Source organism: Streptopelia decaocto (genome assembly GCF_964273445.1).
Source record: "Streptopelia decaocto genome assembly, chromosome: 2".
Classification (NCBI taxonomy): domain Eukaryota; kingdom Metazoa; phylum Chordata; class Aves; order Columbiformes; family Columbidae; genus Streptopelia; species Streptopelia decaocto.
In genome coordinates, this window is record NC_138655.1 from 137161559 (window position 1) to 137283454 (window position 121896).

Consider the following 121896-nt stretch of genomic DNA (forward strand, 5'->3'; position numbering starts at 1 on the left):
CCTAATAATTTTCTGATATGTTTTATAATACAGCACCAAAACCACCACTAGTATATTGCAACACAAAGCTCCTTTTTTTTTTTTTCTTTTTGGATTTACAGAGAGGCCAAGCATTATCTGAGGACGTTACCTAATTTCAGTTCCTTTTCCCATAAGTTTTCTGCATGACCTCAGGACATTCTCTCAGGATAAAATTTCCAAGAGGGATTTGGACATTAAGCCTAGATCTAGAAAAGGGCTTATGCGATTAAAATGGAACTTAGGGAGGTTTTAAGTACCTGTGACCGAGACTGCAATCCTGCCAGTTCTGCTCAGCTACAGCTTAACCTCAGAGGCACCTAAGGAACATATGGGCCTGAATTTGTATTTTTTCTTAAAATGCTTTAGAGGCACAAAGTACTGCACAAGACATGAAGACACACATTCAGCAGCACGCAAATGTCCTTTGACAGCATATATGGAAAATAAATGCCTAATGAAAAGCCCAGTGGTTTAACTATAGGAACTAGGTGCCTGTTTCTTTTCTTCTCATTCTGGACTTGTGATAATACCAGTGATTTTCAATTAAAAAGGTTATGATGATATTCAGATATTCCCAGGCCTAACTCCCAATTATTTTAGTTGGAGCTGGCAGCCCATACAATTCTGACATTTGTTCTTTATACACATAACCTGCTTTTGAAGATGTGACTTACATGTTTTTGGCAATGTTACTTGTGGTATCTCTAAACCTCAGTTATTCATGTGTGAAAGGGGCTTGAAGGTGCTTACCCACTAACCAAGATGTTATGCTAGGTAAGTACATTAAAAACATGTAGCTTCTAGGAACTAATGGAAATCTAACCAGATTAGTTCTGGTTGAATTCTACCCAGTCAAAATTTGTGTAACATGAAAAATAATTTTAAGTGCAGAACAGTCCCAGGAAGTGCTAGGAGTAACGATCAGTGGAATTGCCATGAAACAGCCACCTTAATATTCCCGTCCTTCTCTGAAATTCTAAAGGAATTTGGACATGAGTATTGCCTTTTTCTTAAGCCATTAAATCAAATTTGTCAAAATAGTAGAGCAATCAAATACCACATATCAAAGAAGACTGGCTCCTCAAGAGTCTTTCAGCATCTGACAGAGTAGTATATTTGTTGTGTTAACATGACAGTTATTTGTGCAAAGTTATGTGCTGGTCACAAGAAATGATGCACACCGCAGTTTTTAGGAATTTACTATGTTTTTCAAAATGTCTCACACTGACTTGCTGGTCTGCAGAATCTGCAGAAAGAATAGCAATCTAAATGCTATTGATGTAAACAGATATTGATCTCTGGCACAAACAAGATCGTAAAACTGGAGCATTTCTTCTCAGTCAGACATAGGGGTTTTTTTGTTTTATTTTCTAGGCAGTTGTTTTACTAGGTAAGAAACTATTTCCATTATTTTATAGATTATTTCTTCTGTGCTTATATGGGTCTTGTCTAAACTAGTTTAAAATAACTTTTAACAAGGGATCTTCGGGAACCATTTTACTTTGGAAATTGTTTTACAGTCTTAAAGACATTTCTGCTTGGAATTTACCCCTGTTATTCTTCTCAAAACCAACATTTGTTAAAATAATCACATTAATTTTTAATCCTTGCAACCATTCCTTTCCAAGGCTTTTCAAGGTAACAGGCAGCACTTAATCCAGCTCTCTACCCTCCTCCTTTGGCCTCTTCTGCAGTCACTCACACGCATCAGCCATTTCATTCTTCGTTTGCTCCCCAGGTTTTCTACCCCAGGTGACCACCAACACCAGAACACTGGCAGATGATCCCGGAGCTCAGTTTCAGGCTGGGCAGGTGAGGAAGCTGGTGACCTGGATGGTGGCTGTGAGCTGCTGGTGCTGCACCCAAGGGAAGCAGGGCTCCTCCTGACCATGCTGGCAGACACCCAGGGAACACCTCCACCTGACATCTGCATGTGTCTCCACCTGAGACTTCTCGCTGTCCTCACACCTGCACACCCTCCGCAGAATTCCTGCTCCACCGGCACGGAGGGCAAAAGAAGCAGCATCTCATCAATGTGCAATATTTTACAGAGCAAGTCATTCAGACTGCGTCACTGCTGTGCTAAGCCCTGCTTTATCTTAAATAGTTTTGCCTACTTTTTGCTAGCTTAAGTAGCTCCTGCCTGCAAGCTCTCCTGTTTAGCAGTAGCTGCTCTCAGCTGGTTGTCCTGGCTCTGGATCTGGGAGACTTTTCAGGTTGCTGTGTGTACTGAGCCAGTTGTTTGGTTTGCAGGGTTTTCCATATCTGAGCTCAGCTGTGTGGTTTGTTTAGTTCTTGGAGACTGGGGTTGGCCATTTGAATTCCTAAGTCTTATGTGTCTGAAGTGAACCAGTTTGGTTTTACAAAAATATGCTATGGTATGACAGGCTCTTGAATAGTAATCAGTGTTCAGCAGTGATGACAGGCAGCAGTATCCACAGGACCCGGGTAATCAATGGAGACTCAAGTAATTGACATGCTAATGGTAAAAAACAAAATAACTCGTTCTAGGAAAGTGAATGGCATGGCCTTGTGAACGGTACTTTTTTCAAAAAGGTTGTGATTTCAATATCAATAATTGGCCCTTAGAACATTAGCATAATGGAAATATTAACGATGGCTGTGTCCCTCAGGGAAGAAAACAAGCTGTCACAAGGAAACATAATGGTAAATTAGTTATAGTATAATAAAACCAACAACCAACATACACTTAATGCCTAAAGGCTTATTTGTATGTCACAATTACTACAAAATCTCTTACTGTATAATTGCTAATGACTTAATAAAGTGTTTGAATTTCAAGCCCTCTCCATGACAGCAAATTAAGACCTTTTGAAACTGGAAGTTCTTTGGGGCAGGCACCTATTTTTGAGAATGGGTATGTGTACTGCATTGCACTAGCCCACCTAAATCTCTGGACTTAGGGTATGTCAGTAATGTGAACTGTTATTAAGACTAATTCTCCCAGGCACTCAAGATGAAGAAGGTCTCATCTTCTAAGGGCTCACACGGTATGTAAGAGTTTACTGTAACGTATATTGCAAGGTATGACATTTACACCACACCACTTTTCACTTATTGGTCATAGCGTTATTTTTATTTTGTCTTTCTTTTTTTGAAGTTCTTTATCATAATATATGTACATTTTTTAAGTGCCTGAAATGACCTAGTTCTAAAACGATGTGATTTTCCACACCTTGCCAGCAGGAAGATCTCAGTAAAAACAAACAGTTTTTATTTTTATTTTATTATGTTATTTTCTTTAGTTTTATGTTGTTTTCCATAAGCTACCACTGATAAAAAAAGGCCTCCCCTAACTCCTGTTTCCAGCTTTCTGTAGGAAAGGAGGTGCTGTTTTTTTCAGCAGCTCTATTTCCTTTACTATAAGAGTCCTCTGTTAGACATAAATTAGTCTGTATAAATATGATCCACATTTGAGAAAGTTACTCCAAAATCGTTGGTATGCTGCTGTCTGACAGTCATGCAGCCAGTGGGAGCAAAGATGTATAGCACTGTCATTTTTCACAGGGGGAACAAAGGGACACGCTAAGTTACTGTGTTTCTTCTTATTGATATTGGACTCTTATTCCGGACAAAGTGATCCAGAGGAAGATAAATAAAAAGACTTTGATTTTTCAAAATAGTGACTTTGAATTGGCCGGAAAAGAAAAATAAAGCAAGCCAGTACCATGTTACCACATGCCAGGAGACAGTGGTAAGTTTTTATTTTTATAGCACATTCTGGAAAACATCAGGGAAGGAAAAAAAAAATCATAGAATCACATAATTATAATCCTCTATATTACAAATCAAAATACATTTTTATATCACTTGTCCTATGTTTTAGAAGACTTTGTACATTTTAGATAATTAACAATACTAACAATTAAAAAGATTAATTAAAAAAATAGATATACAATATGTCTGCATTTTGATGAAAGGAAAATATCAAAATAAATCTGTCTCAGTTTCTGAGCTTATACCTTCAAAAGTGATCTTTGATGTTTCTGATGGCTGTAGTGGGCCTCTGGGCCCATGGGAAGCTCTCCCCACCTGTCTGTTTGCAGGACTGGGACTTCATGTGGTAGGTCTTTGAATGTTCACCACTTTACACAGAAAAGGCTCTGGTCTGCTGGTTACCGCACTGTAACCAATGCAAGGCTAGAAAAAGAGAAAATGGAAGAAATGCATGATTTTCATCCTCATGTCCAAAATAGTAAGGCCATTAAAATGTCAGCTATATAATATACTTTCTGTTAGTTTACAGTGAAAGTGGCTTCTGGGCTTTTGTGGAAACCTTAATTCTTTCTTCTGAAGTTTATAAAAAGCTCTGTCACCCCTATATAGAGATCCGATCCTGAATGACCTCTGCAGACCTCAGTGGACTACGTATGTGGGATCTTCTGGCCACGCTGGAGACCGTTTTGTCATTTCCTTCCAGACCTTATGTGTGAAAGGCCAGCTGGGCTGTGCTGCGAAACCAGCCTGACATTTCACAGAGCTGAGCACCTTAGAAAACTGAGAAAAGCAGAGAAAAACAGAGAAAAACAGAGAAAAACAGAAGCTGAAGCTTCTTGAGGCCAGGGAGGCAACGAGCCAACCCTGGGCTGCAAAGCCACAAGGCTACAAGAGTCTCATGTGACGTGATGATAGAAGGGCCAATGTATGCCTGAAACAGGCATATCACAACAGTTCCTCATTAATGTGCAGCGTTAATAATAATCACCTATTGACAATTCCACTGAAGAAAATCCCTTTTATATCAGTATAATAGTTATTCTTACACAGCATTATGTACTACCATGTAAAGAGATACCTGCTTGTTCCAAACAAGCTAACTCAGGCGTCAGAAGCAATATAATCTTATTTTCGAGTGTGGATGCTAGCATGGCTCATGTCCCATCAGCGTGGCTCAAGCCATCCTGGAAGGAACAAAAATTGTAAGCAAAGGGCCAAACACTCCATGGAAGTTATTTCAGAGTAAAATTCAAAGACGAAGAAAATGACAAGCAGATGTCTAATATTTTTTAAAGAAGGCAAAATCTGTAGTTTAAAATTTTGCCTTCTATACACATAAATAAATAAATACATTTTTAAAATCCTACTGATTGATTATATCACACCTAATACAGTGAAGGCCTGATCTCTGCTGGCATCACTGCTGCTAGTATAAAATGAATGAACGGTGACACCAATAACAAAGAACAGCTGAAGACCTTGATTGGAGTGTTCGAATACTAGAAGCCCATTTGCTCTAGGAAGAACTGGTACCAAAGAGATCACAAAGTTAAAAGCTCTTTTGAAGTAATGCAAATGTTTGAAATCAACCCCAAATCTAAAGAGGTAACTATCATCTGATGAAAAAAGCATCCAAAACAGGGGACAAAATGATAAAGTAATATAAAAATTCTAATTTCAGAATGTATGCACAGAAATAGAGTCCTTCCAGCTCAGGCATTACAACATTCTTATTACTCAAAAGTAGTCATTCTTTCAAATCATAATAAATATTACCCACAGAACACAATTTTACACTAAAAAAAAAAAAAAGAAAAAAGAAGAAAAAAGACAAAAAAAAGCCCAAGAAAAAAAGTCACTGGAGAGAAGTTATCTTCTCTTGTCTCCAACAGCATTTTCTAAAATTCAGATTGTGAGCTCAAAAAGTCTCATTCTAGTAACTGTATTGGGATGAGATCCTTAGTATTCATAACAAAAAATAATAATCCTTTTGGACTTCTACTGAGTACCTTAATGCAGCAGCATTTTGTAGCGGTGTGTTCAAAAACATCATTATGTGCAGTGGAAAAGGGCACCTTTTTTTTGCAGTTTTAGATTTACTGCTTTTCAATTTCTTTGAAAGTCGGTCTGCTCTTGCATTTTTGAGAGAGCAGAGACTACAAAGCTTCTTCTTGAACAATCCTGCTCTTATAACATAACTAGCATCTCCTTTGTGAAGCAAACACCCTGTGTTCAGTGTCCCCTCAGACTCTTCCCTTTCTTGTCCTCTAGCACTTTGACTTTTGCTTGCTTTTGCTTGATCAGTGTTTTGATATTAACGTGATGGAAATCAAACATGATATCCACAGTTAGATATACACAAATGCAACTGTATCAGAAATGCCACAATTGTTTACTACTGTAATTCCAGTTACATTATAAGGACTACTAGCTGTTTTTGTTCTTAATAACCTAGCATGTTGTTTGCTCCTGCTTTCTGTTTTCTCCCTGGTGGACTTTGATGTTTGTAGTATGATGTTGAAAGCAATCTTAGGACTCTACATGGCATGAAATGGGCTAAAAGGAGCAGGTACCCTTTCACAACAATTTTCTGCTTTTCTTTTAATCTCACAAAGTGTTTTACACCAGCCTGTATGGAGAGAGAGGAAGGAGACAGCCCAGCATTTAAAATACATCCTTCCTGCCCATCATAACTTCTTTTCCCACAGACTCAAAGGAGTTAAGCTTATAACCTTCTGAAGGGATTTCCTCACCATTCCCTCCATGCACATGTCCTCTTCCCTCTTGTTGTTCTACCTAGAGAAGGAATCCCTAAGGATGCCAAGTTTCAGCTAGCCATAGCTGGAAACAGGGAAAAAAAATTGCAGACATAATAATAATAATAACAATGATGATGATAATAATAATAGGTGTCATACTAAGAATATTACCCTAATAGCATAATTTCTTACTAGTTTCCAAGTAAAATATTGAAATCTGTATCACCTGCATGCATTACAGCTGGACTAGACAAACCACTAAGAAACTGAATAGGATGGTCCTATTATTGGGATGAAAATGGCTTAAATACGATACTGTTTGCTATCTCCACTTTCTAGGATTTACAACAAACAGTTTTTAGACAAGCAGACATGATCCTGTATATATGTCTGCTGGAGCTCATGGTTATTCGGCTGAAGATACACTCTTTTGTAAGTGGCTCTCTGAATCAGTTATGACTGCAATATAGAATCGTAGCATCATAGAATAGTTTGGGTTGGAATGGACCTTCAAAACTCATCTAGTTCAACTGCCCTGCAATGAGCAGGGACATTTTCAACCAGATCAGGTTGCTCAGAGCCCTGTCCAGCCTGGCCTTGAATGTTTCTAGGGATGGGGCATCTACCACCTCTCTGGGCAACCTGGGCCAGTGTTTCACCACCTCTTTGTAAAAAATTTCTTCCTCATGTCTAGCCTGAATCTCCCTGCTTTTAGTTTAAAACCACGACTCCTTGTCCTATCACAACACATCCTTCTAAAAAGTCTGTCCTCTTCCTTCTTATAGGCACCTTTTAAGTACTGAAAGGCCTCAATAATGTCTCCCCAGAGCCTTCTCTTCTCAAGGCTATACAACCCCAACTCTCTCAGCCTTTCCTCATAGGAAAGGTGTTCTAGCCCTCTGATCATCTTGGTGGCCTCCTCTGGATCCTCTCCAACAGGTCCATACCTTTCCTGTACTGAAGGCTCCAGAGCTGTATGTAGCACTGCAGGTACATATGACACAAGTGAAGAAGCAGAGACATACTTGAGGAAGAAGAGGACACCACTCTGACTGCATTCTCATAGGCAGTGGTCAACTGCTACCAAAGCCAGAATATACAGGGCAGTCAAATAATCAGCTTTGTGTAACACCATGGATTGTATACAGGGTTTGGATCAATGACTTATTTTTCTTTAGAGTCTTCCCCACTCCAGCAAATAATCATGTTGACTTCAGGAATTTAACTAGATCTGCTCCTGGAGAATGTGATTAGTTTCCTTAATGAAGTCTTGCTGTGTGTATCTTTAATTGCAGTCTGAATTCTAAGCCATGGCTGATGCTGTCATACATCCCTTGGCAGAAATTGCCTGCCTGGGACCTTAAGGAAAATAAACAACACAAGTGTGTCCCAGCAAGTAAACATGTTTGTGACCTGAACCTACTTTTGCTTTCTAAAAGCTGGTTTAAGAGAGTCGCAAAACCTCAGACTCCCCAGTTCATTCATCACAATTGTTGTTCATAGTTGTGGTTGTTTTCCCTTGGACACTCATTCTCCTTTTCCTGCTCTGTGGTCTGTTTTGCACAGTTCACTTGCCTCAGCCATGGAAATAGCTTCCCTTAGAAAATAACACTGGAGATCTGTAGTTTAAAAATGTCACAGCAGTGCAGAAAGGATTGCAGAAAAAAAAAACATTCAGGAGAAAAAGACAAATTTTCAAGAATGTACTTCAGCTTAAAAAGTGGTCCTTTACAAAACGGGACACTTTTATCTTAAATAACGGGACACATTTATCTTAAACTGAATTTCTCAGGACCAACACATCTCTGTAACAAAAGAATGATTTTGTATTTGCTTTGCAGTAATGAGAACTAGAATTTACAGTTGATGACACAGACTTCAGGTTAAAATTAGAGCAAGGTTTGTTTCTGGAGGAGTGAACATTACACAGTTTCTAATTAATTAATCTATAATTAACCAATTAAATAGTGCAATTCAGCCTTTGGTTTATTCTTGGTTAAATATGTTCTTCAACAGCAGTAGCCTTTAACCAGGTTTTTCCTGTGCGTCTATTCAAAATCTTTTCCCTCAACTTCCAGCTAATCCAGAGTGACTACTGCTGCCTGGACTCATAATTGCCCTCCAGCATCAGACAAAAACAATCACACGTATGTGACTTCCACTCCAGAAAACTAAGAATCCACCGCAGCATGTTGAAACTTCAGTTCCCACTAAAAATGAGTGGTGCATATTGTCAAGGCAATCTACTTTTTTACTTATACAGTAAAAGTACCGTGCAAACCTAAATGTGAGATGTGTGATCCTTATTGACACTAACTTCTAAATTCTGGAGTGCACCACTCTCTCCCATGAAACTAACTATGCTTTAGGGTACTGCTCATCATGAGGAAGGCATTCCCTGAGAAAACCATTACGAAACACTGCAGGTCCACCGAGCACTGCTAAACCACGAGTGTTGAAATAATACCTGTAATCTGAAAGATTTTGTTTTTAAATCTGGAATCACAGAATGTTAGGGATTGGAAGGGATCTCGAAAGATCATCCAATTCAATCCCCCTGCCGGAGCACGAACACCTAGATGAGGTTACACAGGAATGTGTCCAGGTGCGTTTTGAATGTCTCCAGAGTAGGAGACTCCACAGCCTCCCTGGGCAGCCTGTTCCAGTGTTCTGTTACCCTCACTGAGAAGTTGTTTCTGCTTGAATTTAAGTGGAACCTCCTGTGTTCCAGTTTGTACCCATTTCTCCTTGTCCTGTCACTGGTTGTCACTGAGAAGAGCCTGGTTCCATCCTCGTGACACTCACCCTTTACATATTTGTAAACATTAATGAGGTCACCCCTCAGTCTCCTCCAAGCTAAAGAGACCCAGCTCCCTCAGCGTTTCCTCATAAGGGAAATGCTCCACTCAGATCAGAACTTTTACATCAGAAGTTGTATACAAGTAAAAATTTTTTTTTTCCCAGTAGTGTAGAATTGGTACTTCTTTTGTCTTTGCAAATATAAATTTGTAACCCATTTGCACCCTACATCTACAATTAGTTCTATATTAAAAATTAGTTACAGCAATAAAATTGGATACCAGCTAAAGCAAAAGGCAGCAAAGAAACAGTGATTTGTCCAAACCACACTTCTAGCTGGAATACTTTTACTGTTACAGAATTACATCTACAACTGTTTCAAACACAATTTTTCTTCAGAAACTTTGGTTCTGTCTTCTCAAAGCAAATATACTTTTCTGTTCTAATTTTCTGTCATTCTCTGATGACGAATGTAGTTTATTTGAGGCTTTACAATGTCTGATCAATGATTGTTTCAAGGGACATCAAGACTGTCTATACAGCCCATTCTGTGCATTCATTTAGCTTTCTAGAAGACTGAACCTACAAAGCATTTTAATTCTGACAAAAATATTGTTTTTTCTCCAAGCTACTTTTTGTAACGTGTCTTTTTCTTCAAAGCAAGCAGAATCTCTCATCTAGCATTTCTATACAACAAGCAATCACACTTATTTTTCTGATGTTGTACTGTTTCTAATTGTACCTACTTACATTCTGTGTCTCAAAAAAGAAAAGAATGCAACAAAGAAAAAAATGGGATTATACAAAAAAATTATTAATCATACAATTGGAGATAAAATATGGGGTTTTTTTCAGCATTCTCCATTATAAGATCTTATGTTCAATTGCTTACACATTAACCCATCACTCTGGGCCAGAATATTCCATGGTAGCTGGCTGGCTCACAGTGACATTTTTTTGAAAGCTTTAACAAAACCAATGCAATCTGTTTGAAGAAGATGAAAATAATGTTTTTTTCAATGCCAGAAAAATTTTCAGAAAGTTAGCTGTGGTATCCACCATACTTTGGAACACATGGATGAAAACTAATGGACAGCTAATGCTTGTATTAGGGATGTGCTTCTTACTACCTCATGCCAGTAAAATGATTTAATTTGGACAAGATGAAAACTTTGGAAAAATTGAAATCTGCAGATTCTCAGTAATGGTTTGTTCAGGGTTGGTACCTAAATTCTTCAAATATTTGTTTTACATTGAGCCAGCAGCTGATGGATGTGGGCACTCTGCATCTCCATGGAATGACTACTCTTTGCTATTGTTGGCTAATGCAGCACTTAATAGCCAAAATAAAATCAGGGAATTTCTTTTCTGCTTTCAGGGCACAAAAGAGGGGGAAATGGCTCAATCAGGGCATAAAGGAAACAAGTCAGAGCTGATACCTTGGGAAAGAACAGCACAGTTTAAGGTAAGAAAATGGAAGCTGAGGAATAGAAGTCATTGAAAAAATGTATAAAAGGAGTTGGCAAAGGGCTTGAAGCACTGGGCAAAGAAGGAAAACAGACCAGCTGAGAGAGATGAGGTTGCAAACACCAGGATTAAAAATTAGTCAGAGTGGGGAAGCTGCGCAGTGGCGGAAAGAACGAAATGAGGACTAAAGAGAGAAAAGCAACAGTTCAGACAAGGATTTTCATGAGGAGTAGCCAAGGACATAGAATAGCTGTGGGGGAGAGACCAAGACATGAGAAGGAGACTGGGACAATATGTTATCAGGAGGGCAGTAGATAAAAGGCCAATACTGACCTGTGTATGACTGGGGCAAATAAAAACCATCTAAAAATACAAGCACTGGACTACAGTCCCTTCAAGAACTGGAATATTTTAGTGTGTCCAATGAGCTTGAATTATCTTCCACAGCAGAGCAAAATGTGAATGGAATAATTAAAATCAGTAGCCACCAAGCAACTGGGGGCATCGCCATTTCCTTCTGCAGGTATTTCTGAAGCTCTCACTGGCTGCCATGTACCCTCTGCAAGCCACAGTGTGAGAATCTGTTCAGTGTCTGAAGTTCCTCCTGGATAAAGCTTTCTGAGGTGAACGAATGCTGGTTTCTGTCCCTTAAAACCTTGGCTGAGCTATGATCTAAGCTGCTCAGCTTCAACAGAAATGGGCCAGGTAAGGATCTGAGTGGACATATCAATCACCTCAGATGCCAATAGACTCTATTCAAGAAAAAACAGAGCTTTGAGATCACATTCCCAACCATTTCACATTTCCAACTATTTTACCATCCTTTCATGGATCTGACCCAGAGAATTTAGGATATCTCTTCAGGTAGCACTAGACAGGTTACAAAAAAGACCCAATGAGGCATTTCAGATCCTCCAACAGAAGCTGGATGCGGGTTAGTTATGCATGGAGAGACAGAGGTACTGACCTCTGAAAAGCTGGCAGGAGTGCTTGGCATCACCTTCTGACATGCAGCAAGCAGCTGACAAGTAATGATTAACAGACTCTAAATATCAACTTTAGACCATGTTGCTATGGTCAGAATAAATGGTTCATTAATGATTTACATAAACACTTCCAACTTGGTGGCAGCAAAGTGAGTATCTTTCATTTTAGCAGCAAGGATATAGATGATCGGCCTGAAGGGAAACTGAAAGCTTAGCTATTGTCATACATGATCTAAGTGTCTAAATTCCTCCCTGACAATAGAGTGGTATCTTAAATACCCGGGCTCAGCTTGTTTCTACATAATCACTGATGGAATATTTTCTTTCCTCCAGAGATAATGCTCTGGCTTGGACTAATAAGACTCTCATAAGATTTGGCTAGTTAAACTTAGTTAAAACGTGCCAATGCAAAGTGAGATAGACAATCCCACAAAAGCGGATCAGAGCTCATCTCCCCAGTTCTTGTCCAAAAAAAGCCCTGAATAACAGGCTCTGCAACAGGCGCTGCAGGTCAGCAAACTCACGCCTTTCTGAATAAAACTGAGAGCCTGTTCTGGAGCTGAAGGTCATTTCTGCTTATGCCCAATGTTTGTAGGATATGGGTCTCCTACTGGGTATCAAGTACAACCAGGGAACAGAGAGAAGACTGTTAGGTTGCTTAGTTTTTGAGGGCAAATAAACCAACACCAGAATCTCCACTGTACACCCAGAAGCTCTTTGGGAACCAACGCAAGCCTGACAAAGTAAGAGATAAGCGTTGCATTTTGCAGCTGCCCAGAGTCAAAAAGTCTGACAGATGTGTCTCATTCACTATAAGAGTTCCAGCTGCAAAGTGTTATACTCTATGAGTTTCTAAACAATATAACAATACTAGCAGGCTCCTTCAGGAGTCTCTTAAAGATTCAATTCCCCCAACAAGCTGTACTATTAAGCAGACAGCAATATTCTTCTGAAGTTCCAAATGTTCTTCAGGTTCAGCTTGTATGTGAACCTCATCAAACACAGTTTCAAAGAGGCAACAAGAAAGCGACTGGATCCACGTTCAAAGAAAATGCCAGTCCCTTACGGAAGAACAACCAACCTGTAACACTTCAGTGCTGGTTATCATGTCAGCATCTGAGTTGTAGCTGAGGATGCAAGAAAGGTATTACTTTCAAATCTCAGTAGCAAGAGTTGCACGTGTTCTCTCAATCAATACATCCTACCCATTTGTGTTACCTGGCTGAATCCAGTAATGAGCCTCACGGTGACTGTACATACCCTCCACTGACAGGGAAATACCAGAAGAAGAAAGTACACAGGACTCAAGTGCATTTTATGACTACTTCTCTGATGCTCCTATGAAGGCTAAGTTAATGGATTCCCCCACCAGGTGATAAACATCAAGGATGTGCACTTTAAGTCACTCTATATTAATATAAACAAGCAAAGCAGTACATGACAAAGTTGTTCTCTTCACCGTGGCAGAGATGAAAAATTTTTTTTCCTTTTGTGAGTTTTCCTTTCTCTCCCTGGAAAAGGACACTTTGCTGACTCATATCTGATAGCCCTGTTACTGTAGTAGAAGTAGGGGAGAAGCAGGAAAGAGCTGCATTATTTTCTGCCTCATACGTCACTATCCACCCACAAAATCTAATAGAGGATAAATCATATTCTCAGATGGGAATTTTCCTGCTGATTTCAGTAAGCATATTTTTTGTATTTATTGCTTAAAACTTGTTACCTGCAGAAATAGTGGACTAAACAATCAAAACATCTGTTGCATTTCAACTTTCAGGAACTTAGCTGAAAGCCCCTAAAATCTCGTTTTGATATGCAGAGTGTGGACATGTGGCTGGGAAAGCTCTGAGACACTGAACACAAAAGCTGCAAGACACATTTTTACCAAGTCACCATTGATCATAGAACCCATCCTTAAACATCATGCCGGCTTCTGAAGCATGAAACCATAGACCCAGATGGTTTCTCCCCACCTCTCCAAGGCTTGTTCCAACCAAACTGAAAACAAAACCAAACACAACAAAAAGATAAAAGAGGAGAGAAACAATACACCAAAGAATTAGCTATGTGAGCAGAGCAACCCAGAAAGTCTGATTCATTCTGGATTCTTCTGGAGTTTCAAGAGATCAGCAGCTGGGCTGATGTAGTTGGGCTTTCCTAGTCCCTCTTCGGACAAGGATGCTTTGGAGTATACTAAGAAAAGAACTTACAATGTAGTCTGTTCTTCAGTGGATGGAATAAGAAGTCTTTATTCTTTATAAGGGTGATGGTTTTTACAAAATCTAGAAGAATGTAATACCTCTGAGACCGCTACTTTTTCCTCAGGCTTGGCTGAAACTGGCTAACAGGTGACTTTTGACCAGATACGTACTGAAGCAATGTGATCTGCTGCCCTCAGTGATCAGATTAAAAACAAGTGCTCCAAATAACTGGAAGTTATCATCTTCCCAAGGTAAACACACTTGCTATCAGTGCTTCCAGTCTTGTAAGTCATTAAAAACCTTTTGAACTTTTGCCTTTATCCAGCCTATTTTAACAAAACAAATATGAAAAGCTGGTACACGCTGATAACGAAGAGCTGTAAATACTTAAGTGGCTGATATTCTTAGAGGCTGAGCAAAGCGCTGAAACTAGTGGCAAAGCTCCAAGCTGGCTGTCATGGACTTTGAGCTGACCACCTTTCTTGAGCTGTGGAAAAAGACTAGCTCACAGTGGGTCCTCTGGAAATGTGTACTAATAATTAATATATGTTGTATCTCCATGGAAAATAAAAAATGATGGGTTTTGGCTGCAGAATGAAAGAAAACACTGAGTTTCAACATGACCAAATGTTTCTATTTTCAAACATGTCATTTTGTTGAAGCTAAGAGAAACTCAGTGCTTTGTATAAAACTGCAGAGGTTCTGTTACATTTTGCGAAGTCTTAGGTAATTAAAATCCAGCTGTCCTCTTGTACACGATGTAAGTACAGTGTGTGCAGACGTTCATACATAACACTTTACAGTCGTATACATGTTTCATAAAATGATGCCTAGTCTTTTCTGTGAGTAAAATCTGGTTAAGTAGTGTGGCTCTTCAAATATGACCAATGTTTTGGTGAATGGGTTTATTAAAGGATTGACATTATTATAGATAATGCTTTACATTCTAGATATTATGGTGACTAAGTTAATTTTACAAACAGTAAATTAATATACTGTGTTGAAAATTAATCTAATCCACTTTTGCTCTTTATTTTTCAGTGACTGACAGATTTATTATAATTTTTTCCTCTTAATAAATGCTTCAGAATTGAGAAGATCTAATCCCTCTCTTGGCATTTCAACTTGGTGTTGCAATTTTATTTATTAAACCTCCATCTTGTTAACTTCCATCTGCAAATAATGGCCGGCGAGGGTGCAACCTGGCTGGTACAGATTGGATTTGGTGATAGCTGAAACAATTCTGATGGTATTGTTAGGAGCGGGCATTTGCACTTATGCAAATTTTTACTGGTTCAGAATAACAATGATTTAATGCAGCAGCACAGTTCAGCACTTGACATGCAAACACAACTATTATTGTGTTTTAATTTATCTTTTTTATATCTGCCTTATTAAAAAAAAAAAAAAGAAGAAAAAAAAAGAAAAACAGATAATTCCTATATCTGTAATATCATTTACATTCGGTACTTAGCTTTAAAAATGTGATGCTATTAGTACACAGTATGATAAATATTCTAAGCATACACAACTTGTGCTTAGTGATAAAATATTCTGAGCATGTCCTAAAATGATTCTCTCATCAGAGATGGCTTGTTACCTCCACCATCAGCAGATACTGATAATTAATCAACTGAAATGAATCTTTACAGAATAAACAAATCTGTTAAACATGAAGGATGATTATGTTCTTTTGGCTGTGAAGATTTTTCATAACTTATTCATGCCAATGGTGTGCCTGAGTTATGAGGTATTTTTCACTTATGAAATAAATATAGCATCCTTTGTTTGTCATATATCCCCTCTATTTTCTGGGCTTTATCAATGTAAATCAGCACAAATCTACGAGCTATGCTGATTTACACCAACAGAAGAATTAACCCTCTACTAATCAAGAGCATCAATGTTTCCTGAGCTATTTCAGATGCATTTCTAAAACATAGCCATGGTAAAGCATTTTCAACGGTTCCATTTTAACAGTAACGTCTGTGTAAATGCCATCATCAGCTCTAAGACAGAATCATAATTGTCTCCTTCCAACTTTCTCCTGGTAGACGTAATACATACAGTAGGCGATAGTGTTGAATTTTGAGATGGGAAAGCCATAGAAATATACTACAATTTGTATGGATTTTTAAATGAGTTCATACTTCTTTGTGCTGCTTTTATACTCACTTTTCCTTGATCTATTTAAACGAGCAGTTTGGTTTTCCCTTGGCAGGAACACTGATAGATGATGAATTTTAAACAGACATGTTTAAGGGCTGACATGAAAGTTTTGAAAATCTTATGTTCTAAGGAACAATAAACAAGATCATTGTTTGCCTGACCTCAGCAATCACGTATAAACAACAGGGTTTAAATTACAAGTATGTGTGATGTGTTAAAAAAAAAAAACAAAAAAAACCAAACAAACAAACAAAAAAACAGCAAAAAAATAAACATTGCCAGACAACATTTTAAAATAACCAGAAAAACAGCAAATATATTTGAGGAAGTCATGATTTGCTGTGAATATTCTTCAAAGCGAGAAAGAAGAATTGTGAGTGATTCATTCAAACTGAGTCATACTTCATTTTATTAGAGAAATTCTCAGGGTTAGGCCTACTGCGTGAGCACAAATTCTTGGCTAAGACTCACTAACACTGATATGTTAAATCAGCCAGACATAATTTATTAAAAAAAACCCAAACCACAAAAAAACACAGAAAAAACAACAACAACAACAACAAAAAACCAAACCCTTCACCTAAGGAAGGGGATACTGCTTCATGCCTTTCCTTGAGGTTTTGCTGAGAGAGAAGAGTCAATAAAGAGTTTTAAGAACTATTTAAACAAAATCTGCTCAGGAAAACCTTGTGTTCATTTCTTTTGAACATTCAGCTCTTCCCCACTAGGAATGAGGACACTTGCTTATTTCTACTATAAGCTGTACTTATAGGAAGACATATTTGGTGCCAGTTTTGTGGTAAGTTAACATACAGCACACCATACATGCTGCTGTATGTGTAATACAACACAAAAGCAGTTGCCAGGAAGACAAGTACTATGTCGTGGGGCAGACAGAAGGTATATGGAGGAAAACAGCTCAATAATTTGGATAGTTTCACAGGTTTTGAGGGCCTTGGGTCTTTGCTTTACCTCAGCCTTTCACTTAGTGCTTCCAGCCAGATCTAATCTTTCCAAATCCAGTTCGTTCTATATCTCTCCAGATGCACTCAGATCTTTCTGGATCCAAGGAGATATTTTGTTGTCTTTAGGCTACATCCTGCAATGCCTACATTTTAGGCATCTGTCTGCCAGTGCAAAATTCAGAACATTGTAAGAGAAGTCAGAGAAAGAGTCATGAATGTCAGACTAAGATCCAAAAGAGCTAGCACACTGAGCTCTGCCTTACACTAGTCAATAGGAAAATGTTGATCCTTTATCAGTCCTTTATCAAGCCTGAAGAAGCATATGAGCCCCAAGCTGTCAGCCTCCTCAGGGTAATCTTTAATAAGCTCAGCAAAGATCATATGTGCCTGTTGAAATACAGTTGCCATGCTATTCAATACCCTAACAGTTAAAACACCAAGTAGTGAATCAGCTCTCATTCTTTCTTTTGCATGAAAACAATCAAAGCCTAATTTTTCACCTCAAGGACAGTCTCCAGGTACTAGATTGTGGCTTATTTTGGAAGTAAGCTGCAGCTCTTCCTGCAAAACCCATCCCCATATGTACAAACAAACTCAAGATGTCCTGTATGAGAAGAGGGCACAAGAAGGAGCCAACTGTAGGTCATTTCTCATCACAGAGGGGAGCCCTGGAATGACTGTGTGCTCTGTCTTGGAAGTGTTAATGTGTAAGACACAGAAAAAGCCATTGGTTGAGGAGACACAATCTCCTAACTTCTCCATGAAACACTTATATATTTTGTAATGAAAACTGACTCACAATTTTACCCTCATCCCATCATATTTGACCACACAGCAGAGCCACGCTTCTCACCAGTCAAGCTAATCTTGGATTCTCCTCTGCACAGTGACAGAGCTTCACTAGAAAGAATGAAAAATGTTTCTCCTCTATTCCCCAGAGCAGTCTCTGGCTTTGTGGTTAAAACATAGTGAAAGAAGTATGACACATGGGCCTGAAACTAACCTCAGTGAACAGTGGACTTTGAAAACAAGTTGTTTATGTAACCAAAGAGAGTGCTGTCATCTACTACAGTTGTATCACATGCTATTTTAAAAGTGAACATCAGCCTTCACCGCCTTTTCTGTGAAAAGGTGCTTGGGCCTGTACGTGTGCATTGGACATGGTCAGAGACCTGCCAGGCCAAATTTTATTCTGACTGCACTCAGGTTTTCATGTAAGCTAGGCAGTGACCTTCTAGCCTTGTTGGGACCAAGGTACTGCTGAAGACACACTCAGGACTTGAGGCATCTGGAGCTTTTGAAGGCTGGGAAACTAAGTGCTAGAAAAGCTCACGTGCTGTTGTATTTAGGGAGCAGCTGAATGAAGCTCAGGGTCATCCTTTTTTTATACCTCTACCTGAAACACAGGCAGGTTTTTTTCTTGTTTTCCATGGCAGTTGGCTCGAGACCATGTGGCAATATAAAGTGAGAAGTGTAGTCATTTTCTTAGCAGTCTTAATGTAGGAAAACAAAACAAAACATTAAAGCCTGTTTTCACAAAAATAAAGCTCAATAGGACAGACTTTCAGCCTCACATCTAAATATCCTGGCTTCTGTATATTAACGGAATGTTGTATTCTAAGACGATTGTTATGCTATTTTTTCCTCTGTAATTTTTCTCTTCTTAGTGGTATTATTAAAATAATCTGAGCTTGTTTTTTGTTGTTTATAAATGGACTGCTATTATCTATTCACTTATGACAAGGTGACAGTATTTACTTATCTAGTTGTTTGCAGATAGGCACTACATAATCTGTTTATTCTGTTGATTTGAAAAGGTGTGGTTGGAGGAAGGCTTCAAGTCTGTTTTGCTCTAACTGCTGTTTTCTAGGTCAGAGATATGCAGAGATATGCAGCAAGAAGAGAAAGGCTGTTCCACAGAACAGCCGAGCACATGAAGCAGGCACACGGATGTGGGGCAGGTAGAAGAGAATCCAGCAAGTCGGAAGGTTTTACAAGAAGCAGAGACTAGAAGACTGCTGAGAAACAGAGGAGGTAGAGACATTGCCGAGCCTCATAGGTGATGGAAGAAACTTCTGAGGGACGCAGAGAGGACTGTACAATTTGCTGAAAAACAGAGAGTTATGGGACTGAAAACAAATGTAAGAAGAGCCATCCTCCAAAGTTTTACAGTGGGCAGGTGCAGATCACAGAATGTTAGGGATTGGAAGGGAACATCTAATCCAATCCCCCTGCCAGAGCAGGAACAAATGAGGTTACACAGGAACGTGTCCAGGCGGGTTTTGAATGTCTCCAGAGTAGGAGACTCCACAACCTCCCTGGGCAGCCTGTTGCAGTGCTCTGTCACCCTCACTGAGAAGTTGTTTCTGCTCAAATTTAAGTGTAACCTCCTGTGTTCCAGTTTGTACCCATTTCCCCTTGTCCTGTCATTGGTTGTCACCGAGAAGAACCTGGCTCCATCCTCGTGACACTCACCCTTTACATATTTGTAAACATTAATAAGGTCACCCCTCAGTCTCCTCCAAGCTAAAGAGACCCAGCTCCTTCAGATGTATGAATGTATGAATCCTTATCATTTCTCCACTGTCTCCCTCTAAGACAATAAAAAACAATGTAAAAGTTAATTGTTCTGGTTTATACTGTAATAGATGTCTTTGAGATCCTTTGCTGTTCTAGTATCTTTACAAAACTCACGTTAGGGAAGGTGCTGGAAGATCCACCTCAAGGCTATGATTAACTTGATAGCCCACTATAAACACAAAACCTTACCCTTGAGCTACTCTTATAACCAACCTTCAGCTACACACACCTGAGAAGTTCCCTGTCGGCATAACCAGCCTCAGGCTGGCCTAAAATGCCCCCAGGAGCGAGCAGCTGCCAGGCCAGGCAGCACAGGCACAGCCAGGGCTGCTGATAGCCCTGGGTGCAGCCACGGGCCTGCGTGCCAAATGGTTCAGTGCCAACTGCACCCAGACAGGCTGCCTGCAGACAGTCTGCCAACGTCTGTGAGGCCGAGCATGCCATACCTGTGGTCACCCCGGGTGCAGCCCCGGACTCCGGCGGGGCCGCTTACGTGTCACATTCACGCTGACTTAGGAACGAAAACGGCATTAATAAAACCTGGTTGAAAACACAGCTCGTTTTCGGGACATCCCAGAACGAAGCCTGGGGTTACGGCTACTGGATGAAACAGCCTCAAAGAGCAGGGGAAGAAAACGGCCCTGGGCAGGAGAGGAGGGTTTGCTGAGGAAAGTAACAGCAGCACGGCTGCTAGGAAGGTGTCAGTATCCTTCCCTGCCTGCCCCGCCGCCTTCCGAACGCGCCGGAGGCATCTCCTCGGGTTAACAGCACCAGTCGCTAATTGGCGACACGGCCCCTCGGGGCTGCCTCCAGCGGCCGGCGGGGCTGCAGGGCCCCGGGGAGCCCGGTGTCCCTCCGAGGCGACTCGGAGGCTCTAGGCCCACCCGCCATAAACTGAAGAGAAAACCGGAGGTAACCCGGACTCCTCGCAGGGGAGAGGCCGCTTCTCCCGCCGCCTCGCCCCGCGCGGACCCCGCAGCCCCGCGGGGCCGGGCCGGGCGATCACGCGCGCCGCAGCCGGGCCGGGCGGTGCAGCCAATGGGCTGGCGGCGCCGAGCGCCCCGTCCGTGCCTGGGAGAGCGGTGACGGCCGGCGCTGGCGGGCTGGTGCGCAGGCGGGGAAGCTGCCTGCCGCGGTCGGAAGGGAGGGGAGGGGAGGAGGGGAAGGGGTGGCCGCGCCGGGCACAGCATGGCTGCCAAGGTAAGTCACCGCCGGCGGCGGGCGGGGAGGCGGCGCGGGCGGCGGGCTGCGCCAGCGGGGCCGTTGGCGGCGGGGAAGGGGCCGCGGCGGGAGGCGGGCGGCTGCCGGCGGTGACCTCGGGCCTGTCCTTGGCGAAACTCGGCGGGTGGCGCCTCCTCCTCGCGGCTCCGCGCCGCCGGCCCCGGGGGAGGAGGAGGGTGAGCTGCCGGGCCGCCGAGCGCCCGCGGCGGGGGCGGCCCCCTGGCTGGCGCGGTTCGGTGCCGGCGGGCACGGAGGCGGCGCGGCGGGGATCCCCACCCGGCAGCCGCGGGGAGCGGGCCTGCTCTCTGCTTGCAATGCACTAGCTGCGTGACACCGCGCGGCCGCCCGGCGGGGTGAGAGGCGGCTGGTCCCGCCGTGCCCGCGCCGCCGCCGCTCGGTGCGGCCCTCACCGGAGCGGCCGGCCCGCCACCCCCGCGCATCGCCCCGCCGGGCACCCGGGCCCGGCCGCGGCTGCGCCGAGCGCCGGTAGGCCTGGCTGTGCCTCCTTGAGCGCCCGCCGCATGCACGCTTACACAATATAGAGATGCATACAAATAGGCATACACGCGTTATATGATGAGGGGATGCAGTGGGCCCTTGGGACAGCAACTGGCAGGTCAGGGCCTTGCGGGGCTCACTGTGCCCAGAGCAGGCACTGATATTGGCCCTGCCTTGCCTGCAGGCCTTAGTGTGGTAGTCACTTTTTGCTTTTTATCCCATTTTCTCCATATACCTGTTTTTGCCTGCTGTTTTCACATTTGATTGTAATTTCCCAGTGCTCTCCTGTGAGATTGATATACCTGTCAGTTAGGCTTTTCTGCTATTTCAGAAGGGTAAATTAATTGAAATACTTTTATCAATTGCTTAATAACACACTTCCATCCCAGAAAAAAAATCAGCCATTAGCTGGATCAAGGCTGTATAAAAAGCAGGTATTCCACTTCTAATGGCAGATAAAATTATATTCAGTGTTGGTGTTTCAAAACTTAGTACTAGGTGTTCATTAAGCTTCCTTTATGAATACTGAGACTTAAAAAAAAAAATTGGACAGCACATGTACTCAGTCTGGCCAGATTTGAATGCTGTGTTATTTGAGTCCATGACAGAGCTGCTCCCATCAACACTTTCCTCACTAAGAACTTAGGTTAGCTGAAATGCGTGCTCTTGTAATTGGCTGGGCAACATATGATTCCTCTGCTGGGATATGTGAAACTGTCATCCCCAAATGTTATGTTTATTACCTATAAATCTTAGCTGTCCTATCTAGCTTTTTTTTTTTTTTTTTTAATTGCCCACTGGTCCGTACACACAGCATAGCATTTACATCTTACCAGACTATTGGTGTTAAAAGTCTTCCATTGACTTACTTTATGAACCGTTTACTTATCTTTTCCTTTCCAAGCAGTAGTTCTTCATGTGCAGTCTGTTTGAATCCCAACTAGTCACATATACTTAAAAAATGTTATATATATAGTTAGTGTATGTCTAATCAGGTAGGCACGTGTGCTCCATGCTACACAATTGCATGGTATCCTTTTTCTTTTGGCTTGGTTTATTACACAATTCAGATCACCAAAATATGCAAGCATATGTTGGAAAGACTCAATACATAAGGAGAAACTGAAATGAATATTGTATATTTCTGATTACATCAGGCTTGGCTGAGATACCTGATAAAAAGAACAATGGCTTGTTGCTAGTGTCATTAGCATCCTTGGTGCATTGCAAGACAGAGATATAGCTCTTTGTACTGCAGGGTTTACAGCCCTCATGTAGCTTCTGAGGAAAGCTTCTGGTTGTAGGCTTGAATGTGTTTTGAGAGACTTATGTTTAAAAAAAAAAAAAGTAGAACTAGGAGCAGCTAGAATGGATTAATTATTAAGTTACCTTGTGAGACTTAAAGGGCTTTTATCTTCTTGAGGTGGCCTGGTTGCTGTTAAACACAGATGAATTTCTATTTTTGTTGAAGTCAGTGACAAAATGTAGGTAGTGTTTTGTACTCTAATGGTGATGTCTGAGCTCAGGTTCTGCAAGCACACATATGAATAACTTTGCCACACAAAGAGCTTCTGGGCCTGAAGTTATTCACATGTACTTGCAGGCACGGGCCTTGATTTGTGTTCTAACTTCCTCACTGATGCATCTCAGTAATGTTTGCCTTTTTCACCTCAGCCAAACAATGGACTGGTGAGTTGAATGATTTTTCTAAAATCTCTTCGGCACCTTTTCCTTGCCAGTGTCCTGCATGACCGCTTCCTTTCATTTTTTAATTATACCCTTTTAAGGCATATGAGTCTTTTGGAGTGAATGTAATTGTTCGTCGCTTGCAAGATTTCAAATGTTGACATTTTAAGCAGCCTCTAGGAATTCAGTCTGTCAGAAAGAAAACCTGAACGGGATACTGTTAAGGCTGCATAGTTAAGCACTCAGGTATCAAGAAGTGGGCAAAGCTTTTATGCATGGAATCTTTTATGTCCATTACAGTGCCATTTGCTTTTCTTCATTGTATGTTACTCAGTGTCTTACACTGTTTAAAACATTGTATAAATTGTATATTGCACATCAGTGTGTTTTCTTAATCTTTGAAAATATTTTCTGGAAGTGTTTTGTGAAAACTGCACTGTAAATTGTATTTGTACAAGTTGCTAGTAAAAACTGCAGGTGAGATATTCCAGGAGATTTTTACCCCATTGGTACCTAAATTACCATCATAGGTACTGGCTTTTTCTGAATTGCATAGAAAACAGGCTGTGTGGAAAGTCTTTATGGCAATGGATGTACAGAGCAACAATGACATTTTTTACAGTGTGTCATGGTTTATTTCTTTGAGTGTTTAACAATGCAGTGACAATGTTTTTTTTGCCCTTTAGCCAGATACTTCTAAAGATAAGTTACATAGTCTAGCTAATCCACTTGCCATTCACCTGGTGTTTATTTTACAGCAAAATTAACTGTGCCTGTTGAGTGAACGTAAGCTACCCTTGATCCATATACTGCTACACAGTTGTGGTCATAGCTGTTGTTTCATGCATGTGCAAAGTGTGACTTGCTATCTTTTCAAAGTTCTACTGCTTGGTAAATGATAAACTTATTTTCAGTGGGAAGTTCTAAGGTATTTCTTGATTAGACTTCTTTCCATAGCTGGTTTTGCCTTTGCCACTGTGCTACTTTGTCTGTTCAACTTAAGGTTATAATGGGAACTAGTATATATAATATTTTTAAACTTTATATTTCATAACCACTAAGCTACATTCAAAACAGTTAAAAATTGCATTCACAAAATTCCAACCTTGAGTAGTTTTGGTAGATAAATTGAAGACTAGAAACTGTGAAAACAGTGGGCTTAGCATGGTGGCACTTGTACACCATTGAACTTCATCTCTGCTATGAATAGTATGTAAATAAATTTCAATACTTGTATTGAACTGGATAATACTGATAGAGGAGTAGGAGTTGATTTTTAAATACTGTGGTATATGTCTCTGTTTCTAATGTAGTTGATTTTTTGTGCATATGATAACTTGTATCCATTGTTCAGGTACTCTTTGCCTGTATTACCCAGAATATATAAGTTATTTTATAATTATTGTCTTATGGACAAAGCAAACATGAATCTCACATGCTAAAAAAGCTAATTGTAAAATGACTGTTTAAGTGAAGGCATGAACTGTACATCAGTACCTGATGGGACTGCTTGCATGCTTAATTTTAAATGCATGCATAAGTCTTTTGAAGAAAGTCTGTCAGAAATATATCAATAAGGTAACAAAGAGATTTGTTGCTGACTTTACTTACATGACAATATTTGGGATGTTTCTAATGCAAGGTAAAGAAAATCTGTTATGCAGTTTTAAATTCTATTTCCCCTTGTGTTTTTCTGGAACTCTTTACTATGGAAGCTGTACCAGTGGAGTTACATGTTCCTTCTAGTTACTGCCACATTCACCTTTAAAATGTTAAACCTTGTCATATCAAAAGTAGTTAGGCCCCATCACAGGCTCCTTGTATGTCTTGGTGTTAATATAGTCAGACATTTCCCACTGAACGCCCTGGTCCTGCAAGGTGCCTCACCTTGACTGAATTAATTGGAGTTCTGTGAAGGGTTGATGCTGCTGAGCTGGGCTCTATGGGCCTCTTTGTGTGCAGAAATGATCCAATGCTTGCATGGGGTAATGTGAATTAATGAGGTCTGTGTGAGCAATGGTTGAAATACAGACACCACAGCAATGCCATTCTAAATGAACATGATTCCAAACAATGCCAAAACAATTAGATGCTGGTACAGCTATGCCACGTCAATTGTTTTGCTGTCATGTGCACCCAGCATGTCCCTTTGTGCGTCATCCAGCTCCATTGTCAATCTCTGTTCAGCTCCTTCTCCCATGCTCCTCTCGCAGTAGGGCGGGCTGGGCCTGGAACAGACTGAATTCCCTCTTCTTGCCCTTGATGATGCCATTCTTCCCTTCTTCCAACAAAATAGAAGAGTTGCGTTGCATTTCATTGCATGTGGATTCATTGGGCCCTCAGAAAGGAACAGGTGAGGGATCCTAGCATCATGATGGGCTACTTTGTCCATGAATGGAGTGGAGTCCCTTACGGACAGGCTCCAGCCACTCGGTGAGATCAAAATTGTGGGGGTAAAGTGGTTGGTGAGTAAGGAGAGAGCAATCTCTGTTTCCCTAAAGCATCGCTGAGTTTGTGTACTGTAGACTTAATAATGTCATGACATTTAATGGCACCGTGGTAATCTTTTTGGATGTGGTAGCATCCTGTAAGATCCATGTGGAAAGTCCTATTGCAAGTCTGTGAATGTCCAGCGGGGCTCGCTGATGTGTAGTTATATTTTGGAACTGTGCCTAAGTGTGTAAATTCTGAAACAACTTATGTATCATGAGACTCTTCTTTCCACTTACCCCTTCAGAAGAAAAAAACCCAACATGTATTTGTGCTGCTTATGACTTATTACTGCATTGACTTCTTAAGAGACCAGAATTTGCCTGATAACAAGATGCTGAATTTGTATCAGTGCTGATAATTTCACACCTTTTCTGAGTACAAAGTAGCATGCATGGTGACTGTGACAGTAAGAGAGGAGAAAGCAAATAGTTTACTCCCGTTCCCTGCCATTGTTCATGTGTTTAGTTTCATTTGGTTTCTTTTACTGCACAAGTCTTTGCTTATGACATTTACCCTTAGGAGGACTGCCTTGAGTCCTGCTCCCACAAGGTGCTCAGCAAGTTATGGGGCCCACTGGCAAGGATGATCCCAGGGAAGGCACTCACAGAGCGACCTTCTTGTGGAAAAAGTCCATGCAGCTCTCTTCTGCAGTGAACACTGAGTTACCCCGAAAAGGAGCTTTATTACACTGAGGGTTTTGTCTTAACTGAGTTTATTTGTATCGTTGTACTGCTATTCCACCCACCCCATCGACCGAGAAGAAAGTGGGGGTGAGAGCAGGTGCTGAAAGGGGTTGATTTATGCCTTTAATATGTTAAGAGACGTCCTGATGGGACTGCATGTTGCAACTGCCAGTGGTATTAACAAGTTTTTGAAACTTGCTGTTTTCCATTATGATGTCCCTCTAAGAGGAATTGCAGGGTGACCTTGCTTCATGTATAGCGCTTGAAGAGTGTTACTGGACCAAACAGTTAAGTGTACATCCTTACGTGCTTCTCGTCTGTTGTGATGTCTGCCGAAAAGTATTTGAAGTTATCTGGTTCTTATCACATTGGGAAATGAATTCCTCTTTCTATGCAGCTTTGTGTCCCAAGAGGTTAGAATTCTTCCAGTTGTGCTTCAAATGATTCTTTAAAGGTGATTTTCCTGATACTGTAATACAGACAAGCTTACAGCCCTGAATGATAACAATGTGTCTTCTGACCAGCTTGTTTAGGCCAATATCTATTTTATTTATCTCTGTTGTCCAAGGAGTATGACAAGGAGGTATGTGATACTGTATTTCCTGGAAAATGGCATGGACGTGCTGCTTAATTTTAGCTTCATTTTGCTTTTGATCTGCTGCTTTGGCTACAGAATGGCTTTGCCACACTGCATAGAGCCTGTATGTTTGTATGACATCAAACCTAAACTTGCGTAAGGACTCTGGGTACTACTGTGACTCTGCTTATTGTGCTGTTTTGCTTCGGCTACAACACAGTATTCAGAAACACAGCAGTTGGTGTTTTATGGTGCCAGATAACTACAGCTAGTAAGATTGCATATTTTCTGGGGCATTCTCTTTCTGGAAAGTATCTGTATCTCAGTCATTTACAGGGAGATAAAAGAGGTCCTTATAAAAATACTATATCTTCGATTGCTTTGGAATAAAGCAATTTCAACTGAAGCTTTGTTAAAACACTTAAAGGAACACTGCAAATGCATTTTTCATAACATTTTAAAATAATTTCATGCTATTTATAATACCTTAGAAATGTGCAATTGCAATTATATTCTTTACCAAAAATGTTACTTGGCCTGCACAAAATCCAATGTGTTAAAGGATTAAATTGCTCATAAGGAGTGGGTTGTTGGCATTTTTCTTTTTCTCTGAAGAGGGGAAAAAAAGAAACATTGGAGAGAGAGTGAAGAAGTGAATGCCTGTACACAAGACTACACACATTTAGAGAAAGAAACAGAAGAAATAGAGCTTGTCACAAGCCTGATCAAATTCCTCGTGTTGGATATTTGAGGTCCCTAACCTCAGCTGCTGGATTCATATGCTTGTGATATCTTGCATGCCTAGGCAGCCTGCAAGAACTGTCTCTGAGCTGACCAGTAAGGTCATTCTTTGGGTCTCCTTGAAGAGGAGCTTACTCTTAGCCATGTGAAAATCAGAGCCTGGAATTTAGGCTAAGAAGAGTTTGGTGTTCTTTAGATCAACATTTTCATGTCTAACTTTTATCCACGTGGCTTTGGAAGTAGAATGAGGAAGCCTGTTTGAGGTGTCAAGGAACAGCTACCACAACAGCCAGTGTGGGAGCATGTGAGTCAGTCAGTGAGAAATGAAGAGATAAGGATGTCCCAGGAGGATCTTTGAACAGCAAGGCTTGCATCTCGGTTTTGGACAGGGACACTATGTAGTTAGCAACACAAGGACTGAGGGAAAAGAAGAGTAGCCAGAACCCAATTTAGTAGGTAGCAGTTAGAGCACCCAGCAGGGAGGGGAGAGATTTGGGTTCTCTGTTGCCAGTAGTGTTTATGCATTTTGCATGAATGATACCTCCACCTGCCACAGTTTGGGATGGCTGCAGTGCTTAATGCTTAGTACTTTTCCGCCAAGGCACGTTAGACATGTTGCACGCATGGTTATTGGGCTGGAGCAGGGATGCCTGGTCAGTGTGTCTGAAATGTTTGTACGTGCTCTGCCATGGCTGTGGCTGTTCTGGATGTGCACCTTGGTGGAACTTTGGAATCCCAAATACCTTAAATCGCATGTGCCTTTCTGCTCGTAAGTGGATTGGTTTTTGCATCATGCTGTGACTTAGGTAGGGGAGGGTGCTAATTATCTGACCCTCAGAGGCTGAGCAAAATGGAGTTTGCAAATACACACAGGTTTTATTTCTAGAGAGCACACGGACATTGGCAGACTTGTGCCCAGACAGCCAAACCTTTTAAAATTAATTTTTAAATCTTAATATCGTCACTACTTCCATCATTTTGAGAAGTTACTTTTTTGGAGTCCTAGGTTAGGCTAGACCAGGCCTCTGGGACAGGTTCTTTGCCTGTTTTGCCTTCCTGATACTGGGCTAATTGTCTCCATGCCTTGATGCCAGGGCTGAACTCACTGTAGCTCTCTGTGGGTTGGGTTGGTGTGAAGAGGTACCTCTTTGTTTCCTGAACCACCAAGTCACTGTGTTTTTTAAAAGCCAGTGGTAGCCATGGAGCTCTCATTCAGCTTGGCTAATATTAAACATTCAGTAGCAATACTAGGGTAATGTAACGGTGACAGTGTGAAATAGAATGGGTAACTGACTGGCAAAAAGCAGTACAGCTTTATATATATATAGATAGATTTTTGTTGTTATTGTTAGCTTTAAATCAGATCAGTTTCCTAATATGGTTCACAGCAGAGCTGCATAAACGTACCTGGATGGCATGCTGTAATGTAGCATTGAGCACAGAAATACCTTAAGCTGGCAACCAGTGAAGGGTTATGTCTTGTATGACAACCATAGGACTACGTACTGCCTTGCATTTACAGATATTTTTTGCAGTTTCCACTGCTCAGTGGAGAAATGAGAAGGAGTTTTTTTTTACCAAAATTAGGTCTATGCTGTTTTCTGCAGATCAGGCGGTTCATTCGCTGACAGCCCTTCATGCTTGGCTCATGATGGGATAATCATAGAGGTGCTAAGGTTTTTTGCTTAAATGTAAGAGGCATGGTGCATGAACATAGCCATGGGGATATAACTGTAATTTTTGCATAGGCAGAATTGTGAGATTGTCATAGAACTAATTGGTCAACTAATGCACCCACTAGTTATTGAAATGTCAGTGGGCAACAGTCAGTTTAAATGTTCAGAAGAGGGAAAGTAAAAAATGGAACTGAAACACCAAGAAAGTTTTGTCACCATTTTCCTCTTAAATATTTATCCTAAGCTCTTTGAAAGTCTTTTGTCCCATTTTCTTTATATAGGCCAGTAACTGGACTGATAGGAACATTTTTAAAAGGAAAACTTTGATGTGTATTTTTCCATGGAAGCAGAAATAAAAAAATGAGACTGCCCTTGCAAATGGTTTAGTGTGTGTTTGTTTGTTTGTTTTTAATATGTGTCTTTGATTGGCATATTTATGTATTCAAACATGAACTAACTTTGCTGTATAAGGAGCATGTTGTTTTAGGCAAGTTTATGGTTGTATTTGCCTTGATTAGTGTAGCTGTTCTCTACGTGGTTTTCAAGCAATGCTGATCAGTTCTAGCTCAGCACCACATGCAGAGGATGGCTGCAGTCTTGGCCTGCAGGAATCAAGCAGCTGGTGAAATCCTAACTTTCTGACGCATTTTTCTCCCTTTAGAAATGTGGGAGAGTAAACAGCAGTGACCTTAATGGTGAATATGATGGAACATTGTATGCGGTGCAATAGTCCTCTTGGTTTTAGTCTTAGATGGGTAGTTTTAAAATTATTGATACACATGTGAATTTTTATGCACTATGGCATTTTATGAGTTATTCATATTAAAATGTATAAAGGACAAACTGAAAAACCTAGCTACAAAGAGGTTTCATGCATTTATGTTTTAGGTTCCTGTTGCCTTTTTGACTATGACCTCGACATCACCTCAGTCTTGCTCCCTACCAGCCAGTCCATGTTAGCAGAAATAACGTTGTTGCTTTGTTCATCCATTCGGACCCAATCTCAAAGGCTGGAAGGAAGTTTGTATCCCCCTGGGAACAGGCACCTTGAACCTTTTATGGGAGTAATTTTTTTTTTTTCCTTAACCCCAGATATCACATCATATCATATTTGAAAATCTTATCCAGTTTGTGTGTATTGTAACAAATAGCACTGCTGCAACTTGTGATTGCTTTAGTTATTCTAAAATATGTTGCCATTCTTAAGTGACACATTTTCTTTACTCTGCACATCTCCTGTGTGATAGTGTTTTTGTCCCCACAGCATCCTTTCTGATGCCTGACAGTTTGCATTCCTTCTTAAGCACTTGAGTTTACTGATTTTAGGTATAGGGTTTCTGGAGGATCTGGGGCTTGCCATCAGTTAGAGATTCATTTAGTTTTAGGTAGGGTGTAGTTACACCATGGTGTTTGCTGTGGAAGTTGAGGAGGTGGCACTTTACCACAGGTGAAGACTTGCCAGCCATATTTGAATTATTATGATTTCTCTTTGATTAAAAATAGGTGCAAATAGTGAAAAAAGATGTTAACTCTGCATTGTATCGCATAATGCTAGATTAATTAAATTTGATGTAATAGAGAGAAAAATGCACAGACGTGTCTTTATTCAGACATGTAGGATCACATTTTTTTGTGAAGTGCAATGCTTCACAGAAAGCAGATAAAAATGTACTGCTGCAGCACCTCTCTTGGGTATCTGGGACAGGCATGTCTGACAGCAAAACAGACTGATCAGGAAGGTGATTGGTTAATGATATGTTGTAAACTGAAGAGTCTTTTAAAAACTGACCTTTTAAAAGCACATTAAATGCTTTTTGACCAGTGTATCTTATTTTCTAAATGCTGCCAGAATAGAGAATTAAACTGATTTGTTAAGGTCTTAAGTTTTGGTAAGGCAACAATGATAATCCTAGAGATGGAGTTACTTGTAGAATTATCATTAGGTTATATTGAGATTAGCCCACAAATTATATAGCTGGAACTTGCTTATGTCTTCTGTTCAAAACAGAAATATTACGAAAATACTTTTACTTGAAGGGTATTAACATGTGCTCTTTATTTTTTTTCCAGTCTTCAGGTCCCACTGTAAATCAGTTCCATGTGAAGAAAAGATACCCTCAAATTCTTAAAGTCTAGTTTTAAAAAAAATTCTCATCAGTATAAAAATTTCAAGCCTTTTAAAGGCTATTTTGAAATTATGGGGACCTATCAGAAGAGTAATGTATGGGCTTTTTACAACTATGATTTTTATGTCCTTGATGATTAGGGCAATTGAAGAATTGCAAAGAGCAACCTTAATTCCAAAGCTAGAATATGGAAGAAGGTGGTATGTAGCTAGATGACCATAGTTATTAGCCAGCTTTATGAATAGGTAGAAGCAGACCTTTTTTCACCCCTCTTTCAGATGCCTTTATGTAATTAGTGTTCTGGAGTATTAAAACCTTGGTTTTTGAGCTAAACAGCTGTTGAGCAAATTTAAAATGTAACATTTCTGAACAGCTGTGGAACTCCAGAGGGAATGAAGTGTAGGTGATCAAAGTCTGAATACTTCTGATATAGTTGAACAAATTTTTCTTAAACTGAAAACTTCAGAAAAAAAGGACAAGAAAAGTGACTGATGTGTTTAAATTCCACTTGTTATTTCCCCAATAGAGTTTATTCTTTCTCGCTCTACATTTGTGACATTGTAATCTTGTTGGTATTTTCTTTGTAATGGAAACTGATTTACTGGAATTCTGATTGTTGTGTAAAATGCTATTGACCACAGGTTCTTCCAGCTTCATGCACAATTTTGTATTTATCTTTTTACATAATTCAGTTTCTGTAAGGGAATGCTACCTGATCTTTATTCACTGAAAATTTACAAATGTTCTTTCCTGGAGCCGAGCTTCATTTCTCTCTGAGAGGATAAGTTTAAACTTATCAGGAAATGGAAGGTTCAAAGAAGGTTCCTTGGCAGGTTAGAGTCTTTTCAGTGCTGGCTTTGTAAGGAGGTGAGGAGAAAATGACAACTAGCACTCTCTGTTCTTTGGTTTTCTTTCTGATGTTGTGTACTGGGAAAAACATCTGTAGATTTCAGCATATGGAGTCATAGAAAGGCACACATCTTTCTGCCTTCTTCCTGATGGTTTTTGCATACTTCCTAAAAGTGCACTTAGTCAACAGGGGATCCTTTCACAAGGATGGTCCTGAGCCGAATAACGATCATCCAGGCAGTAGGAGGAAGAAAATCTAATTGTCTTCATATTTACATTTTTGTTTCTTATCCCAGCTTCCCTGAACTCTCTCAGCCAATAGAACCATATCTTATTTGGGGTTTTTGGTTTTTGCCTCAATCGATGCATGTTTATTTCTGGGAAGTTAGCAAATGTGCCTACTTCATGGAAGTAAAACAGTAAATTAGAATAGTTTTCAAGGAAATTATTCAGTGTTGGAGTAGCCTGAGCAGCATTTGACTACATCTTTCATCAAAGACTGATAGATGTTAATCAAAATGCAGGCAACATCTCCAAAACATAAAAGGCCATCAGCAGGATCATGACACAAAGATTCTGTGTCTGTGCGCACAACTCTGGTTTGGAGATCTGTGTTCAAATGTGCACACATGGTTTCCTACACTGAGAAATGAGATCTGCCTTAATGCTTCTTCCTACTTTTGTGTGTTTGTGGTGTTGCTTTGCATTTTTTTTTCTGCAGTTCTTTTATGCCAGGTGCCCACTACAGCTTCTTAGTCGAGTCTCTGTTCTGGTGTGTGATATTATGGTGCAGGAGAGAGACTTGGAATTTGTCCTGTATCTGCAACAGGGTGGGAGGCTCCCTATTTAAAGGGTTTAATTGAAAGGTGTGTTCTGCAGTAGCAGTTGAGCATTTTCATCTGTCCTTTGTAACGTAACTTTCCTGTCAGATCCTGTCAGATCCAGCCATCGGATTACCTGATACATAGATCTGATTTTAGGATAGAAGGAAAGAGGTCTGAAAGTTAGTGTTACTGAACAAATGTCATGCTGTTCATTATTATGTGCCTTGGAAACATGACTCTTCCCTGAATCCTTGGCTACTAAAACCTCTTGGTCACGTATTTTATTATTGTAGGTCTTTATCATGTTTGACAACTACTGTTTGATGGAACATCACTGATTTAACAGATCTTTGGCAGAAGAAACCTTTAAGTGAGGCATCGAGTATTAAAAGCCATTAGAAAAAACATGGTATGTAAAAATACTGTGTCTCGTTGATTCGTGCTCTCAGCCCATTGTGCAGTCTGAATCTGACTAGAGAAATCTTCACATGTTTAGGGGAAGAAATTTTTGAATAATTTCACATTTCCATTAAAATAGTTTTTGTCACTGACATCAAGTCAGCCTTCCTCCTTCCTGTCACTTCACCTGTCTAATGCTGCTTGCCATTGTGTGTCAGTCTAACTGGAAACTACTTTGTAAAGATCATGAATTAGTCCCATGTTGATGCTGCTCAAAAGGAAGAAAAACATGGCAACAACAAACTTTCTACAATTGCTTTTACTCCGTTCACACACCCAAATCAGTTATTTGATCTGCATCTTTTCTTTCAAGACTGACTGGTATGAAATGGTGGGTTCAGTCTTTTCAGCATTATGAGCATTGTACTACCAAAGTTTTGGGCTTCTCACAGTAAGGAAAATGGTACTGACTGTAAACCTCTTGCAGTTTCCTTTTGGTATTCCATCACATGTAACCTGTAGATTCATATCTTGGTTATGAGAATAGCCCAGACCAGGGTACTTAACTCTCAAGTGTGTAAACATTCAAATGAAACACTGTATAATTAAAACAGCACTTAATAGTTCCTTATTCTGTGTGCCATTGACAAGGATACTGAATGAACTGAATGAACTTTTTCCTTTTTTTTTTTTTTCTGAATGGGCAGGAAGGGAAAGAGGACACTGAACTTTTGAAAATTATTGAAAGAGCTTGGCAAAGTATGCACAAAAAGACTCTGTCAAATACACTATTTTCCTTCAGTGTGTTTAGAAAGTTTTGTACAGAATATGTGTCCACAATTCTCTGTGGCTTTGAAAACATGGGGGTATTTTGTGTTATATGTGACCCACAGTTTGATTAGGCAAAGGGATATATAAAGAAAACTAGTGTGAGCTCTCCTGGCTTTTGTGGTCACTGTCTGAAGGCTGGCACAGGTTGAGAAAGCTGTGAGCAGTAACCACTGACTGATCACTCAGCGTTTTCATGAGGCAAAACATCAATATTTAGCATTTCAAACGGGTGGATCAACTGATCAGAAAGAAGTTTTTGGAATTTTACTTCGTTTTTGACAGTTGATGACAAAAAGGGAGCTGCGTTGTCAGGTGGTACCAGTAGCATAGTGTGGGGCAGCAGACAGTGCTCCGAGTTCATCGGCTAATGTCAGGGTGCTGGCATCAACCCAAGTGTCCAAGGGATGAGATGGAAGAACTGTTGGTTAATGAGACAGTGAAAGAATTGTGCTAGAATTTCTACAGTGTCTTAAACTGTGCTCCATGTTGATTAATCTGGCATTTTTAGATTTTAGTTTAATTGCAGTGCCTCAAAGAAAATCGAAATCCATTTCTTGGCAAATAAATATGATTTAATTTCCTCTCTGTTAAACATGCCTGCCTAAAAGTAATTTTTTGAAATTTGCTATCTTTAAATCAGAATGCTTAATTTGACATCATAACCATTTCCACTGCAACCAAATGATCTCATAAAAATATTATGAGGCCTATGTAGCAGAAGTAAATTTAATGTTTTAAGGAAACAGTTATTGCTTTATGCAAATGTATGTAATAAAATAAGCTCACAGGTAAGCAAAAATTATTCAAACTAAAATCAGAATAGTTTCTAATTAAAAGGTATTAAAATGCTGGAAATGTTTCTGCAGAGATGAGAAGTTTTTAATGATTGTTGTCAGGTATCTTACAGCTCTTCGAATTGTGGAGAGTTATTGTGAACTCCTTAACAATTTTTGCCTGAGTTGTGGCAAGTCACTGGCAGATGAACCTTTAATACCACAGTCACTGCGTTACATAAACAGTTTAGGTCTTCACTGGACTATTTGATGTTCCCATGTAAAACTGCAAATTATTTCCAAGTACTCTCTTTGACAGCTTCAACTTTCTGGTGCTTAACAGGAATGAAGGTCATACACCCACAGTGGCCTTTGGCAACTCTGTAATCTGCTAATATTTAGGCACCAAAAACCTGTTTATTGTTAATGCTGGAAATAAGAATTGTAAAAGAAAATCTTAAACTGCCTGTACTTTGTAACTGCCCAGTCTTCAGGGAGATTATCTAATAATTTAAAACTGAAACCTGTGGACAAATGGTGACATGGTTCCTTGCAGGCAAAAGAGCGTGTTCACAAAGTCATATTTTGGCATATGTATTTTGAGATGACAGGTAAAAATCTTTAAGGGAGAGAGATATTCTGTTGTTTGAAACTGAATTTTCCCTAGTCAGAGGCTGATTAGCATGTTTCTGTGGGAAAGGTGGATAATTACTCTGACTCTTTCTGCTGTTACAGAGCATGCTCCTCATGACCCAAAACTCCGGTGTGCTGAGTGCTGTACAGACAAAAAAGAAAAGAAAAAACAAAACAAAACACTTACTTACTGTTTCAAGCAGCACAGTGTTATTATTTGCCCAAGTATGTGTTGGAATACTGCTGTTATTTTTGTAAGCTGTGAGGAAGGGTTCCTGACCACACGACTTAAGATTTTCTTTGAGTCTCCTCATTTGTAGCCTTTAATAAGTTTGCTTTGTGTGTGTGATGCTGTTTACATTGTGCGGTTGTCTTTTGTTCTTTTTAAGGTTGTAGGATTCGATCAATGCACACGTAGGGATTCATGCCCACTCCCACACCCTTCCCAGTTCTCTGAGCTGCTGAGGTGTAGCATTTTGATTAGAGTTGAATAGATGGATTTGATTATAAATAGGATCTTCAAAAGTGAACTTGTGTGTTCAAAGAAGAAAACAGAATAACGAAACAAAATACATTTACCTGTCAGTTATTCCTACATAATTCCTGCCAGGCATTTATTAGTCAAGACATGTAGGAACATATAGGAACTTTCCTCCAGCACATTTCTTTTAGTTGCTCGTGTACAAGCATGAAGTCACAAATAACAAGTTACTCTAGCAACAACTTGAGACAGGCCTTTTCCACAAGTTCATAGGCACTGACTGCACATCCATAAAATACCTCTTTTCCTTATTGCAGAATTAGTAGTTATCTAAGAGCAGATAATTCTGTTATGATATGTTCTGTTATGATGCCCTGTATGTCACTGCTCCAGGTTTGCTTTCTTCAAAGGGCAGCAGGTTTTTGTTTATTTCTGCAAACAATCCTGCTCACTCACTGGGACTGTGTGTCACAGTATAGATTCCATTACATTGACATCCAGGAGAGAAAAATCATGGAGAAACCTTTTGTAACACCGGAGTGTCTGTTCCTGCCATTGTTTTGTCTTGGTCCTGTGATTATGAAGGTATCAGATGAAGCATGGGACACTTCTTTGTAGGTTGCTGTGTGTACTACATAGTGTCATGTGCAGTGCAGGACTCTCAAAAAGTTCCCTGGTGGGACTGCATCATATCTCTTGTTTTGAATCTATTTGTCACTGGTCTTGATAGAAGAACCTGATATTTAAGCTGTGAAAGCTGCTTTGTGCCATGCCAGGGGCAGAGTGAGCATTTGGGTGTTGGGGGCTGGAGCCAGGTGAAAACAGGAGTGATTGTCTGTGTTGAGCTGTGAGCTGCTGGGAACCTGAAGCACCACGAGCATGGGGACCTTGGAGGGGCTCATCAGTAGCTTGTGTGTTGCATTCAGCGATGGCCCTCCCAGAGCTCACAGGTGCTCTGCATAGCTTGTGAGATGATACTTCTTGAAGGTACCACCTTGTGAGAACCTTGTCTGCCTTAATTGTGGGTTACCTGTTGATTAATCTGATCCAAGTACATATTTTATGCTAATAACATCGGGTGCCAGGTAAAATTCATACTGTCCTAATAATCTGCCACTTCTCCCTGACAATTTTGGAGTGATAACAGGTATCTAATTGTGTGCTTTCTCCAGGAACTGCTTTTGATCTTGCTGTTACACTGGAGAATTTTTCTATCCTTTGCTTCTTTGGGTGAGATGACTATTCTCCTGCCAGATGTAAGGCTGAAGTTTAGCTCTGGAAGATGAATTGCTAGCAGTGGGGTGACTGCATTTGGAAGATGAATGTGAGGCAGTTTGTATCTTGAGCTTATGGCCAGTGTACTGGTTGTACAGTAGCACTATTTTGACATATCAAACCCTGGGAGAATCAAAAGGGGAGTCTATAAACTGGGCTGATGTAGCCACCAAATATATTTTAGCAGATTGACATTCATAATGCTTAGGTATGCCTCCATTTCTGAAAGGTGTAAGGAAGCAAAAGGAAGAGCAAAGTCAGTGTTAGCATCTATCTTCCTATCTGTCTGTGGTGAGCCAGGAGGGAGGTATTTTTTAAAAATACCCATGAAGTGGTGTAAATTTCATTTGACCACTCTCACTAGTAGCTCATTTGGAAATAAACTTTTTTTTTTTAATTGAAGAACTTCTAATATATCTCATGTATAATTATTGTATTTCTTCAAGTGATGAGCTCTAGTTTGCTGACATGCATTGGGATGTGTTAATATTACATAATGGCCACAGCAAAGTAGCTTACTTATGTATCTTTGGATCGCAGTCCTCAAGGTCATCTGAGTAAAAACATGTTGTAGAGGAGCTATAAGACAATAGGAAATATTAGTTTGAGGAAGAAGATGGACTGATGCGGAGTACTGTAGCACATTATGATAGGTAGAGAAAGTGATTTGAGAACTGAGCTTTTTCTGATAGCAACGTGAAAAGTGAAAGAGAAATTTCTGCTTTTCATGACGAGTTGATTTTCAGGTTCAGTTTCTCGCTGTAGCGAAGTGCATCATGTTTCATGGTAGGAATGACAGCAGTTGCATCTGCATCCTAGTCCAGAGGCTGACTGTCACCTGATAGTCCAGTTTGTTCCTAACTGCATCTTCTGATAGGTGCTTCAAGTTTGGAGTGGATAGTATTGTTACAATATGATGCTTTTTCCTTTTAACAATTTTGCTGAGTAATGACAGTGCCTAGCTATTTTAACCTTAGTATCGGGCTAGTTTTATGGTCCTTTGGTTTTCCAGGTCTTGAAGTAGAAAAATGGTAGAAGTATACAGTCTAAATGTATTTTTACATAGCATTAATTAGCTGTTCTTGGAAATTCTTGTAGCAGTTTTCCTTGACATATATACTACTCTCATTATTGTTTCTGTACCTACTTGGAAGCATTGGACAAACTGGACAAGCATTTTCCTGTGTGTATGTGATTGATAACTGTGTGTCGGTCCCCAGTCAGTTTGCATGCAAATATACTATGGTTTATTGGGAATCTCATTGTGTGAGAGCTGTCTTGTGAACAAGCCAGCTGCATTTGCTTTGGGACTTTGAAAGTGGGATCAAAGCTAGCAGATAATTGCCTAATAAAGTAGGTCTGTTAGCTTTGATGCACTTGGGGGAAGTGAGGCTTCCACTTATCATGGTGCAGAAGCCAGACCGGGAATTGACCAGAGATTTGTAATTGTGACAGAGTGAAGATGGATGCAAATAATTTTGCTTGAGATTTGTTGTCTCTGTCAGCTAGCAGATTTTGTTCAGCTTCACCATGGTGGGGAGTAGGCTCAGCACAACTCTCTAGTTTCAGTCGTGTTTATTCTCTAGCTCTGCATACTGAATCAGTCTATAGGATCGGAGAAGACTTTGTTGATTATTGTTAATAATGTCTCTTTTTATTAGCTTAGCTAGGTGTTATTAGACAAAGGAATGGAGTAACTGCTACTTAGTGTAGGATCACACTTCTGCAAAATGTAATCGTAATGTCTGAGAACTATTTTTACAAAATAAATATTTTTGTCTTAAGGCTGACTGTTCTGACTGATCAGACTGAATGCAACAGGAGCCCCACTTAGTAGTTACCAGCTTCTCTTCCAGTGCTTCTTACCCTAAGCCTTTGGGTAGGCATGCCAAATGCCATCTGTTTATATTTTCCTAGGAAAAATACTCAGCTTATCATTAGAGAGGTCTAGCGAGAAGGTCATTTTGATCTGCATTCTGTGCCTGCTTTGCTTGCAGTTGCCTGGTTCCCTGCTTGGTGAGCTGGTCCACATTCTACCTTGCAAACTGATGACGAGTTCTGCATAGATCATTTTCCATTTGAGACCACATTAAAGTTCTTTTACTTGGATTCTGTCATGCAGAAGGAATGACTGTGTTTTTGCTGACATGAGAATATGCCAAAATATGTCAGGCTAACAAGAAATGGTTATTGGGCAGGTGAAACAGGAGATAGTGCCCTGGACAGATGTTGATGCAGAACACTTGTAACTTAGGATGCTGTGTGATGAGGGAGAGTGACCAAGTTGCAGGCTGCTAAGGTTAGAAGAATGATTTTGATATGTTTGTGGTAGTATTAGTGTAAATGTGGAAGAGGGTGATTCTCATAAATGTAAGCAAGTTAGTTGTATTAAAATAAAAACTAAAGTGTTTTACCATAATACTTGCACATTATCAATAGATTTTTGATCTGAATTCAAACTTGGCAGTAACTGCACTTAACTGGTTTCTGATATTGCATTCACTCATTTAAACAAAATTGTAAGGTCAAACTCTGGCATGATCTCCTTTGGAGTTGTGCGTTTTGAGGGTGTATGTATACTTTTAGCCATAAGGAAACATTCTGATGATCTAATCTGACCTCTTACATAAATTGGGCCACAGGTGGTTGCATCTTACAGGTGCACTCAATAACTTGTGATGAAATTGAAGAATACCTCTAGAACAGGAGTAGTTACCATTATACAGTCCTAAAATGACGTTTGTCCCTTTGAAGGCAACTGCGAGGCGGTTGTGGGCCCTGGTGAAAATGAGTTTGACACCTCTGCTCTAGAAGACACGAGGTTTCAGTCTTGATTTGAGATCTTTTAGTGGTGCCAAATACATTGTGTTTGTTAGTCATGTGTAAGAATGGAAGAATTTTTTAAAAACCTAATATTAATTTCAACATGAAGCTACTAGAGCTTGTGATCACTTGTTAGACCTTTCATCAAATATCATCTTTCTGTACATGCCTATAGATGGTGTTCTCTGGAATTCGACTGAACTCCCCAGTGCACAGCAGTGAGGCAGCCCTGCCAAAGCCCCAGTTCTCTGCTTGCAGAAGGGCTGCTCACCAGCATCTTGCCTGCTGGGTGTCAGGAGTTTTTAAAGATAGTGAGGTAGAGAGAGATGTGTTTACCTCCATCAACTTTCTCTTTTACACTTGAGCTGTACTGAGGTTAAACCATGAGGAAGAAACATTATTAGAGATGTTTGCCTGTTTATCTTTGGTCAGGACTTGTTGTTGTCCCAGTAAACTTTCTGGAATGTTTTAGCAATTCCCAAGTGTTCCTGGATCCCCATCACCTTTCTACACTGTCCAAATGGTGGCTACTAATGTGATCTTCACCATAAAAGTGAGAAGGTCAGACATTTTATATTTGCCATTAGGTTAATGCTACATTGGCATTAATTCTGGTTTTCCTACTGCCTTTTTTCTGTCTTGCCCACCCATGTTGTTGTTGTTCTTTACTGGATGGACTACACTTACTACATTTGTCCTTTTGTATCTTTTGATATCACATACCACCTGTCAACCTGTTCCTTCTGCCTTGCATATGACAAATATATTAATAGAGCTGTTTTGAAACATAGTTTTCCTTGATCCACAGTGGATTCTGTTTTCTTGTGGTGTTGTACAGTTAGATTTTTCTGGGAATAGTCTGTTTGCATTTGTCGTTGAGGGCAAAGGTGAGCCTGAACATGCATGTCAGTGTCAATTCAGCATAAGGAGAAAAGAGCTCCACTGGGGAAAATGGGCTGAAATTAAGATCAAGGTGCAAGGGAGTCTGAGAATATGAACAACTCCAGCATGCAAATCAACCTGTGTGTTACTGTCCCTCACTTCCAGAGCTTTCCCTTTCTCTGTGCATCCCCTGTCTCCCTTTGCTGAACATCATGGGTAATGGGAGGATTCGGCACTTTTAAATCCAGTTCTTACATTGCCTGTGCTGGCTGGTTCTTCATATACATAATGCACATATACACATAGTATGTTGGCTAAAGCTTTCAAGTATCTACCTTAGAACAGAAAATCCCTGCTGACATTTTCTCTTATGCCAGTCTTTTCTGTAGCATCTCCTGTCTTTGTTATAACCCTTTATTTTAGTTTCTGTACTCCCTGTTGTCTCCTGTTCGTTAAAAAACTAAATGTTTGTTGGAGAACTTTCTTCATTGAACCTTACTTAATAAAAGTTACTGGGGTCTTTTTAAAGTATTACTGTGTTTTACAAAACATCTCTTTGTAAAGAGCAGTAACAAACATTATTTCCCTTAGATCTGCTTAATCAAATGTCTCTTCATGCAACTAGAGAGATGTCATGCCTGCCAGCTCATAACTGGTTTTATCTCAGGCTGGTTTTTTTTCTTTATGGAGAGAAAAGTGAAATAGACAAGTCTTTCCAGTAACAAATCATATCACCCAACCCAAACCCTGTTATATGAAAGTCAGTAAATAGTCACCTGACTTGACTGAAGGAGAAACAGCTCGTGTCTGTGGGTCACTTTCCACCAGGCACGCTACCTGCTGGCTTGCAGTCTTGTGGGCATCAGGTTACTTAGCCCACCATCAATTGCTAACATAACTGCGAACAATTTTCGGAATGGCATTGAAAGTGATATTTTGATCTTTTCCAGAAGGGGAATCTGCTGGTAAAGCCTGTCATCAGGATCATGTCTTGTGTCTTTGTGTGCCACTTCAGCTTTGCCCCCAGCTGGTGGTGGATGAAAGGCTGAATTAAATACTTCTCTTAGCACGGGCATGGCTGTGTTAGCATCGGTCATCCTGAAGCTGTAACATAACGTAATAGAGGCTCTGTTCCCTGCTTGGGATCAAATCAACCTTTCAAAATGGAGATTGGTAGGTGACACATGGACAAACCCATTACACAGTGCTAACCATCCCTTTCCTCTTACATTTCCCAGGAAATAGAAGAATTTGGAAGTAGGCTGTAGGACATAGAGGGAAACCATTGTCAGCAGCTTCTGCATGGGCTGTCAGTCTGCAGTGCCTCTGTTGATTCATTGACCTAACCAGCTTCAGCCTTTCACTATATGTTTTGAAATAAACTTACTATAAAAAAAAATCCCACCAAAATCCCCATGTAATTAAAAGGGGGCTGAAAAATGGCAGCTGGGCAGTGAGCATGTTTTGTTTACTGAGTTTCCCAACATTGTTAATGCCAGTGAAACCAAAATGAGTAGAAGCTCAGCTATCAGACTGTACCCTTTTCCTTTGATTTTTCAGTGCCTTGTTTCTTCATGCTTAGATTTCTGGGACAGTATAAAATTTAAACTTTAAGGCAGATGAGGCGTGATACTGGTTTATTTTTCATGGCTATAGGTGTTTGAAGTGTCTTTTGTTTGCCTGTATAGTGGCAGGATTCTGCATTGCAGCAGTATAGAAATGTTGGCTTTTCCTTTCCACAAAGTTCCAAATTTCTCTAGAGTACCAGATTTTTACAAATGGGGTTAAAGTAATTCTCTGCTTACTCCACGGTGATTACATTTAGGACAGCTTGTACTTTAGAAAATACACATTTTTAGATTCCCAGGTTCACAATTACACTTTGATTTTTTTGCAACTGCCGCCACACGGATTTCTGTGCAAACACTGAATTGGGACTCCAGCTGTGGACTATGTCAGTGTAGTCCTAGCATAACTTTAGGTGTGGTTTTTCCCTTTTAAAAAAGCTTCTAAAATTTTATAAGAAACCATATTCATACACTTTTCTTAAAATACTTTGGGTTTTTGGTGGTTTGCTGTTGTTTGATTTTTAAAATGACCCATTTAGGGTGAGAACACTGAAGATTCTTCATTAAATGTATGTGTAAGGAAATGTTGTACAGACTTACACAGACTCCTACTGTTTTCTGCAGTATTCTAGTTTGCTACTAGAAATGCACTTGCAGTCACATTTGCCTTTACAGTCTACTAGTATTCTGGAGAGTCAAGAAAGTAGGTAGTCATGTTTTTTAATAAAGTTTCTGATACTTAATTCTTAGATGAGTGTAAGACTTTATGTCTTGCCCTTTGGCTGTTTATTCCCCATTACAGATATGTTTTCCAAGTTTTTTGAAAATCCAGGTTTGCTTGCAAAGTAATTTTTTTTAAATTAGAAATAGATTGATGTGCTGAATTGACTTTATCAGGTGATGGTTGTTATGTTGGCAAGGAAGGGTTCATCGAAGTATGCTGAAGAAAGAATGGGAAACTCTATAGTAGGTGCAGACTGAAGGGATGAGTCCACCTTCTGCCAAAAGCAGCAAATGGATGGCACGGTATGTCAAGGAGGCAAATGCTGTTGGGCTTACACCGTAGTGGATATATAATATTTTTGAGTCAGTGTTTTGGGAAAAAAAATCTTCAGTTATTTTGGGTTTGTGGTGATAAATGTAACTTAGGTTTTAGTTTTAACTGACCGGTTGTTTCATCTGCAGAAAAATCTAGATACTATGCTTTTTGAATTTACCTTGTCAAAAAGGTCTACACTGTAAGTTTAAATAGTTTTAAATGTTGGAAGTAGGAGGCAGAAGTATCAATACACCAAATAATTGCATTGGAATTCAGTCTTTTAGGAAGTCGCTTTCTTGGACAAGTTTGTAAGTCTGAGTATTTTATTCTTGCCATCTATCAGTTGTGGGCTCCATACCTCTGAACTCCTTAGATGAAAGATGCTGGAAGTGTAAAAATCTATATGGTAAAGGTGGTATAATGCCGAATCTGAGCAGAGAGGTATGTTGAAAAGATCTGATACTTGAATATCTTTATGGTTTTTAATTTGTGCTTGTTTAAGAATTGCAGGGTTGCATAAAGGAAGCAATTATGACAAAAATATTGAATAACTTAGTGTAAACGTGAAATGAGTAAAATAAGCATGGCCAACTAAAGCAGTACCTAATTTATCTAAGGTGAACATTTATTTTCATCACTTGTTCTGCTGTTTGAATTCTTCCTTTTAAATGACACTTTGACATCTTTTGTATGAATTATGCATATTAATGTAATTGTATTTACTTGTAGGTGGCTCTAACCAAGAGAGCTGATCCAGCTGAGTTGAAAACAATATTTTTAAAGGTATGTATAAAGTAAATATTTTACTCTTTCTACTTAAATTTTTCATATCTTTTGCTCCTTTATTGCAGCATACAACTCTTGATAGTTTTTCGAACCATTAATCATTCACTGTATTATTACCATGTTAGACTTAAATACCATTATCAGAATTGAACAATGCTCACCAAGAAGTCAGATACATTCCTGAGTGATTATTGTATTGACTCAGAAGAAGTATTGCTATCTTAAAAAAAAAGCCGTATTGTTCGGAGAATAGGGTGGGAGTTTCAATATTGTTCCTACACATGGTGAAGTGTTTGTGTAGATACCTTGCTGTTAGACCATTTGGTAAACTTACTGCTTGCTTCCTGATTATCTCTGCTTCTCTAATGTGTAGAAGTGTCAGGAAGATCACCTTGTAAAGTGTATTTATTATTTAAGTAAAATTCTTTCTGTGTTGACCTGCCATAGAGGTGTGCAAGTACTGAAATCACTCAAATACTTGCTTGTACTCTTGAGAGAAGTGTACTTTAGTGTTTTGCTGAAATATGGCTTTCTTTGACCCATTTTCTAAATTTATGTAACTATTCCTAACTTTCCTAAGATTTATTGGTATGTTGTCCGTATTAGTTTGGTAGTGTGGTATGAAAGAAGACTACAGAGGTTGGTGGGTCTGGAGAGTAAATGTATGTGAGGTAGGTGCCACAGTGCTCCAGGGAGCTGTTGTATCTGAATTATTTTTGTGAAGGGGTTGAATGCCTGAGAGAGCTCATACCTTTCCAGGTTCTTCCCGCCACCTTCCCTCCATCCAGCATAATTTTCCCCTCTCTGTGCACTTGGCATATTTTCCATTGTCCCCTGTGAGCTATTATTAACAATATATGTGGGTGTCACTATGTGTATTGCCAGTATTTATAGTTTTATCATATACTGTCAGTATTTATAGCTCTGAAATCAGATTTTTAGTTGAGAAAGCCAGGATTTAACTTATTAAGTCCTGGAACTTGTGGCTGTCAGAAGAGCAAAAGACTCTTTAGAATGGGATAATGGGTTTTTCAGAGATAAATGCTTGGAGAGCAGGAGCAAGGCAGCAGAAAAGGCAGGCAGGGAGCAGACCACTGACCTCAGAAGATGGTAGTATTGAGGAAGGGAATAAACACAGCAGAGAGAAGCCTGGTCCCCTCTGGAATATGAGGCAGCACTCAGTTGTGGTGGGGGTTTGGTTGGTTTGCTGAGAATAGTCTGAAAGTTGTTTCCTACCTGCCTATGGATATTCACTGCTCTGGAGTTTCTGAAGATTATAGCTCCCTCAGTGTTGAGTTTTGGTAGATTGAATGGGTCATGGCTGAACACACTGAATGCCATCTCCACCTCCTTTTTCATCCTTTTCTGCTTCCACTTCCACTGAAAAGGAGTCTCAGTAAGTGGAGTAATGAAATATGAGCTAAACATTTTCTTCAGTGTAATACAGAAATTGTTGTGCTGCTCACTGAGAAGGAAAAAAGATGAGTGAGTGTGGTATGTTGTTTCATACTTACAGATAAATGATGGTAAGAGTATTGATTAAGCTGCTTTAGACAATTTTGAATGGTGAGGCCAATACAGGTGCTTTTTCAGACTGGGCGATCTTCACTTATAAAATAACTTGGCAGCTATTCTTTCTCTTTCAGTTAAGAATTAATATGATTACCAGATAGGAATGGTACCCACTGTGTAGAAATAAATATGAGACTATGAGTTTAAATGCAGTTGATTACGATCAACCTTTAGCATTTACATCAGACTCCCAATAAAATGTTTGCAAATCTTACTTAAAATGGGGTTGAACTGGTTAATACTTGACTATCTAAAATATATGGAAATAAGTTACCAAAAAGCCATTAGGTACTATTGTGTAATATCAAATTCTCTGTGGGTATAATTGCCAAAATGGGTAAAAATACAATTGTAAAGAACCATTTTTTTAATGTCTCTCCTCCAAAACCAGTAGAACTGATGTTTTTATCTTTTTGTTGTGATAATTTCCAAGAGTAACTCTACTTTTTCTAAGTCTTCTACCATAACCCCTAAGAGATTAGATTTTAGTCAAAGTGATCAAGCTGACATTTTCCAAGGTCATTTTCTATATGTACTGTAGAGTACGTGATTGGATTTCAAATACACTTGAGTAAATCACAATGACAGGAAACAAGGGGACACTGAAACCTTGTGCTGTTTTCTGTTATTGAGTGCCCTAGCAGGGGGTTAGCCTGGAAGAAAAAGATGAAATATAGAAGCATAGGCTGTCTGACTTATTTGATTTGTTTCTCAATAGCAGCTGTGTTAAAAGTTTCTGAGGCTGGGATTCTGAGAGATTTTGTCTCCCTGCAAATGATTGCATTGGAATCAATTGATCTGCTAGTTCTTATAAAAGTATACAATTGAAAATTCCTTGCAGTGTATCAAGTAGAAAGCTTGCCTTGCAAACAGTGTCTATTGGAACATGAATCCTTAAATGCTAACCAATATATAGATGCCAAAGCGAGTTGTATTTTGTTTGGGCTTGCTTTTGTGAAGCCTTGTTTCTTGAAGCTATTGCTGTAGCTGAAGACTGTGTTTATATAGCACTAGAAGAAAATAATCTATTTACTTTTACACTTTGGCATGTGCCTGCAGCAGGTATAACCATACTCCGCAGGCACCAGTGTGGCTCTGTGAAATGAAAACTGGTGGTTTCCTTCCCTTAGCAGAGCCACAGCAGTGTAAAGCAAAACATGTGTCTTTGAAGTACATTACAAAATAGCAATAAGCATCTAATTTATTTATTACTTTAGTGTGGATAATGTTCTGTGGGGAGCAACAGTTGCTTTTCTGTTCTTAGTGCACGTTTCTTATCCTGAGACAAACCTGTTTCCCTTAAGGCTGATGCATTGTTATAGAAATGTTGCCAGGGATTTCTTTTCCTCTTAATTATTGTCCTTATCCTTTTTATTTTCTTAAAAGAAAAAAAAAAAAAAAAAAGAAAAAAACCACACACACACACAAAATAAAAACAACAACAAAAACAACAAAACAAAGTGAGTGGGGGGAGTGGAACAACAAACCCCCCCCCCCCTCCCCCCACAACCATCGTTGGGTTCATTTCAAGGTTACCCTTCTATAGAAAATGAGGGCTTTAAACTTTAAGGGATGACAGAGGAATCAGGGTAAGAGTGGTAACAAAGGCAATTTTATTTATTTATGTATTATCTTCAAAATATTTTATATGCCTTTATCTTGGTATGCAACATGTTACTAGAGGCTTCTCTTGGGAGCAAATGCGCTTGGATCTGTCAATAATCGTTTTCTGTAGTATGCCAGCAATTATGGTATAAAGTGGGAGTAACATTTGCCAGCAGTGTTTAGTAAGGTGTTGGACCCCTTTTTTTGTTTCTGCAGTGTGCTGAACTGTCCAAGTTCTTGTTTTCTGTTATATTTTTCTGCAAATGCTATTTTCTGGCCTCCTTTTGGCAGCTCAGCCGAGGAGCAGGGTGTGTAGGTTCTCCTTTACTTAGGGGCCAGCGGTGGCTGAAGGTGATGCTGTGGAGCTCCTCCAAAACAGCACCCCCAGGTGGACACTCCAGGGGGATTCCACTAGCACTGCGGTGTCATTTCGCAGGTATAAACCTGCCTTCTCATCCCGAAGTAGAATGGCTACACGAAGGAGTCATTCTGGAAAAGTAAAACATGCCGGAGTATCCCGTTTCTGTTTCAGTGGGCCCGAGATCCCACATACAAGTTTGCAAATGCACATGTCCTTCTTGTTCTACTTCAAAAAAACATTCTGTACTGGAGCTTTAACTCTTTCTAGACTACCATGGAGAAATTGTTGACATGATAAACAAAAAATCATTCATCGCCCAGTCTTCTGGCTTGGAAGCCAAGCCTCCAGCAGCTGGAGTACCCCCCACAGTCTCCCCTGTTAGGTTATAGGCTCTTGGTTCTTCAGAGCAGAACTGTGTCATCTGCTGTAATGTAATCCTGCTCCTGATTGGAAACTATGGCTGGTGGTAATAAATAAGTGGAGAAGGATGTATTTGAGGCACTAAGTATTGTATTCATTTAACAGTATGCAAGTGTGGAGAAGAATGGCGAATTCTTCATGTCTCCTAATGACTTTGTCACACGGTACCTGAAGATAACTGGAGATGGTTTGCCTAACGCAAGCACTGTACAGCTCCTTGCAGGTGTGGTGGATCAGACTAAAGATGGGTAAGTGTTATTTTGTGTTGTTTTTGTTTGTTTGTTTTGGTTTGGTTTTCTATTATTCATTTAAAAAATAAAAAAACATTATTCCAAAGCAGTCTGATCCCTGAAAGGTGATAGGGTTGTTTGTTGTTGGTGGTTTTTTCTTTCCTGCAGATACATAAAGGAATACAGTATCTTTTAGGTGGAAAGAGCAGAAACAATGTTTGGGACTGCATGTACCATTTAGCTGAGCAAACCATTTTCTGTCTACTGTGTATTTTTAATTCATTGAACCTTTCATGTTTGTTGGCTGGCTCCCCTAACTCCTGCTTTTCTTTCCTTCCATGCGCCTCTCTGTCTCTGTTTATGTATCTGTCACAAATATATTCAAATAGCAATCCAAAATAAGTTTAGATGGTGTAGGAAGAGATCGTAGAAAAAAGTGCCCTTGCTTTGTTTTGCCATAGCACTGTTAAAGGTTTTTGCCACTATTTTTTCCCTTACGAGGGAGGAGGAGCAGCTAAGGTATTTAGGGAGCCGCTTTTCAGTCTTTGGAAGACAGCAAGGAAGTTGGTTGCACATGGTTTGTGTTTGAAAGGCTGGCTTTGCCAATAGGCAAGATTAGCTACCCTTCTATCTTCCTCCCCCTTTCTTTACTGAAATCCTAGCTTTTGCTTTTGGTACTTGCCCAGGCAAGCTGTATCTTCACCCGTATGAATTCATTTTTGAACCTTGCCTTTAAAGTATCTTTAGAGAAACATTGGAATAATTAGCTATGGACTTGAAGTCTGTAGTGGCATTTTTAGAAGCCAGAAATCTTCAGGTGTGACTCATATCAATGGCTGCAGAGAGTAAAATGTGAGATAAATAAAGCATGACTAGAGAATGCACGCTTCCTAGAAAACAGATGCATGCATAACTGAAAACTGCTGCAATAGTTTCTGTGCTCTCTTTTCTGCTCACCCAGCCTCAGATACCTGGCAGATGGACACTTTAAACTTGCAGACATGTTAATGTGATGATTGTTACCTGTGGTAAAAGAATTCTGTAAGAGGTTATACTGGTAACATTGGCATGATGGCAGCAAGAAAGTGGTGGTTTCAGATAGCTTTGACTGAAAATGTTAAACAGTTCTCAGATTGCTTCCCTTGGTTTGATGCCTGCAAAACCAGCATTCTCCAAATTGCACAGCTTTAAATCCATTTTGTAATAAGAAGACTGAGAATATAATCTGTACCTTGTGATCTGGATCTCCCTCACAATCAGAAGCTGATGTCAGGAAAAGCAAAATGTAAAACTGTAGCTTATGTGAGCTTGTTCACAACTTGGAATTTCATAGCTTGGAGTGATCTTGCAGGAGTTTTGCGGTGTAGTATCAATGCTTCTAATTGCTGCTTTCTGCCATGAGTGAGGACTGTTCTTGCAGTCCAGACTGTGCTGTGACGGGACTGCATGTTCCTAACATGTCTTTGGAGAGTCTCTTTTGATACTCAGGCTGTGTTCCTGTATAGCTGCTATACTAATATGTGAAAGAATGGAGAAAGTACAGAAAGTGATTAGCATTCATCTCTATCCTGGCACTGTAGCACTTTTTGCCATGTGGCCAGGCACTTGTGCCTTTTTCTAGTGGTATATAACGTAACTCGCAGAGTGATCGTATGAAGCAAGGGGCAATCGCTTTTTTGGTTCCTGGAATTAAATCTCCTAGGGATGGCAATAGGACCTACCAGTCATCTCCTATTGAATTCTTTCCAACTTGGCAGTCCAGAGTTCCTAGTTTTTAAGTGAAGTACAAAACTGCTTTTGTCAGAGTTTGTTTTTAGTAGGCTAGTCAGTGTTTAGAGACTTACAGGTGTTTAAGGTCACGGGAGTTTGTTAAATAATTTAGCTTTATTTCTATTATAAAACAGAAATCAGCTTAAAAGAGCAATGACAAGTTAATTTTGTTTTAGTGTTAGTGACTTAAAGCAGTGCAGTTCCGAAAATACTGCTGGGATATTTCTGGGGTATTTATTCACTGTCTCAAATCCCTGTTTTGCTCTGAAGAAGCATCTGTTCTTCATGACTGGTGAGCCTGACCTCTTTTCACCAAAAAGGTCTGAGCCCAGAATCACCAGGGATATTCCTAGCACTTCTAAAAATGTTTTTTAACTCCTTACAATTTTGGTGAGAAATTAGCTATATGCACAAAGTGTAATCAGTGAGAAATGCTAAAATGGGTAAGTGAAAGGCAGACAGCACAAGAGTTTGTGAGTCATGAGCAGAGCAAATAGATGGGCAAAGAATTGCTTATTCCAGAGCAGAAGAAATCCTTAGTGTGAAGTGTAAAGAACAGTAGCTCTTACGTATGATCTCACTGTGATTACTGTGGACAAAATCTCTAACGTAGTTTTAGCACAATTCCTGTGTTGCCAGAGATGAAGGATTTGAGGATATCTGCAGGAACTGCTGTTGGTGTGACAAAGGTAGGAGACCTCTCAAGGCACTCTCTGGTGTGCAGTGAGTATCTGTTGCCATGGGAGCAAGTTTTGTCTCCATCTTAAGTCGGGGCATAGGGATATTTGGAGGTAGGCTTTCCCTCTGTCCTCTCAGGCATCTTTTTAAGGTTTCCTTTAAGAAAAGGAAATGCTTTTCTTGCTGATGACCAGAGAAGCCTTTCAAAGTAGTCGATCAGTAATAACACAGGTGTTTAAGAGTGTTATATTGTGTGGCTGTAGTTTGTATGAAATGGACTTAAGAGCCTTGACTGATGCCTGGCCTTAAGCTTCTCATTCCTAGTTTTAGTTGAAAAAAATGCTTCGTTTGGCTTCAGCTGGATCAAAAACTCCTTCAAAAAACACTGGCTTTCTCAAGGCCTGTCAGTAACAGGCCAGGCATTTTCCATCCTGCCCACTGTAACAGCTTGGTTTTCAGTCTTTTGTTGTACTTTGAAACATCTGTCTAACAAATTAAGTATTTACTGCACATGTCTGGACTGTAGTAACTAACGCTTTACAGAGAAGTACTGTATGCTTTATTTTTAGAAAGGACAAGCTATTCAAAAATAACACTTGGAAATGCCAGCCTTTTCCATTATTATTCGATATAAATTTATCCTCTAATGCACCAATTTACACTGTACTTAGTTTACCCAGGTTGCAGCATAAAATAATAGTTGTAGCTTCAATTTGTGTCCCATTATGTTATCATATTTAAATTGCTGATACAATAAAAACATATGCATTGATTTCTGAAGAAAACTCTTCATCATTACATTTGTATGTATGATTACAGTGTGTAATGGATTTTTTTTTTGTATGGCTACATGTGGACTTTCTCTGGTAGGAATGCATCATGTCTACATGGTGCCCAGATGCCATGGGCATCAGCACTGAGAGAACCAGCATGGAGGAAAGGAGAGAGCAGTAAATAGTGGTCTTGCTGTACCATACCCTGCTGTGTTTTGCCTGTAGGTCTTGTGTGTGGATGTATTTTAAAATATCAGGATTTCAGTCTTTCTGGATAAATTGTACAATGTTACCGCTGTTCATGAGGACACGAATGTAAAGGAAGACTTTGACCAGTTGGGTCAGATATCTTTAAGATTGAAGTAAAATTTTGTAAACATTTCAGCTTCCTCTCTTTGCACTGTTAAAATCACTAGACTTTTCCCTGCTTTTGTAACATAAATGAACAGTTGTTTAGGTAGATAAAATAACTCTTAAGTACTGTATTGAAGTCCATGTTAATATATGCTGTTTAATGACACCTAATGATATTCAGTGAAGGGTTATGCTAAACCCAAAAGGTTGATGCTAAACGGCAGAGAAAATGTGTTACCCAGGCAACTGCCCTTGTGCAGTAGAGAGAAGTGAGCATATGGCTATGTAGTACACATTATTTCAGCATCTTTAAGCATTAAGAATCACACGTGTAATTGACTGTGTAAAATTACCGCTCAGTTACTGTTTTGTGTGGTCATAATAGAAGTAAATGAATACGTCATTGTTGTTAGAATAGATCTGTTGGGAATCACTAGCAGACTAGTCTACTTAGGGAGCAAAAATACAATAAGAAGAAAATAGCTGGTTTAATTAACATGTAAAAATTGGGTTAATTTGAATTCAGCTGGCACAGCAGATATTAATGTCTCTTCTTTAATAGTCTGGCTAGAACCACACAATTTGTACATTTTTAATCTTTCTAGTACTATGAATAATTGTTTTTAAAAAATGGATACAGGGTTATTTTAAGCCTCTATCTCTGACTTATTAGAGGGATTTATTACTTGCAAGCACTGACAAAGAATGCTTCTACCAGTATAAAATCTTGTAGCAGTGTTAATATGTGAAGTTTTAATCAAATGCAGGCCTAATAACATAGAATATGTTCTTAGCGTGGTGCTGGGATTCTGCTGGGATAGGTGCTATATTTCTTTTCTGTGCTCTCAGCACTGTTTTTGTTGGGATCTGTTGGTAAGGACAAGGTTGTTGTTGCACACAAAAAGCGGCATTATCAAAATGGTCTTGGCAGATATTTTACATTTTTAATTCTAAACAATCCTATTCTAGAGTCTTGTTGCCTGCTGTCTATTTTGTTCTTTCTGTGTGTGGGTTTTGTAATATTTGTGACAGAAGAATTCAGTGCTTTGTATCTCGGCTTTGCTGTGGAAGCTGTCAGGTATGTAACCAGTAATAATGAGCTTTTGTAACCTGTAAGTCACATAGTAAAAATAAATATACAGAAATGCAAAACTTAGTAGGTAGTGATATATTGGTTTAAAATTGAAGGAAATGTTGCATTTGGAAGTTTTCTTCCATTTAAAGACCTAGAAACTTCCATTTAAAGTTTCTGTGTATTCCTTGTCTGTGGGGAGTACTGAGAGCTCCCAAGGAACTTAAAATGATCGACTTGATGGCCTACCCGTGTTCGAACATGTGCATATGTAGTAAGTCATTGGTTTCTTTGCCAGTAAAGCTTAAGGCATGCTTACATGTTTACTGGCATCATCAATTGTAAGTTTAATATTAAGAATACCTGAGGAGGTTTCTTTTTATTTATTTCTCGCACTACATAATAACCTATGGTGGCAAGTTCCCCAGGCTAATTATTTGTTAGACTATTTCTGACTCTACATATGCTTTCTTTTATTTGGTGCATATAAAGTGAGGGATGAAAAGCAGAACAGCTTTTTGGCCTTCTCCATGCCATGCTTTTTTTAATGTCCTCTTTGGTTAATGTTTTCCTGTTCTTCACGGAAATCAGCCTCTCTTACCCTGTGGATGTTTGGCTGCTGATGTGCAGCAAGCACACTTCTGTGTGACTTGAAATTAATTCCCTTAAGACAGGGTGAGTGGAAATTGCTTGTACAGCCATGGGTCGTCATAACTAGATGGAATGAATGTCTTTTCCAGGCTGTTCAAACTCTTTGTTCTTTGCTTTTATTGCATACCAAGTGGAAGCTTTCATTGAACTGACTGTAGTGTCATTTTGATTAGAACTCCTAAGAATACTGCTTCTAATAAAAAGAAATTAATAATTTGGTTTTTTGTGTGTTCCTTGACATTTGTTATGGTGAATTTTGTGCTGCTTGGAAATAAATCTTTGTTCCCTGGCTACTGCCATGTGAACCCATTAAAGCTATGCTGTTGCTGCACGGAGATAAGGCAGCCTTGAGAGAAGGCAATCTTAAACCTCCTAGACTACCAGCAGGCCCCGCAGCCACATATTTGAAGATGATTTTAAGCTGTACAACCCAGACATTAAAGAAGTAGCAAAACAGAAGAATGGTTGGCCTTTGCCTCTTTAAGAGTAGGAGTTTGATCTTCATTTAAACTCTTGGGTGTGATCCAGAGAAATTAGAACTGCTCAGGGTCTTTGCTGTATCAAATCTACTGCTGGAAACAATGCCAAGTTGTCTAATTATGAATTTCTGCTTATTAACTAACTTAAGGAATGGCAATTCTGCCTTTATCTCTGCTCTGCTACTGCTCTTGCATATTGGGAACCTGGCTGTAATGATGAATTTGAATAAACTGCTCTTGGGCTGAGGAAGAACGTGCAGACTACTGCTTGAAAATTTGTGACTCGACATGCAGGTCTGGAGGCTGCCATGGATGACTAATAAGTTGCTAGCAAACAGATAACACATTCGGATCCGTTCCTTCTGAAGTGAGTGGCAGCATGTAGGTCTTGAATGGATTTGCTTTCCAAAAGCCTGAAGTACTAAGTCTTAAGGGAAGTTACTTATGTCTTTATTGGCTTTCTGTCTTGCCAGCAGAGGAAGGTAGGCTCCCCCAGAGGGCAGTTCAGTTAGACAGTAAAGCCAAGGTGAGTAGCCATGCTGAGCACTTTGCTTGTTTTATGTTCTGTTGTGGCTTGCTGAGAGGAATAATTCCTTGTTCAACAAAGTCATTTCCGTCTAGTGATATAAACGCCTCTTGACAGTGTTGGTGATGGGGCGTTTTAGGATAAATTTTAATCACTGTTGATAACATTTTGTACACATTTTGGTTGTGCTCTTATTTATTTTGTATAATCTATGTTATATTGTATTTCAGTTTTCTGCAAGCCAGTGGTTTCATAGCTCTTGCTTTTTCTTTCATCCCTTAGGTTGATATCCTTTCAAGAGTTTGTGGCATTTGAGTCAGTCCTGTGTGCTCCAGATGCATTGTTCATAGTAGCCTTTCAGCTGTTTGACAAGACTGGCAAAGGAGAAGTTACTTTTGGTAAGACTGTTCTTAAATGTACACTCTTAATTTAAAAATCCCTACTTAGGCTAAACTCCATTTCACCTTCTCTTATCACAGGAAACACAGGGATTGATAGTGCAACTACACTAGTGCCAAGCAACTTCCTGGCTGAGTTTTTTTAATCGTTTAGATGTGTACAATATGAAGTTAGGGTCATGGTCATCTTCATGGTTTTCTCTGCAGAACTGGTCGCTTCTCTTTTTCTCTTCCCCAACATGCTTGTGCAGGCCTTCAGATCAGCAGTGAAAGGTGGCCGTAGAAAATGATTGTAAAACCACAAGTAAGCTGCCAGAGACTTGAGTGAATATTGAGTCTGAATTACCCTGAATTATTTTTTGTTTAAATTGGCTATATTTCAAGCTGGCTTCCTTATGAGGCTTAAAACTTTCTTCTGTGAGATTTTACAGTAAAACATTCCCTCCCCACCCTCTCCAAAAAAAAAAAAAAAGAGCTTTACAGTTGAGGTGTGGTATTTGCACTGGCAACATCAGATTTACTTGATTATGGGGACTGTTTGTTTCTAGATACCATAGAGAGAGCTTTTGATATCTGCAGGACTGTCTGCCACCTGCCTAATGATAAGGGCCATTATGTCTGGGAGAAGGATTCAGAAATTAGCAGTTTTGAATATCTTCAGACACTGAGCTTGCACTTCAAAAAGTATGGGGGATTTTTTTTGCCCTAACTACCTACACTGGATAAAATTGCTATTTCTGTTCTGCTACATTTGGACACCGTTATCCGTACATCTCAAGTTTTATTGTTTGGTTGTTAAACAGATTTAAGTAAAAGGAAAGTTGACTCTCTGTCTTTCTGAAATGTATGGTTCACGTATCTTTTGCCTTTTGCTAGTATTCCCTATAGTTGTTTTATGCTCAGTTGAAAAAGCCCTTCCCTTTCCATTTGAACTGACAAGATCCTGTTACCATTGCTTGAAGCATCATTGTATTCCTTCTACCATCTCCAAAAATCTGTATTTGAAGTTGCGGCTGGTGAGAAGACTTCCTGCTTCTTCTTGTGTCTGTTTTGGTTTTTCATTATTTTGGTTTTCTGTTGAGGTTGTGAAAGATGTGCTTTTTTCTGTGTAATATTACTTGTTAGAACAGCTTTTAAAAAATTACTAGGGATGCTAAAAGATTTGAAAGAATTTCAGGAAAAAGTTCTGCTGATCATAACCTTGATGAAGGAAGTATTGTGTGCCTAACGGTCTCGTGCATGTGTATAGAAAGAGAGGCAACGAGAGACAGCATGCTTTTAAATCAGGAGGGCACATGTATTTTGCAGAGGTTTTCTTCCAGCACCAACAAACCAGGGTTCCTGGAATGCCTCTGATGTGCAGGTTCTTGTCTGCGTCAGAGCCCCTGGTTGCTTGGAGCGCTCGTTAATAATCTCGGAAGAACTGTAATTGTTTGATCTGAGTGCTGAATCAGTCCAACTTAACTTTTTAACTCTTGGCATTCTTGTTCTTTCTTTTCCTGTTGGCAAATGCTTCCCTTGGGGTTTAGCACAGTGAGTCAAGGGATTAGTTTGGCATTTCAGGTCCATTGAAGTCCTTCTAGTGATGAGAGAAACTCCTGTGCCAAGCTGTGTTTAAGGTATTTGAAAGAGGAGATATGCCAACATTGGCAGAACCTCAGATAGCTGTTTTAATTCCTTCCTCTCCTGCTTTGAAAGCATAAATGCATTTGTAACTTCTCTATAGTACATTGTGGCTACCACCCCAGCAAACGCCTGGAGTGGGGAGGATGTGAGAGCCGTCTCAGTGTTGTGCTTTCTCAGCAGAAACAGTTGACCTTTAGACAAAGCTAGTTTCTATTTTCTATCATAAGAAAAAAAGCTTTTTTCCCCCCTATTATGAAAAAAAATACCCTAATACTTTCACAAATGAATTATTACAATACTGTCCTGTAACTTTGCCACTTAGTGCCCCAGTCATGCGTCTTTGAGGTTAATTATGAGATCTTTTTCCATTGACTTGAATGAAAGTGGGATCAAGTCCTTATCAAGGTTAGGAGACTTAAATAGGGGTTTTGTATACTGTGGAATTACAGTGTGAAAGGAACAGAAGAAAAGGGAAAGGATCGTTTTTCACTATACTGCTGTTAAGTGTAGTATCTCAAGGATCCCATTATAAGTCTGTATCTCATTGTTGTAAAGAAACAGCATGGCTTATCTGTGCAGTCATTGTTTTTCCATATACTGAGATAATGGTCTAAATATTTTAGCTTATACTGAATGGAATATAGGGCTTCCCAGCTGTGAGCCTCACATTTTCTACTAAGTAAATCATCCAAATTTTATTCTTTCACAGGTACACTGAGCTTGGCATCTTTGTAAACAAATTAATAATGGGCTTTGCATCAATGAGCTTTTACACTGAATGCCGCATCCAGGCTGTGGATATTTAGAGAAATGTTCTGGGTAAAGAAGTTCCAGTATTTAATACTTTGCACTTTTCTTGAAAAATGTTGCACTCTTACTTCTGGGTTGGAAATGCCTTTGTATTTTAGCAATATGTTGACAATTTAAAATGTTTAATTTCTTTCAGGTTACAAGTTAACTGTACCTGGTTCTTTGACAGAGCTGGCATCTATTTAAAAGGGCTGATCCACAAGCAGTGTGTGTATGGGGGGGGGTGGGTGTGGGAAGTATTTCTAGTTTATTGCTTTTCAAGGGGAATGAAATGGCCACTAGTAAATTAGTGGCCAGTGGCTGACTGAGATTACACCTGGCTGTTGCATCGTGTAGTAGATTTATCTGCTGCTGAAGTGTAAAAGCTTTGACAGTTCGCAAGGAGTTAAAGCTCTCAGCAGGAAAGTGGGAGGAAGTTTAGCTGGCTTTTAAATTCGAGGCAAAGAGCAAACCATTGCTTCTTACTGTTGAGTGTTGACAGGCACATAAAAGCTGATAATGTAAGTCCAGGGGTTTAAGAGACTTAGTAGAGTTGCTTTTTTTCGTATGACTGTATTTTAATGCCTCATTAAAGAAGCAGAGCCCTTTGAAATTCTTTACTAGATGGCGTTGCTTAAAAAAAGGCGAGATGGTTGGGTAAAAATGTCAGTGTTTAAAAACTAGGTCGTCTTAACCTCCATCTCTAATTTTGGATGGATAAAGGATAAGAAATGATGAAATCTTAACAGTTCTGAGCTGTGAATAATGCAGTAGTGATATGCAGGGACTGGAACTTGCCTTTTCTAGTGTCAGTTCTCACAGCCCTAGTGAAAGGTAAAGTAAGTGGTGTCCGTTTTGGTTTTGCTCACAGAGAAAGGAGAGGGACAAAAAGAGATGTGATTGCCTCAGTCTGCGCTGCCAACCAGCGCTGAACCTGGCTTTGAAGATTTTCGTTCTGATTTGTTTTAAAGTAGAATTTCCCACCAGACAGAAATTCTTGCTCCCGTACTTAATGAAATGTAGCTGTGATACAGTGTGGTTTATTTGTTTTTTTCATTTGTTTGTTTTGGTTTTGTTTTTTTTAAGGTCCTGTAATTCAACCTGAAGTGGTTTCAAAATGGATGCTGTGCTGCTCTTAGAAATATGAGTATGCTGTAAAACAAGGCAGTCTTTTAATTAAAAAAAAAAAAAAAAAAAAAGCAGCAAGCCAAAACCCCCCAAACCCAGCAAAAATGTGAAGGGAATGGGAAATCCAATGCAAAATTGTTGCTTGTTTAGTATAACAGGTGCAGAATCTAGCACCGTATTCTGCTTTTGTCTCAAAGCAAAACTTTATTTACATGTAGACAGCAGCTATTGTGGGGCTCTGCTTCTGTTATTAATTATATCAGTACCGTTCTTAGATAAACACGTTAATTAAGGATACATCTTGCTAAGCACTCCTGTTTGCTTATCTGATACTTGGGTTGCATGAATACCTGTTTGTAAACTTTCTAAAAGCACGTAGCTCTTAACAGAGGTTTAGGTAGCTATACAGCTATTGTGATGAGCTTCAGAGTTTTCCTTATAACGCTCTGATACTTTTTCAATATGCAAAGAATTATCACAGGAGTCTCACAATGGCTCTCCTGACCAAAGGATTAGGTTCAGACTGGGTGAGCTAACTCTTGCTTTTGTTACAGAGGCTTATTTATTTTATGCTTTGCCCTATAATTGTTTGATATAACTTGGCTCTTCTTACAATCTGCAATTCTGTTTGTTTTTTTTTTCTTGCACAACACCTAGCGTAGCAATGCCTAACATGGTTCACTCACAGAATCACAGAATGTTAGGGATTGTAAGGGACCTCGAAAGATCATCCAGTCCAATCCCCCTGCCGGAGCAGGAACACCTAGATGGGGTTACACAGGAAGGCGTCCAGGTGGGTTTTGAATGTCTCCAGAGAAGGAGACTCCACAACGTCCCTGGGCAGCCTGTTCCAGTGCTCTGTCACCCTTACTGAGAAGAAGTTTCTTCTCAAATGTAAGTGGAACCTCCTGTGTTCCAGTTTGTACCCATTTCCCCTTGTCCTGTTATTGGTTGTCACCGAGAAGAGCCTGGCTCCATCCTCGTGACACTCACCCTTTACATATTTATAAACATTAATGAGGTCACCCCTCAGTCTCCTCCAAGCTAAAGAGACCCATGTCCCTCAGCCTTTCCTCATAAGGGGGATGCTCCACTCCCTTAATCATCTTTGTTGCCCTGCGCTGGACTCTATCCAGCAGTTCCCTGTCCTTCTTGAACTGAGGGGCCCAGAACTGGACACAATATTCCAGGTGTGGTCTCACCAGGGCAGAGTAGAGGGGAAGGAGAACCTCTCTCGGCCTACTAACTACCCCAGCAAGGAAAAGCTAAATCTGAACTACCAGAATAAATTGCTGAGGCTGTAAGCTTATCACCTGATAAATTGCAATATTCAGTATTTCTTGGTGAAATTTCCGTTGTTGGTTTAAATTGGTTAGAAACCATTTGAAGCTAGTGAGGTGTTAGCTTACACCTACACAGTGAAACATTTGTTGGCTTATAAATGACAGTTGCCTAGATATGATAATCCAGCAGCAACATTACAAATGCAAAATTTGTTTGGTCTCTTGATATTTTTTGTTGTTTGTACTGGATTTTGCACAAGTAATGGTCAGTTTTAATTAAAAGAGGATGTAAGGCAGACTTGTTAGTATGTTTATTTTCTTCAAAACCATTTTTGAAGTAATCTTGATACTATTTTCAGAGATTTTCATTTCCAGACATATGTCAACTTGGCAAGTTTTTCTTGTTTTGTTTTTTCTTTTAACTAAGATACTATGTAGCCAGGCAGACTTTCATGAAGGCATCTTAAGTAAAACAAAGCCTGTTGAGTCACAAAGTAAATCTGTCATTTTAAATATTACGAGAAGCTCCATCCTTTTACACAGTTGCATTTCATTTCATTTAGAAAATACAACTGAGTTTTCGAAGTCATCCAGAACTGAAATTTGTTGTTTTGGTTTGTCTTTTTTTGTTGTTGTTTGTTTGGTTGGTTTGGTTTGTTGTTTTTTTGTTTTTTTTTTTTTAAATCAGAGGGACCTACTGACAAACATCAGGCTGTAGTCTGAGCATATCTCTTGTTCATTACCAAAACCTAAGGAATGATCATAGAATCATCAAACAGTTCAGGTTGGAAGGGACTATGGCAGCCATTTGGTTCAAGACCTGGGCCATCAAGACCAGGTTGCTTTGGGGGCAGCATCCATTCAAGGTTTTAAATATCTCTGAGGATGGAAACTCTGTATCCCTTGTAAGCAAGCATCTACCAATGTTCAAGCACTGTTATAGTGAACAATAATTTTCTGATGCTGGAGTTGCACATGTTCCAGCTTATATCTGTTTCCTCCTGTCCTTCCACTCTGCATCTCCATCTTCCCATCACCCTCCCATTGAGTAGTTGCAGGCAGCAGTGAAGTCCTCCTTCAGCCTGCCCTTCTCCAGGCTGAGAAGACCCCATACCATCAGCCTCTCCATGCATGTCATGTCACCAAGCCTTGACTATCTTATATGGAAAAATAAACACGGTATTTTATTTTAGTTAGCTAGGTTATGCTGTTTACCTTGGTAGAAGTGACCTTTTGGTGATGATGATGATGATGATGATATTATTATTATTATTATTATTATTATTATTATTATTATTATTATTATTCAGGGCAAAAGGGGTAAATTTGTTTTTTATGGGGCCTAGTACTTTCTAAATCTGTGGTCTTTGGACTCTGGCAGTTCGTTGCTTACTTCTAAGGAGACCAGGAAGGGTAATAAAGAAATGCAAGGCTGTTGCCAGTAAACTGAAATTACGAATATCTACACAAGAAGTAGAAATATTTTGAAGGGACTGCATCTTGGAAAAAATTTCAAAACCTTTTCTGTAAGCCTGTTATGTAATATTCTGTGTATAATTTCATGTTGTTTCCCCTGACATCTAAGGAGGACAAAAGCAGACAAGCTTAGATCCAGAGTCTTAGCTGCTGAAAGTGATGGTACTTCTGGAAAGACCCTGCTTTTGGGGGTATTTGCAATGTTTAGCAGAGGTACCAGATGTGCTCAGGCATCTTGGTTAAAAATCAGGGCCAACCTGAACTGCACAGTGTATGGATATGTCATGAGGAAGCGAAGTAATCATTTTTAGAAGTGACAAGAGCACAAACAACTAGAACAGGAGGGAGGTAAAAAGATTTAAAAGAGAGAACATTTTCAGCAGAGGGGTGAAACTTATTATCAAACTTTTGAGTGGGAAAAATCATGAGAGCATAAACATGTTCTTGCAATAATGTTTTTATTAACGAAAACATAATCTGGGAGACTTCAGTGTCCTTGTTGAAAAGTTTGGATAGGGCAGTGAAATTATAACCAAAGGAATTTTGTTCAGTAGCTAGAGCTCTCTCCTGAAAGAGAATGCATGCTGAACTTTTTGTTATGATTCGTACTGGCCTTTGTGGTTTGCTCTCAAAAGTCTACTTAGTGCACCTGAAAGACATTTGGTTGGCAGCACTCATCTGAATCTCACCTCTGGGTACAACAGGTGCCATATGGCCTTTGTTGCTTCTTCCATTTTCAAAGGGGAGGTGGTTCCCACCTGAAGAGAAGCAGCTGCTGTTGGAGAGAGACTCCAGTCTCCCGCTTCTCCGTCCTGCTGTGGCTGCCTCCAAGGGTGCTGTCCTCCCTTGATGCTGGTGCAGCACAGGCTCTTTTCTGCCTCGAGTTGTGCCAGTCAACCAATTCATTTTATGAGGGCAGCCCAACAAATATCATAAGGTTTTGCTTTCCAATGATGTGCTCCAGATGTTGGTACGTTACCTGGAAGTGAAAAACCATTGCGAAGGCATCCCTTTTTTATTTACCTGGAGCTTATTGTACTTCTTCAATGGATAGATTTGTACTACAAAAAGAACCACCCTGATTTTTGGAACTTTAAAAATTATTTTTATGAGCAGTGTTTTCCAAACAACTGAATGTAGATGCATACCAATATCAGATTGGCATGCGTGTGTTGTATGGTATCTTGTCAGAGATCAGAAGAACTGTTCAGAAGCTGTTCCAGTTCAGTGGATCAAAAATCCACATTTTATGAAAGGCTAATTGTAGATTAACACAATTGACTATCATGGCTTCAATTCTAAAAGACAGAGGTAACAGAGAGCTCTTCTAGTTGATGGGATAATTCAAGAATACTACATGCTCATGTGGCTAAAATATTGTGCTTTCTGCTGCTACTTCATGCTACTTAAAAAGAAAAAAATAGGTGTGGAAAAGGTGGGAGAAAGCCAATTTGAGGGTAAATTTCAACTAGATGAGGTCACCCTTTGGTTAACAGTAAGCTGAGGGTTAGCCATCTTCCATACAGCTGCATATCCTGTTGGAAAAAAAAAGCCCAACATGATTACTAGGTGGCATTTGAGGACAAACCAGAAGCTTCCACACCAGAATATATTTAAACTGTGGCAGCAGCAGTATACCACTTTAAGCTTGATTTTTATTTTATTTTTTTCTCCATCCCATTTTCAGGTTGTCCTGGCACTACAGATTAGAAGGTAAAACCTTCAGCAGAACCTAATAGCTAGGAAGGTGTTTTGTTATTACAAATTTTAATATGAAATTTCAGATAGAAAAATACACATACTCTTGGAGTGTGTATAATTTAGTTTTCTAAATTGGAAAATCTGCTGTTACCTAGCAGTTAATGACTATTTTTTCCAACATTTGGAATGCAGGACCTGATTTGATAAGCTGATAAAAGAAAACAAAACTGAGAACATATTGGAAGTGCTCAAAGTGAAAATTACAGTTTAGGTAGGTTTTTGGGTAGATAGTTAGACATTTTAATTGAACTAAAATAGTTTTATACTAATACAGTACTGTTGTGGGAGTACATTTTGTGGTGCATTTGAAATTGAAGTATTTAAGTGGGGGAAAATGTATGTTAATGCTTTGCAAGAAAGTGATTTTTTTTTTTTTTATAACATCTATCTGAGCAAAATAGCTGTTAAAGAAATAGAGCTCCCAAGTCTGTATTGGAGAGTAAAGTGTAAAGTTTAGGATCATTTCTTCGAGCCAAGAGTTTGCTTTTATCACTTTGGTTAGTATATTAAACTGCTGCAGGGAACTATTATGTGAATTCGGAAGCAAATCTGTATTCCTGGACAACTACAGCGAAGTCAGTCCCTGCCAGCGTAAAGAAAGGTGTTGAGTCAGCCTGGATCCTGGAAGTCCTGTATTTTTAACATCTCCGTGATAGGGATAAGAGAAATTAGTCCAGATGATGATTTCCGTTACCCACGTGGAAATGGGGGCATTGAATTTCATACAACAGCTTTGGTTGCACACAAGCAGCAGAAACCCCTGATTGTCCATTACAGTTAGCACTAGTCCACAGCTGGGCTAACTCAACATAGCTAAATTGGTTAAAATTACCATTTTTATTATTTGAATTTACTTTTGTCTTTGGGGATTTTCTCTGAATTTGGAGTAACTTGTATTAAAAAAATAAGCTACCACTTACATATGTGCATGCACGCAAAAATATCAAAAGAAGTGAATTCAGGGTTTTTTTTAGGTATTTATATGCAAGTGTATATGTTCAACCGCAGATGAAAATCTAGATGGGTTGGGTGCACAAATGAACGGTTTTGCAGTCTTTTGCATTAATCTGTTTTAAAACAGTAGTGCTACCACATAATAGAGTGCAGATAAATTGCACTGACCTGAGCTGCTGTCTTTTTTCAAGTCACCCCCCCCTTCTTGAGTCATGTAATACAATCCCATTATCTTCAAATGACATGTGCCGTTTCTACTGTGCCATCTTCAGTTTTGTGTTCTCCCAGACACCTTCCTGGTAATATTTTAAGAAGGAAAGAACCTATTTTTTTATTCACAATGCAGAATAGGTCGTGGTCCATGTTTTGCAAGGATTTAAGCAGTAGTGAAAATGCAGCCTAAATGTAGTGTTTCAGGGCTTCTAACCTGTGCAAGAAGGTGGTTGTGACAGCCCTTCCTGCTCTTCTTGCTTTGCTGAGGGGAGTTGAAGGGATGAGTACCTTTCCTTTGCAGTCCTTGGTAATCAAGCTATTCCAATGCGTTATTTAATTTACAGCATGGCAAGTATTTCAACACATTTTCTTGACGAAGCAGCAAGGAGATCAAGAAGGCAGTTGTAGTGCTTGTACTCCCAGAGTGTTGTACCTCTTCTGGGTGAATGGGAATAAGTGGACAACCAAGCCATGCTGTTGTACTACCTTGAGGAGATGTGATGTGGACAAAAATCACCATTATAGAACAGTCCTAATGCCAGACCATAAAAGAATGGAAATAAACTGTAGCCAGCTGTGTATCTGAAGTTCACAACAGTAAATAAAAAACAAAACAAAACAAAAACTCAGACAGAAAAGCGCCAACTCAAACCTTGGATAAACCTGAACAATTCCAGTAAAACAAGATTTTATTTCTTGGGTATTTTTGTCATGTATATATGCACATATTTGTACACATGTGCCTTCTGCACAGGTTCTTTGTGCTTTTCCTGTGGCCAGGAGCAGCACGGGCCAGTGGCTTTGCCAGGCAGGTGAGCCTGCAGCTGAGTGAGGGTGCTGGGGGCCAGGGGCTTGGGCAGAGTCCACCCAACAAGGGCTGCAGTGCCACACTGCCCAAGCAAGGACAGCAGAGCAGATCTGGTGACAGTGACCAGAGTCAGCTGAGAGTCCATTGAATGCCAGGCAAGTCCACAGGGATGAGACAGATCCAAAGTCAGGCTGGGAAGCCAAGCCAAGGGGTCAGAGTCACAAAACCCTGTAGGGTGACTCTAGACAAGGATGAGCAAGGACCTGAGATGAGGCTTCTCCCAGCTCTTTCTCCTGTAGCTCTTTGCATGGACCCCAATCCACATGCTCATGGGTGGGGTGAGGGAAGAGGTTGCAGAACCTGGTGATGCACTCAGAGTCATGAAGATTATGGAAAAATGTAGAGTTGTTTCAAATTGTCAGTGAGGGCCCATCACAAAGCTTGTGGAAATCATCCTACTCTCATCTCGGATGAGCACTAGGTCAGGTCTTGCTTGCACCTTCGCAAGGTGCTGGGGTTTCCTAGTCACAGTAGTGAAACAGCTACTCTTACCGATAGTTTAATTTGACCAATCGGAATTCCTCCTTTGCCTTTTCTTCTGTGTAGGATTTATTTAAAATGGCTTTGAAAAAATGCACTTTTTTATTACAGCCATTTGAAGGAAACTGTTTCCAAAAGCATGAACAGAAGTGCTTAACCATTAACAAAACATGATTTTATAAAGGTATCACCTTTTGTCTGAGCCAAATGACAGGGATTTGCATATTCAGGTTTAAAAGACCTTATCTCTTTATACTAAAATAGCTATTCCACACTCTTAGCATTAATTTTGCTTCATTTAATCCAAGTTGTAGCTATAATGCTCATTATGTTCCTCTTCAGGGCCTTAAGTATGATGAAGATAGCAGCAGTTACTGCCAGAAGGGTTTAAAAAGGTTGCTGGTGCATGTGGAACTCTTGTTAACTTATGATAGTTCATATCTTTTCAAATTTGTCTTTTGTTTGCGTCTTTGCAGAAGCTAGCCTGTGTTCTTTACAGAAGTTGCTATTGCCATTGTCAGCAGGGTAAATCTCATTTTTTATCACAGCCCAAGGTTTTGGTACAGATTTTCTATACCATCTAGATTTTCTATACCCATTGTGAAATTTTTTCTAGCTGTGCATTGAGATTGTCATTGCTTCATTGGACTGAATGATGATGCTGCACGAAACATTTAGGTAGTTGTGCAAGTAAATAGTTTGAAAGAATTTCAGATTTAATACGTCAGCTATTGATATGCTGTAGCTTGTAAAGATTTTGGTAGCTTGTTCTGTCAAGTGGCAAGATGTCATAGGCAACTAGTTTTCCCAATAAACTTGATTAATGAGTAGAGGATTTCTGAGTTATTTTCTTAAATGTAAAATATCGTTGGATAATGACTTTCAGTTTGCTCCTTTTAAAATTAAAATATCCAGATAGACAATTTTCACTTGGGGAATCCAGTGGTCTTTATTGTGTCATGAGGGTATGTGATTATTCCAAACCCCTCTTTATTTCTAGTCATAATTTTTAATCACAGTATGGAAATGTGAATGCAGCATACTTGCTTGTACAGTAAGCATTTAAATATAGACATATACTGAAGAAGAAGGTCCCCAGGACTCCAAGGACAGAAAAAAACCCATTATACACCAACAGGCAGTTCACCTGGAGGGAAAATAGAATATCTTTTTTGTACAGTGATCAGAAACAAATGGTGAGGTATCTATTGTATTCTTTCATTAGAGGCAGCATGAGGAAAAACATTTATAATAGAACTTTGCAATTTGTTTCAAAATCGAATTTCAAAGTTTAATTTTTTTAAAGATTGACACAGATGACAGCATGGATTTCTAAAAATGAATGTTTAAAATCTTCTCCTTTAACCTGTTGTTCATTTTGCTTTCCAACTGCTCTGGTTCAAACAAAACAAACACAGAAATGGTTCTGTCTTTTGCTGGTTTTAGATCTTGTGCTCTTACAGCTCCAGAGGGTGGAACATTGACATTTTGACGCTTTAAAACTAAAACAAATAAAGTGTTTTAATAGGGATTCAAAAGCTTCAGTTTATCAGGTATTTTGATTAAATATTGGTTTAGGATCAAATCACAGTTGCCCAGAGAGGTTGTGAAATCTGCATCATTAGAGATACTCAAACTCCAACTGGACATGGACCTGAGCAACCTGAGCTGGTTGGACCTGCTTTGACAGGTGGTTGTACCAGATGACACCCAATTGTCATTTCCATCACAAATTATTCTGTGACTCTGTGAAACAGGTTCCTTTAAATAAAAAGATCAAAACAAACAAAATATCTCCAGGCTACTGAAGGACATTGCTGCTCTTCACTGTGTTTAGTTCAGCAACTTGTGGATAGCCACGGAACTTCGCCTGCAGGTTTAAGGTGAAACCATGTTTTTAAATTGTCCATTTTTTTTGGTTTAATACTGGACTTAGATGATTAGGAGATAATACTGTTAGGACTGAACAATAACTTGGAGTGAGTTCTAGTATGTAATTGGATACATGTTGATGGTTAAATCACAGGCTAAAACACTCAGAATTGTTCATGGAGCACGAACGGTCTTTAATGTCTGACTTGGGCAATCTGACTACAGCCAAGACTTAAGTCAGTGACATTGTTGTAGCAGTATGGGTGATGAAACTAGCAAGAAAAGAGGAAAAACTCTGTCCACTGAGTGTATATAGGAGTTTGTGAACCGCAAAAAGTTGTGAAAGGCAAGTACAGGGTATGTGTGAGAAGGCAGTGGCAGATGGGATACCATGTCTGGTGCCATGGAGGAGTTGGCAGAAGCACAGCGGGCAATCTCCCATCCAGCTACCCACATGCTGTAATCCAGCCTGTACTCGCTCAGAAAAGCATCTGCTATTAGTTGCTAAGACATATTGACATCAATATACAGTATGATTTTGGAAAGATCAAGTAGTGTAGGGAATTCTCTTGCTATTGTAATAAATACCTACACTAATGTGATAGTCCGTATTTTCCAAGTCATAGCAAAAATTAAGTGTACATCTCCTGCTTGGGCTGTTCCGTACTTCTGTGAACTCCTGAGGCACGTGTGTAGCCTTTAATCTCTAAAATAGAAAAGGCAATGCAAATGCCCTGGATATATACTTTATTATATTCTTAGCTGACTTGTTTTAAGTTCCATTGCTGTGAGTTCCTTTTGCATTTGTAATGCCAATAATTAAGCATTGTATTTAGTCTGAAATTACCATTCTTTTTGCTTGCTGATGTTTAATTTTCTTGAGCTGGAATTTTTCTTTTGGGCAACAACTAAAGAGGGTTTACAAGGCACAGAGTTGGGGGAGCAAGATGCATTGTTCCCTCAAGATAGCTGATGCATTGTTCTGTCAAGATAGCTAATGTGTGATAACTAATTAAAATAAAATTGCTGTGGCATAATCAGAGGACACTTTGTAACTTTCATGTTAACAAGTTGAAGTAAAGATCATGAGGACCCTGGCCCCATCAAAAGGAATTTGAGACTGCTTTTATACTAGCTAAGATTTTCCCATCTCTTATCTTGCATCCAGTGAGAAAGCACATTTTTTCTCTGAGAAAGGCAAATCTGGAGTCCAACCAAAAATAGCTTTTGGTAAACAGTGACTTGTTCCTAATTTCATCCAAATAATATCAGGGTCTTGCCCTGGGAAAGTCCAGGAGGTGGGATGGGAGAGAAGGAGGAAGAGGATGAGCATCTGATTTCTGTGCAAGAGACAGGTACCAGAGCTGTTCTGGGGATATCTTAATCCCTCCAGAAAAGCAGAGTGGTCACTACCAGGGAGAAAAAACCTTCTTTTCCTCTTGTTTGTGGGCAATCTAGTCTGTCTTCTTCATCCTGTTTCCCTTCTCAGAGGGTGGGGAAGGAAGTCTGGCAGAAAGCAGGAACTTTAGAGAGGTGATCTTCAATGGCATGTGGCAAGGTGCCTCAAGCTGTGTCAGTAGGAAGCATCCTAAGTAAAAGACATTGAACAGAGGGACAGGACCTCACCCTGAACTGACTGACTTTCCTTCCTGTTGCCCTGAGAGTAGAATTTTGCTCCTGGATAATGCTGGCGAACAACATCTAAGCTGGCTGTGATGGAGCTTGAAGGCATGAATGAACAATGCTGTCATGGGGCCACTGTCTGACATTGCTTGAAGAAAATTCTCATGGGATGTTAGGGCTTGAAGTTTTGAATTTTAAGAATTTGAGGTTAACTGGGGTCAGTCTTTCTGTTTGTAAGTTAAATCCAACTTTTTCTTTCACCACTGATTCCCTGGGATCAGTGGGTGCTGTGTTTTTAAAGATGAAGCTACTGACTGTGTTGAGGGGTGGGAGGAGGTTCACTGTATTATCTGTGGTATCTCCATGAATCTCAGAATGTGAACAGCCCCCGTGCTTTAGAACAAGCCGTTCTTGTGGGTAACGCCAGCTTTTGGGTCTGTGTGGCAGAACACCTGTCCCTTTCACCCCCTTGGGACCATTTTTTCCTATTTCTTTATCCTTCATTCACTCTGGCACTTCCTGACATCTTCCTGGCTCTCAGCCATCCCACCCTGCTCTCTCTTTTCCTGCTTCCTTGCCTTGGGAATTTCACCCTGGCAGGGTATTCCCAGGCCAGCAGAGCTGCCGTGCCTTGCTGGCATGGCCTGAACCAGAAGCCAGAACCCAACCTGCTCAGGAGACGGGACTTCACGGCTCCAAGGAGTCGGCTCCCACCGTTTCTTGTGGCGCTGGGGCGAGCTGGAAGGCGGCTCCTGGGCCTGCCCCGCAGGCAGAGGCTGGCTCCAGCCAGGTGGCTCCCATCTTGTTCTGCACACAGGCAGGCACAAAGCTGGGCTGATTTCCCTGCCCCCAGGCACCAGCCACGCTTGGGAACTGGCTTCCAGCTCTGCTACTGGTAGACAGACAGGAGCTCTGGGTTTGGGCTCCTGGTCTTTCTTTCACAAAGGTGAAGGGAGCAGGAGACCAGCTCCTGGCCCTGCCTGGGGGTGGGGAATGTCTCCTGGGAACCAGCTCTGGGTGCCTGCAGGAACCAGCAGGAGACAAGAACTGGCTCTTGGCTGGCGTTGCTGGACAAGTCATACAGCAATTGGGAAGGTATATAGCAGCTGGGAACCTCTGGCCTTGAGCTTGTCTTCAGAAGGTGTCTTTGCCCTGTATTTTTGGCTGAGACAGACTGTCACACTGAAGTGGGTGCTGTCGTGTGAGACAAGTACTTTCTCAGATCTTGTTGCTGTTCCCATTAGTTAAAATATGTGCAGTCCTGTTCCAGCAATGTGTCATCCTTATTACTGATTGTACAACTTGGTGTGTTTCAAATAGTTGTTTCTTCACCAAAAATGCCACGTATTACCAAAAAGTCTGCCAGACCTGTAATACACCATTGCCCAGTTACGACCACTAAACTGAACTAAACTATGAAGCTTGCCTTTAGGAGTGATCAAACAAACTTGTCACACTGCGCTCCTCCTTGTAGCAGAGGTCTAGGCTTAAAGTCTGCTTAGTGCCAGAGATGGCGGTAAGTCTGTGTCCCTGCCTACCATGGCCCCCTTGTCCTGCCCTGCCCAACACTGCTCCTGGAAGGTGACTACAGAAGAGCGGATCTTGAAATACTGGTATTTTTTGTAGTTGATTTGTTTGAATGTGGAGAACTCCGGGAATAATACAAAAGCCTGAATTATAGTGACATGAAACTTTCATTGTTAGCAGCTTGAAAAGATTATGCTGAAAATTGTTTAGCTATCTTTTTATAAATTGTCTTTTAATTTTAATCTTTTCTTGCTTGACTTTGAAACTTGAAATATCTAGTTGAGTCTCTTCTAATCAAATGTGAGTATAAAACTTCAGAAATAAAGAGATTATTCAGAGATTGTATTTGTGAGGGTGTTCAAAACTTTTCATTTATTTTGATTTTGGTAAACAAAAAAAAAAAACAGATTTGCTTTATAGTATGTTACTCAATTGTATGAACAGTATTGATTTCCTGTTAGAAAATATCATATTTGGTTTTACTTGTGTTAATATGTACTTGTATCTATTGTTATTTTATTATTAAATGAACATCTTTCTTTCTTCCCAGAGGATGCTAAGCAAGTTTTTGGCCAGACCACAATTCATCAGCACATTCCTTTTAACTGGAATTCGGAGTTCGTACAGCTGCATTTTGGAAAGGATAGAAAGAGACACCTAACATATGCGGAGTTCACCCAGTTTTTACTGGTGGGTCTAATGCAATACAGTTTGTCAAGATTAATAAGAAGAATGCAAGTATCCAAGTGTTTGCAAGAGAAACAGAGTGTAGGCTTTTACAGTTAGAGTGCTGGACTTTAATAGTGTGTTGATAAATAGGATATGCTTGTGGAAAAATTGCTGATTCAGACTAGCTGTGTTTTTTTGCTTGTTTTTTCTTTTGTTTTTGGCATCTCTGTGCAGAAGATGGAAGATTACCTTTTTTTAATACACTATTGCATAGACAGAGACATGAAATCAAAACCCTGGACCTCAGTGTCTTAAAATCTCCTATATATTTAAATCAAATGAGTTCAAGAATAGCAAATAACAGTATTGAACATTTTGGACCCAGTTGCCCAACTGGTATTAAGAAGAAGTACTGTCTGTAAACATCATGTTTACCAAATTTGTATTTCATTCAGTGCTGAGATCCAATAAAGGTGTTATTTTGCTGCAAAGCCCTTTCCACACAATTCTTTATTTTTGACCTTTTTTGAATTAAGAGTATTTCAGGGAAATGTGGTATATAGAGAATAAAATACAGTCTTTCTTTTGCAAGGAATTCTTGGCTATTCACACTTTAGGGTACTTTGTTATAGAAAACAAAACCTTGTGGTAATAAAAAAATAAACAGATTATCTACATTTCAGCAGTATTGTTAAAAATAGTCTTCAGCAGGAGAAGTGATACTTGAAGCGGTAAAACACGTGAATTTCTTATTTGTATTCCTTCTGAATACTTAATGCCTGTATTAGTATTTACACTAGAGATTTTTAAAATGGGAACCTGCTTCAAGACGGCAAGGTTTCTTTTTTTCTTGTTTACACAAGTATGTTAGTTCACAGTGGGAGGTGGTATCATTTTGATGAGGAATAATTAAGATAATGCTATTGAGACAAATGTTTCAAATTGACTTTGTAGAACAGAGCCTAATTAACTTTGTATGAAGAGGACGTCAGATATCATATGATTAAATCGCATTCCCTTAGGTTTTGTATTGACTATTGTAACTCCTAAGTAGCTGAGACATAGACTGGTTTTGTGACAGAATAGTGAACTAGAACCTCTTTTGGATAAAGAAGCAAATATGTTACTTGATTAGGAAAAAAGGTCTTTGGCCGCATGTTCCCATGTTCATGTATCCTGATTTTTGTGGATCAAAATCATAGTCTTAACAGAGTACTGGTCATGTTTGCCTCCGGCATCTGTTTGTTTGGAGGAAAACCTAAGAAAAACCCAGAATGAAAACAATTACACATTTCTGCCAAATAAAAGGCACAGAGCAGGGAGGGGAACAGAGAGATAGAGCTACAAGCCTAAAAGAGCTCCTAACCTCATGGCTGGCTATTTGGAAGATTTGAGTTCTTTCTTTGTGTCTTTTGTTTATTTTGTGTTTTTTCTTTGAATTAGGAAAAACAAGAGCAGAAGCAGGAGCTTTCTAACTTTGGAGATGAAACCTAACTACTAGACTTTGTCATCCTGGGGAAGGGTGTTCCTCTTTCCTTGTCTAAAAAGACTTTTCTTGGCTGGGATCATATTCTGCAGAGAATTGTATTTGGGTTTGATGTGTCTTGCCCCTGCTTCATTTTTATTTTTTAACCGCCTGTACTGCAAAAGGAAATCTTAGCTAGTTAGAGTAGCTAGTGCAGAGTCAGTGGTCCCCATGAGCTAAACAGCCCTTTTGGTGATGATCTGTGTAGCACAGAAAGAAGGAGGAAGAGCATACACATGGAGAATAAGGATGATGATTCTGGGTGTCCTCTAGAGAAGTGAGGTGCCTTCAGGAGAAGTTCTGAGGCTGCTAATAAAGATGCTCTCAGCATTGGTGAAGGCAGCAAGGACTTTGAAATAAATTAGTTGTCCTAAGACTCTGCTGAAGCTGTCCGCTATCAGTACAGTCTGTTAGGATGTTCAGTCAGTCACAGTAATTTGGTACATCGTTTTACCCACTTTCTAGAACTGTAAATCTTAGAACTACTTAAGTTTCCTTGCTGATTCTTGCATTGCAGCAGGGCATTATAGATACCGAATTTTGGGCTCTGAAATGACTCTTAGCACAAACTGGAGAGTTAATCTTCACAGGCATAGAGATCTTGCTTTAAGCTCTGTAACGCTTTGTACTCAGCCTTTCCTTCTGACATTCTGCCTGTGCATGAGTCAGTCTCCTTGGTCTGATGTCTTGACTTTGGACCTTAGACAGCAGGAGAGCACAGTAGATACCAGATTACCTTTTCTGCATTCCTGATGTGTGAATGTTCTTCACATTGCACTTAACATGGGCCAGATGGTTCTGTAAGGCGCTTCAGGTACTGCTTTGTAAGTACAATGCAATTTGCAACTTTTATTGAAATAATCCAGCTAGACTCAAATTCATTCATGTTGAGTCCTGTTATGCCACATAAAGTTGTTACATATTCATTATCTGTCGCAGCATTTGGGCTAATCATCACTTCTGGCAAAGCTGAAGGTACATGGGAAATAACCATATATTTTATCCATGCACAAGATGGATTTCTTCTGGCTTTAAATAAGAAGAGTTTTTATGGGATTCTGAATATTTATATCCTGTCAGCACTTTTTTGTTTCAAGTAACAGAGATGCCCAAAAGTATAGCCTCCGAACTACTTGGCTCTAATACAGTTAATAATCTATTTGCATCAACCCAGAGCTCAAGGTGTGTTGTTTTACCCTACTTCTCATTTTGCTAGCTTGAAATTAACTTCTGTGTCTCCACTACATATCCGTCACATCTATGTCTGTTTGGATATGGTTGTGTTCTATCACCACTTAAGTGGCAAGTCTGCTTCATGAAGAGCAACACTGACCCCTTTCTCAGAATGTAAAATCTATTCTGCAGGGTAAATTTTAATATATGCTTAAATGTGGGCCTGGTAAATCCATTTCCACGTTGTCTGGGAATTTATTTGTACCCAGCATACTAGTTGATGAAGTAGTATTCTTTATAATTGAACCCCAGGATCTACTCCAGTGGAAGGGATTGTGCTGTACCTGATGACTTGTAGATTCGTCGGAGTGGAACACAAACATAAATTTCTATCAAAGTGGAAAGTAAAGAAGCTTTTGATGAGCTGTAAGTGAAAGCTGAGGTAAAATCCCCAGATAGGAAATAATTTCATGAAAATTCTGGTGCCAGCATGCCTGCCGTGATGTGCAAATTAAGTTTTCACAAAGTCTTATGCTACCTGGGAGAATTCTGGACTTCCAGCATCAAGAGAGAAGCTTGTTTTCTAAGTATATCTAAGTTTACAGACAGTCTAGTCAGAGACGGTTCTTTAGGATGTGTAATTTGTCTTGCAAAGTAATGAGGATTATAATTCTTTAAACCTTAATCTGTCTAGGTAAGCAGTATTGGACTGAAATAGGTGAAACAATAGACATTATTGCAAGTCAGATAGCATCTCTAAACACTACAACTTTATTGGTTTTCAGTGTATTTTTAGGGTGGCATTTTTTTTATATTAGCCACATATACACAGCATAGGCGATTTTATGAACATCTCGTAAAGATTTCCCTCATAAATTGCTAGTAGCTGCTGAGCCTCATTTTGAAATGTAGTCAAGCTGTGAGATGTCTCAGCTTTCAGGCTTGAGGACTGAGGGAATCCATAGCCTTTCTTTTGAGTTAAACATCTTAAGGAGTTTATTACATTGTTATGCAATGTACATGGATTAGAGAAGTGACATCTGTTTGTTGTGGGTTTTTTTGTGACAGACTTTTTAGGTGAAATTTAGTTTTGAGACTGTGTTACCATGTAATTCTCTGCACGTTCTTGTATCCCGTGTTGCTGCCATGGTCGTGGTTTGGGAATGTTCCGTGGCTGATGGTCTCTGGGCTGTTTTCTGCAACTGGAAAATGCATAGCACAGCTCAAAATAACCATAGCCTAAAAAGACCTTACCTTTCTGAGAAGGTGGGATGAGTCTTCTTTATCTATTTGCAGTATGCTTAAACCATTTCATTTCTGAACTAAGGAGGAGGTGTGAACAGGGAGCTCCAGAAGACTGACATCATCCTTTTCAGAGTTTTGTCTTGCTGTCTATCTACAGCTAAGTGGCCCTTTCCTAGCCAACAAAAATATGGGCAAATGGCAGCATGGAGTCCTTGACCATGTGTGTAACCAAGTGGGATAACTCTTCTCTCTAGTGGGTTCCACATGTGCCAAGAACATTGAAAGGAATCACATTAGGACGGAGTGCATGGGATGTTTTTGCTTGCTCTCAACTGTGGCATAATACTAACAGCCTTTTTGCAATTAGCTGGGTGATGACAAGAAGCATTCGCTTAATGAGTCTCTCTGGAACTCGAGCCACGCTTTGCATCTGTGGCTGAGATATCATCGTCAGCCAAGGTCCCACTGATGGTATACGGGCCGTCAAACTCACCGATGGGTGTACACAGGTGGTGACAGATTGGACTTCTGCAAGTGATGTTCAGGTTTTTTACTGCATTTGCATGCTGGATTCTGCCAGTACAACACTGCCAGCAGCTTCAGTTGTTCAAGCAGACTGAATGAAAGAAGGAGAAGAAAGCAACGTGCACAGTTTCCCATGTAATCCTTCTGCAAATTCAATTTATTTTTTCTTTATTGATGCTGCCACTTAATAACAAAAATTTTTCTTCATTTGTTCAGATGTTTCCACCTACCAGGTGGTGAGTATTTAGGAATATAAGGGTTATTATACTGAACTCCTCTTCAGAGCTCTATGCTTCCCGAGTAGCTGTCTGCCTCAAGCTGGTGAAGTTTTTTTGTGTTCTTGTGCTCCTCCCACCATAAACCTCCCAAAATTGCCTGCTTCCAAATTTCTGCTGAAATTATAGTCACAATTGGAGTGAAGCAAGAGCTTACATGGCAGCATCCAGCCAGAGTGAATATTATTGCTGAATTGTAACACCTCCACATAGGGGGCTATAATGTAAAAGAAACGTGACAGAACTGAAATTGTAACACTTCAAATTATAACTCCCATGAGCGTTTCTCATCAAAAGCGGAAATTTCTGAATAATTCGTGAGTGAAACGTAGTCATGGAATATTGATCAGTCCTTTTCCCCCAGCCCCTTTCATCCTTCTGCCTGATATATTTAGGAGGTTTTCATCATACCTTGCAGGTCAGGGTACAGTCTTTTAATTAGAAATAAGGACTAAAGCTGGAGAGGTCAGGAGGCTGAAATGAAAAGACAAGCATGATTTGAATGGCAGCGTGCATGAGCAGAAGGATGGGGCTGGTGACCTCTGGCAGGTCTCATCCTACACTGGCTGAATTTGCCTTTCATCCTTCACTTCATTCCCTTGAATGCTGCTGTGAGATCCATGTAAGCTTACCAGCGATCATATTCACCGTGAACACATTGTGCCGGTGATTCTTGAATAGCCTGAGTCTTTGCTTAATAAGACTTTTAAGGCATATATTTGCAGATATAATGGAAACAATAAGGTAGTGTCATGGTCCACTGCAAAACTTGCTTAGTATTCCTGACATACTTTGATTCCATTTTCTGAATAACTGATTCTGAATATATATTCAGACTAAGCACTGTATTTCCAGTTACGTTTTTACAAGCCGTGAAATTTAAAGGGGTGACACGGCAATTATTTGTTTTTCTCCATTCAGCAAAGAAATATAGATTGGGAAGTCTTAACTATATCACCAAAAGGTATTTCTGGTTTTGACAAAGGTGTAGTACTGAACAAGAAGTTCGTATGTATTATCAAGTTACTGTCTGTGCAGGGTTGTTCCTTTTAAATGAAAAATAAAAAAATAAGAAAGTCTAACAGTAATTTAGGAAGAAAGGGTGAAAGTCGCAGTAGAAAAACATACCTTTTTGAGAGACTAAATGCCTTTTTTCTCCCCTCTTCTCTCAGGGGTACATTTGAATCACAAAATGAGATTATCAGCTGGTTGCATCAGATAATGCTTGTGATTGATCTCTGCCTGTTACTACTGCTGAAATATTGAGATCTGATCTCTAATCAGTCACAATACACAGAGTTCTAAATTAAACTGCTGGTGTCTTTTGTAGACAAATAACTATGTTTTAAATGAGGATGCTTTTTGAGGGAATGCTTTAAAGATTAGTGGGTGTCTACATGGAAATCTCTGATGATTGCATTGTCCTCGTTCAAGGACTAGCAAACACTTTTACAGAAGGTAGTCTGACCTGCTGTGATGCACTCAATAAACTGGATAATAAACATCATGGAACATTTTAACGTTCATGAGTGGGAGGTTACCTGCGCTGGTGTGTTGATACATGCCCTCCATTTCTGTTAAAGGAATTGCATGACCTAATGTCCAGACAGCAGAGAAATCATGATGGTTTTCCTAGATATTGAGCTGAATGATGGTAGATACCATATATGCCACTGATAGAAAAGGCTGAATGCTACACATACAATAACCAATTAAAATTAGATTACATGTAATGTTTTTTTGTTAAGTATGAGATGTTTTGTAGGGTTGAGCTATATAAAATCTAATTATTAAGGTGATGATTTTGAATCTAACTCTTTTTTTTTTTTTTTTTTTTTCCCCCATACGTTTTCAGGAGATACAGTTAGAACATGCGAAACAAGCTTTTGTGCAGAGGGACAATGCTCAGGCTGGAAGAGTCACAGCTATGGACTTCAGGGACATTATGGTCACTATCCGGCCACACATGCTGACTCCATTTGTAGAAGAATGTCTAGTAGCTGTGAGTAATTCTGGTGTCCCAACTGGAAAAGATTTGGGATACAGATGTGGGATTCGTTTTTGATGTACCTTGACCACTATATGTAGCATGTAGACTGGCTTATGGATGAGTATTTTTAAGTTCAGCAGTTATTATCTACACATATGAAGGTTAACCTTTATTGCAGAATATGTATCCTCAATGTTCTTGGTCTCCTGAGGCAAAAAATAAAGCAGGTAGATGGACCTTAGTCATGACCTACAAATGTAGGGTTTGCCTGACTATTTCCAGTCATTCCATCGTAGTAGACTGTGTGAAATATGTCAAAATGCCATTGAATCCCACTTACGAAGACATCCTCAAAGGACTTGCTTTGTAATGTCATTTCTAAGCTCCTGAGTGTATTTTCCAGGCACCTGGGACAGTATATGAACTGAAGCATCACCCAAGGACATTATATATTAAGTAATAGTTGTTACACTTGAGTATACACTTTTTCCAGCTTAAAGTGCATAAACCAAATTAAATATTACAGTTCTGCGTTGTTACTGAAGAAAAAAAAAATAAAGATACATTCAGTTTTGACTATAGTTTCTAATCTTGGGAACTTGTAGTAGCACTTTCCAAGTAATCCAGAGTCCTGTTGTATCCAGGTTTAAAGAAGTCTGTTCTGCTTTGACTTTCAAGGGAGAATTCCAGGGAGATGTGTGAAGTGATGAGAACTGCGAACTCTGGACAGAATATTGGAAGAAGCATACAGCAAATGTATAGCCAGAAGATTTAGGGACCGACAATGAGATCTGATACTTCCTTCCTTGATTCTTTCCCCAGTCTTGTTATCAGCTTTCCTGGGTCATGTACTTTCTCATAAAACATACAATAAGATTTTTGATTCTCCCTCAAGGTTAATTAAATTTTGGCAAGCTTGTGCGTTGTTTTCAGAAATTTGCTTGATCACCGATCTTACACTCTAAATAGGGATTTTATATGGTAGTTTTTCTGTGTGCAGACTCAACACCACTTTAAAATAAAGGTTTAGGCTCAGTTCTCATTTGAGAATGAATAACTGTTCAAACCTTATTGTTCCCATTTTGTTTGAGTGCCTTATATAAGCCTGAGAGCTTACTGCTGGTTTTCCATGACTTGAAATGCCTGTGAATGTAAATGTTTCAGTTGACCTTTTCAGAATATGTTTTGACTTTGTTGAAATTTTCTGTAGAGTAATATACTTTACATGCAGAAGTAGATTTCCTCATTACTAGAAATAAACCAACTTATGAAACATTTCCAACTGAAGCAGTACTGAAACTTGAACTTTGTAAATTACTACTGGTTATGTTGTTATAATCCTGCATATGTATCTATTTAGGTTTGTAGGGTGGGGAGAGTTTTACATTCTGGTCATGATTAGTTTCAGTAACATAAGAATCTTTCATAGATTTCTTTATTTTGGAGGTTTTTTTGGTTTGCTTTGTTTTGGTTTTTAAAGCAACCCTGTGCTACTGTCGCTCTTGTAAAGCAACATTATTTGAAAACCTCTGTTTCAAGATTTTCATAGTCCTGTAACAGTCTGCTTTCTCTTTTCTTCTTTTACTGTCTCTACTCTAGGCTGCTGGAGGTACCACTTCCCATCAGGTCAGCTTTTCCTATTTTAATGGATTTAATTCTCTCCTTAACAACATGGAGCTCATTAGAAAGATCTACAGTACTCTGGCTGGAAATAGAAAAGATGTGGAAGTCACTAAGGGTTGGTAGAAATGTTTGCAGTCTGGAAGTCTCCTTGGGCGTTTGGTTGGGGTGGGTGGGGGGAAGGAGCTCATCTGTATGCTTTTAAATCAATGGGGGGGGGAGAAATTCTCCCTCGTTATCGTCCCCTGGTACACCGCTGAGTTCTGTACACTCCTGGTGGAGTCTACCCTCCAGGTTTTTCATTTTGTTTCAATGAGAAAAAAGTCCTAGTAAACTGGTGGTGGGGGCAGGGTGAGGAAAGTATGTAAAGATATTTAAAAGTTTAAAAAACTTCCTAGGGCTCCTGCCAAATTGGCAGCCTATTAAAGTGACCTTCAAGGGTAGTTGAAGAATTCCATAAACTTGTATTGGCAGCACAGTAAGCTGATCTACAAGCTTGGAACAAGATGTTATCTACTATATCTAACCACTTTTATAGAGAATTCCCCGTGCAGTGCCAGAGTTTCATTAACATGGCCTACTGGGACTATGCATGAAAAGTTCCACATCTCTTGACTCCTGGGTTTTTTTTCTATTTGCTTTCTATTTCATTTTTTCCCTCTGACCTGCAACTGATTGATACCGTATGTCAAATATCCTAAATCCTGCTGATAGCGCTTAACTTTAAAACCAGAGAGTTGTGCTTGCTTGCATGAAGGACAGACCATTTAAAGCATATGTTTATGTAGTGGCGGGAACACTTTTGTGGTGGGTCACTTTTATTGTCCTTCTTCCTCCCCCACCAGCATCTTCTACTTAGTACTAAAATACAAAGCAGTTCTGGGGTGCTCTGGATTATTTATTCTGGTTTGATTAGTTTTTCTTTTCTGTATTTTTATTCTGTTGCAGAGGAGTTTGTTCTGGCAGCTCAGAAATTTGGTCAGGTTACACCCATGGAAGTTGACATCTTATTTCAGTTAGCAGATCTATATGAACCCCGTGGGTAAGTGGAGAACTATCTGTCCTCCTCTCTTTCCTTTCCTACTCTCTTCTTCTTGGAAGGAGTGGGAGGTGGTGCTGGGGAACAGGAGAGTGTAGTGCAGTGGTCACGTGCAGGTAGCTGCTTGTGACCCGAAAGGCCATCTCTAAGCAAATGCTCAGCTGGATTAATTTCCTCAGGCGCATGACGTTAGCCGATATTGAGAGAATCGCTCCTCTGGAAGAGGGGACGTTGCCCTACAACCTGGCCGAGGCTCAGAGGCAGGTAAGAACAGAAGCCAGTATGATGCTATTATCTGTTTCCAGTGCCAGGTAGATAGAAAGCCAACCTCATTTTGTGTTGTCAGCTAGGTTACTTTTGTGTGCCATAACACCCGTGAGGAGTACCTTCTTCTTAGAATTTATTTTTAACCTTTGCCATGTCCTTTCCATCTCTTCTCTGTGCCCATTTCTCTTGGGCTGCATTTTGACAGGTTAAATGTAATTTACTTTGGAAAGATAAAATGTATATGAGTGTCATCCAGCCATTCAGTAAATATTAGTTGTATACCTAATTAAGGTGTTTATGTTTTGTGATTCTGTTGCTCTCTATTCTTTTTAATGAGGAAATAAGACTTCCTGCTTCAAACATGGATGGTAAATTCAGCATCTAGCCTATTAAATGGCAGCTCTTGTTCTGAACACACATGCGTGTTCCCAGCTTCAGAGTATTCTCTCTCCTTTGCCTTATGCTCTGCTGAATATCAAAATAGGAGAGAATATGTTTAGTCTACCATCACAGTTTCAGTAAAAGCATTACTATTCTCTGCATTTCCAAAAACTAAAGGAATTGACTTTCAGTGATATAAAAGAAAATTGACTATTTTGTGTTTGAGACAAAAAAGAAATAGGATTGTTCCTTAAATGTCAAACCTGTTGATTTCATATTATTTTAGCATATCTTACATTTTTATTTCTACAAGTTTCTATACAGATAGATTTAAAACTAACCCTCTGTTTCTGTTTGTCTCTATTTTAAGGCAGTCTTAACTTTGTGTCTTGTGAGTCTAAGGGCTTTTTGTTGGGTTTTTTTTCCTGCTCTGGGTCTGTGCGGAGACGCCAGTTTGACCACAATGGGTTGATGCAGGCTACATTTTTAGGACTACCAGGCCATAAGCCAGGCCTGTGTGTGTGTGTGTACACATGCGTCTGCTTTGCTTCTCTTTCTCCTTCCCCGCCATGTGAACACCCCCATCGCCGCCCCAGGACAGTATCTAGGGTGGTGGTTTTCTGTTTGTTTGAGCAGTGACTAAATGTTGACTGTGCTGGGATGAATTCAAACGAGTTGGCTCCCAAAAGCTCACCATCTATTCCTAGAAGACTCCTAAAGGAGTTAAAAGCATTTGCTCTGGACTGAATATCAAATAACGTGAGTTACAATAGGTGGCAGTAAAATGTAGCCAAAAATGCAATGGTGAAAGTAGCAGCTTCTTCAGTTTTTGCTTTGGGGCTACTATCTTTGTTTTTATGCTTTATGCCATTTTAAGAGGGTAGGACATACAAGCCTGCTTAAATCTTACCATTTCTTCTGCATATGTATCCTACCTTTTCATTTTTCCATCCAGTTCTTTTTAACGTCAGATGCTTGGTGCTGAGACTGAAAAGGTTTTCAGCTACATTGATACTTTCAGTTTATTTTCTGGCCAGCTCCAGCTACATTTGAATATTAGCTAACATCTGAACACATTAACAAGAAGAAATATATCCATATTTTTATTTTGTCATTTTACTTGTAGTATGCTAAAAAAAAGAGGATTACAAAAAGTGTTAGCAAGTATGGAAGACCTAACACCCCTGCAGAACGTCTGTTTTCATAATTCTTTTGTTAGTTGGCAATTTTAAGACCGGAGCACTTCTGAAGTTTATTTTACAGGGGGTTGGATCTAGCACTTGTAGACTGTGAGCAAAATGAAATTGTGGGGGTGCTTTATGACACCTTATTTTCCTTTAGCTAATACTTATGAACAATGCTTGCATACTTGTTTTGATAGCCTGAGAAATAATAGGTATACCTGGGTTTGGAGACAGTAGAAAGAAATTCCAAACTGGAGTTGCTTTTAGCTGTAGAAAATTAATCACTTAGGATGCAATATGTGTGCCTTCGTATGCACATTTGGATCACTGATTTTAGAGTTGTATATTTTTGTTGTAGTATCAGTCTTTTATTTGCTGTTCCACTCTGAAGAGGCTACATTATATGGCACTTAGAAATCAGTGGAAAAGAAACAATAATTGAAACCAAAATCCTCAGTGTATTGTAGGGCTTTCTCTAGGTATATTTATACTTTTATCTCTCTGATCATGAGATGTTCTTTCGTGAAATATGATGTTCTGATTATTGTTTTTCCTTTTGTTTTAAATCCTGCCTCGACAGAAAGCTCCAGGCGATTTGTCTCGGCCTGTTCTCATCCAGATTGCAGAATCAGCGTACAGGTTTGCCCTTGGTTCAGTTGCTGGAGGTTAGTCTTGGCTGAGCAAAAGAATATTCGTATTCCCCGTTTGGGTTTTTTCTTGTTTTTTTCTGTCCTTCTTCCCCTTCTGCCTTTCACTGAAGTGTGGAAGGCTTCTCAGTCTTTCCCTTGAAGCCGTGTCTAAGGGATGGGATGACTAAGGTGGAAGGGGAAGAGGTCATCTGGGTCTACGAGAGTTTTGGAATTTACGAGCCATTGGAGTTTGCAGGTGGTGTTGCTATCTGATTTGTCACCAAACCAGTTCAGAAGAATCAGATTAGTAATGATATAGGTCCAGGAAATGCTTTTGGTTAAAACTATGGGAGGTAGTTTAATGTATCCAGAATATGCTGTGGAGAAAAAAGATACAACTGATATTTCAGATATAAGTGTGAAAGATGACAGTTGCAGTCAAACACTGCAAAAACATGTTTCCTTATAGCTTGATTTTCATTTGCAGCTGTTGGAGCCACTGCAGTCTACCCAATTGACTTGGTAAAAACTCGAATGCAAAACCAGCGCTCTACAGGCTCTTTTGTGGGAGAACTTATGTATAAAAACAGCTTTGATTGCTTCAAGAAAGTGCTACGTTACGAAGGTTTCTTTGGGCTTTATAGAGGTAAGTGTAGAAGGTGGTATATACTAATGATAAGATCCTAGTAAGAGTTCAGTGGAACTCATGATTTTTAAGTCTGTTTTGTTAAGACTTCAGTTTTGCTTGGTCTGTGTTTTTGCTTCTGTTCTGCTATAGATGAAGGGTTTGCAAACTTCTTGATAATTAAAACCTCAGTGTAATGAGAACATTTCTGTAGGGCCTGTCTTTTCTATCCTCATCTGCAATAGGGCAACAGCAGCAATTTTCTACAGCAAAAATACGTTAGTCATGTTTTCATTTCATAAGCAGCCCTTAGTACCAGGAATATTTGGTCATCTTTGGCAGGTGTGAGATCATCTGTTTTTGTTTCAGTCGTCTTTCTTATCTGTTTTCTTTCAATTTATAAACAGAAAAAAAATAGAGAAAATATAGTACCTTTTTATTAACCAGATCTCCTATTGTGATAACTTTTGTGACAAAAATGTTTCTCTGAACCAGTTGCATGTGCTTCACTAGTCATTGGGAATATTCATCTTTATTGAGTTTTATGTATACCTCTTCTGGACTTGTCACTCTTGAGTCATCCAGAAAGATTAGCTGGATTTCAACCCACTGAGCTGTATATACATAACTACTGCACCGGAGTTATAAAGTTAGCTGTTCTGAGCTCCCTTTGTAGTCAATGAAGAAAGCTCCACAAACTCATTTACTGTATTCAGGAGGTAAATCATCCTTGCTTTGAGTATCTTAGGTAAGTGCCTGCAGGTAGATGGTGGCTTCTTTTTAATTTTATCCTTGTCCCAGTTATGGTGTCAATGGTGTAAGTTCAGGTAACGTGGAAGTAGTCATAAAGAATCAAGAACTACTCCACAAGACTGCAGTTGTTTTCTGCCACAGACATAAAGCAAATTATATTTCTAGTATCCCAGTTATTGAGATCTCTTACCCCCTCTGCCATATTCATTGGGGAGAATTTGAAACTTGTGGTTTTAATTTCATTTTTAGCCAGTTTGCTTAGGAACCCTTTTAAACTTTTGAAAATAAGAATATTATAATGACAGAAATTCATTGCTAGAACCAGTTGAGTCAGGAATAAAGAATGAAGGATTTCAGAAAAATATTGTCATGATCTGGCAAAGCTATATGCATCTGAAAAAAACCTTAACTGTTTATAAGACAGTATGTGAAACAACATTAAATTAAGTGGTGTGATAGGTGTGCACTCTTCAACATACAACCTGAGTTACTGGAGGTTGGCTAAGTAGCTCCTTTGCAAAATACAGACTTTGTAATTATTTCAGCACAATTGGAAATGGGAAGGCTCTGTTATTATTGACTGAGTTTGAGGCGATTTTTTTAAGCAAGCCAGTAATTTAATAAACGGTATTGATATGGTTTATATTTTGTAAGGATTTATAGCAATCAGAATTGTAAAAAGTCCCAGTTACTGGCTGAAGAACAAAATCTATTCCCTGCAAATGTATGTCTGGGTCTTCCAGGATCCTGAAAGAATAAATATGCAGAATTCCACTATTATCTGCTCCTGTCTCATTGAAACTCTGAAGCACAGTGATTTTTTCACCTGGAAAAACAAACCTCAGAAATGTCATAAATGCGTATTCTTGAATCCATTTGCTTGTCATGTTTTTGGAGTGATTTTTTTCATTGCCAGATTTGGGGAACTTTAGGAACCTTCTTCAGTATAGTCGTTCTATTCCCCATCCTATTTACTACTTTTCAGTCTTCTGAGGAGTATTAAATAGTGAAAACTCAGTTTGGTGGAGTTGAACTTCTAAATGCAGGGCAATAATCTCATTTCTGGATTATATAGTAGAAATCGTGTGATGGCAAAGAACACCATCATTTCAGAGGCAAATTGAGACCTGTTGTTTCTACAGATTCTCTGCTTAAAAGGCACCCTGATTTAACTTCTCTTTTTAAAGAGACAAATGAGGAAAACTCCTTAAAACTGTGGAGCTTCCTCTGTGCAGTTCTGTAAATCTGGACTATTGCTTGATTTTTTAGGAGATCGTATTGGAGAAGGTTGAGCAACTGAGTGCAGAATGAAGGTTTCTGGTTAAGCCTGAGAGGACAAAAAAGTTTGAAAGGAACATTTTATAGATTAGTATGTTCGCCCAATTTAATGCAGTAAAGTTACAGCAAGAATCATCTCATTCCTGTTGTAAATACTACGTCAGGTAAGACAGACTACAGAGTGCATTACATTTTGCTGCTCATCAGTAACTGGTACACTTTCTTACACAGTGGTGGGTTCTGAGTTATGTGGGGTTTTTTTCCCCACTAGAGAAGGGAGGAGTAATTGATTGAGTTCTCGTGATTAGCTGAATAGTGCTGCAAACCCTTTTTAAAAAAAAATACAGTAGAAGAAGTGGTCTCTTTGTCATGCTGCACTGCAAGAAAGCAAGCAGGAGTTATAAACCCTACTCTGAACTCAGCCATTTCAGGTGATACGTTTAATACAAGACACATATTTCCATCCAGTGAAGTGAAGTGATTTTTCTTTTTTGTATCATTATTTTATTCCAAACTTGAAAAGGGCAAAACCACCATGTTCTAAGCAACCATCTCAGATAAGGATAAATTACACCATCTTGTGGATATAAAGAGAGCACTAAATTTTGTTTAATATGAATTTGGTTCTAAGGATAATCAGTGTTTTCACTTAGGAGATACTTTGATTTAAAAAAAAAACAAAAACAAACAGCATATAAACCTCTGTAGAATGTTTATAATATGCAGTATTTGAATGCTGTGTTGTAAGATGCATTTTTTTTAGACTGTAAATCTAAGATAAATTTTTCATCTGTCTCTTTCTCAGCATGGCTTAAAAGAATACTCATATACCTATAATTCACAGCTGTGGCTGCATTTATACCTAGAATACATATTTAGAAACTCATGGCTGTTTATATATATGCAAATACAAGAAAATTTTTTAAGCTGTGATTTGTCAACATCTCTTCCAACTGATGAGGTCACCTACATTTCTTAATACTATTTTAATCAGAAGTCCACCTGATGAGTCACAGAATGCTTCACAGTCTTAAGCTGTGCATCTAGTAGAGATTATTTCTCCTATACTTGATAGAAATTTTATGGGAAATTTAATTACCAGAGATGATAAGATGTAGCTCATGAAAATGTTCAGTAGCCAGGCTGTTAATGCCAGTTCTAGAGGATGAAAAAGACAGGAGATGCTGTGGAATACTGTCACCCATGATCATTAACCGCTAAGAAACTTGCTAGTTTTATTTCTTCCAATGATGCTTCTAGCACTGCAGTGACTCCAGATGCCTTCTAATCATAGAATGTAATAATCCAAATTCATTAATACCAGTGCACTCCCATGCTAATGATACAAGATGACTATGACAGAAGCTTTCCTCCAGAAGTATGTGATGAAGTATCACTTTTGTGGAATGAAACTACAAGCCTGTTCCAACACCAAAGTTCTGTCAAAGCACAAAATCTTCAAGAAATAGCCCATTTCCAGTCTGAGGGAACAGTGCTTGAATGGGAACTGGTGATGAATTGTCCAATTAATGGTGTAAATCATGTAGGAGAAAAAATTGGCAGTATTCTGTTACTGCCTTTCTATCAGATGTCCAAATGGTTTCAGCCGAGCAACGACTTCTTCAGTCAGTGGGTTTTTCTAATATGAAAGGAAAAGCACGATCATTACTCAGTGTGAAACTGAAATTTCACTGTTAGATGTCTGAAGGAATATTTTGGCCAAATAAGACTTTTTTTACTTGGTGCCGTCACAGCAGCTGGGCTGGAGGAACTACTGCGTGTAGATTCACAATGTATTTAGGCTACTTTCACAAAGTAACTGGTATGATGTCACGAACTGAATGCAGCTCTCAGTGCCCCCTCTCACATACACCCACACCTTCCCATAGAATCCTACTACAACAGCGTGTCAAACATGTGGGCATTGCTACTAAAGAGCCTTGCATATATAAAAATGAGTTGCATTAAAATGTTTGCTGTGTACTATATTAGCAGGCCACCTACGTGCAAAACATTATTCTCAGGTGTTATAAGAGGCATAGATTTTTAAGACACTGTCAGATATTTCTGAGCCTGTTCTACATCTGTGTATATGTCATATTGCTGATCTGCTAATGCGTAATAAAGCTGAAAAATTCCCAGTGTTGTCAGGATAAACCCAACAGAAAAATGGTATTTTCATATGTGTTCCTTGATGTGCTTGCTTTCTTCCCAGTCTTTCAACGTTTCAGGGCTCCCATCAAAAATATAAAGAAAAGATAATTCCATTTTGATAGTCATAACATACAGAATGCGCAAGTACCGCTTATGTATAGCTTTGTTACATAGGTATGAGAGCAAACAAAGAGTCCTTCCTAAGCTTCTGGAGACAGTAAACCTAGCTGGTATTTGGTAAGGCTGTGAGACGTAGTATTAAAATTAATGCTACCTTTTCTGGAATACTATATGCTATGTTGCAGTAGGCATATACAACATTATCTGTAATTAAACTTACAAAGCACTTTCATACTATAAAATCGTGTGTGAAGTAGAGAAAGGCTCTTGGTTTTTGGCTGTTCAGTTGTGTTTTGGTTTTGTTTTGTTGGGTTTTTTTGGTGGTGTGGGTTTTTTTTTGTAACTTCTACTTGTTCTCTTTAATCTTTCTTTTCTACATTGAAGTTTTATGGAAAGTTTTGAGTTATAAGAGTCCCATTCAGATTTGAGGGCAAAAGGAATGGACCAGATGGGAAAAAATTGTGCCAAGATAAACATGTTTTTCCTGAGATGTTACAAGTTCCTTTTACAAATGCAAAGTCTTAGGAGCTGAAAAATAAAAAATGGTAAAAAGGACATCTTCAGATCTGTCTAGTGAAAATTAATTTGATTTATCCTGCTTATATAGCTTTCAAACCTGGAGGTTCATACAGATCTCCACCTGGAGCATTTTAATAATTTTATACTTTAAGATTGTCTTTTTCTGTAATGTATATGATACAATATAACTTGAAAGTCATGCTTCATCTAGCTTAGGTGTAATAATACATGCACATATATTAGTGATCTCCAGATTCTCTTGAAATTAGGTATCTGTTTACAGACCTGCTCTAATTCTACTAGATTAGACTTGGGATCAGGTACTGTGCTTGTAAAGTAAACTGAACGTCTTCTTAAGCTTTGAAGATACAAACTCATTAGCCATAGTGTCTATACAAAGCCACACATATTCTGTAGCAAAATGTAAATATCGTAGCAGTTACAAAGAGAATTTGGTCTGTGTAAGGATAAAACTTGTAAAAATCCTATTTGTTTAATATCCTTGTGTTTTCTTCGTAGTGCTGCAAAAAATATAATATTTAATTATACAGTTCCAACAGTCTTAATGGGTTTTCGTTGAAGTCTGAATTCAAGTCACCTGTGCAACTGAAACTCATTCAGAAATTCAAATTTTGAAATTTAACTTATGAAATTTAACTGCAGAAATGTCTTTTTTTGAGCAGCTGTATGTGAACTTAGTGTTACTCTTTTCTTTGGTTTGAATATGCAGCCATATGCTCGTAATTCAACATCGTTGTCTTGGGTAGATGTTAGGTGTGTATAAGCAATTAAAATTTTAAAGGCATTATTATATAAATACGGTTGGCCCTTCTGCTACCACAAGCCAAACGGTGCTATTCCCCGATGCTTTTTCCTTACTAAGAGCATCAGTAGGAATCAGTAAAACTGATGGATGGTAGCAGAATGGAAGAATACACTGATCCAGTGCATGTAGCTTTTTCTCTTCGTTATCCTGACATTTAGCTGTTGGGAAATGCTTTTTGGCAAGTTAGCCCTTAAAAGTGGAACCTTAATTGTTGTCTCTTTCCCCAAAAATAAAACCACGGAGAGGTCCAAATGTCAGAGTTTGTAGAAAATACTCAAAGGTGCTGCCTGAGCTACTGGAACAGAGGGACTCTAGCTGAGTTGATTTTCTCACATTTCTGTATGGTGTCCTAATTTTGGTATGCTGATGTATAGTTGCAACACCATTTTAGCCCCAGACTTCATTGGTAAGGTCTGCCTATTTTGAAGATGTGTTGTCCAACAGTTTACAAAATATCGATGGTTCACTTCAGGCAAGTGAAGCCAGCAGTCAGAGATTCTCACTTGCAGTTCTCTAGTGCATCCCTTCCAACATAACAAAATAGGAAATTCCCTGCTTGGGAAGAAGCAGCATAACTTCCTTTGTTTTGAGAACTGGTGACTTAGCTGGGCAAAGTGCTCAAGAATGCAGTCATACATGTTTGAATGTTTTGCATTATTTTGATTCTTATCCCCTTGGGTCCTGCCGTTTAATGCCATTGTTTTTGCCAGGAAAAGGTACTGCACTCGTGATTTTTGAAGTGGATGCATTGTGCGTCTCACAAAATTAATTGGAAAGTCTTAATTTATGTGTGAAGATGCAAAAAATAAATGTTATTGTAAGACAAAGTACTGAAACATAGCTGGCAAATCTATTAGCATTTAAAGTGAGCTAATGTCACAGATTTAAAAAACCTAAAGCAACATGAATATAGGCAGTTACTCTGACTTGAAGTGGTAGCACAAAGTTTGTTCTCAAAATGGAATGTTTAAGTACTCTCATTAAATATAATAACACAAAATTGCTGTAAAAATTGCCCGTTTCTAGGTGGTGATCTCTACATATATTTGTTGATTTGTTTAGTTAATACCAAGTTACTCGATGCATTGAATTCTCTTTTTCCGTGTTACAGGTCTTTTACCACAGCTATTAGGAGTAGCACCAGAGAAGGCCATAAAACTTACTGTAAGTTTGCAACTGGATTATTTTCACATTTCTCCACATTGTAAAGTCCATCTAATTACAATTAGCGCATTAAAGATTTTTGTCCTTAATTTGTCAGCAACACGGTAGAGTGCATTCCATCATGTTTGCTTGATACAAACTTAATTACAAAAGCACAAAGCAACTGTTTATATCTGACTTATGAACATTACAAGTGGCATACAAGTCATATGCAATATATATATATGTACATTTTAAGAATCTTACTGAAAACTTATTATTGGACTTGCTACAAAATAAAACAGGCATATTCAACTTATTCAGCTCATCTGCCTGTTTGTAAGTAGCACAGGTCTTTGGTTTTACTTCTTAGCAAAAAGGAATAATTATGTATTGGATTTGGAGGGGTTTGTTTTTTTATCTCCACATGGATCCTGTTTGTTTAATTCTAGCACAACGGGAGATAATATGAGTATGTAGTGAAGTGTTGGTAAGAAAGGAACTTGTTTGCATACTTTTTTACCAAAATGTTTTTGCTTCCGTAGTTTTGTTATTTCTTGAATGATTTTAAGGCACTGAATAACTTATTATTAAAACCCAATCTTAATGTATTGGTTATTCACCAAAGTTAGTAATATGCATTTTAAAAAAGAAAGGTACTTAATGCTGTTAATTGAATTGCTACTGTATTAGAACTTATTATCGAATATTCTGATATGAATTTGAAATATATTTAGGTTTGTAAATATAGTGAGCATTTCTAAAATCTTAAACGGTTTTATCATGAACATTCAGATAATGATTTATTTAATTAGTGATTGTTATATTTTTCAATAATCAATAAATAAATGAATTATGCTGCAGATCTTTGTTAAAAAGAAAGTGTAGTCAGCTTTACAATATTTCATATAAAATCTAAGATCTGTTTGATATCTCTTAGCTTGGTAGTTTCAGGGATGTATTTGTATTTTCAGTTGCACAGAATTTGCAGGTGATGAGTGTTTTCTCCAGCCTTTTAATTTATCAGCTTTCATAAATGCTTGTTTTTTAAGGTTAATGACTTTGTGAGAGATAAGTTTATGACTAAAGACGGCTCTGTCCCACTGGCTGCAGAAATTCTTGCTGGTGGCTGCGTAAGTATCTTTAATTTCCTTCATATGAGATTCATGAAAGTGGAGTGTGTAAGATTAACTACGTGGACTAAGGCTTCTGTTTAACCACAGATCCGGTTCAAGAGCAGACTCTGCTAGAGCATCTCAGTGCTTTCCTAGATAGGCCAGCCGGTCTTGATGAAAGGGTAAATGTTTCTGTGCATCGTGCCTTTTAACTGCACTGTATAATTCTCACAGCTTGGAGTTTGTTTCCTTAATAAAGAATGTGTCTTTATTCATGTCGGCTGTAGCTTATGGCCTAAAGAGGATTCATGCTAACCTTTCCAGAAGTTAATAATTAGTTACTACTTTGTGGCACCCACTCTGCCACGTCACTTCTTTCCGGATGTGTTATTGCGCCCACTAATTTTCACTTTTCACAGTGATACTGGCTTTTTGAAATGGCAAAAACTACTCATGCTTCTTTGAGTTCACAGCAGACGTAGGCTGTGTAATGTTAACTCGGTACATAATGCATTCCTGAATGTAGGCTGTATTTAAAACCCACTAAGTTTTTAAGAGTGTTTTGCTTGCACAAAGTAGGATCTTAATGAACAACTGGCATATTACTGGGTAAATGATAATACCCCATGGTTTGGTCTAGTTCTGTCTGTTCGTGTTACAGCTTACTTTATCTGGTGTATTGATTTTGTTCAAGCAAATGTAAATACTTTAGGTAAAATGAATAGTTGTTCAAAGACCAGTGCACTTTACAGATAAAGAACACTGTTTATTTAAACCGGCTTTGATCACTGGGGCAGAGCAGTGTTGGTATATTTTCAATCTATCTTTGTTTCTGCTGTCATAAGACAGATGAGGTCACATTTTCAAGCAGCTTCTACCTATGTCGAAAACTACCGTGAGCAGCAACTTTAAAACAAATGCTTGTGTCTTAACGTCGGTAGGTGCGGAGATTTGTGCGGCGTGTGCTCGCAGAGAGCGCGCGGCGATTGTCTGAGCCTCGGGGTGCAGCGGCTCGGGTGCGATGCAGGCTGAGAAGCCCTGGCTGTCTGTAATTCTCAGGAGATGGGGCAGGATTTGGCTGCTCACTGCTCCGTTTGATCACTGACCTGTTGTAGACTGCCAGGTAGGATCCCCTTGTTCTGTAACTCTAGGAGCATTCAGGGGAGAAAAAAAGAAGGGGAGGGAGAGAAGAATGTGGGTCTCTAAAGCCCTAAATAAAAGGCATGCCGTAAATGAAGAAAAAATGTAATAAAGTGCTTGCGGAGTAAAATGTATTTGCCCCTTACACTAATAAAATGTCTTACGAACATAGCAGCCATAGAGAATTCAGCAAAATTTTCATTTAAAATGTCATTTGATCTAGAGTTTTTATTTTTACAGACTGCTGTGAATTTTTAAATGCAGTACAAAAAGCACTCTTTACAGAGACCTGTCATTCATGAGAACGCTGCAGCAGGCTTTTTGGCAGTAGTTCATTGTAAACTAAGGATCTGCTTTAAGAGATAGGTGGTTTGAGGTTTATTTTAGATGTGCTGTAAATGTTGGCTTGTCCTACTTGGTATTTGAGATATATATTAACAATGAGATGCTGCGTGAAGTTGTAGCAGTAGATGTGCGGTGGCAGAATGCCCTGAGTTTTCTTTTAACTGGAGCGCTCCACTTAAGGGCATAGTCTAGTGCCAGGTAGATAGGTTGCAACTTGTCTTTTCTGCAGGTGGTCCTTGGGTTCTTTTTTTGTAATTTTAAACCCAATTCAGACTAGCAACAGAAACTCTCATTACAAGTGGTGCCTGGTTTCTTTGGGGGTAAATATATGCAAAAAATATGAGATGCCAAAGACAGGATTTTTCCTATAGCTTTCAGCATCATATTGGCCTAACTTTTTGTCCCCGTGAAACCAACGTGAAACCTGCAATTTCACTGTGGAGACAGTAAGGACACTGTTGAGTGCTTTTGAAAATTTTCAGTCTTGGATTTTTGCCTCATTTCACAATGTAGTAATCGCTTATGTGGGAGGCAATAAGACAGGAGTGCATGATGTGTTAAGAGTCTAAAAAGAGGCAGCCAACTTAGATGAATTTTATAAAAGACACCTGCCCTATCGCCTTTCCACTCTCCACATCTAGTTCTCAGCTGTGATTGTGTTACAAACTCAAGAAGTTCAATTTTTGTTCTGTGCTTCTGTTGCAGTGCTTATGCAAGGGCTGTGCGCTGGGATGCACGCTAGATTTTAATGTTCTAAATACCAGCCCTGTGAGCACAGTATAGCGTTAATACAGAGTAGATACTTGGATGGTTTGGGTTGTTCAGTAACACAAAGGGCTTTGAAGGGGTCAGTATCACCTGAGTAGCTCCACTCGCTGTTTGCCCAACCATTGCCAGGCGTTGACTTTTGAGCCCCCAAGGAGTTCACTTTGCATCATAATTACTGAGAATTAGTACACATGGCTGACTTTTGCACTTGTAACTAAAGCTGATTGTTTCATTGAACAAGTCTTTTTCTGTTTTGTAAACTGTTTTCTCTCCTAAAAAAAGAAAAAAAAAGAAGAGAAAGATCTTTTACTTCATGACCTTGTGGCACTTAGTTCAGTTAACAGCCTCTTTCATGGCTTTTTATTATGTGAAGATGAAAGTGATAGGTTGGTTGAGACTTTTTTTTGAGACCCCCAAGAATATAATTAAAAGTGTAACCTTTATATTTTTTACAGAATCTTAAGGAGAGTTGTTATGTAAATTACTAACTCAGAATTTCCATCTCCTTTGTTTGTAAGAAATTTTCCTAGTGAATCTGGTGTTTGTTACCCATAAAAATATATGTAACTTCCAGATTTGCACAATTTTCACACCCACCATGAACTCTATTCTCTGCTGTGCATTCAGGACTCTCATAATTCATGCAAATCCTAGATAACCCTTATCATTATTAGACTAGTAAAAAGCTTGGGTTCCAAGACATAGTGTAATGATGCGGTAGAGCTAAGATCTGCTGAGCATCTAAACCACAAATCTGACTTCACCTCCTTGAATGAAAAAGTACACGAATATGCTAGGTTTGATTTCTGCTAATGCAGTGACTTACCTTCAGGGGTTCCTTAATAAAAGGATGGTCTTGGGTAAGCTGTAAGTACAACTTAATTTATTTTTTTTTCAGTGGCAATGATCTTGTAGTTTCTGTAAGCTTTTTTTCATGGTCTTTCAATTTATTTTACATTTTAAATAAAAAATAATCACTAGTCATACTGAGTTTAGGCTCTTGCTTCTTTTAAACTTCATTCACTTAAAAGCTTCTATTAAAAGTAACCCTTTTTTTTTTTGATACAGCAGTGGTTCATTATTCTTATTTTTGACTTCTATTAACCAAATGAAAACTGTTTGTAAAAGTGACATAAATATTATTTTGAGGGTTTTGAGGTGTTGCCTTTAGCACTAAGCTTTTCGGTGAGACAGTAATTTTGCTTAGTTCGTTAAATAAAGCAGTTCCACATTTAATTGAAAAATTTACATTGTGTGTCTGGAAGTAACCAGGAAGGAGATGCAGAATAAAGAGTGATCATAAACTACATAGAAAATATTAAGAAAAACAGAAAAATTATTATAGCTTGACTAAAAAGAAATAACTATGTCACATAGGTTCCTTGTCTGCATATAGTAATGCAATTATATAAGTAAACCAGAGGCTTAATTTTCAGCAGAAAAGAGAAAAACATTTTACTTTATTAACCTTTCCTTCTGCTCTCCCTCCTTTTTCTGAGCACACACAGTCTTTCCCTTCCCAGCTGCTCAGTGTGTGCTCACTATTAGGCAGTTTAAATCATGTAGCACAGTACAATTACAGACCCCGTACAGATCTGCTTTTATTTAACTTGTCAAGACAATTTTAGGCATATTTCTAGAGACTTCATAGTAATCATAATAAAGTTGAAACATATTGGACCTTCTTGGACAGCCTCAACTCTGCTATGGAACATAAAAACTAGATACAGTTAAGATGGAGTTCATCTAGAAAGTACAAAATCCCAGAATTAATTCTTATAAAGGAATATTATGTGAAATTCCAGATGAATTGTGCCAAATAACCGATGCAGTGCAAATAGTTTTATTAAGCTACTTAAAACATTTATTTTATGTTTCAGAGAGTAATAAAGATAAGTCCACATCTGAGCTGCATTTTCTCTGTGGCATTGCAGTGGAGGTAGAGGATGTATGGACTGCAATTCCCACACTTCTTACATCTCTTGCAAAAATTTAGACATTTCTAAGTTGCAGGCTAAAGGAGACTGAAAGTATCATTCTTGTTTTCGTTATTCAGAAACCTAAATCTGATAAAATTCTGTTCTGTCTGGCAAGGAAGGCTGAGCTGTGGGTAAAATGAAACTGAGTATGTATGCCAGGGAAAAAAAATCTCTGCATGGATGTCTGAAAAAAACAAAACAAAACAATTTTTTAACAACAAACAAACAAAAAACCCAACAAAACACACACACCTAAAAGAAAAACAAAACAAAAAAACAACACCAAAAAGAAAACACAAACACAAAAAGCCACTACTATTACACAGAAAAGTTTTGGTATAGTGTGTTGAGATAGTTAAGTAATGATGGTCTTCTTGATGATTGCTCATATTAGCTTTGAAAACACATGGCACACATTTTGAACTCCTAACAGATTTATTCTCGGAGGTCACTTCTCCCTGTAGTTGGGAATCTGACTTCCATTACTTTCAAGGGGGTTTCTACCTGCATGGGTAAAAAGCATAACAATCACATTTCTTCTCTAAGAACAAGTTCAGAAGATCCTAATACTTTTTTTCTTTCTTGATTGAATTTAAAACTCTTTTCTTTTTACATAAAATGTATGTTGTTAAATTAATTAAAGTTTATTTAACATAATTAATATAATGAAACAGAATTTACTATAAATAATTAGGTATTTTTAACATGTATTTTTCTCCTCTGAACCACTGTATTTGTAGTTATTTTCAGCATACTGAAAATAATCTAAACTAATTGTAAACTTTTGGTTCAAAAAACCCTAGCTAGATCTGGACTTAAATTTAACTTCACATTTACAAACCCATTGTATTTCAACACGGCTCTGTTTTAATTGTCTCTGATTAATTTTCCGCTAATCTTAGATTTAAGCATTATAATGAAGTTCGGGCAGGCAGCACAGTAACATGATAGCCCTTCCAAGAGGTTGTACCAAAGGGTGGGGAAGTTCCTGGTGTAGAGTTCCTGCTTTTCTTTGACCTCACCCCACATTTCCTTGCAGGTTTGGATGTTTTAAAAAATAGTTTGCTGAAATTTTCACCCAGTCGTACCTGTTTAAACTGGCCTTTCCTGAAAGCAGTAAGGAGTTATGCAGAACGTGATTTCACTCTGTTTTGAATTTTCCTTTTGGATTAGTTAATTTTAATTATTTTTCCAAAGGTATTTTCTCATAATAAATTAGATGCTTCCCCCTTTTGCTTCCCCTCTCCTCTTCCTTTTCATTTCCTTTGTTCCCTAAAAAAAAAAAAAGAATTTTTTTGAACTGCAAAACAAGGAGCGATACATACGTTTAGGTTGATACGTTTCTGATTGCAGAACGAAACAATTCTGAACTCTTTAAAAGCCCATTTTTTTCAAACAAACATGCTTAATGGTCTTTCAATTTGAAATGTATTTTTTCCCCTGTTATATTAGAAATAATGACTGCAAAATTTTATATGTACATACATTACAGTTTAAAACATTTATTTGTTTTGACAATTACATTTTATTACACATCGCTTTCTCCTATTACTCTTTCTTTTACTGGCAGTAAAATATTTTAGAGTTTACCAGTGCAAATTAAAAAAAAAAAACCCACCCTAAAAAACAAAGCCACAAACTCAAAGCAGGAATTAAAATCTAGCTTTCTATGAGAAAAAGGAAGATATTTATGATGTCACAGTAATTTATGATGTGACCAAGAAATAATGGGTCACAGTTTTAATACAGCTACCATGCCTTAGACTTGAAAGGTCTGTAAATCATTAAATGATTCTACAACTAGTCAAAATAGACAAGTAGAGCAGACAGAGCCAAATGTTAACATATTTGACAGGTCTGCAGCTTAATTGCTTTTATAATGCCAATCAAGTAGGCTCCACTTTGATTTTTTGGCGAGGCTTCTGAGAACTGCATTACCTATGACGTGGAAAATATCAAATCCACAATTTTAATTTTTTTCCCCACTGCAGGCTTGGTCAGTGCTTATAAACAAACCATATTCCTTGTTTCTCTTTAGCCAGGTCATTCATAAACTATTGTAGGGCAATTGTCACAACTTGTATCCGAGTCTTGGAAATCTGTCTGAAGCAGCAGCAGGACTGTACTTCTCTTCAGACTAATTGCAATTCTGTTTATGAGCACTTTTACGTGAATGTTTGCGGGAGCTTGCTTTACATTTTGTGTACATTTGGATGTTAACACTACTCTGTGATTCTAGCAGCTTTCGCTGTTTGAGCTGCACGAAGTAAAACCTTAGGCAGCCCAAGAGAAGTCCGTCCTCAGAAGGCAAGAAAGATTAGCTGGAGAAAAACGCAGTTCTGCCTGAGCAGCATGCAAGCTGTTTCTGTGCTAGCCTGGTCGGGATAGTGAAAAGCAGATGATTGAGGGCTCAGGAAATCTCCTTGTGATCTGAAGTAAAGGTATTTACTATATGAACTCCCATTGCTAAAGAGCTTTATCAGGATCCTGTATAGATAGGAGCACAGATGAGGTGACACAAAACAACATGAGGTGCCTTGTCTGGATTTTTGAAGCCTGGTTTTGTTGGGAAAAAAAAAAAAAGAGGAACACAGACCAAGATTTTGAGAAGCCAGTATGCTTTGCCCTTGACACACAGCACCGTGTAATTAAGGTTGTCACCTTTGAAATTGATAAGAAAAACAATCACTTTGGATAGATGTCTGTTACTTGGTAGCTCTTCTGGTAACAGGCAAGTCCATAGTGAAATCACCTCTGCAGCAGCTCAACACAATTCAGCTGGGATCTTTTGCTGTACAAACACCAAGACTTTTAGAGGTAGTTTGAAGCGCTGCAGTGGCACTCTGTAAATCTGGCTTCTAAGCCACGTTCTGTCATAGAGTTAGTATGTGATTTTGTGGTAAATCATTCCGTCGTTCTATGTCTTAGTTGCCCTTTATTACACAATGAGAATGATAATTCTTCCATTGCATACCTCGAGTGCGTTTTTAATTTAGACTTTTTTTTTTTTTATGACAGGGAACAATCTGTATTTTGTGTCTCTACAATGCTCAGCACTTTAGGAATCTTGACTTTAATTAGGATTAATGAATGCTAGCAAATGCTCAGGAAAACAAGCTGCATCTGGCAACTGGAAAGGAGCAACAGCCCAGGCCAGTGTTTTATATTCAGTATGACTGAACGTGATAAACAGTTGACTAAAAATTTTGGAACTTGCACCTGCTTGTCTTTTTGTAAATTGAAAGAGTAATGAAGACATTGTAGACTATTTTGCAAAGGTTGATTTTTGGGTTATTGTATAATATGTTGCTTATGTGTTTTAATGGTTGCCATTAATTTCCATAATTGCTATCCCTGGGTGATATCGTTGAGAAATATAAACACTCTAATAGCGGTAGTAATGCTTTCTTCATCCGAGAAACCTTAAAAGGTGAAATGTGACAAGTTACATGGGGTGCAGAAGAAAGATCTAGGCTGACCCTAAATGCTCGTAACTGCGAACAGCAAAAAGGTTGTGATTTGAATTAGGTAATAAGGTTAATTAGAGGCACAAGAAGAGTTGATGGTCAGTAGCGATGAAAGGAAAATAATCTAGTACTTTCTTCTGCGATAGAAAACACAGAATTCTCTTCCTGAATTGCAAACTGTGTTCTCTTCAGAACCTACACCAGAGCTTTCAAATGGAGATGTGAAAGCCCTGGGAGAGCTGGGTCTGGTGTGTTCATTTCTTGTCTAATCTTATAAGGGCACAAAATACAGTTACATTTAAAAGAACAGGAATTTCTTGTCTTAGTGTAATGAGGAGCATGAAAATCTCTTTATTTTTCAGTAAAGTTTATTACAGGGTGATATGAACACATGAAGAAGTAGAAAAAAATTCTGACTTCTTAAACTGGACTGTTGTTAAGTGATTGTTATTAAACTGATTTTTTTTCACTACAGAGAGGGTTTTATTTCCCCATGGACAAAAAAAAAATACCTCAACTATTTTTACTTCTCCCTTCTGTTCAGTAAAGTGAGAAAGTAAAAGGAGGCATGTGATAGACAGAACCGTATTACTGTACAAGACTCTACTGCCATCGAGAGGTGTTGGGTGATATCATACTAAGTGCAGAGTGGAAGAACTGCAAAAATGAAAAAAAAACCAGCTTATTTATAAAAAATCACATGTGTGTGGATGCACAGCTAGCTGTCCGCGTGGTAAAGCACACTGAACATTTTATAGGCATGCGGATTTCTAGCTATGTGTGTATGAGGAGCTCTGGGATGTCGGAGGTGTTTCCTTTTTATTTTCTTGCTTATCATGAAACAAGATGACAAGTGCTTGTGATTAGGTCAAATGTTAAATTCTTTCAGAATAATATGGACCCTTTGTGGGCCCTTACAGATAATTATCTATGCAATACCTCTAGGTATCTACTCCTATGAATTCTTGCAGGTTTTATTTCAATCATGTGATAATAACTGAAAAGTAATAGATTTGCTTTTACAGTCAGATCATTTGTTTCTGTTAAAAATGGTTGGAAGAGGTGATAAAGAATTCAGAGTTGAGGGGTTTCAGGTTTGTAATTTCAATATAGAAAAATAAGTGTTACTGGGAGCTACCTATATGAAACAGTTGATGAAGTTGATTTTTGTGACAGTGGAAGCATCATTAAGCTTGAGCAACCTGAGTTTAAACTGTGTTTGTTCTGGCCAAAAAAATAGTTTTCAAATTCTGATCTTTGGGAGCATATTTCAGATTTTAAAATAAGATACACTTTCAACGGCAAAAGTTAGGAAAGAAAAAGGCAATGTTCTTCAACTTCTGGCCAAACACAGTGAATAAGCAGGGTGATACAACGTGCTGATAATATTTGGTCTGGTTTTTCCATAACAGTTTATACCAGCACCTTGAAGAGACTGGAAAAAATTAGATTGATAAGATTTCCTTCATTGCATTCACAATGCAAAAGCTGCGAAAGAAGACAGAAGCCGTGTGCTATTGTGATTCAAGCTGCTGATATGGAGATCAGGATATCTGGAGACTCTTAGAAGTTGTGCGCGTCTGAGCTAGGGACGCACACACACTGGCACACAATTAACCTCTTTACCTCAAATCCCCTTCTTGTAAAACTCGAGTCATTGTACTTTGCTCACAGGAGCGCTGGGAGGAGATAGCCATTAATATTTATGAGACACTTGCATTCTATGATGATGAATAACACAATAGGAGTTACCAATACTAGACAAGCAAGAAATCATTTCATTAGAGAGTATAGTAGCCATCTCCAGTTTGCTTCCCCTCATTTTGAGAGGAAGGAGCCGCAGTTACCAGCATAGATGGTTAAATAACAGAGTGACAAAAGCTCCCCACCAGGTGACTGTACTTGTTACCGCTAGACTTGCCTGTGCCCTGGCTGATAAACCACCTTCCTCTCCACCGCAGGAGCAGGCAGGTGGTAGAATCCCTCCCACTGAGACCCTCTGTCAGGTATTGTCTGGCTCATCACTTTCAGTTATCCGTCATTTCATTTTTGGGGTATATCTTTGGTCATATTTAGAGAATGACAAAGGCTGTTCAGGGAGTTCTGGGCTGGTACCTGGACAGTTTTGTGGAAAGACTTAACTGGAAATCTCCAATGTCTTTCTTCAGACCTCCTTTGTGGGCAGCAAAGCCGGTAGCCTTTTTAATAGTGCCTGGTGCATGCAGGTCTAAGTCTTTTAAAAATTAGAGTGCAGCGAGCTTGAGTGTATGAGGTGGGTAAATAACAGCATCCCCATTTTTCAAATAGCAAGCTGAAGCAGGGGAAGTCTCGTGTGATTTACCCAGAGTCACAAACATCTAATGCTGCAAGTGTTGGTGCAGCCAGGTTGGACATGCAAGCATAAACTGAAGTACTTTCTGCTTGTTTGAATTCAGAAATTATTTGCCTTTATTCTTCTTTAAAAACAGATATGTACTTCTATTTCCTTTCTTTAGATATGGCATCACTTCTAAACATTTTTATAGATTTTTAAATTGTTGAGTGTTTTGGTGAATTAATAATAATAATTACTTGAACTTAATTTTGTTGTCATCTTTTAAATTTTAATATGGTTTTCCCATAGTGAAAACTAAAGGAACGCTTCCCATGGAGTCATGGCACAATGAACTGCAAAAATATCATACTGAGAGAAATTATTTTATTTATGCTAACATAGAGCAGTTGATACGAGTTTTTTAGTGTGTTTTAGAGGAGGGTTGTGGTATAACAAACTTGCAAATGAACGTTATCACTTGCAATTGGGCTTTTATCCTTTTAAGAAAAAAATATGTGTGATGGCATGTGGGAATGCTTAATATTTTTCATACATAGACCAAAATGTTTATTATATAGGAATTTGAAGTTCACTGTAAGGACCTTTCCAGGAGGTTTTTTTTTGAGACTTTGCAAGATGAGAAGACAAGTAAAAGAAACTGTCTCCATTTTTTGTTTTGAATGCTTGCTCACTTAATACGTTTCAGTTTAAGTGCAAAACTGAAGTCGGCGTATGTGCCAAATAATTTATCAGTCTAATTTCTGATGGCAAGAAGAACGGTAGATTTATATGTACCAGGATTCTGGTTTGGTAAAAGCAGTTAAATTAAATTATGCCAATTTGAAAGTCAAAACCAGTTGAGTTACACAAGAGCATGCTCTTTCTGGTCAAAATAGGAAACATTTGGGATATTTTGGGGGTTATGTAAAGACTTTAATTTGTAACCACACCGTGTATGCTCAGTCTAAGTGGTAGACAAGAATAGTTGTTCGTGTGATTTGCCGTTTCTTCAGCACATTATTTAAACCGTATTACTGTGAATATTTTTTATTTTGAATGATAGTTAATCTGAGCTATGATTAATTCTTTTAGCATTTGGATAATTTTAAAAAGTTGTGCACATAGTGTTTGCATACTAGACGTGGCTAGATGCGAGGGCTTTTAAATGCAGCTTATTTCATTGTAGTCATTACCTTCTGGAAAAAAATAGTTCATGTTTTGTTGTGGGGAGGGTGAGGGTTGCCCTTTGCATAGTTTGTGTGATTTTAGAACCCGGAGAATGGCATAGCTGTTGGGCCACATAATTAAGAAATTAACAGAAGTTAAAAGACATTCTGTTGAATTTGGGCCAGATGGAGTTTGAATGAGTGTTTCTTGAATACACTTGGGTAACCTTTTTTTTTTCTTGTTTCAAATTTTTAACTTGGGATGTGTCAGGGTAGCAGGAAGGTTTTGCCCTACGTTACATGTTGTGAGTGAGATGAACTTCATGTGAACTAGCAGGGAGTCTGAAATGCTCTGCCACCGCTGTGTTTTAAATCTAACTTTCAAAATCAGTTGAGTGATGTCTTCCCAACAAATGGAAACTGACATGTTAAAAAAAAAAAAACAAACCAAACCAAACCAAACATTTATTGGTTCTTCACTAACGGAATCCTTCAGTTTGTAGACCTTCTTTTCTTTGTTACCTGGTGCACAAATAATGATGTGGAGCTCAGACTCTTGAATCAGCACTGAAACTGGTATTTCAGCGGGATTTTTAAAAAAGCACAATATATCTGCAGTTCGGGTCTTTGGAATCCATGTGTTCTTTGTTTTATGAGCTCATACCAAAATTGAAAAAGCTTCTGCCAGACTTAAACTCTTCAATAGTATGTTTTCACTTTCTAAATACTGGCATGCACATCTCAGTTTCTTAGTTCCTAATTCTTCCTTTCACTCCATTACTTGCCTTACAACGTTCTTGGCTTGTCAGTATTGCACAAATTGGTGTTGGTGAATGTGTTCTTGCAGCAAGAATTGAGCTAGTGTGTCTGTCTGATGTGCTCCAGTGTCCTTCAGTGGCTGGGCCATTTCCTCACTGCTTTTCCTGACCACTCAGCTTGTGGAGGGGTAGGTTTCTTACCTTGTGAACTGCAGTTTATTAACTAATGCTCAAACTCTTGTCTGCCAATAGCTTAACCGACTGCAGCAGGACTGAAAATGTCGTCTCTTGAACGTAACAGTACTTACACTGCAAAGGATGCACAGTTAATGCGCTGCCTTCCACTTTTAATTTCAGGCTGGAGGTTCTCAAGTGATCTTTACCAATCCATTGGAAATTGTCAAGATTAGATTACAAGTGGCTGGAGAAATTACTACTGGTCCACGAGTTAGTGCCCTCACTGTATTACGGGACTTAGGCTTCTTTGGTCTCTACAAGGTATGTTTTTTAAATCTATATACATGAATTAAAAGCCAATTATGAATATTTCAAACCACATGGTCATTTCATTATTCTCACAGACTTTCACAAATGGACATAGTTGTACTTTTCTTTTAAATTCTTCCTTGTGATGTGATATTATATCTTCATTTTTCCTTTGTACTTAAGGGAAGAAACTGTCTTGTTTTTTTAAGCATGTGGTTGTGAATCTTACTAAGATTTCTTTTCTCACTTCAGCAGGTATAAGTATCGTTCTTTGAGGATTAGTTTGTTATTCCTGGTTACTGCCTGGTGTAAAAATAAATGTATTTTCATCTGCTTCATGATACAGAGCTCACAATTTTGAGGCTCTGTTTTTGCTCTTCTGTGTTTGATTCAGCAACTTTCCCAGATGTCATTATTAATCCAGTGCTAGGAGTTAATTTCAACACAATAATAGTGACGAAGTACAGACAGTAGGAGCCCAGCATAAGCTACTAAAGCAAGCTTCACCTTGCTAGTTTAGAAGAACATTGCCACAAATAATATCAAGGGAAGTTGCTTTCATGAGTGTATAGTACAAATGCTACAATGCTGCTTTCTACATCACTGTTCTCACGTAGGTACGTGAGATATATAGATATGGATGAGACATATAAAAATAAAGTTAGGTTTAATGTTAGACTGCAGCAGGATTAGAAACATCTTCTGTTGTATCCGTTAGGGTGTATGCTGCAAACAATTTAAAGGATTAACGTACTGCCTTCTACTTTGAGATGAAGAGGACTAGATATGGAGGAGTATGAAAGGTGTTGAGATAGCCATTACGCGCAATATTGAAACAAAAACTCTAATGAATGCCACATACTGCGGAGCACCGTGTGGTGTTTCTTCAGATTCTGCAGCCTACTTCTCAGGAGGAATCTTTCATACTACACATTTGTCTCAGTGCAGCGGGCAGTATTCCTCTCCTTCTTACTCACAGCAGTTCAACTCTAAACTGAAGATGCTTCAAAAACCAACAAATGAGCCCCATCCCCCTCCCCTACATTAATTAAATTCCATCGCCATTTTAAAGCATCCAGTCCTTTCCAATTGTCCTGTTACCATTACAAAGAGGAGGCCTGCCTGCCAGGAGATGTATGTGTGTTTTGGCCTGGGGAGAAGTTGCAGGTCTGAATAGGATTTGCTGGGGAGTTGGTTTTCCCTTTAAATTGACTTGCTAATTTTTTAGGTGTTTTACTGAGGCCGATGCTATTGTGTAAACTCCTAGTAAATGGCATTATGGTGTTGAGCAGGTCAACATTTACAACTGAAAACGTGGATATGGTAAACAGTCTCCGGCCCTGAGGCTCTGCAGGAATGGAGGGCAGCTATTGACTTTTACTTGGACCAGTAAAAATAAAACATAAAATCAAAAAGAGTGATGAACTAGTTTACTAAAGTTAGTATTTTTACCATTTTTTTCCTCAATACCTGCTTTTGGTGGCTGAGCAGAGTTTGCTACATTTTTCCATTTTTAAATGGCATTAATGTCTCAGGTTGAGACATGAATTATGTCTGTTTTCTAGAGTAGATACTTGGTGAATATTTGTAAGGAATATACCTGAAGAGGACCTGGTTACAGCACTACATTGCATTGAAACAGGCAGTTATTTATTCACAAGCAACACAGTTTTAAGTCCATTTTCCCCCACCAAAAAAAAAAAAAAAAAAAAAGGCCACAGAAGGGGTATTTGTTTTACTCTTCTGTTGTCTCTGTTTCTGCCCCTTTTCCACCTCTCCACCCAGCTCCATGTCTTTTTTTATGTCCAGTTTGGATGCATTGCCTACAAAACTTGGCTGATTTGATGAAACTAGAGAATTTAACTTGGCAATCACAGTCATCTACCCAACAGAGCAGAGGCCACATCAGAAGGCTTGTGTCCAAGTGCACCCTTAGTCACTGCTAGCTCTGTTATTGGGCAGGTTTGTGCTGTTGTCCACCAAACACCTTGGCATTGTAGCCAAAAAGAAAATGGCATACCTGTCTGCCCCTCTCCTGAGTGCTAGTAAGAGTGTAGGTGCAGCCACGTGGTGCAGGAAAACTCATTAAAAGTAAAGCTGCCTCCTCCTCCTGGCTTCATTTAGCTTGACCCCAGACCAGCTCCCTCTGTAGCTCCTGACGATGCTTGTACCCAGGCAAAGGGAAGAGGCTTCATGGCATGGGGAGCCCATCAGGCTGTATCCGAGGAGTTCTGTACTACCTATAGGTGCAGCTCCCATAGGAGCAGCATTAAGGGCAAGAGCAGTCCTGTTCCGAATGCTTGTGCTGAGGCTGGCAGTGCTGGTGAGACCAGGCAGGGATTAATAACTCATTGCGTGTAGGTCACCAGCCCCCCAAAACACTGCCCAGAGGCATTAATCATCTAAAACGAATTTCAGCCAAGACTGGATATGGTAGGTGCTACCTTCTCTAGTGGTGCTTTTAGTAAATTAATTCAGTGAGGATAATGACCAGGTGAATATCAAATAATAATAAGTGTTCTACTAATGAGAGCGGAAATATCTTGGTATAATAGTATAGCTGAACTGTTTCCATTACTCATCAATGTGAGTTTACTTCTGTGTTGATGGTTACAAACCCCTTAAATCAGGAGTGGTCATCCAGTCTGCTGCACACCAGTGTTTCTGTTCCTCTCGCTCTGCTTTGGTGCTGTTTCTATTACCATGTTTAAGGACTGCAGTGAAAATTCTCTTTTCCCATTTCAGAAATAAATCATCTTGAAAGCTGTTCTTACCACCACAGATCAATCCAGCATGCTCTGCTTAGTTCCTATGAATCTTTTATGCTGAAATCTGGGTAAAAATCTGTAAGAGTCCCATGTGGTAGTCAGCGAAGAAGAATGTACTTTCATTAATTATAACTGCAAACAGAAGATGCAAAGAATTATGTATTTTAGTCTTAACTTCATGAGACAAATTCCTGCGTGTCTTAACAAGATCTACTGCTTGTTGTTTGAATTCTTAAATTTTTTATTGATTTCTACCTATGAAGCACTTTCTGTGGATTTTAAAGTTAAATGCCCACATACCTCTGATCTAGGTAATTTCAGTGCTCCTGTCTTGCATTAACAGAGAAAACCAAGGCACAGACAAATAAATCTTATGTCTCATATCAACAAATTAACGAAGGAAATACTATGTAAACTGTTTTTGCATCCAGCTGAGTGAATCTTGTATTGATTATGATTGTAATTATCGAGGCAGTCTAGTCCAAATTAATAGCTGTTTGAGGATCACTGAGAAGCTGGGTTGTGTAGTTTCGATGCCCCTCTGTATGAGTGAGATTAATGTTCGTTTGGGTCATTCTGCTATGCTAGTGACACAATTCACAGTAGTACTCTGTTGAGATCTCTGCTCTGTGCTTCATTCTGTTTGCAGACTTGGCACTAGAATCAGAATAACTTGTGTGGAAAACCAATCTGGAGGTCATCTGGGCAACCCCACACAGTATTTGACCACTTTCGTGGTTTAAATAAAGAAATAAAGCCAAAAATCCCCTCACCCTTCCCTAATACCTAACTGGAATTTACCATGTTCCAGCTTCTGTCCATTATCTCTAATCTTTCCACTGTGCATCCCCAAGAAGAATTATCTTCCTTGAACCCTCCCTTTGAGTAGCTGAAGAGAGCAGTAAGCTCTCCCACCAGCCTGCTTTTCTCAGAGTTGGGCACACTGAGTTCCCTCGTCCTCTCCTCATCTACCATGGGCTACCCAGTCGACTTGATGGCCCCACACTGGACACACTTCAGTGTAGCAATATCTTTCTTGTACTGGAGAGCCCAGAACTGGACGCAGGACTCCAGATGTGGTCTCACTTCTGCTGAATGGGAATAATCACTTCCCTTGCACCCTTGCTGCTACAGCCCAGAGTGTAGCTGTCTGTCTTTACTGCAAAGAAAGGCATTGCTGACCCACACTCAACTTGGCCACCAGTACCCTCCAGACGTTTTCTCCAAAGCTGCTTTCTGGCCACTCAGACTCAGCCCGTACTCCTACATAGGGCTGTGCCAGTCCAGATGCAGGACTTTGCATTTGCTAATTTGAATTTCATGATGTTCTTTTTGGCCTAATTCTCCTTCCTGTGAGGGCCTCTCTGTATAGCAGCCTTGCCATATAGCACACTAGCTACTCCCCCAGTTCAGTATCATCTGCTGCTGAGAGTGTGGCTCATGTTCCACCATGAAGGTGCTATGGCAGACCATCTCAAAAGCCTTGCTTATAGTCAAGGTTTACAACATCCATTGCTGTTCCCTAGTCCACAGGCCTGGAAAGCAGGTTGGTCAGCCATGATGTGGTGTTCCCAATCTCTCTCTTGCCCTTCTTATGCTTGGAAATTGCTTCCAGGAGCATTTGCTCCGTAAACCTTGCAGGGACAGAGGTGTGGCCAAACAGCTGGTAGTTTCCCAGATCTTCCTTCTTGCTCTTCAAGATGGGTGTGATGTTTGTCTTTTTCCAGTCATTAGAACCCCTTTGACTGACTTGACCTTTTGAAGGTAATAAAAGTCTCACAATAACATCAGCCAGCGGTCTAGACACCATTGGAGGTGTCTCCTCTGGTCTTACAGATTGTGTATGTGCAGATGTGTTAAGTGCTCTGCCTGTAGGTGATGCTGTGCTCCTGCAGACTTTTCTGGTAGGCTCATGGAGAGACCTGAGGGCGGATTTTACTAGTAAAAAGCAAGGCAAACGTTATTTCCCTGCCTCTTCCATGTACTTTGTCACTGGGTTTCCTGTCCCTATTGAGCAGCAGCCTCGCAATTTATTTAGTTGTCCTTTGACTGCTGATGTGTTTATAGAAGCCGGTTTTACTCTCCCTTCGCTAGACCCAGCTCCAGCTGGCCCTTGGCTTTTCTGACTCCATTCGCTACATGCCCAGGCTGGGGTTCTCTGTTTCTCCTGGGTAGCCCATACTCACCTCTTCTTCCTTTTCACTTTCTGCATTTGAGCTCAGTCATCAGTTCCCCGTTCATCCCCTGTGCCCTTCTGACATGGTTGCTCAATCATCTGCACAGTGGAGTAGACCATCCTAGAACTTTGAGGAGACTGTCCTTGAAGATCATTATTATCTTAGTGTACCTTTGTAACTCTAAAAGCTTTTATTTGGGGGAACGTTGCTGTTATGGTGCACAGAGTTCCAGGCCAGGTAGTTAGATCTCTTCTCCTTTTCTTCCTTCCCCACTAAAGAACTGGAGACCAGTAGATCTGGAAAAAACAGAGGGGGTTTTTTACTTCAACTAATTGTCCATCATAATAAATACAACAATTTAAAGTCAAAGCTGCCTCCCAGACTCCCTGTGCCTTCACTGGGTGTTCAGATACTAGCAATCCTGCAGTGATACTCAGCTTCGGAATAAAATGCACATTAATTCCAGCAATAAAAAGATTTGACATATACAGCTCATTAGGCTGACTGCTGGGTTGAACTCCTGTAGTTCTTTAAAGCTAGAAAGCAAATATTTTTTTTCTACCTTTGTCTAAAATTCTGAACTACTTGTGTAAATAAGTGTTTTAAAACATTGTAGTTCTCATAACCCGGCTGCTCTTTGTGGAGGCATATAGTAGCACTTTTTCAGAAGGAATTTGTTTCCTCTGTCTGTCTTCTTTCTACTAGTAATTATTGCTGTGAAAGCACCAGGGCATGGAAGCTTACAACTAGTAAGTTCTTCTTTAGCTACAGATGTTCTGTAGATGACAGCTATTCTTAAAAATATAGAGACAGCTTATCCCAGTCAGGAAAAATATCACTTAACCTAATGCAAAGTGTCATTTGTGTTGGCAGAAATGGGAAAGGATATATTTCTGGTTTTCAGTATTTTTAATAGATTTTATTTAATTTCTGGTCACAGTAGAATATTAAAGTGATTGGACAAGATCAGCTACTCTATTTTCTGGTTTTGTCTGTCTCACACAGTCATATGCATAAAGTCCCGTTAATTTAGATTGAATTTAGATTCTCTTGGGTTTGAAATGTATCTTTAAAGTGCTTAGGTAAATACACATTATAAGTACACCTACTTTGTACATCATAGAAACTCATAGCCATATAATATCTGCAATGAAATAAAATACAATAAAATATTATTGTTTTTATAAATAATCATTCTGAATAGTGCTTTACAGCATAACAGACAGTGCCACTCCATAATTTTGCAGAACAAAGTTATTCTGTGATCCCAAGAAGATGGTAAATAATACGGTAGCAAATGATTCTTCGAGGAAAAGATATGTTGGTTATGGTAATATTTCTGATTACAATTACTAGAAGGTAACTAGCTCAGATTTGTGCTTTGGCCCATACCACCAACAGTTTGCATTCCCAAAAAGCTTGTCAGAAAAGTTTCCAAAAGTCTCCTCTTCATTTTTTTTTTTGACAACTTCATAAAAGGGCTTCTGGTGCATTGACCTGGAAAGTGTAATCTCAGGTGACAGGCTGTGTACTAAGCTCCCGCCTGGCGGCTTTGATAACAGCTGAGGTATTTCACCTCTTCAAGTAGTGGGTTTACAGCAGGCTGATAAACATAGGAAGCAGAGTAGTAAAAGTTTTGAGTTCTATTAATTTGCATCCGCCATGCCAGTTTGTGGCTGTGTTGGCATATGTGAGAACCTGCTCTTCAAAAATTTTATTTGAAAATAACGAAAAAAAAGCCCCTACAACTAAGAGGTGCTATAATTTTTGTGCGGAAACTGAATTGCTGGCACAGCATTTCAAATAAGTGTTTCATTCCTCTTAAGTTGATGTGCTCAATCAGTATAAAAATATGTGAATAGAAACCCATAGCAGCTTTAAGGCAATGTCATTTTACAGTAGAAAAAATCACAGCCCTTGAAAGCAAATACCAGTAATATTTGACTGATTGTTACAGAACCTGTTAAGTGCTGTTAGGGCTCCGATTCCAAAGGGTTAAGTCTGTAGTAAAACCCAAGAAGAATGCAAAATGATCAAGAAATGACATGCTGCCTATTGTTTGTAGCTATAGGATCAAAATAACAATTATACATGCCAAATAAATTCTAAACCTGTAAAGGAGAGAAAGAGGGGGTGGCTGTAAGTACAGGTGCCAGAAGCATTAAATAACCCTGGCAGACAAGGTGCACCACTGTTGTCCCAAATGCTGCTGGGTCCCCCGTCTGGCATTTTTCCCCCTGCCCCAGACAATGTGCATTCACTGCAGGAGACTCGGGAGAGCCCGCGTCTCCCAGACCTGCCGGCTCCTTCTGCCCAACCCGACACAGAGGTGCCTTTGTCAGTATAATTACCCTCCCCTTGTAGTAGAAATAGTTTGTTTAGGGCCTTATTTGCAGGTAGAGCTGGTAGAAGCAGGAATTAGCATGCTAAAGAACCTGCCCCAGCACTGATTTGGGCTTATTTATCTCAGTCTTGGACAATCAGGGTTGTTTTTGTTGGTTGTTTTTTTTTTTTCCCTCCGTGGATTTATTCAGTGAGATACTATCCGAGATTAAGAGCTTTAAGGTTATTAAAGAGATTGAAGATGGGAGCCAACTGGCTGTTGTGTGCGGGAGGCGCACGCTGTGGTGTGCAGGATCTCCCAACAATTTCATGCCTGGCAGGTCTGCACCTTGGCTGCCAGAATAAACTCAGGTGGATGATCCTTACAGCAAACTGGGGATTGATTAAAACTCCTTTTGGCTTTCAGCACGTTGTCCACATCAAAAAGGTGCGAGAAGTAAAAATAAATGTTTCTTTTGCTTTTCAAGATACTGTGGCCAATCTCCCTAAGCCTTCCTAATTGGCCTAGGCTGGTTGCGGATGATTAACTTGAAGTTAAATGGGGCCTGCTTTTAAACATGCTTTCCCAGACTTTAAACCGAGCGATGGGGGGGAAACTTTAGACTGTTGAGATGCTGGACCAGAGCCAAGCTGGGTTATTATTAAAGTGGATCCAAGTTTTGATCCACGTTTTGTTTACACTGAGCCTACTAAGTTGATGGACATCCCTCTCTGCATACCTGAACACAGATTATTATGGATATTAACAATATACTATTTCTACCCCATGAAAAACAGCCTTTTAATGAAGGGGGAGGAATATTAGCAGTTCAGGTTGAGTTAAGAGTTGCTCGCATTTGGAGTTTATTGATTTCCCCAAGTTATTTTAACTATGTCAAGATATTTCAGAGTATGAAAAAAATGCGAAGCAAAAAATGTGTGCAGTGTTTAATGACAACATTGCAAAGAAAATAAAAGTAATATGCCCTGAGGGCAAAGGCAGAGAGGAGATTTGCTCTGAGGAAAAGCATGCTCTAAAAATAAATCTTTGAAGAAACCATGTTGGTCTGTGAATGTTATGTTAGTGAGTTACATAATTTTTCTGAGGTAGATACAGTGCAGACTTTTGATCATTAAAAGGTTACTTTTTTCATACAGAACTTGGTAAAGCCCTAGTATTTTCTTTATGTGGAGATTAAAGATAAACTGTAAAATGAGCTTCTGTTGTGCACGAAAGGCCAGAATTCTTGTGTCTCTGGTGAATACAAAACATTCGTCTTCTCTGTGCCCTCAAAGTGAAGTCTATGGGTTTTGCAGGTAATTTTGAGGAGGAGCCAGCCCAGCATCGCGTTCTTCCCTGGCTGACGACCCCATTCAGCGCAGGTGAACAGTGGAGCGGCTGTAACGGCAGCGCTTCGAGTGCCTTTGTGGCATTTTCCTTCATGTCCCTAGAAAGGTGTAATGAGAACCAGCGACTGGCAGCATAAATCAGGCAAATCCAGCTGAGCAGCAAGGCAAAGGGTCTTAGCAGCAGGAGTCATTAACCTCTGCACAGACTCTCGGGGGAAGCGGTCAGTTCTCAGTCTGAAAATGTCAAAAATAAGCTGAGACAGCGTGGTGGAGAGCAGCGGGGCCTGGGCAGAGTGTCTTGTGCTCACTGTGCTCAGTAATCGAGCCTGTCACGTACAGAAAGTCTGACTAGAAGATCTAATGGCTGTTTCTAGCCAAATCTTTATTTTCTCAGGGGCATTCTCTGACTGCAGGCTGCACTATTAGCATCTCCTGCGAGCTGGCTCGCAGGACCTTGTTTTCCCATCACGCATCCTGCTCGCCCACCCCTGCCCGGCCTTGCTGAAAGGCAGCTTCTCAGTTTTTCTGACACCTTGCAGATTTTACGTCTTTACTTGATAACCAGCATCCAGCTTGCACAAGCACTATATTTTGACTGCTGTTAGAGTACAAGCTAAGCTTACAGATATGTCTAGGCGTATCATTAGATTTAATTAAATTCTGTGGATATTAGCATGTCCCCTGTGAAATGTCTGGCACTGAGCTGTGCCCTGGTAGACCTGCACACAAGAGAATTGCATTAACAAGGGCACCCTGGGAGGGCTCCTTGGATGAACCTCAAGAAGTTTCACCATGACTCCACCCTTGCTTCAAGAGGAGAAGCTTCGGCTCATCCACAAACCATTTCTTTCTCAAGCTTGAAAGATTTTGTCCGTTTTTCAAAGACTCCTCCTATTTGTGCCTTCCTGCTGGTCTCAGTCCTGGTGTGTTCCATATTGAGGAAAGGCAGACTGTGAGTCCCTTTTGCTGGTGGAACATGGATATTATTTGATATTTTATTTTGGTTGACCTCCCCTGGTGGCTTTTTTTTCTTTCCCTCCTGCTTGGAAAACCGTTGTTTGCTTGCTGCTACCCCAAAACTTTCCTTGCCTGTTTGCCACCCTCTTAGATGTGAAACCAGCTGCATTCCTCATAACTTCATTGGCTGTTTGTGCCACTTGCTTACACAAATTGCTAGCAAGACGAATTAAACAGTAAGACTTGAAACTTATTTGAAATAAACTGTATCACAGATATCTTGTACTTTAAAAATCACAAGTGAAGCATCGTGTTACTGTTCTGTGAAAGAGTTAGTGTTACAGCCCCGCTCTCTTTCTTTCCCTCTTTCCCTCAGTATGTGTTGCATTATCGACTGCAGTGTCTGCACAGATGTGTGGACTGGGCACTATTTTTGCTGAAGTATTTGTTGTAGGTGGGAATGAGAGGGGACAGACTTGTCCTGTGGTTCAGTCTTCTCCAGACACATCCTGGACTCCCACTACAGGTGCATGGTGACAATGTCGACTGTTTAAAATTCTGCAAAGGTGTTATTAGAGTTTATTCCAACACATGACGTTTTCTCTATTACCAGCAAATAACTACAGTATTAGGGAGTGGAGTGAGGGAGAACAAGTAGACAAGATAAATACACTCCTCAGCATGGTGAAATACATGGGTCTCTCAAAATTTTGAGAGGATAAATTGCTTTTTCTATAAGGCCTTTGCAACAAAACAAAATAATAAAATGTTGCTCTATTCTCTGATGATCATAGTTCATCATGTTAAATTTGCTCATTCTCAAAACTTTTTCTTTTTTTCAACACAGGGTGCTAAGGCGTGTTTTTTGCGTGACATCCCCTTCTCTGCCATTTATTTCCCCTGTTATGCTCATTTGAAAGCATCACTTGCAAATGAAGATGGGAGGGTTAGCCCTGGAAATCTGCTCTTGGCTGGATCAATAGCTGGTAAGTGCCCAAATTTCTTTTTGCGTGGCACTATGTCGCATCTGCAGCACAATAGTTATGACAGTGAGAACTTTGAAAATGCTGTTTTTTGCGACCTTATGCCCAAATAACAGAAAGCTACCATGCTCTAGAGTGAGTTGATGTTAAAAATAAAGGTATTGTAAGTTCCTGGTATAATCGTAATGTTCAGGAGGCAAAAGGAAGGAAAAGTTTAGAGTGTTGATGCTTTGTTATCATATATAATTATTCTTTGTGGAGTTACTTGGCTGGGTTTGGCTGTGTCTGACTGACTGGTAAAGTTTTGTTGAAATGGTTTATAAATAAAATCATGGCATTCATGAAATTCTTTATGATTAAAGAAATCTTGAATTTTGGTAAATGGAGTCCAAAAGGCATGCTAGCAGTACAGTTCTCCAAATAACAATGAAGCAATATGTGACAAAATGGTGACAATGACTTGCTACTCACAGTATCCCATCCAGTGACTTGGTTTCATGAGGATTTTACCATTATCTTTTTTTATATTAAACAAAACAGAAAAGCTTGAAAACATTTCTGCTGTGCCACAGGTTGCTGATTCCTGGTGTACCCAGATATAACAGAGGTGCTGAGTGTGATCTTGAGCACTAAAAATCTGCTACGTAGCAGACTGGAGAGCTAAATCACACTGAACTTGTCACAGACGTGTTTAACTTGAGTGTGCCAGAGCTTAAGGGAGAAGGCAGAGCCAGGCTTTGCAGCCTGAGCTGGCCTTTGTGTCTGCCGTGCAGCTGGTCCCTGGCACAGCACCCAGCTGCTGCACCCAAGGGAGACCAACCACCTTTTGGTAGCTGCCTCCTGGAGAGGGCAGCTGGAGAGTCCTACTCCTGCTGTGTCCATGGTTTTCCTTTCAGGAAACAAATGGGCTGGAAAATTGGTGCGACAGGGCCTTTGGGGGAGTGCGTAGCAAGCAGGAGGGCTCCCGTCAGCAGGGGTGGCCATCATATTCATCGTAGGCTGCTGGGTCTCTCTGTCCTGCAGCCAAGCTCTTATTTCAGTATGGCCCCTGACTGGCTGCTGCAGCCTGCGGGCCGAGAAAAATGGTGGAGTGGCATGAATCCAGCACAGATAGGTTGTTTAGTGCGAGGTTTTCTCATTTGATTTCAAGCTTTTTTCTCCCTGGGGAAACTGTTCTTCATCGGGATTACGCATGGGGCTGTGTCTGTTGAGGAGCAGGGACCTATTATAGTCAGTATCTGCGCCTAGCCTATAGCTAAGACCAGTTAGTTTGTCTTGTTGAAGCATATAGCTCTGTATTCAGTAGCTCGTAGTCCAAAGGAATTGACCTGGCACTAGGAAAAGCAGCTGTGTTCAAACGACTGGTGCTTAAAACCCACCTTGTCCCATCCCCACCCCCACCTCCAACCAGAGCCAGCCTCCAAGCCCCCCAACAGGAGCTTACAGCCAGCCTATTTCTCACCCATTTTAATGGAACAAAACAATTTTTGAACTTTAGATCATATTTACAGACTTGAAACATAAGCTGGCATTTTTAAGCCAAGTCATTTCTTAGATTTTCCTATTTTTCTCTTTCTAGCCATTGTCAGGTGATTGCAGACTGAGATAACCGTCTCTTTGAAGTCCAGGCACAGAAGCAGTCTTTATTGTTGCTGATATGGCTTACCAAACTAGCTATAATGTGAATTTTATCCAGTGCTTCCTGTGAATCCCATCCTAGGTTAACTCTCATGAGCAAATTACAGTGTTAAAGATACAACACTCATCCTACTGTTTACAAAAACAAGGAATTTATTTTATTTGGTACAAGTAAAGCATGGTGAGGGTGTACGGGTCAGCTGTTTTGCCACAAGAAGTCAAGAAGAAGCCAGAACAAAAACCCCACCACCTCCGAAACACCGGCTCGATCTCTGGGCCGATGTCTCTGCTCTGGCTGGGATCTCCCCTGGTGATTGGACTTGGGACTCAAGCATGAGCTCTGTCTGGGTGTGGGGAACTCCACCTTTCCCAGCCCTGTGGTGCTGGGATGTTCCCGCTGGCCATGCCTGGATGCACCTGCGTCGTGTGCCAGCAGACGTTGCTTGTGCTGGGTGTATTTTCTTCCTTTCCATTGTTAGGGACACACATGCAACATGCGTGTCATGTAGCCTGATCTGCTTCTGGTTTTCACTGTTCACCAGATGTCTCAACCTGTTGTGCCGTGGCATTTTCTGAGATGATTCTAGTATCAGCTACAGGATCTCTCCTTAATTTGCTCCATCTGCTTATTGCTTCCATGAACTTCCTTCTCTGCCCCTCAGCCCCCTTGTTTTACTGTCAGCTCCTGCTGTGCCCTTCGTCTCATTTCAATTGTAAGCTCCTCACAGCAGCTACCTGTAATTTTTTATTTGTCTGTAAAATCTTTTGTCCTGTACACATAGCTCCTAAAAACAGGATTAAAAACATCTTGAACTGCACAATATCCTCAGTAATAAGGAATGTGGAATAAGGAGATGGAAGTCAATGTGCAGTAAGCAGAATTATTTCTAAGTATGTCCTTTGGTTTTTCTTGAAAACACTGGTTGGCTTTTGAAGGACAAAAGTCCAGCTTTAAATGGAAGATTCCACCAATACCCTGGTGTGGGTAAGGCTATGCAAAGAGGAATTTCCACATCTCTGGAGTTCAGAAACCTTGACCAGGTTTTAGCACTCGCCTGCCAGACTGACCACGGTGCAGCTTCAGTGTGTCCGTTATTTTGAGGGCTCCAGGAGAGGAGGGGGGACTTATTATTTTGGTGATAGGCACACGCGTACATCTCTCAGAGCAGTCTGCAAGAAGGGTGTTCTGGTGCTTGAAGCCAGACCATACTGGTTTGGATGAAAGTTGTTACAGAATTATTAAGCCTAAAAAAAAAAAAAAAGCAAAGGAGATTTATGCATCTACATCTGACCAAGTTGGTTTGGAACAGATGCAGAATGGAAAAGTAATAAAACCATAAGAGACAGTGTCTTCTGGGTACAGTCTCAGTGCTTTTTTTTTTTTTGTCTTTTTTTTTCTTTTATTCTAAACGTGGGCAGCCCTGGTTTGGATAGGAATGATTTTAGAAATACCACCCATTTTGTAAGTTGGTAGTTTTTGCTTTCAGTTGATTATCTGCCAGAGTAAATTTAAATCTTTCTCCAAGTGTTCTGCTGAGGATGTCAGCTGTGGCTTTGCAGCTGAGCAGTCTGCCATTCTGAAGCAGAAGAATGACCCTTTCTTTAAACCTTAGCTCTCCTGCCTTGCTGAGCATGCACGGCATTATCTGGTTCTTGGTGACATTGCTGCATGGTGGGGAGGTGCGTGTGTCCATGTCCAGGCTGTTCTAGCACAGTGTGCAACCAGAATGCCAGGAACCAAGAGAGGCATGAAAAGAAAAAGAAAAGATCGACCTCACCTCCTATAACATTGTGCTTATTAACTGTGCAAGTTTCAGGTTAGCACTGAAAATCCAGCCCGCGCCTCCCTGCTTCTCCAAAAGAAGTTTGCTCAGGGTGCAGCCACGTCCACAATGGCTGCTTCTTGTTGCTTGTTCTCCTTCCTGGCCTCTGTTTGAATCCCACGTGGCTGGATTCTCCTGGCGGCAGGATGAAAGGCACAGTTACCCCTGTGTACACGAGGCGTGTAGCATATGCGGCAAGTCGGTGGTGCCCGCCTGCTGATGTTTGTGTTGTGTGCAGGTATGCCTGCGGCCTCTCTGGTCACCCCTGCGGACGTCATCAAAACAAGGCTACAGGTGGCAGCCCGGGCAGGCCAGACCACCTACAGCGGTGTTGTGGACTGCTTTGCGAAGATCCTTCGAGAAGAAGGTCCAAAGGCTCTCTGGAAAGGAGCAGGAGGTGTGTAAAACAGTTTTGATTACTAAATGCTTTCTAATGGTGTTTTTTGTCACTGAGGGACTTTTTCTTTTCTTTCAAGCTCGTGTATTTCGATCTTCTCCTCAGTTTGGTGTAACTCTGGTGACCTATGAGCTACTGCAGAGATGGTTTTACGTGGACTTCGGGGGAATGTAAGTGTGTGGTGTCTGAATCTACCTGGCACCATGAAGCCCCACTTGGTTCTGTGTGGGTCTGGGTGCTCCTCGGTTTGTCTTGCTGTTACAGAGGACACACTGGAAAGACTTTGTAAATATGATTTAAGCCACACTACACTGGTGGAGTTTGGGATAATATTGCAGTACCTGTTTCATAGCAAGACATTGCCATGTTTTCTATCACCATTTCAATCTGGGGACCTTTGTTAGTGTAAACAGAGACAGTGAGAGGATGAATAATGGGCTGGGGACATAACTGTAGGGGAATGTGTCCAAGTGAGGATACGCTCATTAGTTTGGGGAAGGGGCTGCACCCCTGTTTATGCAGGGCATTTGGCATCCAAAAAACTCTATAAGTGTCACCTAGTCCAAAAGTTATTTGTTGGAGCTCCAGCTCTGCCTCCTGTCTTTGTTGACAACACAGAGGGATGTGCATGTGGCTGTTTAACGCGATCCCAGGAGCAGCTGCAGACCATTCGTGAAGCCTTGGGGACAGTAGTTTGAAAGCCACCTCAAAAATTATTTAAACTGGTCCAGCTTCCTGGATTGGTTGTGCACTGTAGCAGAGACTTACGAACCCCTGCTCCCCCACACTGCAGTTTTCATTAACAAACTACAAATTTTACATGGATTTGACCATGCTCAATCCACATGAAGGCTGCTAACTGTTCTGGACAGTTTTAAAACAGGGTATTTCTCATAACATTTAATTTAGCTCCTTACTGGGAGGTAGACTCAGATGTCTTATTCAGCTTACTTTATGGGTGAGATTTTTGTGAATACTATGGAAATTAATTTAATATTTTTATTATTTTGCAGAAAACCAGCTGGATCAGAGCCAGTTCCTAAGTCGAGGATCACACTCCCTGCTCCTAACCCTGACCATGTTGGTGGTTATAAATTGGCAGTTGCTACTTTTGCAGGGATTGAAAACAAGTTTGGACTTTACCTACCTCGCTTTAAGCCATCGCCACCTACCTCAAAGGCTGCTGCAGCAGTAGGACCCTAAGTTTATTGCTGTAGGGTTTTTTTGTTATTAGTTGGGGAAGAGCCACTTTTCTAATTGGTTAATACTTTTTTTCCTTTAGCTTCTCATCATGTAACAGTTTAGCTTCATTTGAGTTTTAAGGCAATTTTCATCTTAAATGTAATCATTTGTCTTTGTGCTTCCTTAACCAGATCACTGTGAAATTCTTACCAGTTGTTTTAAGTTTGGGACCATGAATGTATTTGTCCACATCTGACATGTGCTTGTGTTGGGAAGACACTAATTTTAGGTTCCGCTTATTGGGGAGGGCTGGGTGAGATCTGTGAACCAGATCATCTTACAGGCAACGCTCAGTTGCAGATTACCAGGGTGGATGTTGCACATCGTCACTCAAATGGAAAAGCTCAGTGGATATCACGGTGCTCAGAGCAGAATGATTTTGACTGTACGTGTAAATGGGCTATAAACTTCGCACGTGTCTGTAGAGGTCAGCAGATATACCCCCGGTACCTAAGTATGCCAGTACAGTTTCCACTTTTTAAATATGTACACGCACAAGTTCTGTTTCTGGATTGTATTATGAAGCTTTTATGTGGAACATGTTTTTGTAATGGAAACCACATTTATAAATGTTTAGCCCTTGTATTATGTTACTGGTATCAACATGCTCAGAAGAAAGTGTTATTGTCCATAGTCTTTGCACTTTATGGCAGTACTTTTGGCATTCTAATACACATACAAGGAAATTTCATAACTAGGTGCCTATCTTGGGTTGCTGGTGTTCGGAATTCAGTTTGTATATGCACTTCTATAGTAAAACGCTGCTTGTTTAAATAACCGCAATAGAAAATTCATGCACTGTATCGATGGTACCTGCCTTAACTGCTGGCTTGTAATTGGCAAATAGGTGGTTTCAGATTCTTATTTACTTCATTGAGTCAAAAGAGATTAAAATACTCTAAAAGAAAAGATTTTACTTAATTTTTTGGTGCCTTGCACAGTGTTTAGAAAATCATGTATTTATGAAGATAGAAATAAACCTTTCAAACAGATGCACACATGGTATTTTGTTACAGAAATAGAAGATTACATCGAATGTCTTGTTCAGCTTCAGTTATAAAGTTAGTATTTGGGCATGTTGGCTACAAACACCTGCAGCTTGAGAATAAAGTTACCCAAATTCCCCTGTGTAGAAAAGACATCTGTTGGTGTAGATGTCACTGAAAAAAAAGACATTTTTCCTTGGTCAAAAAACAGAATTGGGGTAAGGTTTGATATTTTGATCTTTACTTTCGGGGGGCTGCTTAATGTGTTACGAACAGTTTGACTGCCTGGTCAGTTGGAAGGTACTGTTGGGTGTCACCTGTGATACCTCTGAAGACCAAGAAGCATTTGGTCTTTATTGTCTCCTTGGGGTGGGGGTGGGTGCCTTCAACGTTGACGGTAAACTGAGGGAATGTGTAGGTGCAGTGTCATTGCAGCTGCATGAGTTCGGTATGAATTATCACATCGTTGGACTAACACTTGTGGAAAAACTGAAATGGGAATCACTCTATTATTGTATTTGTGTTTGAGTCATCAGGAAGATTATTTCCTCGGACCAGTTGTGAAGTTACCAGTGAAATGGAGTCGTGGCAGGAGTAGCATCTGCAGTTCGGTGTGTGCGAAGGCGAGGGGAGCAGACAAACCAGGCGCAGAGACTGCGCTGGGCTCTGAGCCGCCGCTCAGCCTCGTCTGCCCGAGTCTCCCCAAAGGACGGCTCCTTTGGTTCAGAAGCAGGAAT

At 39.5% G+C, this 121896-nt stretch overlaps 1 protein-coding gene across 2 annotated transcripts; it reads left to right on the plus strand.

Moving 5' to 3' along the window:
- Positions 1 to 20809: 20809 nt before the first annotated feature.
- Positions 20810 to 121169, plus strand: SLC25A13 (solute carrier family 25 member 13). 2 transcript variants are annotated; one of them, XM_082044126.1, is made up of 19 exons: positions 20864 to 20885; positions 23008 to 23093; positions 44493 to 44546; positions 48613 to 48755; positions 55323 to 55438; positions 71589 to 71728; positions 78306 to 78452; positions 80040 to 80178; positions 81009 to 81102; positions 81279 to 81363; positions 83512 to 83596; positions 84048 to 84206; positions 90947 to 90999; positions 92031 to 92111; positions 104388 to 104528; positions 114938 to 115076; positions 118773 to 118931; positions 119011 to 119101; positions 119945 to 121169. In XM_082044126.1, the coding sequence occupies exons 4-19, from the start codon at positions 48646 to 48648 to the stop codon at positions 120132 to 120134; spliced, it is 1929 nt and encodes a 642-aa protein (XP_081900252.1). In that variant the 5' UTR covers positions 20864 to 20885; positions 23008 to 23093; positions 44493 to 44546; positions 48613 to 48645; the 3' UTR covers positions 120135 to 121169. The 2 variants fall into 2 exon arrangements, with proteins under 2 accessions (XP_081900251.1, XP_081900252.1); XM_082044125.1 differs by lacking the exon at positions 23008 to 23093 and having other exon boundaries at positions 20810 to 20885.
- The last annotated feature ends 727 nt before the right edge of the window (positions 121170 to 121896 follow it).

Excerpts from the sequence above, each read along its gene's own strand:
- SLC25A13 (XM_082044125.1), top strand. Across the intron at positions 48,756-55,322 it reads GTGGATCAGACTAAAGATGG|GTTGATATCCTTTCAAGAGT; the intron begins GTAAGTGTTATT and ends TTCATCCCTTAG. Across the intron at positions 81,364-83,511 it reads TGGCCGAGGCTCAGAGGCAG|AAAGCTCCAGGCGATTTGTC; the intron begins GTAAGAACAGAA and ends CTGCCTCGACAG.